Source organism: Osmerus eperlanus, chromosome 1 (assembly GCF_963692335.1).
Source record: "Osmerus eperlanus chromosome 1, fOsmEpe2.1, whole genome shotgun sequence".
In the NCBI taxonomy this organism is placed as follows: Eukaryota; Metazoa; Chordata; class Actinopteri; order Osmeriformes; family Osmeridae; genus Osmerus; species Osmerus eperlanus.
This window is the reverse complement of record NC_085018.1, coordinates 7,457,762-7,591,269: the sequence shown is the minus strand read 5'-3', so window position 1 is coordinate 7,591,269 and position 133,508 is coordinate 7,457,762. Positions and strand designations below refer to the sequence as shown.

Here is a 133,508-nt window from a genome sequence, read left to right as displayed (position 1 = left end):
GGCCGCATGAGGTTTAGGTGTAGTCCAAAAGTTGCCTCCCACAATCAAAACATATTAACCGCAACATTGTTTTCAAACTTTCTCAAAGATGGCTTGAAAACCACAGATATTGACTCTCTTCTTGAGTAGATCTCTTTCCAGAATCTCAGTCAATCCAGAATCAAGATTAGCCTCATAGGCAATTGGTCTGGTCTAGGGCACAGCCCACGTTCAGCTCCTTGCAAGTATAGCCTGTGATAGTAAAATGGCCGACTCTCTGTTCCCATTAAACTACACAGCATGCACACTCAAGGTGACCAACAAGATTATATTAACTAACAAACAATGGCCGCTAAGAGCTTCTTAAGAGCGTTCTAAGAACGCTCTAGAACGCTCTTAGAACGCTCCTAAGAAGCTCTTAGCGTTAAGAGCTTCTTAACGAATCTGGGAAACCCGGCCAATAACATTACAAACATCTAACTGAACGAACACAACAACTGAAATCCCTTGCGTAGCTGTTGTTTTTTTAACATGCCGCACTGCATGCTGGGTACCCAAGAGCGCTGACACTGATTATCTAGCTGTGCTCCGACTGCGTGATATGACGAGATGCTAGTGGTGCGCTGAGGTCTCAGAGTCTCCTGCCCGAGTTCAAGTTCTGCCCGATTAGCAAGCTATTTTTACTAATGTTTTGTTAGCAATTGAATGGTAATGCAAGCTAGCTAAAAACAATGTTAGTTAGCTTGGCTAAACTGGTTTTCATAGCAACAGAAATCAACAAATCAGATCAGTCGAACTTTATTCAGAAATGGGGGGATGGCGGGAACATTAAAGGTGTAGGTACAGTAAAAGTGAAATGGAACGCGTCTTTCTGCCTTGAAGCTGCGTGCGCATCAACAAGACCCCATCTATATGTAAAGATAACATCCAAGCTAACAATTTCGCCAAATCTGACTGCAGCTTTGTATACCATATGTACCGTGTTATGGTTGTTTGAGTTAAACAACTTGCTAAATGAATTAAATGTCAAATCCAACTATAAATGTATAAAAGAGAGTTCCAATCAAATCTGAATTTGTTTTAAACCTAGAGGTTTAAAAGGTTACCTTTGCCTAAACTGACATGCACCAACTCAGAGAACTGAGTTTCAACAGCCATTTACACATTTAGTCTCTATTTGTTACTCTATTCTTAAGGCATGTTTAACTTAATGTCTGCACCTCTCTGTCACCAACTGTCTCTGCAGTGGGGGCTTCACAGGGTGTCTACAGGTATAAACAAGTTAAATGTAAGACCTTTTAATACCACTTCCAAATGAAATTAAAGACCAAACTTACGATGGAAATACAAATCAAAAGTGGAAATATACAGTCATCTTTCCAAGTAAACACTGATGTCTGTTCAATATGAACAGTATGGTAATATGACAATAATCGGTTGAGTTTAAGAACATTGACTAAATGTGTGTAATGCGGAAGGATAACACAAAAATGTAATTGCTGTCCTAAATTATACTTATTATTACACTAGGGTGGAAATGGTGGAGCAGAAACTAACAATTCCATGAATCCCATGGAAACAAAGGCAAATGTGTGAGATGTACTGATGTGGAGCACAAATGCTCCAAGAAGCAGTACTTCTCTTGAGTGGTTTTTATTCAGATGAATAATCATTGGATTCAGGTCAAAAGTCTATCACTTGAACTAGTTTCATCACTTAACCCTTGTGTTCTCTTCGGGTCATTCTGACCCATCAGTCATTGTTACCCACCGTCGTATTGTGACAACTTTACCGCATACAAAAACAAAGTGAAGCATTTTCTTTTAACCGTCGGGCTGTCTCAGACCCTCCACATTGCGAAGGTTAAAAGAAAATGATTTTTATTTGTTTTTGTATTGGGTAAAATTGGGTAAACACAACGATGGTTCGTTATGAACCTTTGGGTCATGTGACCCGAAGGCAGCACAAGGGTTAAGACACAAAGTCAGCAGCTTGGCATACTGGCACATGGAAAGGATTAAACATTTAGACTTTCATCAAAGTAATGCTGGCTTGTCCTTTTTCATCAATGTCCTCAAAAAAGCAGGCTGCAGAGCTACTGTGTCTGTGGGGTGACTGTCCCTGTAGGCAGGCAGGCCAGCTGGATCAAGCTGTTCTGGGGTCAGGGCTGAAGAGAAGCTGTCCAGCTAGAGAGGGGTAGTCCAGCAAGGGGTCTGTGTGGATCTCACCATCCTTGAGTCTGTTGCATCCTCTGTTGAACTCTGTTGAGCAGGCCTCTGCATGACCCTCCAGACCTGTCAAAGTGAAGAAAGGGTCCATGTCAGTTGTGAAAAATGAAGCTTTTCCCATCTACACTTGATACAGACTTCAGTTTTGACTGTGAAATGCAGTGTCATTACTTGAACTTGAATCCAAATGTGTTGATACAGACTTCAGTTTTGACTGTGAAATGCAGTGTCATTACTTGAACTTGAATCCAAATGTGTTGACCTCATGGAGACCCATGCAGTCACTCGAAACACGGGTTCGATTCCAGGCTCTGGCAAGAGTATTTACCTCTAAACTGGTCAATATATACACATCTGACAAAAGACCAGCTCGACCTTTGCTTGTAAACAGTGATTCTGACTGTAAGAGACCTTTAAATAGCCTGACTTACCGAAATTGGCAAAACTAGCCTGGCTAACGTAGGTCGCTTTCTCAGGGCATATGACGAATGAAACAGGCTCGCCTTGAAAAAGTCTCCCTGCCGCATAGGCTTATTACAAAGACTTTCACGCCAAAAATCACCATTATGAGCCGACAGGTCTGTGGGGAATTGCTTTTTCTCCTAAAGGCTGCTCTCCTCGACCTTTTTGATGAACAATTCGCCGAGATGCAAAATGACTCACTAATTAAAAACACAGAGGAAAAAAGCTAGAGCTACAGTAGCTACTTTTCGAGTTCGGTTTTCCGTCACTTCAGAATCACGATCTAAAAGGTCTAAAAGTGCTAAACCTTCACCATAATTCAAGAGTAGTGTACTTTCACAAGCCCAATCATTAATTCTAGCTTAAAATGTGTAAAACCAGGACTTACCGAAAGTGGCTGCCTTCAACACGGCTTTCACGGGACACGACTTTCACGGGACACAGGAAACAACAATGGCCGCCGAAAAATAATTTATATTCGTAACAGCGAGCTGCGATTGGAAGCGAAATGAAACAGGGGCTAAAAAACGAGGGTGGGGGCGTGGTCAGCACACATTTTCAAGAAAGCATGCGTGTGTGTGAGAATGTGGAGCACGCGCGCACAGGAGCAAAGGGAGAGAGGATTTGGGGAAACAGCCCTAGAAATTAGCCAAGCATGCATGTTTCAAATATTCACTAAAAATCGAGTTTTCATGTTACAGTCAACTTTTTCTCAGATTTGTGTACTCAACATTCTCAAGAGTCTTCATATGAACTAGTGATTGAATCAGAGTATCAGTTTTTGGCCGGCGGATGTGTAAAGCATTATTTTAGCATTAGCAATAAATTCAATTTGCTTTATATCAATCATTTTTAGAGGTATGAAGTTGCCTTTGCACATGGTAACATGTTGTAGTGTCTTCCACGTGACATACCAAGTTTGGTGTTGATATCTCAAAGATTTGCTGAGATTTGACCAAACGTCCTGTTTGGTTGCTTTGTTGCAGATTTTGATTGGCTCTACCGGACAAACGGTTTTGAAAATCAGAAATCCCAACGATAACTTTTGTGAGGCTCAGTCTGGATATCATCTATGGCAATTTTGAAGAAAATTCAACCAAAAATGTAGGAGGAGTAGGGAAAAAACGCGTTTCCTTAATCTTTATTGTACAGAAAAATCCAATATGGCGGCCGTTATAGCTTCTTGAGGCTTTTTTATTCCTCATGAGAAATAAGGCATATGTAATGAATTTCAGAATTTTGGGACTTATGGCCTGCAAATGGCATCAATTTGAAAATTGACATATTGGGGCGTGGCCTGTAGCGCCACCTATTGTCTCACATGGCCCATGTTTGGTATGGTAGTTACTAATGGTCTGCAGTTTCAACATGCCAAATTTCACAACTTTTTACGGTACTGGTCTAGGGGCTGCCATTGACTCCCATGGGTAAAACATAATAATAATACCACCAATAACAATAGGGTTCTCCTACCGGAGGAACCCTAATAATACCACCAATAACAATAGGGTTCTCCTACCGGAGGAACCCTAAATATAGCTGCAAGCAGCAATGGCGGATTACTCCAAAACATTGCGAACCATTGAAAAATGTATATTCTTCACAAATTGTCACTGTATAGAAAAATCCATGCTGCAGACTTACCAATGGGATACCAAATCTGACCAAATCCAAATATAGCTGCAAGCAGCAATGAGGTGGCCAAGCAGTCAAATGACCCAGAAAACATTTTAGACATCCTCAGAAGAGAGCAACGAGTACATGCAGCAAGTTTTGTGTGAATCCATCAAAGATTTGCTGAGATACGACCCAACTTCCTGTTTGCTGGCTTAACGGCACATTTTGATTGTCGGTACCGGGCAAACGGTTTCGAAAATTAAAAACCATGTAATGGGCTTCGATAACTGACAAGAGTCATGCGGGCAACTGGACCACGGTAGAGCTAATGTCTATCTATATGTAAAGATAACATCAACTCTGGAGTTGGGGGTGGGGCTTCTTATCCAACAAATTACACCCCTGAACATATTAATGGCCTACTACAATTGTAAATATCCTTTGGACCTCTTTTGCAATTGGGCCTTGATACAATCTAATGTAAAATCTAATATTTTCTGGCCATTCTGCAGTTTGTGGGGACTTTCCACACCAGCACACTGTTCCCATTTCCTGTATTCTGCATTATTACACTTTTTCTTTGAAACTTTCATATAGGCCCATACTATAGCAGTTACAGATATACATAGAGGAAACTCAGGAGAGTGAATTTGAGATAATGGTAGTGGGAGGATGTTGTACCTTTGTGCTTCTCTTTTTTGCCAGTCCTATGAAACATATCTGGGCACCACTGCTTTTGCCTGTTAGTGTTTGCAATGCTGGGAAGAAAATTACAGTTTTTATTTGATTATACGTTGCCCTGGAATAAACGCTGCACCAAAAATGAACATTATGTAATAAATGGCACCCTCGATTAAACGCCTCCCCCCAAAAATCAGAAAACGGTTAATATAATTGGTTTAAATTAAAACACAGTATTTATTACACAAGTAATTCACAAGTGTAGTGTACTATAATTCCCATGAAGCACTGGCAGTCACAAGTGTCTTACTTGTTACAGGTTTATTTGAAGCTTCTTCTCCAAATCTAACGTTAAAACTAAACTCACGCTGTAATGAGAAAATAAAGACCACATTAGCTTAATATGAACATACAATGACATGTGCAGCATGTAAATAACGTTCACCAAAGTAAAATACAGACACAAAACAACATACTTTGTTTGCTGGATGCTGTAGTGTACACAAGGGAATAGAGGTTTCCTTAGATTGCTAACAACCTCTATAACAACCTTAAACTTATCACTTAGAGTGAATGTGCATAAAGCTCCAGGACCTGACAACATCCCTGGCTGTGTTCTCAAGGCATGTGCTCCTGATCTGGCAGGGGTGTTCACTGACATCTTTAACCTCTCCCTGTCGCAGTATGTCGTCCCCAATAGCTTCAAGGGGGCCACCATCATCCCAGTCCCTAAGAAACCATCAGTGAGCTGTCTCAATGATTACCGCCCTGTTGTACTCACTTCTGTTGTCAATGCTTTGAGAGGTTAGTCAAAGACCACATTACATCCTGCCTGTCACCTGCATTAGACCTAATCCAGTTTGCATATAGGCCGAACAGGTCTACAGATGGATGCTGTAGCTTTGGCCTTGAACACTGCTCTCTTTCACCTGGATCAGAACAACATATACGTGCGGATGCTCTTCATCGACTTCAGCGCCGCCTTCAACACCATAGTACCATCCAGGCTCATCATGAAACTACAGGACCTGAACATCAGTCCTTCCATGTGCAGCTGGATATTGAACTTCCTGACAGACAGGCCACAGGCAGTACGGCTAGGTAACATCACCTCAACCAGTCTAACACTCAGCACTGGTGCCCCACAGGGTTGTGTGTTAAGCCCACTGTTGTACTCTCTGTTCACCTATGATTGTGCAGCCACTAACAGCTCCAACACCATCATTAAGTTTGCTGATGACACCACCATTATCGGCTGCATCAAGAATGGTGATGAGTCTGCCTACAGAGCAGAGGTGGCAACAATGACATCCTGGCGTCAGCATAACAGCCTGTTGCTCAATGTAGCAAAAACCAAGGAGTTGATAGTGGACTACAGGCGGCTGCAGGGAGAACATGCACCCATTCACATGAGGGCACAGCTGTGGAGAGAGTCAAAAGTTTCTGATTTTTTGGTATCAACTTCAGCGAGGACCCGAGTTGGACCACCATATTGGTGTGGTTACAAGGACAGCGAAACAAAGGCTCTTTTTTCTGCGGTGACAGCGGAAACTTGGCACGGATTGCACTATACTGACCAATTTTTACCACTGGACCATTGAGAGCATACTGACTGGTGGCATTACAACATGGTTTGGCAACAGCACTGCCTAGGACAGGAAGACACTACAAGAGTGGTCAAATCTGCACAGCGTATTACAAGGACTGCATTCAGGACCTTTACAGCCAGCACTGCAGGAGAAAGGCCAAGTGAATCATTTTTTGACCCTAGTCATCCCTGCCACAGTCTTTTCTCCCTCCTGCCTTCTGGATGGCGATAGAAGAGCATAAGGACTTGTACCAGCAGATACAGGGATTGTTTTTACCCACATGCCATCTGGATGCTGAACTGTCCTTGAAATATCTTTTTGCACTACAATTTTTCTTATTTTTTTATTATCAAACGCTGCACCACAAATGATAATTGTGTAATAAACGCTGCAGCGTTTAATCAAAGGAACATGGTATATGACAGCAATAATGTTTAATGTAACTAGCCTTTCTAACATTACAAGTGGCCCCAGCATTGCCCCTTATGGTCTAGGTGCATTGCAAATGAAGACAAGAGCCTTTTCTTGAGGTTGTCAAATGTCCCATGCAAAGTCACTCAAAACACGGGTTCGATTCCAGGCTCTTGCAAGAGTTTTTACCTCTAAACTGGTCAATATATACACATCTGACAAAAGACCAGCTCGACCTTTGCCTGTAAACAGTGATTCTGACTGTCAGAGACCTTTAAATAGCCTGACTTACTGAAATTGGCAAAACTAGCCTGGCTAACGTAGCTCGCTTTCTCAGGGCATATGACGAATGAAACAGGCTCGCCTTGAAAAATCAGATGTACTGGCTATCTTTAGCAGGCCCTCGTCTACAAAAATATGTCCTCCCTGAGGTTTTTGGAGTAGAATTGAGTGAAATACAAAATTGTTTACACACTGCCAGTGGGCGAGCCGATCCTGACTCTGAGGCTAACGTCAAAACAATGTACCCCCGGGACGCAGTATCACTCCAATTGCAAGTCCACAAATCACAAAAATAATCGGAGCATCTGGCTAAAAGCACAATTCCCACATCTCCTAATGGCTTCCCTCCTCGACCTTTTACGTGTACACGTAACTGTAAAAAGGTTGAACTTATGAACATGAGGCGCCCAAGGAATGGCTGCCGCCTATGCGGTCTCCGTGCCGCATAGGCTTATTACAAAGACTTTCACGCCCCAAATCAAAATTATGAGCCGACAGGTCTGTGGGGAATTACTTTTTCTCCTAAAGGCTGCTCTCCTCGACCTTTTTGATGAACAATTCGCCGAGATTCAAAATGACTCACTAATTAAAAACACAAGAGGAAAAAAGCTAGAGCTACAGTAGCTACTTTTTGAGTTCGGTTTTCCGTCACTTCAGAATCACGATCTAAAAGGTCTAAAAGTGCTAAACCTTCACCATAATTCAAGAGTAGTGTACTTTCACAAACCCAATCATTAATTCTAGCTTAAAATGTGTAAAAACAGGACTTACCGAAAGTGGCTGCCTCCAACACGGCTTTCACGGGACTCCAGTTGAAAACAACAATGGCCGCCGAAAAAGAATTTATATTCGTAATGGCGAGCTGCGATTGGAAGCGAAATGAAATGAAACGAGGGTGGGGGCTTGGTCAGCACACAATTTCAATAAAGCATGCGTGTGTCAAGGGGCTCTGGCCCCTTGTGTGTGTGAGAATGTGGAGCATGCGCGCACAGGAGCAAAGGGAGAGAGGATTTGGGGAAACAGCCCTAGAAATTAGCCAAGCATGCATGTTTCAAATATTCACTAAAAATCGAGTTTTCATGTTACAGTCAACTTTTTCTCAGATTTGTGTACTCAACATTCTCAAGAGTCTTCATATGAACTAGTGATTGAATCAGAGTATCAGTTTTTGGCCGGCGGATGTGTAAAGCATTATTTTAGCATTAGCGATAAATTCGATTTGCTTTATATCAATCATTTTTAGAGGTATGAAGTTGCCTTTGCACATGGTAACATGTTGTAGTGTCTTCCACGTGACATACCAAGTTTGGTGTTGATATCTCAAAGATTTGCTGAGATTTGACCAAACGTCCTGTTTGGTTGCTTTGTTGCATATTTTGATTGGCTCTACCGGACAAACGGTTTTGAAAATCAGAAATCCCTACGATAACTTTTGTGAGGCTCAGTCCGGAGATCATCTATGGAAATTTTGAAGAAAATTCAATCAAAAATGTAGGAGGAGTAGTGAAAAAACGCGTTTCCTTAATCTTTATTGTACAGAAAAATCCAATATGGCGGCCGTTATAGCTTCTAGAGGCTTTTTTGTTCCTCATGAGAAATAAGGCATAGGTAATGAATTTCAGAATTTTGGGACTTATGGCCTGCAAATGGCATCAATTTGAAAATGGACATATTGGGGCGTGGCCTGTAGTGCCACCTATTGTCTCACATGGCCCATGTTTGGTATGGTAGATACTAATGGTCTGCAGTTTCAACATGCCAAATTTCACAACTTTTTACGGTACTGGTCTAGGGGCTACCATTGACTCCCATGGGTAAAACATAATAATAACTAGAGAGGGTACAATTTCTGGGGAAATTGTAGGGTGTGCTTGCTTGCGTCGGTTGCACAGGGGTCCGTTTTTGAATGACATTTTTACAACTGATATTTCTGTATATTTTATATAAAAATGCATACTTATTATTTATAAAGATTACATAGATTTAAAAGCTTTTTTTTTTTGCTGCTCATTTACAACTGAAAATACGAGTGAAGTGTAGAATGAAATAGATGTCTTCTCATTTCCCCTGCAAGAGGCAGCCTCATCGTTGAATCAAAACGAATACATTTGGCAGAGCGGTGTAAAAATTGACCTAATCTCTATGACTTAAACGTCCTTTTAAGTTTTTCCCTTCTCGTGATATTTTAAGGAATTTAGTCTACTCATATTGCATTCATTCATGAATAAAGAACCCCCTTTGAAGATTATTCTACGACGTTACCGGCAGTAGAAGATGGAATCGCGATTCAAACAGTACCATCTGCTAACTGAAAATATGCCCCCAAAAACGTAAATAAGCTTGACATTTATTTAGTGGAAAATCGCTTTCATAAAAAGCTCAGTGGTAGCGATCATTGTCAGTAACAACGCCAAGTGCGATATAGCCCTGTGTGGAGAAGCTGCCCCGGTAAATTGTACTACTACGGTACAGTACTAGACTACTCCTGTGTTCGTTCGTCTTGGTAGCGATTGCGTTGGTTGAATTGGATTTAACGTTCCGTTGTACGGTTTAGGCTGAAATTAATTATTTTCATGAACAGATTGACAAAGTTTAGGCTGTGGCAATGAAGTTAAGGTTAGTAGTTAGATAGACTTTTGGTTTAAGTAAGTGGAGTGCCGAACATGTTCTGTCGCCGTTTGACTTCCTACTGTACAGCTGTGTAGATGTTTTTGTAGTGTCTCGGGTAGGCTACAGCGTTGCAGTGAGCAACACTGGTTTGAAACCACAGGTAATTATAATTTCACCCACAAATCGTTTACTTGTAATGTAATGTCATAATAAATCCTACAACGAAAATGTATTTGTGAGGAATGTTTATTTTAACGATTGAAAACAGATGCATCATAGACCACTGTAGTATGTGTTGCCCGGGCAACACAGGCTAATGTCATGATGCTAATACTTCAGTGACATAGTAGACTACTGTTTCCGAAAGTAGATGTACTTCCTTAATAATATCAGCTTATATTGTACATTACACATCACAATTGTGTGTCATATCACAAAGTAAAATTAGTAAATAGTTATCACCTGGCCTCTTTGCTTGTGGGGTTTCTGCAGGGTTAGGGTTTCTAACCCTAACCCTACAAGCAACTCAATCGCTACCAAGACGAAACTTTTGACACCTACGTTGTCTATGTAGGCCAAATATTGACTGAGTTTTAGGGGGGCAAAAAGAAATAAAAATAATAAAAATAATATATATGTGAGAGAACAAAGGTTGTGCTCTCGCCGAAGGCTTGAGCACACCCAATAATATATATGTGAGAGAATGTCACAGATGTCAGTTGGCCAGCCTATGTTGTCTGTTGTTTTGGTTTGGTTTTGACTATTGTTTGCTGTGGTGTTTTCATATTGGTTGCTGTGGTATTTTCGTGTTGTTTGCTGTGATTGTGTGCATGGTGTTGTGTGTGCTGTTTGACGTCAGGGACGGGGGGAGGGAACTCCCCAGCTGACAGGGACGCAGCCCATCACTGCTAAATGATCCCCAACTGATTGGCCAACCAATGAGAGGAACTCCTTCAAAAAGGAGCGGAGATTGAACAGAAGGCAGGATTCTACTGGGACACACGCAGGAGCACAGAGAAGCGACGATCAAAATTCCGCTGCTCCCATTCGGACTCCGGAGGCACAACCACGGCTCGTCCGATGAACGTAAAGGGAAGTACTTGAATCTCCCCTACAGTTACTTGTCACTGTGCGAATCAAAAGTAGCCAATTATTATTGTTGTCCAGGCAGGCCTACGCACTGCAGGCGCGGAGCCGACGGCGTTCTTGGATCGGAGGGGACATACGCCAAAGTAGCCATAGGCTACGAGACATTTACATTGTTTTTAGTATTTGGACATTTTTATCCTTTATTATATCATTAAAAAACATTTTCTGCATCTGTCTCTCGGCTGTGTGACTGTGGCCCAAGGATAACACCTGCTTTTAACCGTGTCACTAGTGTGACATAAGTGGCGTAGTCGGCAGGATCCTTGGTTTCTACAGTCTATCATACGAGATGGCAGATGAACAGAATCCTTTAGCTAATGAAGGTGGGGTTGTAAACACAATGGTAATGCCATGGTTTATGTGTGCTGCATGGATACCCAAATTTTCTGGAGAAAGAAATGGCAATATTAAATTTCAAGCGTGGGTTAAGCAGATGGAGGCCATGTTACGGGCTCAGGGGCTAAGTGAGAGACAGAAGATTGATTTTATTTTGGGGGCTTTAGAGGGTAAAGCTGAAAGGAAAGTAATGTTGTTGGACATTACAAAAAGACAAACTGCAGAGGTCCTTTTTAAATCCTTGCAAGAACTGTTTGGAAAAGTTACCCCATAAGCTGAACTCCGAATACAGTTCTTCAGGTGCAGACAGTTAGAGGGAGAAAGTGTAGAGGATTTTATTCTACGTCTACAAGAATTGTTTAACAGATGGCGGGAGTTGGAACCGATGGGGTCGGCCCAAGATGAAAAGACAGTCCGAGACCAGCTTGTATTAGGCCTAAGACCGGGAACAGTAGAGGAAGAGTTATCCAGACTTCTTAGACGACAACCAGAACTTGCTTATACAGCTGTCTGTACAGAAGCTCTGGCTCTTGAGGCTGAGGTGCGTAGGAGAGAGTCAGCAGTGTCCTCTAGAGTGTTGGTACCCAATCACAACACCAATTTGCAGAGTGACCCAAAACAAGACCTGGAGAAATGGAAAGAGACTGTAAGGTTAGAGTTGCGGTCGGATATACAAGATCACCTGACCACTCTGAGCAAAACCCTAGTGGAAGAGATTCGTAGGCAGATGTCACCTGCTCCTTCTACTAGCCCAATTGGAGAAACTCAGAACTTCCAACACAGACCTACGCGGCCAGACCGATACCCCCGTTCTCCTCAACCCACAGCAACATTCAGGTGGGATCATCAAGGTCGACCCATATGTAGAATATGTGACCAAGTTGGGCATGTTCAACGCTACTGCCCTCAAGGCCAACAGGGGAGGGCTCCTTTAAACTAACATCCTCAGCTACTGAAGGGCGAGTGGCTGGGGAGTGGGCTGAGAGGAGTGGGATCTTAGGGCCTGATCTTGTAGGAGTTTGCCCAGGGGTAGAGGTAGAAGTGGGGGGTGTAAAACTTCCATGTATATTAGATACAGGCTCCCAGGTAACACTGTTTAGTGAGTCCTTTTTTAAGAAATGGCTTAGCCATATCGACTTACAAGAAGCGGAGGGACTGAATTGGTTGTCTCTTAAAGCAGCCAATGGGCTAAAAATACCCTATACAGGATATGTAATGTTGGACTTTGTCATAGGAGGGGTGTCCGTACCTGGAAAGGGGGTGCTCATCGTTGAAGATGGCTGCCTAAGCGCAGAGAAGGGAATTCTAGGGATGAACATCATTTCAGAATGCTGGAAAGCTGTGTTTCAAAGCACCCATCCTGGACGGACTGCTTTTGGCCTTACGGTGTCAGCTAAAGCCAGTGAAGAATGGGACAGAGCTTTTGCGGTATGTAATAAGACCAACTGTGACGAATCAACAGATAGTAAGGTGGGGGTCACTAGACTAACACGAAGAGAAGTGGTGGAGATACCTGCACGAAGCGAAATGATCCTGTGGACCCAGGTATGCACCTCACCAAAGTTACCTCAATATTGTGTTTTAGTGGAAGGGGCAGAAGAGGAAACGGAGTGGCAGGTGGCTCGGACCCTAGCTTGGGTAAAAGATGGGAAGTTTCCTATTTGTATCCAGAACACTAACCCTTACCCCATCTCTGTCCCCACCAGGCGCCCCCTAGCTACTGTCTACCAAATTGACCCCCAGCAGGTCAGAGGTGAAAGGGAGCTAGTGCTTCGACCTTCATCCCCGGGAACGGTGGAAGTGGACGTACAAACGGTGCAGGGGGTGGAGCCCACTGGAATCCCAGTGCACTCCCTCCAAGGGGAGAACCTGACTGCTGAACAACAACAAAAGATGGACACTCTCCTGCAACGGTGGAGTAGAGTGTTTGCAGCTCACGATGAGGACTTTGGCCGGACAGATGCAGTGCTACACCAAATCCCCACTGGAACAGCTGCCCCTAGCAGAGAAAGGTACCGCCCCGTACCCCCAAGTCTTTTTGCTGATCTGAGAACCCTCTTACAAAGTATGTTGGACACTGGAGTAGTCAGGGAGAGTTCTAGCCCATGGGCAGCTCCCATCGTTCTTGTGAAAAAGAAAGATGGTTCATGGCGGTTTTGTGTGGACTATAGAAAACTTAATGCTGCAACCCACAAGGACGCCTACCCCCTCCCTCGCATTGAGGAATCCCTCACTTGTCTTAAACAGTCTCAGTGGTACTCAACATTAGATTTGGCTAGTGGGTACTGGCAGGTAGAAATGGACCCAAAGGACAGAGAGAAGACTGCATTTACCACACCGCTGGGACTCTATGAATTCGATAGGATGCCTTTTGGTCTCTGCAACGCACCTGCAACATTCCAGCGGCTTATGCAGAGATGTTTAGGGGGAATGGTGAACGATACGCTACTCATCTATTTGGACGATGTACTGGTTTTCTCCCCTGACTTTGACTCTCATCTCACTCACTTAGAACAGGTGTTCGAAAAACTGGATAGACATGGCCTCAAGCTTCAACCGCGAAAATGCAAGCTTCTCCAAAGGAAGGTCAAGTATCTAGGCCACATTGTTAGCGAACAGGGGATATCAACAGACCCAGACAAAATTTCAGCAGTACATAATTGGCCTCCACCATCCACAGTTAAGAAAGTAAGATCATTCTTAGGGTTAGCGGGGTATTACAGGAGGTTTATTTCAGCATTTGCTAAAGTGGCTGCCCCCCTGCACGCACTTTTAGTTGGGACTGCTACATTGGGAAAGAAAACAAAGTCCATCATCTGGTCAGCGGACTGCCAGTCTGCTTTTGAGCAACTAAAACAAGCCCTTACTACTGCCCCTATTCTGGCCTTTGCAGATTTTAATCAGCCTTTCAATCTCTATACAGATGCCAGCCTGGGGGGTTTAGGTGCAGTTCTGTCACAGGTACAGGATGGAAAGGAAAGGGTGATCGCTTTTGCTAGTAGGAGCCTACACGTAACCGAAAGAAATGATCACAACTACAGCTCGTTTAAGCTTGAACTTTTGGCGCTCAAATGGGCAGTAACTGAGAAGTTTAAGGATTACCTCTGGGGGGCAAACTTCACATGCTTCACAGATAACAACCCCTTGGTGCATCTCGACTCGGCCCAACTGGGAGCAGTTGAACAAAGATGGGTTGGACAGCTGGAAAATTTCCAGTTCTGTATCAAGTATCGTCCTGGTGTGGCTAACAAAAATGCAGAGGTTCTATCCAGGCTGCCATTTGGAGAAGACACGAGCGAAGGAGCAGTGATGGTGGGAGTAACCGAGGCTCAAATGGTGGACCCCTTGACACAAACTGACCAACCGGATGAAACCTGGGAGGCTCACCAACAAGCAGACCCCACCTTGAAACTAGTCTGCGGTTGGCTCAAAAAGGGCACAAAACCAGATGCATTGGAGAGGAGGATGGCCGCCCCACTAGCAAAGAGGCTGTTGCGACACTGGGTAAGGCTACAAATAACTGATGGGGTTTTGTGTAGGAACATTAAGGAAAGACACACTGGAGAATGGCGGGCACAGATTGTGGTGCCCCCCGCCTGCACTTTTTCTTTGTGGGAAAAGTACCATGCTGCTACAGGACACATGAGCACAACTCGGACTGAGGCGGCCCTGCGGAGAACTTTCTTTTGGCCCCGACTTGGCGATGACATCAAGAACTGGGCAGCACGCTGCCCACAATGTACCTACAGCAAGGCAAGGCCAGAGGTAAGGGCACCGCTGGTGCCTATTGTGAGTTCCTACCCCTTAGAAACAATAGTCATTGACTACTTATCCCTTGGGAGACCTAACGATCGTTATCCCTATATCCTAGTCATGACTGACCTTTTTTCAAGATTTGGATGGGCAGTGCCAACTAGGGACCAAACGGCGGGGACCACAGTCCAGGCTTTGTGGCGAACAGTTATTCAGACCTAGGGATGTCCAGAGAGAATCTTATCTGACCGTGGCCCAGCTTTTGAATCCCAGCTCATGGCCCAGTTCTGCTCCTTGTATGGTTGTACGAAGACTCGTACCACCCCCTATCACCCTCAGGGTAATGGAGCATGTGAACGGTTTAACCATTACTGTCCCTTCTAGCAACTTTAGAGGATGACAGGAAACCACACTGGCCGGATCATCTCCCGGCCCTACTACAAGCTTATAATAACACTATTCACAGTACTACAGGTTTAACCCCTCACTTTGTGTTGCATGGCCGCCACGCCAGGTTACCGGTGGAAGTGGTGACAGGAGCACCGCACCAGGAAAGGAGATACAATCTGGAGGGGTGGGTTCACCACCACCATCAAATACTTTTGCAAGCCTACAACCATGTGGCAGACCACGCAAAGAAACAACAACAACGGGATAAAGACAGGTACGACCGCACAACAAAACGGATGTCCCTTCTGCCAGGAGAGCGAGTGTTACTTCGTAACTTTCGTAGGCACGATCAGGACAAACTGGCCCCACGTTGGCAGACCAAACCATTCGTTGTGGTGGCACAGATCCAACCTGGTCAACCGGTGTACCGGATCAAACCAGAAGGACAGCAGGGCCCAGAAAGAACCACCCATCGTAACAACTTGATGCTCTGCACAATTGCCTCAGAACCAGCTGCTATATCTGAGGAAGCAGCAGGGCCAGGTATGGTCGAAGGAAATGGGACAATAAGTAGACCTTTATTCATGCCTTTGTTTTTGCCCCCAAGAGTGGTATCCCCTCATGCAAGAACAGGTGTTCCTGATGCAGTAGTTGGAGAGGAAGTAAGGTTACCCCTAGTCCAGGAGGAAGTGCCAGAGCAAGGACAGGTATTAAGACGGTCACAACGACCAGGCAGAGGACAGAAACCCCACAGGTATGGAGAGTAGATATGGCCTGCTGTCGGGACGACAACAAAAGAAACGGGGGGGGAAGTGTCACAGATGTCAGTTGGCCAGCCTATGTTGTCTGTTTTGGTTTGGTTTTGACTATTGTTTGCTGTGGTGTTTTCATATTGGTTGCTGTGGTATTTTCGTGTTGTTTGCTGTGATTGTGTGCATGGTGTTGTGTGTGCTGTTTGACGTCAGGGACGGGGGGAGGGAACTCCCCAGCTGACAGGGACGCAGCCCATCACTGCTAAATGATCCCCAACTGATTGGCCAACCAATGAGAGGAACTCCTTCAAAAAGGAGCGGAGATTGAACAGAAGGCCGGATTCTACTGGGACACACGCAGGAGCACAGAGAAGCGTCGATCAAAATTCCGCTGCTCCCATTCGGACTCCGGAGGCACAACCACGGCTCGTCCGATGAACGTAAAGGGAAGTACTTGAATCTCCCCTACACAGTTACTTGTCACTGTGCGAATCAAAAGTAGCCAATTATTATTGTTGTCCAGGCAGGCCTACGCACTGCAGGCGCGGAGCCGACGGCGTTCTTGGATCGGAGGGGACATACGCCAAAGTAGCCATAGGCTACGAGACATTTACATTGTTTTTAGTATTTGGACATTTTTATCCTTTATTATATCATTAAAAAACATTTTCTGCATCTGTCTCTCGGCTGTGTGACTGTGGCCCAAGGATAACACCTGCTTTTAACCGTGTCACTAGTGTGACAAGAACAAAGGTTGTGCTCTCGCCGAAGGCTTGAGCACACCCAATAATTATAAGAAAAGGTAGAAACCCTTATGGTGGCTTCGCCGCTTCGCGGCTTGGCCACCAATAATAAAGTAGATATTTATCAACATGTAAGAAATCGGTTGGTTAGTATCAGGCAGTTGAAGCTGACATCTTTTGTAGTATTGATCATTGTGTTGGGTGTTTGCAAAAAGGCAAAGGAAATTTAAAACCAAGTTTCACTCTGCTTGAACTTCAAACCCTTGGGCTACAAATACTACGCTCATGGGCGTCGTTAGACCCTTTTTACTGGGGCACGTGTCCCAGTATAAATCTGCTGTGCCCCAGTAAAATTTTTAGTTTTAACAATTTACTTTATTAGTCAGTGCATTAATTTAGATTGATAATCCCGGAAAAAAATAAACGCAGTATCCCAATCAACGCTTGTAAAAGTGTTTAACCGAAAACACAAAGCGATGCACGCAGAATTCCATGTCAGAGCGCTCTTCTGAGCTTGCCAAATAGCCACTGCCGCACGCACACAGAAGTCCCAACCCCAGATGTTGAACTCGGCACACAAGTCAGAATTGAGGTAGGCTAAGAAATTACAAAAACTAAAGATTTACAAAACTAAAGAGAGTTTCTAAATGAGACCTACCGATCATCTTATATTGACTAAAACATAAAAACATTATTACATGAAGCTAAAAAAATCACTATTTGCGCTCAAATGAATGCGAAAAAAAAGGGACTATTGATGTCCCTGCCAAAGCTGATATCAAACGTCCCTGAACTGTGGGAACTGAACATGCTGATGTTCAGTTCCCACTTGAGGTCCTGGGAGAGGATAGTGCCCAGCAAGCGGAAGAACTCCAGTGTTGACTGGGGAGTCGCACAAGGTGAAGTCCCCAACCATCTCCACTGTCTTAAGTGAGCTCTAAGTTGTTCTGGCTACACCAAATTCAAGATTCAAGATATTTATTATTATGTATACGGTTAACAAAGTTAGTCCGTACAATGAAATTCTTATAGTGCAATGTCCACCTTCCACATAATTACAATAAAAAGAGAGAAATATATAAATATACAGTCAGAATAAAATAGTGCCTTCCTGTCCTGGGCAGTGCAGTGTCCATACCATACTATGATTGATGTGGTAAGGACGCTCTCGACCGTACCTCCGTAAAAGTTGCTGAGAATTTTGGTTGGCATGCTAAATTTCCTCAGCCTTCTCAGCCTCTGCTGGGACCAGGTCACCAGGGGCCTCATATAAACGTTGCGTACGCACAAAAGCTTGAGTACGCTGGTTTTCACGCACACTTTGTGATGTATAAAGATTTACTTGACGTGAAAATGTGCGGGCCGTCACGGAAAGTTTTGAGCAGACGTGAGAATGTGCGGACCGTCCGCAAAGTCTTGTCTGGCTCTGTAACGTGGCGAATTCTAACTGAAAAGTGCCGAAACTCACCAAACATTACAAAATAAAGTTTCCACTACTACGTTTATGACGTTGACTATTCAAAAAACATAAAAATAAAAGTTTGATCATTAATGTGGATGATCACATCAAAATGCCAAAACGGGCAATGCTATATAGCCTTCTGTTTAATCCGCCACCACTTACAGTTTTTTTCAAATGCTGACACACAAATTCCTTACTTTTCACACAATTTCTGAAACCTGACACCCAAACACCAGAACCACAACTCAAATCTGCAAAACCATACGCAAATTTTGGGCATTTGACACTTTTGCAAAACACAACACACAATTCTCCACATAACACACACATTTCTAACAGGAAGCATCTTGATTTCCTTTTTCAAACGCAACTAATCAAAATGCCACACTAATTCATCAGTGCCTCACACTAACTCCTCACATGTGCAAACGCTTTACTCAACACCAACCAATCATGGCTTTAGAATAGGCCTATAAATAGCCTAATTTGAGTCGATTTACAGTGGTGGGTATAATTTGAACCTTTACTGTAGAAATTATAACAGGCATGTAACAATCTACTGTAATGTACACATGTTCTAATGTACACATAATAGCTGTTTCAGCACTCCACACGGTAGACTATACACAAACATATATTTTAGCACCCATGCATCCATTGACTGCAGTGCACTGCATGATTGGTCAGTTTGGTGGATTACTGTATCATACTGTCCAACAGTACAGTGACTGTAAGAAGACGTTCTGACAATATTGTAGAAAATAGTACTGTATGCTACAGTTCATGGCACACACACAAACGCCATTCCGTAATCACCTTTTTCAAATTTAGGTTTGGTTTCTGTCCTACTACACTCTTTCTTTCGTACTGTGTAATACTGTATTCACAACCACAAATGGTTACAGTAAAAAAATATGTTTGGTTTCAATGTTGTTTTCGTGTTTACCATGATTTTTTCATCATCTCTGCCATTTACTTTCAATCTTGTACAGAAATGTACAAAGGAGCTCATGAAAGAAGAGCTTTAGGTTTTGAATAACTGTGTGTATATGATATATCCAAAAATGTAATATAATGGTAAAAGTGTTTGCAACATGAGACAAATGTGTGCTTTAGAGACGTGTTTGTGATATTTTGATTGCAGTGCTTCATTTTGCAAGAGAAGCGAGGCATTTTGCATTTTGTGTGTGCAGTTGTTGGATTTGTGTGTTAAGTTTTGAAAAAAAGAGGACAAGTAAAAAAAATGTGTGTAAGCATTTGAAAACAACTGTAACTAGAGAGGGTACAATTTCTGGGGAAATTGTAGGGTGTGCTTGCTTGCGTCGGTTGCACAGGGTCCGTTTTTTAATGACATTTTTACAACTGATATTTCTGTGTATTTTATATAAAAATGCATACTTATTATTTATAAAGATTACATAGATTTAAAAGCATCTTTTTTTTTTGCTGCTCATTTACAACTCAAAATACGAGTGAAGTGTAGAATGAAATAGATGTCTTCTCATTTCCCCTGCAAGAGGCAGCCTGAATCAAAACGAATACATTTGGCAGACCGGTGTAAAAATTGACCTGATCTCTATGACTTAAACGTCCTTTTAAAATTTTCAGTTCTCGTGATATTTTCAGGCATTTAGCCTACTCATATTGCATTCATTCATTAATAAAGAACCCCCTTTGAAAATTATTCTACGACGTTACCGGCAGTAGAAGATGGAATCGCGATTCAAACAGTACAATCTGCTAACTGAAAATATGCCCCCCAAAACGTAAATAAGCTTGACATTTATTTAGTGGAAAATCGCTCATTCATAAAAAGCTCACTGGTAGCGACCATTGTCAGTAACAACGCAAAATGCGATATAGCCCTGTGTGGAGAAGCTGCCCCGGTAAATTGTACTACTACGGTACAGTACTAGTAGACTACTGCTGTGTTCGTCTTGGTAGCGATTGCGTTGGTTGAATTGGATTTAGCGTTCCGTTGTACGGTTTAGGCTGAAATTAATTATTTTCATGAACAGATTGACAACGTTTAGGCTGTGGCAATGAAGTTCAGGTTAGTAGTTAGATAGACTTTTGATTTAAGTAAGGAGAGTGCCGAACATGTTCTGTCACCGTTTGACTTCCTAAACAGCTGTGTACTGTAGATGTTTTTGTAGTGTGTCTCCTGTAAGCTACAGCGTTGCAGTTAGCTACACTGGTTTGAAACCACAGGTAATGGTAATTTCACCAACAAATCGTTTACTAATGTCAGAATAAATCCTACAACGAAAATGTATATGTGAGGAATGTGTATTTTAACGATTGAAAACAGATACATCATAGACCACTGTAGTATGTGTTGCCCGGGCAACAGAGGCTAATGTCATGATGCTAATGCTTCAGTGAAATAGTAGACTACTGTTTCCAAAAGTAGATGTACTTCCTTAATAATATTAGTTTATATTGTACATTACACATCACAATTGTGTGTCATATCACAAAGTAAAATGAGTAAATAGTTATCACCCTGGCCTCTTTGCTTGTGGCGTTTCTGCAGCTGTCTTGCAGTAAAGCTATAGTTAGCCTAGCTATCCCTTAACAGATGCGAAACGAATGTTCTGCCAAAGGTAGTCACTCGTGTTTTCGTGACGTTAGTGACGTTAGTAACGTCAGTGACTGTGGCTAGCAAATTAGCTGCCTTGCAGTAAAGCTATAGTTAGCCTAGCTATCCCCCAAGTTAACTGATACGAAACGAATGTTCTGCCAAAGGTAGTCACGCGTGTTTTCGTGACGTTAGTGACGTTAGTAACGTCAGTGACTGTGGCTAGCAAATTAGCCACCGTTAGCTTCACTTTTCGCCACAAAAACTTAACTTCAGCCTAAACCATGCAACGGAACGTAAATCCCAATAGAAGCAACTCAATCGCTACCAAGACGAAACTTTTGACACCTAGGTTGTCTAGGTAGGCCAAATATTGACTGAGTTTTAGAGGGGCAAAAAGAAATAAAAATAATAATAATAATATATATGTGAGAGAACAAAGGTTGTGCCCTTGCCGAAGGCAAAGCACACCCAACTAGAGAGGGTACAATTTCTGGGGAAATTGTAGGGTGTGCTTGCGTCGGTTGCATAGGGGTCCGTTTTTGAATTACATTTTTACAACTGATATTTCTGTATATTTTATATAAAAATGCATACTTATTATTTATAAAGATTACATAGATTTAAAAGCATTTTTTTGCTGCTCATTTACAACTGAAAATACGAGTGAAGTGTAGAATGAAATAGATGTCTTCTCATTTCCCCTGCAAGAGGCAGCCTCATCGTTGAATCAAAACGAATAAATTTGGCAGACCGGTGTAAAAATTGACCTAATCTCTATGATTTAAACGTCCTTTTAAGTTTTTCCCTTCTCGTGATATTTTAAGGAATTTAGCCTACTCATATTGCATTCATTCATGAATAAAGAACCCCCTTTGAAGATTATTCTAGACGTTACCGGCAGTAGAAGATGGAATCGCGATTCAAACAGTACCATCTGCTAACTGAAAATATGCCCCCAAAAACGTAAATAAGCTTGACATTTATTTAGTGGAAAATCGCTTTCATAAAAAGCTCAGTGGTAGAGATCGTTGTCAGTAACAACGCCAAGTGTGATATACTCATATAGCCCTGTGTGGAGAAGCTGCCCCGGTAAATTGTACTACTACGGTACAGTACTACACTACTGCTGTGTTCGTTCGTCTTGGTAGCGATTGCGTTGGTTGAATTGGATTTAACGTTCCTGGCTGTGGCAATGAAGTTAAGGTTAGTAGTTAGATAGACTTTTGGTTTAAGTAAGGGGAGTGCCGAACATGTTCTGTCGCCGTTTGACTTCCTACAGCTGTGTAGATGTTTTTGTAGTGTCTCGCGTAGGCTACAGCGTTGCAGTGAGCAACACTGGTTTGAAACCACAGGTAATGATAATTTCACCCACAAATCGTTTACTTGTAATGTAATGTCATAATAAATCCTACAACGAAAATGTATTTGTGAGGAATGTTTATTTTAACGATTGAAAACAGATGCATCATAGACCACTGTAGTATGTGTTGCCCGGGCAACAGAGGCTAATGTCATGATGCTAATACTTCAGTGACATAGTAGACTACTGTTTCCGAAAGTAGATGTACTTCCTTAATAAAATCAGCTTATATTGTACATTACACGTCACAATTGTGTGTCATATCACAAAGTAAAATTTGTAAATAGTTATCACCCTGGCCTCTTTGCTTGTGGCGTTTCTGCAGCTGCCTTGCAGTAAAGCAGTTAGCTTAGCTATCTCCCAGAAGTTAACAAGCTGCTAAACTAATGTTCTGCTAGAGGTAGTCACGCGAGTTTTCGTGACGTTAGTGACGTAAGTAGCGTCATTGACTGTGGCTAGCAAGTTAGCCACCGTTAGCTTCACTTTTCGCCACAAAAACTTAATTTCCACTTAAACCATGCAACGGAACGTAAATCCCAATAGAAGCAACTCAATGGCTACCAAGACGAAACTTTTGACACCTAGGTTGTCTATGTAGGCCAAATATTGACTGAGTTTTAGGGGGGCAAAAATAAATAAAAATAATAATAATATATATGTGAGAGAACAAAGGTTGTGCCCTTGCCAAAGCACACCCAAAAATATATATGTGAGAGAACAAAGGTTGTGCCCTTGCCGAAGGCAAAGCACACCCAATAACTTCTGTTAAACTTGAGGGTGCCAAACGAACGACAAAATCACTCAGGCAATGCATGTCACGCTAACCCTATAGCTGCCATGCTGTTACGATGCGCCACCACTCGTTTCTTCATTTTAAGTTTTACATCGACCATTTCTTTTTAATTTCTGCCATGGTCCGGTTCTCTGAACCCACATCATTTATGGCCCTATAATAATAATAGTGATTTTATTTGTAATGCACTTTACATTTAGCTAAATCTCCTACAGGTTAAAAACAAGAAATAGTCCATGCCGCCGACTTTCTTTTGTCGCTAATACCTGATGACAGGCCGACAAACAGGACACATTTTCTCGCCTCCACCTCTGTTGTCAGAACCTCAATCTCACAGTCACCGTATTTCTTCGAATAAATGCTGCAGCGTTTATTAAATAACGTTCATTTTTGGTGTGGCGTTTATTCAAGGGCGGCGTTTATTCGAAGAAATACGGTAATTCAGACAAAGAAATTACCTCAGGAGCGCATTTATAGTCCATCTGCATATAAATTTATGGGAGGAGGAAAGGCGGGGTCAGTGGCTCGTTCACGTGCGGTCAATCTCACGTTGATTGTGATTTATAAAGGAAAGGTGCGCAGGACCTGGCGTACGACCGGTTTTATACATGTGAATATTTCTGTGCGTAGGTACTTTTCGAGTTTTGGCCATACGCCATCTTCTGGTATGAAAGCTGCGCAATCCTTTATACATGAGGCCCCAGGTTGTCAATTTCCCACCTATAGACAGACTCATCCCCACCAGAGATGAGCCCAACGAGGGTGGTGTCGTCCGCAAACTTCAGGAGTTTGACGGACGGATGACTGGAGGTGCAGCTGTTGGTGTACAGGGAGAAGAGCAGAGGGGAAAGGACGCAGCCCTGAGGAGATCCGGTGCTGATGGACTGGGAGTCAGAGACTTGTGTTCCCAGCTTAACACACTGCTTCCTGTCAGACAGGAAGTCAGTGATCCACCTGCAGGTGGAGTCAGGCATGTTCAGCTGGGAGAGCTTGTCCTGAAGCAGAGCGGGGATGATGGTGTTGAAGGCAGAGCTGAAATCCACAAACAGGATCCTGGCGTAGGATGCTGGGGAGTCCAGGTGCTGTAGTGTGAAGTGGAGGACCGTGTTAACTGCGTCGTCCACAGAACTGTTGGCTCTGTAGGCAAACTGCAGGGGTCCAGGACCACCAGGCGCTCAAAAGACTTTGTTACCACAGAGGTCAGGTTGACGGGTCTGTAGTCATTTTTGGGCACAGGGATGATGGTGGAGAACTTGAGACAGGCTGGTACATGGCATGGCCCCACTCCTGAATGCTTCCTTTTTCTCCGACCTCAACCTTCTGAGCTTTGCTGAGAACCAGGGCTTGTTGTTGTTGAAGTTCACCCTGGTGCGTGTTGGAATACAGCAGTCCTCACAGAAGCTGATGTACGATGTCACAGCCTCTGTGAGTTCATCCAGAATGTTGGTAGCAGTCGTGAACATATCCCAGTCAGTACAGTCCAAGCATGCCCACAGATCCTCCATAGCCTCACTGGTCCACTGTTTAGATGTCCTCACAGCAGGTTTAACATTACAAATGGTAAAATATGTAAATAGTAATATGAATAATAATAGTTGTACTGTCCTCACCAAACGTTGCTCCTAGAGAACGTATGTCTGGCTATACAGCGAGCTAAACACTCCCTCAATCATCCCTCCAAGGAACAAGCAAGTGTCGAATTGGCAGGTTTAATAAAGAGAAATTGTAAAACTGTAACACAGAAATACGAGACCACGGTAAGTATATTCACTCTTACGCCACAATATCACAGGATTAAACAAGATGACATGTACAACATACATGTAATAGCTGATGACAGTAGAGTAGCCTAACTAAACCGAATGGAATTTGCATGCTAAATCGCTAGCAAAAGTGCTAACCACCTGGCGATCTCTATACAGAGCTAATTGTACAACAATAAGGAAATAATATAATATATAACTGCATATTAACTTGAACACTTGCAGATGATGCCGTCTTAAGGCTACAAATATATTGGAGATACAGGATTACTGAACTAAAATAATACTCTCACTTGCAACTGGGAGACGACTAAACCACTTTCTCACTGAAAAGCTACTTTGTCTAAAATAGTGATGTGTCGTTCGTGAACGATTTGTTCATTTTGAACGAATCCTTACAAGGATTCGTTCATTCCCCGACTCGGTCTTCGGGTACGAGTCTTTGGATCATTTTTCACGTGACCTGCATAGGCTCTGTACTGGTAGCGAGAGGAAACGCTAGAGGGAACGATTCGTTCATTTCCCAACTCGGTCTTTTCTACGAGTCTTTGGATCATTTTTCACGTGACCTGCATAGGCTCTGTAGTGGTAGCTAGAGGAAACGCTAGAGGGAACGATTCATTCATTTCCCGACTCGGTCTTTCTACGAGTCTTTGGATCATTTTTCACGTGACCTGCATAGGCTCTGTAGTGGCAGCTAGAGGAAACGAACGATTCGTTCATTTCCCGACTCGGTCTTTCTACGAGTCTTTGGATCATTTTTCACGTGACCTGCATAGGCTCTGTACTGGTAGCTGGAGGAAACGAACGATTCGTTCATTTCCCGACTCAATCTTTCTACGAGTCTTTGGATCATTTTTCACGTGACCTGCATAGGCTCTGTACTGGAGGAACCAAACGATTCGTTCATTTCCCGACTCGGTCTTTCTGCGAGTCTTTGGATCCTTTTTTCACGTGACCCGCATTGTATTTTTTAGTAGAGGAAACAGTTTCCTCATTCCCTTTCGCGTGGCTGCTGTTTTAGTAAGACGTGAATGATATTCGCTCAAGTCATCATACTGACTGGTTTTGTTATTTTCACTTTACATTTACACTTACAGTTTAGTGCAGTGTAATTGTTTGCCGTGGTAATTAAATGCTAGTGTGATAATAAATGACCAAATCATACAAACTGTCATGATACATTATTTTAATGTAATGCAGGAATTTCTTTTAAAATAGTATCTGCTGGTGCACATGTCATGCACTAACCTACATGAGAATATGATACGTGTTTGCAGTGGACGGATAGCCCCCCCCCCCCCCCCCCCCCCATGAACGAATGACTCGAAAAAAGATACTGAACGAGATTCAAAGAACCGAATCAGTAAAATGATCCGAACTTCCCATCACTAGTCTAAAACAACTTGAGGTAGGATTAAATTAACCTCTAGAGGGCGCATGGAACATTTAGCAGGTCCGTGACAATAGTAATGTGTCTAGGTTGCGTTGTGTTTCTGGTTAAACATCTACTGTTTTTCAGATAATGCTTTGGCTACTTTATGTGAATAAGAATAGGGTTATGGTGACTGTAATAGGTTGACAACAATTCGAGTGATGTGGAATTTTACATATTTTGTGTATACATGATCTATTATAGGGTTGGCATCAGTGGTTGGAAAGTTGACTAATTGAATGTAATTGTGTTTTTCAAATAGTGTTTGAAAAGTAAGAAGATTATCGTTGAAGTCCCCCATGATAATCTTACCTCCTGGAAAAGTATTAATTTCGTCAATAAGGTGTAATAAATGTTCTTTGAATAGATCAACTTGGTATGTTTGTGGCCTGTATACAACTGCAGCAAATAATTGAAACTGTGGAATGTGGAAGACTAATGATTCTAGATTTGTATTACATGGAGTGTTGACTTCAATGTTTTGATCAGTCTGACAATATATTTAAACCCCACTGTTTGCCTGATGTTTTAAAGTATTGGTGATAACGTTCATTCTTCTTCAGGTTTAATGATTGTGATGTTTTGTGTAGTATTACTTGGTTTGTGCATTTTAGCTCTTTGTTGCTGTCCAATTTTGCTGTCATCAAATTCAACATGTATTAGAGAGGGGAAATCTTTGTTAGTATCATACATTATTTGGACAACTGTCCCAAAGGCACCATTAACAAGTCCATCTGAAACATCAATGTTTTTAGTAAGCATGATGCGAGCTTGTATGCCCAAACAGACACTTGGCTGAAGACAAGTATTAAAAACTTTGGTGTGGTGGCCATTCTTCCTTTCCATACGTCCTGTTTTGTGATTACGCTCAAAGTCTTGTGCTTCAATGGTTACAGCATTTTGGCAAATTGAATTTAGCATGTTAGAGTTGTAATCGTAAACCTGTTTGTTAGTAGCATGTGCAACGCATTAATTTCTTCTCCTGTATCACACTTTTTCAATGTTTTAATGTCTGCAGGCTATGGAGGACTAAAAGTGCCACAATGAATTAAATAAATACACCATTAAATAAATACACTATTAAATAATTACTTAAATGTGTCATGAATTAATTAAAATAGACATTAAATACATAAATGTGTTCTTAAATGTGTCATGAATTAATTAAAATACCAATTCATTTTATGTACAATACATATATAATTATTTCACTAAGTATTTCATGGTCCATTTCACAATGCTACATTTCATGCTACATTTCAGGCTACATTTCACAACGAGTTGTGCTGCAGTGCTTCATTAATTGTGTTATCTGTCAAACTGGCTGTCTTGGCGTTTAGGGCTACATCAAAAGCGCTTTAGTTTGCTTAACTACTGCACTAAATCACACTTGACTGGTGGGGACCTCACCCATACTGTTATTGTAACTGTTATTTGTCGCTTTGCATTCTCTAATTATACTTTCTTCTCTCTGTTGCCCATCTAACCTCCCCTGTGGTGTGGGGCGGTTGAGCTGTCAACATCGGCCTGTTTGCTGGTGTGACAATGTTGGACCTAGTCCCCAAGTGGACTTTGGTCTCCTATGACGGACCACACAGAGTTCCTGGTCCCTTCCTGTCCATCTCCCTGGCGGTCCTCTGATGCATTTGGTGGAAAGCATATTGGTGCAAATACACGTTGGTTATACTGTCACAATCAAACCACAGACTAGCTCCTGGTTGACCTGCAGCTGTGTGACCACCACAAGTTTGAAAAGGTTATTGAGATTAGTGAGGATTTCATGCTATTTTCAGAGATTAGCAATTTTCTATCATTATTTTAAAACTTTATTGAAAATGTAAAGGGTGTGGAAGTATACCAGACATTATTAGAATAATCTGTTGTATAATTGAGATTTTTTGATGCAAGTTTTAAAAAGTTATTGAGATTAGTGAGTATTTCATGCTATTTTCAGAGATTAGCGATTTTCTATCTCTTTTTAAAAAAACTTTATTGAAAAAGTACAGGGTGTGGAAGTAGGTCAGACATTGTTGGAATACTCTGCTGTACCTTTTGAGGTTTTATATTCATAAAAATATTATAAAAGTCAAAATTTTTCTTAATTGTATTGGTAGTTTTCACCCTGTCCCTAACGCGACTCTGCAAAGTAGCGTATTCCAAATGTAGCGTATTCCAAATGTGAGACGAATGTCGAATATGAAACTAACTTCACCTCGGTCTCACCTTTCTTCGAAAACAAATCGCTGATATTCTGGGCTCCTGATATGCTCCTGGCCTCTCTTTTCTGGCGTCCCAATTTATGTTTCTCTTTTGGCAGTCAGTTCGCTATTGATAACCAGCTTGCTGCTGCTGCAGTTCGTTAGCAATAACATTACACGCACATTTTCAAAAGAGGAGCGAACCATGGACCATTTTTTTTTTAAAGAAGGGTGTTATTGCTCGGAAAATATAAACGTTTTTTTTTTCAATTTTGCTTGATTTTGTGGCTTTGTTTTCACTCTGATGCAGTAGTATCAGTATTAGTTAGGCCTATGCATAATAATTTAGTCATAGAAAGGGAAGCCTACATAATAGGCTACTGGGATTTTTGTGGGCCCCCCCTGGGCTGTGGGCCCCTAGATTTGTCATCACCTTTCACCCCTAAACGACGGCCCTGGGCACAAGTGACAAAGAGCGAGAGGGGGAGAGATGTGTAATGATTGGGGGTGTTATTACTTCCGAACACCAGAGGGCAGCAACGACTAGCTTTTTTTTTTTTTCCTGTGATGTGTAGGCCTACTATCTTTTGGGGACTAACCAGGGACCAAACCAGTACCTTGCGCCCAGTTCCTTTAACCCTTGTGCTGCCTTCGGGTCACATGACCCAAAGGTTCATAACCAACCATAGTTGTGTTTACCCAATTTTACTCAATACAAAAACAAATAAAAATAATTTTCTTTTAACCGTCGCAATGTGGGGGGTCTGCGACAGCCTGACGGTTAAAAGAAAATGCTTCACTTTGTTTTTGTATGCGGTAAAGTTGTCGCAATATGACGGTGGGTCACAATGACTGATGTGTCAGAATGACCCGAAGATAACACAAGGGCTATTCTGCCCTACTACATGTGTTTTCCAACACCAGTTGCAATCAACCCTGGGTTATAGCCCTTCACCATTGCATGGTGCCATTCATCCTTTACAGGTCACACCCATCAGTCAAAGTGAATAGTAACTGGTCCAACTCCATATCCAAGCCCATGGTATCTGTGGAGGAATACAGTCATCACACTTGTCAAATCCTCCCCACACAAGTCCAATGACTTAATAACTTTCGTGTAGGCCCATACTATAGCAGTTTGCAGACATACAACACAGATCAGACTCAGGAGAGTGAATTAGAGATAATGGTAATGGGAGGGTGTTGCACTTTTCTGCTTCTCTTTTCTCCATTCACTTCTTTACCTTCTCACGCTTTCCAATTGTTTAAACAAGTCTCTATACTCTATTCTCTCTGTATTCTGCACAAAAGATGAACTGTATATAAAACATTCCGGCATATAAATCCACGTATCTCCACACAGATCCTGTCACCCTTCCCCAGTCCGCTGCTGTTTTCAACTAACCTATATACTCCCACAGCATAATACAATTCCTGAAATTCAGTTATGGCTTTTGATTTTGGAAAGCCACTCCAGGATTTCAGTGGCCCCATCTGACCACTCCTATAAAACATTTCTGGGGGTTCCACTGCTTTTGCCTGTAACAGTTTTTCACAATTGCTAAAACACATTTCTTGAAATAGTCACCAACTTTCTCAAAACTGTAAACACAAAACCTTATCTTCAAGCACTATTTACAAAACCTCTGAATCCTCTTGCAAAATGAAACTTTCGCCTCAAAACAGATTTACCTGTGCTCAAAATCAAACACTGCTCTCAAATCATAAACAAAGTGATCAAAATTATATACACTATCAAGCAGTCAGTAAACAATACACCAAAAAATAGAAAACACATTGTTCAAAACATATAGTTCTCAGGGAGATGTAATCTCAAAACAAATTTCATATTTATCCGTCATTGTCTTTTGATGAACAAAAACATGTTTTATCATAGTAGCTCAAAATTGATCAGAAATTACTACTCTGCTTTGCTCTTTGCAATTTGTTTGTTCTTTCTCCTCCTTGTACCCCTATACAGTACTGTACCCTGCATCTCACTACTCACAACTCACTCTTGTTCTTTGTTGATATGAACCTGCAACCAGTCAAGATCTATTGAGCAGTCAGTACTGTTACTGTAACAAATGGAAAGCACAATGTTCAGGGCCATACAATTTGGTCATTGTACAGTATACAGCCTACAATGCACTGTACTACAGTATACAATACTAAAAGGGACAAAAAAGAAGTAAACGTGATCAATGTGCTTCTTCTTGTCTTTGGGCTGGGTTAAGCCAGAGCACTTTGTCGACATCACAAGCAATATTTTCCCACCTTCAACAACCTGTTTGCTCTCTGAACTGGCTTATATTGGTTGTGTCACATCATTTGAAACAAGTGAAATCAATTTTGAGTGGTTGTGTTTAGTCAATGACATGTTTTCTCTATTTGTATTTGATTGTTGCCAATGACATGTTTTCTCTATTTGTATTTGATTGTTGCCATTTGTGTTTACCAGTATGGATGACATGTGCATTAGAGTGCAGAATGTGTTTTAAAAATGAGAATGTGTTTAGTTTTGCAGAAAATTCTAAGTGAGATCTGCAAATTGTGTTTTACCATGTGAAATGGTTTAAGGTATTGACAACAGACAGGCACAATTAGCTACATGAGTTCAGGCAACTGAGAACTTTGTTCAGCCAATGGGTTTTAGTGTTTTAGCAATTGAGAAAAACTGTAATGCCTGCACAGCAGTGAAGAAAACTACGTATGTAAGGACAACAAATGTATTGTCACTACAATGGCCTTTTGCAAAATTGAATAGATTTAAATGTAATGTTTTGGGTCAAGTTAACTACATTTAATCCAAACTGAATAAAAGTTAATAATATTATGTTTTTTTATAAATAAAAAGGGAAGATTTGCTCAATGATGCCTCAATGCACTTCATTAAAGTTCAGGGGTGTAATTTGTTGGACATAAAAGGTGCAACACAGACAAAGGAAATCAGATTTTCCGGGGAACCCTCTCGTTGCTGCTCCGTGCTGTTTTTTGGACTTTGAAGAAGTTGAATTTGGACATAGAATATGATCAGAACTTTGAAAAAAGTATCCACAACAGTCTCTGTCAGTTGTGTGTCTATGTAAACTGCAAAGGTAGCCCACATGACCTCAACTTTCTTACTATGATTGCCTTAATGCACTTCATTAAAACGTACAACAGAACTGAAAGCGGTAATTTAGGTGGGGGGAGGGAGGGTTGGGGAGTGCTTCTTGTACGGGTGTGATTGTCTTTTTCAACTGATACCATCTGCTCGATCCAAGATGGCGCCGATGATGGCTGCCTCGGTTGCTAGGTGCGCTCTGTTTTGTCTTGTTTTGTCTGTTAATTCAGTGTTCTGCCAAGATTTCCGGGGTTCTCTAACAAGAGAAGTACTTCTAAACATCAGGACTACAACTCCTGTGGATTTGTTTCCCACTTTTCTGCTTCCAGCGGCAGATTTAGTGGGAATTCTAGCCAGTGCCGCGCTAGGCTTTGCTCATGCAGTGAAACGCCGTAGAAGGGGAAAAGCGAGCGGGAGCGTTAGTTCGGCTTCGCAGACGTGGAATCCGAACAGTGCTTCCAAGTTTTTTCCTCTCCAACGTACGTTCACTGTGCAATAAAATGGATGAACTTCAGCTACTGATGGTGAAAAACAGAGACTTTCTTTCATCTTCGGTTTTGTGCTTCACGGAGACATGGCTGTGCGATTTGATCCCGGACACTGCATTACATCTGGCAGGCTTTCAACTCGTGAGAGCTGACCGGGACATTGCACTCTCCGGCAAAACCAAAGGCGGTGGTATTTGTTTCTACATCAACAGTGGCTGGTGTGTAGATGTGACAGTGATTCTGCAACATTGTTCTCCGGATCTGGAAACATTTTTTATAAACTGTAAACCTTTTTACTCGCCACGAGAATTTGCGTCACTCATTTTGGTCAGTGTTTACATGGCACCGGGTCCACAGGTTAAAGAGGCCCAACGCATGCTCGCCGACCAGATTCTGAGTGTGGAGCGAGCAAACCAGGATTCCCTTGTTATCGTACTCAGCGACTTTAACAAAGGTAATCTCAGCCACGAACTCCCTAAATACAGACAATTCATCAAATGCCCAACCAGAGAAGAGAACACTCTGGATCACTGCTACACTACAGTCAGTAGAGCCTACCATGCCGTCCCTCGTGCAGCACTGGGTCACTCTGACCATACCATGGTCCATCTGATTCCTGCATACAGGCAGAAATTAAAGCTCTGTAAACCTGTTGTGAGGACATCAAAACAGTGGACCAGTGAGGCTATGGAGGATCTGCGGGCGTGCTTGGACTGTACTGACTGGGATATGTTCACAACTGCTACCAATAGTCTGGATGAACTCACAGAGGCTGTGACATCATACATCAGCTTCTGTGAGGACTGCTGTATTCCAACACGCACCAGGGTGAACTTCAACAACGACAAGCCCTGGTTCTCAGCAGAGCTCAGAAGGTTGAGGTCAGAGAAGGAGGAAGCATTTCGGAGTGGGGATAGAGACAGATTCAAGGAGTCGAAGAACAGGTTTAGCAAGGCGGTGAGAGAGGCTAAACGACTGTACTCAGAGACACTGAAGCGTCAGTTCTCTGCTAACGACTCTGCTTCTGTCTGGAGAGGGCTCAGGCAGATCACCAACTACAAGCCCAGAGCCCCCCACTCCACTAACGACTCCCGCCTGGCCAACGACCTGAATGAGTTCTACTGTAGATTTGAAAGACAATTGAACTGTCCTGATCTACCCCTTCCGACCCACGGGGCCTCCTCCCTCACCCCCTCTACAGTGACAACTCTCTCCATTCAGGAGGGTGAAGTTAACAGACTTTTCAAGAGGCAGAACCCCCGCAAAGCAGCTGGGCCGGACTCTGTCTCTCCTGCCACCCTCAAGCACTGCGCTGACCAGCTGTCTCCGGTGTTCACCTACATCTTTAACACCTCCCTGGAGACATGCCATGTGCCAGCCTGTCTCAAGTCCTCCACCATCATCCCTGTGCCCAAAAAGCCAAGGCCAACAGGACTCAATGACTACAGACCCGTCGCCCTGACCTCTGTGGTAATGAAGTCTTTTGAGCGCCTTGTGCTGGCACACCTCAAAGCCATCACAGACCCTTTCCTGGACCCACTGCAGTTTGCCTACAAAGCCAACAGATCTGTGGATGACGCCGTTAACATGGCCCTCCACTTCACCCTACAGCACCTGGACTCCCCAGCATCCTATGCCAGGATCCTGTTTGTGGACTTCAGCTCTGCCTTCAACACCATCATCCCCGCCCTGCTTCAGGACAAGCTCTCCCAGCTGAACGTGCCTGACTCCACCTGCAGGTGGATCACAGACTTCCTGTCTGACAGGAAGCAGTGCATTAAGCTGGGAACACAAGTCTCTGACTCCCAGTCCATCAGCACCGGATCTCCTCAGGGCTGTGTCCTTTCCCCTCTGCTCTTCTCCCTGTATACCAACAGCTGCACCTCCAGTCATCCGTCTGTCAAACTTCTGAAGTTTGCGGACGACACCACCCTCATTGGGCTCATCTTTGACGGGGACGAGTGTGATTACAGGTGGGAAGCTGACAACCTGGTGCAGCCAGAACAACTTAGAGCTCAATGCTCTTAAGACAATGGAGATGGTTGTGGACTTCAGGAAGAATACAGCCCCACTCACCCCCATCACCCTGTGCGACTCCCCAGTCAACACTGTTGAGTCCTTCCGCTTCCTGGGCACTAACCTCTCCCATGACCTCAAGTGGGAACTGAACATCAGCTCCCTCATCAAGAAAGCACAACAAAGGATGTACTTCCTACAGCAGCTGAAGAAATTCAACCTGCCAAAGACAATGATGGTGCACTTCTACACAGCCATCATTGAGTCCATCCTCACCTCTTCCATCACCATCTGGTACGCTGCTGCCACTGCCAAGGACAAGAGCAGACTGCAGCGTATCATCCGCACTGCTGAGAAGGTGATCGGCTGCAATCTGCACACCTCGAGGACCCTGAGGCGAGCAAGGAAGATTGTGGCCGACCCCTCCCACCCCCGACACTCCGCAGCCTTTTGCCGGTCCAGAAGGCTGCGGAGTGTCGGGGGTGTCCATCAGGACTAAAACCTCACGCCATAAGAACAGTTTCTTTCCATCTGCTACTGGCCTCTTCAACAAGGCCAAGGACTCCCATTGACATTTCTTTAACTATTATAAGTCCATCTTACACCTATTGCACTACGCACAAGCCACTTTTATCTCAGTATCTCATTTGCACTATGTTGCCCACTCATGCTGCTCACTCATATTCTTATATATATTTTATATTTTAATTTGTTTTATTTTTAGATTGTTTAGTTCTTAGAATTAGTTAAACTATTGTACTTTTACTTAATTTAAGTTCTGTATATGTTTATTGTTTGCACCTTCCTGTCACAGTAAATTCTGTGTTTGTGTAACATACATGCGAATAAACCGAATTCTGATTCTGATGCAATCTTCAATAGTAAGTATGCAAACTTTTTTTTACAATACAGACATATCAGTTGACAAATGCACTTATTAAAACTTTAGTCTTTCTACAAATGTTTGGACGCTTGATATTAGTTTAAACAATAGGTTTGGAGGTGGTATGAAAAAAGGCGTTAGGCATCATAAAACGATGACTTAGGCCTACTTTCTGTACAACCTTTCAATTGGCATTTCACAAAGACTGTCACCTCCGGAATTAAATGTCAATAAATGTGGCACACACGGTTTCACTAAAAACATTAATGTGACATTAATCTGAATGACAAAAATTCATCGTTGCCAAGGGGTGCCAGTAATTTTGGAGACCAGTTTTTGGGGGGTATACTGTTATTTAGAAGCAGATTTTTGAATCACTTATACAATGTATAACTGCAGGACTTCTTTGAGTCCACAGACTGGTATGTGCTGTGTGGACCGCATGGGGAGGACATCAACAGCATGACGGACTGTATCACAGAATACATTAAATTCTATGAACACACCACCGTACCATCCTGGACTGTTCACTGCTTCCCCAATAACAAGCCGTGGATCACCAGTGACCTGAAAGTGCTTCTTAATAAGAAGAAAGCAGCTTTCAGGTCTGGGGACAGGGAGGAGCTCAGGAGAGTTCAGCGCGACCTGAAGGTGAAGCTCAGGGAGTGTAAGGACTCCTATAGGAGGAAGCTGGAGGCAAAACTCCAGCAGAACAACACGAGGGAGGTGTGGGCCGGCATGAAGGATTCACAGGCTTCAAGGGGAGAGCGAGACAACCAGGTGGCTCCTTGGAGAGGGCCAATGAGCTGAACTGTTTCTTCAACAGGTTTAGTTCACAGCCCTCATCTGTCTCCTCCACACACCACACCTCCCAAACACCTCTGCTGCCTTCCCCTCTCCGCCCTCTGTCCCCCCTGGTGAGCTGCATGGAGAGAGAGCCCCCTACATCAAAGGGCTTTTCCACCACTGACGCCATGACCCCCCTCCCCCCCTCTCTGTGACGACTGGCCAGGTTCGGAGACAGCTGGAGAGACTCCACCAGCGCAAGGCTGCAGGACCTGACGGCATCAGCCCCAGGGTACTAAAGACCTGCGCCGCCCAGCTGGCTTAGGTCCTGCAACACCTCTTTAACCTGAGCCTGAAGCAGGAGGAGGTTCCAGTGTTATTGAAGACGTTGTGCCTGGTACCAGTTCCTAAGAAGACGACTCCATCTGGCTTCAAAGACTACCGACCGGTTGCCCTTACGTCGCATGTGATGAATGTACTGGAGAGGCTGGTCTTGGCCCACCTCAGGCCGCTGGTGAGATCTTCCCTGGACCCGCTGAAATTTGCATACCAGCCTCATGTGGGAGTGGACGACGCCCTCATCTACCTGCTGCAACAAGCTCAGTCGCACCTCGACGGAACCAGTGGCTCTGTGAGAATCACTTTCTTTGATTTTTCTAGTGCATTTAATACCATCCAACCACTGCTGCTGAGTGAGAAGCTGCGGGTGGTGGGGGTGGACACATCCATTGTCTCCTGGATCACTGACTACCTCACAGGCAGACCACAGTTTGTCCGACTAGGCAGTGTGCTGTCTGATACGGTGGTCAGTGGTACTGGAGCTCCACAGGGAACTGTTCTGTCTCCCTTCCTGTTCACCTTATACACCACTGACTTCCAGTATAACTGCCATCTGCAGAAGTTTTCGGATGACTCAGCAGTGGTTGGGTGTTTAAGGGATGGACGGGAGGAGGAGTACAGGGCAGTAGTGGAGGACTTTGTGGAGTGGACAGGTAGAAACCACCTGCTCCTGAACGTGGTCAAGACCAGAGAGATGGTGGTCAACTTCAGGAGGAAGACAACGGCTCCACAACCGCTGAGAGTTCTTGGAAAGGATGTGGAGATGGTTGAGGAGTACAAGTACCTGGGTGTCTCCATCAACAACAGACTGAACTGGAAGACCAACATCAATGCTGTCTACAAGAAGGGGATGAGTCGACTCTTTTTCTTGAGGAAACTTCGATCCTTTAACGTGTGCAGCAAGATGTTGGAGATGTTCTACCAGTCTGTTGTGGCCAGTGCACTGTACTTCGCTTTGGTCTGCTGGGGGAGCAGCATTGGAGCTGGAGACACCAACCGACTTAACAAACTTGTTAAGAAGGCTGGCTCCCTCATTGGCTGCAAACTGGACAGTCCGGAAAAGGTGGTGGAGAGGAGGACACTGAAGAAACTATTATCCATATTGGATAATCCAGACCACCCTCTCCACCACCTACTGCAGGGACAGCGGAGCATGTTCTCCAATAGACTCCTTCAGCTCCACTGTCAAGGACAGATACAGTTGATCATTTCTGCCCACTGCAATAAGACTTTACAATAAATCACCTCTGGCCAAATAACTCGTAACAATAACACCCCTGTACTGCTGTTTGTATGTATGTTGTTTTTGTCCCAATTCATTGCTCTGTTGTTTAGGTTAGTTTATTTAATGAATCTTATCTAATATATAGAATGTGCATCTTTTAAATTATATTTAATACTTTGTATCCCTGTACATGCTGCTGTGACATAACAATTTCTCTCTGAGGGCTCAATAAAGTATATCTAATCTAATGCCAATATGGCAAGGTGAGCAGTGCCGACTGCTGGCATAACATTGACACACTTCTTTCAAAGGGTTTTCTTTAAGGATGAAATGCTGGCTAGCTAACAGAAAGAGTATATGAAGTGGATAATTTATTTCAGAATAGATCAGTGAATTTTGCTACATACACCAATGCATTTACTTATGCAAAATCTTTGTCTGCACAAACTCCAATTAAACGAACACCAAATAAACTTTCCAACATTATAATCACCAGCTGCATTACGGGCATGCACTATTAACCCTCGTGCTGCCTTCGGGTCACATGACCCAAAGGTTCATAACGAACCATCATTGTGTTTACCCAATTTTACCCAATACAAAACCAAATAAAAATACTTTTCTTTTAACCTTCGCAATGTGGGGGGTCTGAGACAGCCCGACGGTTAAAAGAAAATGCTTCACTTTGTTTTTGTATGCGGTAAAGTTGTCGCAATACGACGGTGGGTCACAATGACTGATGGGTCAGAACGACCCGAGGAGAACACAAGGGTTAAGTTTGTAACTTAATGATTCGGGCCTGCTCCTTGGTTGGGTTCTTGAGGCATGGATATAGCAAGCTGCAAACATACAACAGGAATAATATTCTTACGAATTTAGCCTCTTCGGTCTGTTGCCGGTGTCTTATGTCAATGCAATACAGAAAATACAAGACTATTTTACAGCACTGCATAGCACCAATGAAAAAATACAAATGTTAATGTAAAAAATTGCAAACACCCCTTAGGCAGAACTGTGATGCATCACCCGCTGCATCACAGGCACTGTGCCCTATCTATAATTCTATTTCCACTGTGTGTGTGTGTCACACACAGTGGGGCCCCCTCTTTAAAAAGGGGGACCGGAGGGTGTGCTCCAACTTTAGGGGGATCACACTCCTCAGCCTCCCTGGGAAAGTCTATTCAGGAGTTCTGGAGAGGAGGGTCCGTCGGATTGTCGAACCTCGGATTCAGGAGGAGCAATGTGGTTTTCGTCCTGGCCGTGGAACTGTGGACCAGCTCTACACCCACGGCAGGGTCCTGGAGGGTGCATGGGAGTTCGCCCAACCAGTCTACACGTTTTGTGGATTTGGAAAAGGCGTTTGACCGTGTCCCTCGGGGGCTCATGTGGGGGGTGCTCCGGGAGTACGGGGTACCGGATTCCCTGATCGGGGCTGTCCGGTCCCTATACGACCGGTGCCAGAGTTTGGTCCGCATTGCCGGCAGTAAGTCGAACTTGTTCCCGGTGAGGGTTGGACTCCGCCAGGGCTGCCCTTTGTCACCGATTCTGTTCATAACTTATATGGACAGAATTTCTAGGCGCAGCCAGGGCGTTGAGGGGTTCCGGTTTGGTGACCTCAGGATCGGGTCGCTGCTTTTTGCGGATGATGTGGTCCTGATGGCTTCATCGGGCCGTGACATTCAGCTCTCACTGGAGCGGTTCGCAACCGAATGCGAAGCGGCTGGGATGGGAATCAGCACCTCCAAATCTGAGGCCATGGTTATCGACCGGAAAAGGGTGGAGTGCAATCTCCGGGTCGGGGAGGAGATCTTGACCCAAGCGGAGGAGTTCAAGTATCTCGGGGTCTTGTTCACGAGTGAGGGAAGAATGGAGCACAAGATCGACAGGCGGATCGGTGCGGCGTCCATAGTGATGCGGGCTCTGCATCGGTCCGTCGTGGTGAAGAAGGAGCTGAGTCGAAAGGCGAAGCTCTCTATTTACCAGTCGATCTACGTTCCTACCCTAACCTATGGTCACGAACTGTGGGTAGTGACCGAAAGAACAAGATCGCGAATACAAGCGGCCGAAATGAGTTTTCTCCGCAGGGTGTCCGGGCTCTCCCTTAGAGATAGGGAGAGAAGGTCGGTCATCCGGGAGGGGCTCAGAGTAGAACCGCTGCTCCTCCGCGTCGAGAGGGGCCAGTTGAGGTGGCTCGGGCATCTGATAAGGATGCCTCCTGGACGCCTCCCTGGTGAGGTGTTCTGGGCACGTCCCACTGGGAAGAGGCCCCGGGGAAGACCCAGGACACGCTGGAGGGACTATGTCTCTCGGCTGGCCTGGGAACGCCTCGGGGTCCCCCAGGAAGAGCTGGTGGAAGTGGCCGGGGAGAGGGAAGTCTGGGCCTCCCTGCTTAGGTTGCTGCCCCCACGACCCGACCCCCGGAAAAGCGGCAGATGATGGATGGATGGACCAACAATTTGCGACCAGAAATTGCACATTTAGATTTATCCCTCCTCTCCAAACTGTTTCTCAAGCACACTCATCTCCACTGCTGTCAGTGAACAATTCTAGTCAAGTCTCATGGCGAGACAGCTTGATTTGCGAAATCACAAACACAAAAATCCATCTTGCCAAGTCCCAAGTTATTATTTTGTGCCAAACCACAGTGGTTGGGACCAATCAGCATCCTATGAGGAACTATTGGCACCTACAGGCGTGGTTGAAGTTAGCCTGTGATAGACAGATGGTTCATCCAATCATTTTTTGCCTGCCCTTTTCCAAACTGTTTCCAAAGATGACTTACCAGATGGATGTGTGTTACAGGGTTCTTTTATAACTTTGTTTAACTGTTAACTGAGTGATGTGTTATAAAAGTGCTACTGGATATCAAACGGAAAGGGCTAGTTAAGGCCAGGCCTGGTTTTATTTCATCTTTAGTCAGAGACTTTTTTCTGTACAGAGACTTGTGAAAAGGCATGTTTCTGAATGGTCCAAGTGTTTTTTTTTTTACAGTTTTGAAGTAAAAAAGAAACAGCATAAATCAGATGATGAGTTGCAAAAAAGTTAAGTCAAAATTTAATTTATGTAATGTATGAGTTGCTGTCTGCTTGATAACCAAAATATTACTACCACTCTGTACCATATCGACTGGCAAAGCATCATAATATTTAGCATTATGTTGAATCGCATTGTTTAATCGCACTGCATCGCAATTGAGGTGAATGGTATTGCATTAGTAGTTACTTCAAATTGTAAGGACAGAGACGCTTGCGTTTGTCCCTGGCTGTAAAACAATTCGGTTAGGTGGCAGAGAGATTGACTCGTTAATCCTTGTGATGCCTTTGGGTCACATGACCCAAAGGTTCATAACGAACCATCGTTGTGTTTACCCAATTTTACCCAATACAAAAACAAATAAAAATTATTTTCTTTTAACCTTCGCAATGTGGGGGGTCTGAGACAGCCCAACGGTTAAAAGAAAATGCTTTACGGTGGGTCACAATGACTGATGGGTCAGAATGACCCGAAGAGAACACAAGGGTTAATATCTGACTCCAATTTAGAAATGTGCAAGTACGTTACCTGTAACCTTGAGCGCTAAACAGTTAATGACATGAAACTCGGACTTAGGTAAAAATCGTCTGCTTGATCAGGGCACCGACCTTAAAGTATGCATACTCACTAATCAGCCGTTTATCTCTACTATGGATATGGACTTAACCACCAACACAGTATGCAAACTGACCCCCAGAGGCTACAAGCCTACTGTAAGTGACTCAGGGCCTCATGTACTAACGCTTTTGCGCCCACTTCAGGCGTATTTGTTTCGCAACATACGCGGAAAAGCATGGCGAGGTATGTACAAACATGACACACTGAGGTAAAAGCGCAAACTGCCTGTTGTGGGAACTGAAAATGGCAAATTGTGCTTTTCCGTGTCATGCATATGCATTCACGGGAGGGTCAAGAGGAAAGTTGGAGTTTGCCATAAAAAGATGCGAGGGGATGCGTAAAGTTCACCTAATTATGTATTCCGCGGTATGTACAAAAACCGCCCGTGAAAGCTCGCCTCTATTTCAGGGTGAAAATTCTCTGCCTCTTAAAAGCAGGTGTAAACCAGGATGCGGGTTTCCTCGCATATGCCTCCTGGTGAAATGGCAGCAGTAATCCGAGCAAGATGAAGACATAGGCCAAGGAGACAAACTGAAAGGATTTTTGCCACAAGGATCACACTTTTTCAGTTGAGTGAACACAAAATCATTACACGTTACAGATTAAGCAGCCATGCAATATTACAGTTTTCGTGTCGGTGTGGAATTCCGGCCTTTTATAATATTTAAATTCGCTGTTACCTCATGAACAAGCACATCAACTTCGTTATCACTAAATCTTTGTTTTCGCGGTTTTGACTTTGGTGGCTGATCCATGATAGAAAGAGAGAAGGAGGTCCATTCAATTGCACGTTTGAATGCTAGCAATTTGCGGTATAGTGGGTGGAGAAAGGCGCTGATTACCCGATGAACTGCAGGTTTGGTAAATATGACGTAAGCTGAAGTATCACAGCGTGCACTTTCTGCGGGTTGGCCATGGAGCTGATAACGCTACGTTTGCAAATGTACGTACATGAGGGCCTCAAGAGGCCTTAAGTTAAAACCTACTTCGAAAGTGTATGTCTATAACCAGTATTAGCCGTATCAACCCAACTAGATCAAGGTTTTCACCGTCTTAGTGTGATAGATACGTACAAGGATAACCAGTAACTTAAAATGCACAATGATAGTTTATTATCTAAATAGTAATATAATCAATACAATAATATTGAAACATAATCAAATACAAAACATACCTTTGGAGCAATCATTAACGTAGGTAATCACAATGATACTAAACGCCGAACGCATCAGAGCTCGTATAGTAAACAAAACTCAAAGTGATTGGTAAATCTTCTCCATATATACACCCAAACCTGCATACTAAAATAGGGACACATGAAAGAAAGGTTGTCTAATGCATACAAATTCAAATTGGACCATCACCGGTCTACTCAAGGCTGCAGTAGACCAAGTGTGATGCCTTTGCAAGACAAGGGAATATGTAAACACATGTTGGACTACTGCATGCACAAACTCTGTACACCCTGTAAATATACATCTTACAACATTACAAGTATTACTAGAATGTAATACATAAAATAAGAAACAAAATCATGTCAAACATGACATTAAAAGCTGTTTAGAACTATATTTACAAGAACACAACTTTTAATGATAATTTCAGAGTCTTCCTCGGTTCATCTTTCTCTTGAACTGTTGAGGCCACCTCTTCAGAGGTGTGTCATTAAAATGTGATTGTCATTTTAACATTACAGTCCCTTTTGTGCAAATCACTGACTGTCCCAGACGAGTGTCTGAGTGAACAGTGACAAAGGGGCTGTATCATTCAGGTCTCTGCCAATACAGCCCTACAATATGTACATTTAATGTACTGGATCGTTGGCATTGATATTTGTATGTCATCGGCCTCAGTGAGGGAGAAGCACCTCCCTAGCAGACAGTACAGAAAACAGTCTGACAGGCATGAACCTTTAGTTTCAACCTCTAAATGACATCACTAAATACATTCCTCATACCTGTGGTTGATTGTGGGTAGTCTTCAGAATACTCTTCCTCACAGTTCCAGTCCACGGCGCTGTGGCTCTCCTTCAGCACTGCCATGTACATCTGGAACACGCCCTTTACTGTCCGCAGAGCCTCTTTGGGGGAGGTGCTGTGCACCCTAACAAACTTCACTGGGCTATCCTGCCAACGAGAGGAGACCAACTGAAGAAAGAAACCACTTACAAAATAACATTAATCACAAGTATCGTCCACCTAGCTCTCGACGCTCGTTAGGAATTTTACATTTACATCTAGTCATTTAGCAGACGCTCTTATCCAGAGCGACTTACAGTAAGTACACGGACATTCCCCCGAGGCAAGTAGGGTGAAGTGCCTTGCCCAAGGACACAACGTCAGTTTGCATGACCGGGAATCGAACTGGCAACCTTCGGATTACTAGCCCGATTCCCTCACCGCTCAGCCACCTGACTCCCCTAATTTTACGAAAATGTCGATATAATACAAATAAAAAATGTGATGTCACAGCATTGTACTTTAATATATAGATACACACCTATATTATAACATTCCGGTTTTAAAATCCAATAAAGATATGCCTAGACATTTTATTTTCCTAATTTTAGCAGTTAGCCAGGGGGTCCCATTATCGTCCACCCAACCACTTTCAATGGAGAAATGTCAAGTTTAACGCTGCGGAAGGCAGGTGCGACACATACGGTTTGAGAGTGTATTTACGTACTCAAATCTCAAAGTAAGAAGCTGTAATTGGGTGTGCAGCAATATAAGGTGTGTACATATCGATGAGTTACTTTCTTTCGTTGCTGCTGCCTATCTTCTTTAAGAAATTAACGGAAGAATGGACAATAATGGGGCCGCTTACGCACCAGAGTATTAAGGCTGTGCAAGGCCCATTACAACTTATCTAAGAGAGACCAACTTCTGAACAGGGGCCATCATTAAATTACTAACCTGATTTCTGACCTTTACCAACTCAATCTAATTTAAGCACCAGCTTAAATTCCATCTTAAATTGCTTAGACTCTTGGGCAATTAAAAGGGTTTAAAGGAGACCAGCAGAGGAATATATGGGTGAGCTAATACGAATAAACAGAAGGATTCATGAGGATGTATTCAGGCTGTATGCATCCCCTGACTGGCAGGACACTAAACCCAAATCTGCCCTAAGGGTGGTATTTTAGCGATACTAATAGATGTTTTATGGACACCATTGGGTTGCAAACCGTGGACATGTTTTGCACTACCTAGGCATGCCAAGGACTACTGTTAACCACTTTATATTTGCACCATTGTGCATGTGAAAATGATTGGCTGAAACTGAACACAATGAAACACTTGGCCAAAGCTCGAATACCGTTTTTTTTCTATGCAAATATTTTTTCCATTGCATTAATTAATAGCCTAAATGTGCTTTTTACCCTTTGTCTTTCTTTTCAAAGAAAAATTCCTTTGTTAAATGTTTCATTCCATTCCAGCAGACATTATACCAACAAAGCACATATTTCTTCTGTTCATTCATTAGTTCACCCATATATATATATACTTATATATATATATTTATATGTATTTATTGTAAGTATATAAAATAAATACATATTTAATATAAGTAAAATAAAATGTGCCCCCCTTCTTGAGTAGCCTATAACTGACTGCTGAAAGAATGTAACATACTCTGTATGCCTACAATAAAAAAGTTAATTAAAAAGTGCATTGAAAAGAGTGGAAAATGGTGTATGAACCCACAACAAATGATAATCATCCGAGACATAAGCCTACATCTTTACTGATGGTCCCTAAATATTTGCATTGGCTAGATGGCTGGTTGTAAAGGCTGATGCATAGTAAAGTTGACAAGATAAGACGAGACAGCACTGGCTATCCAAATATCTGTTGAATATCAAACTTTAAACCAACTTTACCACTGTAATTTTTTGCATCTTTCTTGGACACTTTGAAATGCTTCTTCATGCCTTACATTTCACATTTTTTTATTGTATTCAATGAGATGATTTTAATGACATAAAACATTCCCCCCAGAGATAAATAAAGTACTCAATTCTATATTAGAATAAATCCTGTTATCTTCTAGCTGTTGCAAATTCATATTTACTGAGGCGGCACATAGCCCTTACTTAGCCTGTTAGCAACTTTCAGTAGGCATTTACAAGCAAATACAGAGAAACAAAAAGAATGTAACTAGTAACTATTATTGTTTATCAAATTAGTTTATGACCAATGTTCATGTCTCACGTTGGACAGCAACTGTACTCACCTCAAACTCCTCATTGATCTCCGGTATACATCGTTGAGAATAGAGGTCAAAGATGATCTTCTTTAGGACGCTGACATAGCGTCTATTGTCTGACCTCTTGCCATACTGGAACTGGGTATTTAGAAGCTCCAGGATTTGTGGAAAGACTGCTTTGATGTAACAGACTTTACTCTGGAACAGAGATACATGCAAATACTACTTCCATAGCTTCTATAACATTATCAGAAAGACTATAAACATAAAATTTGTAAAGAAGAATATACACATTCACCAACCATATGTAAGACCATTAACATCTAAACTATATTATCGTAATTGAGATCAATAGAACCAAAATGCATACTTGTTTAATTGTATTTCTAAAAGGCTGTAACCTCTACAATGAATGCAATATAAATACAATACAATTATACATAAAAGTGTGGATCACATGCGTCATTGATGGTGTCAGTAATTATCACTTGGCTTATAGGATGCAATAGGAAGATGATTTTTTTTATCGAATTGGAATGTTCATGCATGGAGAGAAGGTGTGATGTTGGTTCTCTAACCAAATAGCAGTCATACACAAACATATTTACGAGGACAGAGAATAGATATGCGTGACATCACAAGGAGTTTGGTTCTAGTCTAGTTCCCATTAGTTAGGGTACATAAAGGCTACATTCCTTTGGTCAGAGGGTCAGAAGTCTGCATCCTTTCAACCCCCAAACCTAAATAGTTCAGAGAAGGCCTTAACCTTCATGTTAACCTTCATGTTACTTGGAGTAAGAGAAGGGTTCAATATTTTCCCAAAATGGTAAGCATGGAGTGGCTGATCGGGAGAAACAGGAAGATTCCCAGTGGGCTGGGCTGGTGACCGGCAAGTGCCGGTGCCGGTCGATAAACAATACAATTTTTTTTTAAATAATGTACTCATGTAGGCTACACTTGCAGAAGCATTGGGTGGGCTCTGAGTTTTCCAGGTCATCTTGAAACACAAATAATCAAGGATACTTTCTATTCAATTGCAGGTATGTGACAGTCATTGTTTAAAGTTGCCTACAGGTTGACAAGCCTCGGTATTACTTAATCCTCTCCTTCAGGCTTCCCCATGTTGTAGGTGCAATAGACTGTTGTCTACATGTGTGTATCCAGGCCCACTGGAAGACAGGGGGTGACTGCATGGTGCCCCCATGGTTGAAAAAACATTGCTAAAATGCCCTCTAGAGTGGCAAAAATGAGATCAAGAGCCCTATTGGCTGTCATTCACATTGGGAAATATGTTTGAGTGCACAGGATGTCCCCTTAATGCAATAAATGATGGTTTGCCCTCTATACAAAAATATATATAAAATGTCTAAATGAGTGCCCTTCTAGTGGAGAAAATCTGATGCAGTGCCCTATAAGGTGCCCTTATAATTGTCCAAACTTGGCTGTTCCCATGTCCTTCATTCCAATGGAAAGGGTGCTGTTTTGAAGTGCTCTTTCTGCTGCCCCTACATGACAATATCCCAAATTGTGCCCTTTCCAGAAGATAAAATTAGATACTGTTCCCTACAGTCTCCCCTACAATGTGCCCACTAGGGCATGCTTTCCCAAAGTGAGGCTTTGACGGCACTAGGGGTTTCGTCCCATTCCCATTGTTACACTGGTGGGGCCCCATGTTGTGCAGTAATGTTTCTGCCCCTGCCCTTCAAACAGCCAGTCTGCCACTGTCCAGGCCCCTTCTGGACCTGTGGAAGAAGACTATATTTATTGGCATGGTGTGGAGTAGGGATGTGCATCTCCATCACTGAGGAAGATGCGATAAACATCTCGATGTACTGCCAACGATCCAATACATTAAAGATACATAAAAGCAACTACTAATGCGATACGATTCACCCCTATTGCGATGTAGTGTGATTCGACACAATGCGATTCAACAAGATGCGATGCGAAAGAATATGATGCTATGCAATTAAATATGGTACATAATGATTTACTACTTTGTCAGACAGCAAATCATAAATTAACTAAAAAAGTGAACGTTTTACTTCACATATTAAACAAAGTCTCCGACAAAAGATAAAATCAAATCAGGCCTGGACCTTGCCTTAAACCAGTCTTTTTTTCCTGTTGTATGTGTTCTCTGAATGTAAAAAAGGGTAAACTATTACTGACAGTCACAAGCTGCTGTAAACACTGTCATAACACCTCACACACTAAATTGAACTCATAAGTCCTACTTTAAGGTTTTTCTCAATGACTCAGCTATCTCTCGTCTTTGTCGTACACAACAGGGATTTGTTTCTCAGAGAATTCCTTCCTATTCTTGCTAGGGGTACCGGTGGAGCTAGCCACTGACTGTAGCCATAGCTGAATCCGAGGGGGAAGCAGACGTCTCCACACAAATACCATGTAGCCTCTTCAGGTGACTACCTAAATTAGCCGTGCTGCCTGTGTACTTTATAGCAGCATGACATATCTTGCCAATTGCATGGGTCTTGTCAAATTTACCATCTTTCTTGGAAAATCTGAAGTGTTGCCAAACCTTGGATTTATTGCAATTCGTAGGAACGTGTAACTCTTCCTCCGCCATGATAACACTCGCCCGAACACGCCTCCAACTCGCGCAAAACTTGGCCGAGAGACTTGACGAGAATCGGCCACTGACAGCTGTGGAGATGTGAGCACGCTTAAGAAACAGTTAGAGAGGAGGAATCTATCTAAATATAAAATTATTGGTCACAAATCATTTCTAAATACTAAAAGTGTTTGCCGACACGCGATTCTATATAAATACATCGGCAACATTTTTTGAAACGATGCATCACGATTTCATCCCACATTGTATCTGGTGCACACTTTTTTGATCCGGGCAATCGCATTGTGAGCTTTTATGCCGACCATAGACTTATATTTAGTAGACACAGCTTCTTTTTTCTTCCAAGATGGCGTCCCCATTCATTTCTATGAAAAGTGCTCAGTGGCGCAGTGAGGCAAGCGAGAGCGCGAAACGGACCGCGCCATCTTTCCAGTTCCGGCTCGTCCGGTGTTGCGCAGAACAGTGGCTCGCCTTTTTCCTAGCTCCGAGACTCGTACACGCTTGCAACTAGCTGTACACGTCATACTTTGCGACAACTAGTCGCGAGTGTGTGAGCTAAGGCATTGCAGTGGAAGAATGGGGTACAAGCAGACCCCCACCCCTCGGCTTGAGGCAACGGCCCCGGTGGATGTAGGTGGTATTGGATTTCCGATTTGCTACACAACTCGTCCGGTCGTTTTTAAGCACATGTCCACATGACCCTCTCCACACCAGCTCACGACCCACTTTTGAGTCGGGACCAGTGTTGGGAATACTGTAACTCCACTACTTTTGGCGGTAACTAGTAATGTAACTAATTACTTTTTTCAATTAAATAAGGCAGTTACAATTACTGAAATTTAAATGGGATCGTTACTTTTTTTCCAAGCCTATTTCCCCAATTTCCTTTTTTTTTTTTTACTTAAACGAGTTTATGGCGACGCAATGTATGAATGAATCATCCGTATTTTAGACTAGTCCACACAATGGCCAACAGTTCGGACCATGCAAGATTTTTGTCATGGAAATATGGACATTATTTTTCCCTTGTCCAGATCAAGGATAAAAAATATACTGGTTAGTTGTAGTTTATGTGCAGGTGTGAGAACTTTATCCACTGCGAAGAATAGTAATTCTAATCTTCACAAGCACCTAGTAAAAAAAAACACGCTTCTATAAAGCTAATCGCGAAAGAACCCAGTGCGCTGATCAAGCAGTCGGAGCCACTCCATCAAAACAGCCAAGGCTTGATTTTAAACAGAAGTATTCCCAGTCCCTAATCCAGGCAGAACTAAACAGACAGCATAGAAGCACACCCCAACATTTTCCCAGAAATTGTACCCTCTCTAGTTTAAATAGGTATGCATACATTTATGAAGATTGCATAGATTCAAAAGCATACATTTGTTGCTGCTCATTTACACTTCAAAATACTAAGAGTGAAGTGTAGAATAAAACAGGGTTATCTTCTCATTTGCCTTAGGCCTATGGTGATAGGCTTTCTGGCAGCCTTACATAGTAGAAACTGTTGCATCAAAATGAAGAAATTGGGTAACACTGTGTAAATATGGTCCTAACCTATATTATGACTTAAACCTCCCCTCAAGCTTTTTCCTTCAAGTGATAATTTTAAGCATTTACTTATATTACATTTCATTAATAAAGAACCCCCTTTGAAACAAGCTGATTTTAACAACATTGTCACTGGCAGTGTCTTAGCTGGAATCGCGAGTCAAACAGTACCATCTGCAAACTGAAAATATGCTCCCAAAAACATGAATACGCTTGAAATGTATTTCTGGAAAACTGGCTGATATAACAAGTTTACCAGAAGTGATCATTATGTGTCAGTAACTACATCCCTGTCTAAAGACTAGGAGGTAATGTGACTGGCTATTCACGCTGTAAGTATGGAAAACCGCCTTGCGCGTGGGAGTTATTTGTGGCCTGTAGTTTTAATGAGCAAAATTGGACAACATGGTTACACATTTCAAAGGGTGGAGGATATGGGATTGGATGTGTTTGCTGAAGTTGTTTTTGTATAATTTCTTTCTGTCTCCTGGTATTACATTTATTAACTCATGAGTTCACACAGCTCCAATTCAGTAATGTTCGACATATCAAGGTGAAACATTCCTGATTAATATAAGGTCAAGTCATCTTCAAGCCTAGTAATGTTTCAAAACCATTGGTCAAAATGTAATGCAATTTATGAACACATGGAAATTTACACCACGTGGAAATGCGTACCATTCAGGTATTTTGTATTTCATTCCTTATTCCTGATCACCTTACAGGAAGACATGTATCGTACAAATTTTGGATCATCATTCAAGTCAATTGGACCCATGTTTTATAAGGAGAATATTTTTGTAGGTTTTCCAAAATGTACAGGAAAATCTATGATGCGGATCTATGTGGTCTCTAGGCTTTTTTGTTCCCCATGGGAAATAAGGCATGTATACCAACTTTCAGAGACCTTGGAGTTATGGGGCAGAAGTGGCATCCATTTACTAGTGGTCTCAAAAGAGCGTTGCCTGTAATGCCACCAAGAGTTGGCTACGGGGCTCTGGAAAGTTTATACAATAAAACTCTTGTTTTAGTGTACAGAATTTGAAAAAAAAGTTATGTATGGGTGAAGGAGTTAAGGCTTTTGGAGGAGAAAAAAAATATTGAAAAGTAACAAAGCCAGCATTCATCATGGAAGAATCTTTATCACTAGTTTGGTCAGGGCCATAATTCAAACTAACAACCTTTAGATTTGGAAATGACCGTTCTTAAAGGGGTGATTGACTGGGTTCTTGGGGTATTTCACTCTGTTCCTTAACCCTTGTGTTCTCCTCGGGTCGTTCTAACCCATCAGTCATTGTGACCCACCGTCGTATTGCGACAACTTTACCGCATACAAAAACAAAGTGAAGCATTTTCTTTTAACCGTCGGGCTGTCTCAGACCCCCCACATTGCGAAGGTTAAAAGAAAAGTATTTTTATTTGTTTTTGTATTGGGTAAAATTGGGTAAACACAATGATGGTTCGTTATGAACCTTTGGGTCATGTGACCCGAAGGCAGCACGAGGGTTAAGGTCTCCGAATAGGGTATGTAACATTGGTTGGGCTGAAAATGGCCCGGGTGCTGTTCTATGCCCCCTGATACATCCATTGAAATTTTCCCGGGAAAAAACGCTAGGTTTTTTCCTTTTATGGTATGCTCATGAATATATAGATGAGCTGCGCGCTGACTGGTTGGTTTACAACGAGTGAAGCTGCGGAGCAAAGACACAACACGGCCAACAGCACTCACTGAAACAACGAAGGTGGAGACGTGAAATAAAAACGAACAAATAAATCTATTGTGTCTACACAACACTGTTTTCAACAGATTGACTAGATATCATTTGAAATGATTACGTTAGTTGTTTCCACTTCTGTTGTCGAAGCAAACGAAAGATCGCCTTAGGTGGGTAACGTTAGCACTACAGCTTAGCAAACAAACTATCGTGATTCAACTCAGCTTTAGTTAGTTCTAGCTATCTTGCTGAAAAAAATTTCTGGACAAACATGTATCTTGAATTGTAGATTTACATGACAACAAAGGTTATTTATTTGAATGCTATGCTCTTGCGTTAGCGAGCTAAACTAGTTTACATGCCTACGGTCTAGGTGTTTTTGCTATCTAACTGTTCTTGCATTCCTTGCAAATCAGCGTTAATAAATAGGGATATTCCCATAGATAAACATCAGCCATGTCTTGTTCTTTGGGAAGATGGTGAAAAGTTTCAGGATTCCCGGTACAGCCTGGAACACTGTATATACGGCGCTCCATTTTCAATATCTTGAAAACGTATTAACTTTCTTATTTGTGGAAGTACAGTGCAGCGTGCAAAAAAAGTGTCGGAGATCTACGCGACCTCCATTTATGTACATTTTGGGGCGTGACAAACTTGATGCTGCAACTTGTGACGTCACAAGTTGCACTGTTTCAAAAGCTAGCGTTTGCAAGTTGCAGTTTCAAAATAGTGAGAAGTGAAATTTTGATAGGAAAGAGGTTTCAATGGACTTTGAGGTTCACCGTATGTCTATTTTATACACCAAACTGTCATTTTTCAACTATGACAAGGTAAAATTGGTTTTGCAATCAATCGCCCCTTTAACCACTAAGCCATAGCAAGTGAACGCCTCATCTCTCTGGAGGAGCTTTAAAGGGTTGATACAAGACCCTCTCCTCCCTCTCCCCAGGGATGGGAGAAGGGGCAGCCAAATGGCAAATCTTCCTCAGGCTCTCCTTACTGTAGAGAAACTCTGGACAAAAGGATTTATCCAAAACTGACCTTTAATGGATCTACAAACATCTCTCAAGGACTAGACTGTTCATGGACACTACAAAGATGATAGGAATTGATGAGTGCTCATGTGTGCTATTCTTATTTATTTTCTGTGTTGATTTAATTGATGTTTTAATGTGACTTCCTTCCACATCACTATAAGTCAGTCAACCTTGGTTCCCAACTTATTGTAATCGACAAACATTCATGATTTATCAATTTTGTGTAGATACATTATGAAGTATATGCAAGGTATGAACATTTTAAGGCCACAATCCTAAAGTTACATTACATTTAACACTCATCTGTGAATCAGCTTGTACAACACTCAAGCTAAGGAACTAACCAATGAACCGTCTTACCTGCATCAAGACACTCCCCCTTTATTCAGATGATAAAAACCAACAACAAATAATCAGTCATTGAGGCCATTGATACCACGAGTCCAGTGACACTGGATAGGCATTCAAAAGGATCTCGCCAAGCTTCTGTTATTAATTAATTTGGCAAGTGTAAGGCTGGGTGTCACCCTGCCCCCACCTCTCATATGCTAACATCTGGAGTTGCTGGACGGAGTCTCGGCTTGATGGGTCTCACACCTCATTGTGTAACTTACTGTTGCATTGCTAGTCATATGCTGGCATATGTTGACTATTGCAACTCGCTGCTCGCTGGTCTCCCAGCATGTGCAACCCGCCCTCTTCAGAGGATTCAGAACGCAGCGGCCCGCCTGGTCTACAATCTACCCAGACGCTCCCATGTTACCCCGCTCCTCATCTCTCTCCACTGGCTACCTATCATGGCCCGTATCAGATTCAAGACCCTGGTACTGACCTTCCGAGCAGTGAACGGGACTGCACCCGTCTACATCAAGTCTCTCCTGAAGCCTTACACCCCCACCCGTCACCTACGGTCTTCTTCAGACAACCGCCTGGTGGTCCCACCGCTCAAGACCGCCCGGTCCCAACACAAGCTCTTCTCGTGTCTGGCCCCCCAGTGGTGGAATCAACTCCCCACCTCCATCAGAGACACTGACTGTCTCTCCACCTTCAAGAAAAGGCTCAAGACGCACTTGTTCCGGGAGTACAACGGTACTTAGGAATGGTTCGCTTGACCCGATGTTAGTTTCCTCAAGGATCACAATGACTCTTGCTTAGAGACTTGTTGCTCTTGTGGTTAGTGGTAACTGATTTAAAAAATGTTGTACTGTCGTGGAAATTTTGGAATACAGTTATAATGTGTGTGTTTCATATATGAGGAATGTGTTTTAACGGAAGTCTAAAGTTGATTAAGAGTCAACTCCATTTGGTAGAGATGCCATTTGCAGTTTATGAAACCTGGGGGGAAGAGACAGCTGGTCTGGAGACAATGTGGATTCAACTGTATTGTTATTGTGATCTGCTGCTCGGACCCTTCCTGTTGCAATGGGTGGGGTTAATCAAATACTTGTTTGAAGTGCCCACACAAAGGACAGTTGACCATTTGACTGGTGAACCCCTGTGGTTTTACTATCTACTGGTTTGGGGAGAGAGGCCACATTAAAGAACCGTGGGAACTTGATATGAAGTCAAACTGTCACCAGAGATGTATTGTTTCAAACTGTCACTGAACAGTGCTGACCAATCACAGAGTTCAGAAAAACCATTTGATCTAAAGTTTATATAAGGCAGGGTTTTATGATTGTTCTTCATCACTCTGGCGAACGACCTGTGGCTAGCACCTCCTTCGTTATGACTGATCACAAAGTACTTTGTTAAATCTTGATTTGTACAAGCAAAATAAATTTATTGTAACCGCCATCTCTTGACTATTCAAATCTACACAGTGCCGCTAGAATTTTTCCATATCACTTGGTGGCCGAGTACGGGGATCCTCATTGGTCTACGGCATTCAGCAGGCGGCTCCCCTCGGCGAATTGATCTTCCGGCAAAAGCCGCCTTTCCTTCCGCCATGCGTGAGACAGCAGGGCCAGGGGGGGCGCCCGTTGGACGTTTCGCGGGATCCTGAAAGAACCGGTGAGAAATCCTTTTTGGCCACTGTGTAATTTGAGTTGTCTAAATGTGTGTTGTTTAGACTATGGTCAATAATTCGGTTTAGTTAGTAATAGGGCAGAGACCGGAGGAGAGCTTTGTCCTGTACGTGCAAGTCGTACGAAATTAATAGGGCAGAGACCGGAGGAGAGCTTTTGTCCTGTACGTGCAAGTCGTACAAATTAATTGGGTAAGGCCGGAGAACTTATCCTTTACGTGAAAGTCGTAAAAAAGCATGCAGGGAAAGTGTGCTGACGAGCGCACAAAAGGGTGATAAATTCACATGTTATATAGTGTTATGTGTCTTTTGAGACCCTAGGATTAGAATATGTTGGGTTAGTGATAGTTTGAGAAATTGTATTGGCTTTGGTGGTCATAACAGTTATTATTTATTTACGGCCTAAACGTGATTCTAAGTCCCGAGAGAAAAGTATACTAGTCAGCTGAGTGTTTAAGAAAAAAAAAAATTTTGGAAGTATGAGCCTGTGAAATTTCAAAGTAGAGGTTTTAAGTTTGCAACACGCGTGTTCATTTTTTGTTTTAATTGCAAGTTATGTTTTTTTTTAGGTTAAAAGAAGTATGAGTAACTAATGGTGTCTATTATTCAACCTATATACAAATTACAAAAATCAAAATTTTAATTATTTTTCAAAACTTTAATTATTTTCCGGTTTGAATATTTGTAATTTATGATTGTGCAGTTATTTTCATTGAAAGTTGTGAAGTCGGAATTTAATTGTTTTTAGAAAAGAAAAGGGGTAATTGTGTCTTTATTTTCCGTTGTTGGTTGTCGTTTATTGATTGTAATTCTAAAAAATGAATGGTCTGGAGGCAGAATTGACCTGTCCAAACATCGATTACATGAAACAAAAGTATGGTAACGATAGTTTATTGCAAATGCAAATATGGATTGATAAATGTGGATTTTCGATTGTGGAGTCGTTTTGTTTTAAGGACCTTATTGTATTGCGAAATAGGTTCGTGGAGAGAAATAGATACACGATTCTTTTAGGTGGAGAAAAGAATAGATCTTAGCCTGATTGGAGAGCTTTTTCTGATTGGATGGAGATAGGTAGAGAGATAAAGAAATATTAGGACAGAATAGTGTGGGGAATTTTTCATCTATTTCCCCACAGATTCACGATTGAGGTTTTCTGGCTGTTCTGCAAACAAATTTCGCCTCATCCGCAGCCAGGGGTGTTGCGGCAGGATGCGCAGGCGCATGAGGTTTTGCGGGAATGCGAGAACATAATATGAACATGAGGTCAGACATTTGCCATTTCTCTATGACTCCGATGTCTTCTGACAGCCGGTTATATCTAGGAAAAGTCAAGAAAGCAGGATCCTGGAATTTGTTTATAGATTTGCTTTGGATTCCCGCAAAGATTGAAGCTTGTGCCTTGACTTGCAATTGCCATTGTGTTTCAAAGAAGGAAAGGTTAAAGTCCTCTCCGGAACAAAGGGTTTGAGTCCCTGTTGTGTTTGGAATAAGTGGTGTTGTGGGCTATGGTCGAAGCTGATGCAGAGCGTGTTGACATGCTGTTGAAAAACATGTAGGCCAACACGAATTGCTAGGTCAATCCAAAATGCGTGCTTTAATTGTGGGAATTTGAGCAAAATGTATGTGAATGTCCGGAGATGTGTCATCACTTGAAAGTTTTCTGGAAATTGTGAGCGAACTCTCGCAAAATCAGAGGGGTTCGTGACCGGAAGTTGAGTTCCGAAATGGTGGCGTACAATGTTTATCGGTTGACACTGTTGGTAGAGGAGAGACGATTGTTTTACAACTCTGTGTTAACCGTTATATGTTTTGATGTTAGACTTTACATCGGTCTGATTACCGCCAGAAGGCATTTGTTTTTGAAGACGGAGACATTCTGTTTTGAAAATGCTAATGTTAATTCTTTGACTGAATTCTCCACTTGAAAAGAGGCGCATGCGCTTGAGCCTAGCGGAAGTTGATTCTTTCAGTGAAGCTCATTCTGCGTGCAGTGGCCCAAACATGAGTGCAAAAAAAAACAAAAAAACACTCATTTTATAGAGAATTTGACGTTGAATTGTGAAGTATATTGGTTGGGAAAACAGATGTGTGTTTCTGTTTCTTTGTCGAACTTAAGAAAATATTGTGAGTTGCCATACTCTTGATTTGGAAATTATGTACAGACCGATTTTCTATATTATGAGCTTGATTCGTTATTGAATAACGCGCTGGAAATTTAGTTTTTGGGTAGGATAATTGGTAAAAGGCCAGTTTTGGCAACAAAAGCGGTATTCATTTTAAGAATTACAATCCCGGGGTTATTGAAACTTTTATAGAAAGTTATGTGTTCAAACGGAAATGATTATGTTGTTTAAGGAATATTTTTGTTTATGTCTGGAAATGTTCGATGGTTTTAATTTTTAATTTTGTGGGAGTTCACAGATGTTACTGTTGTTTAAAGAAATATGTAAATGTTTATGAAGAAGTGATTAGAAAGAATGAGCCAGTCCGAGGGACTGAAGTGTATACATGGGGAACCAGGTCGAGACTGAAGCGCGATTGTTAAGGCCTAATTTTTATGTTGAAGTTAAAATAGTACTAATAGTTGATAGAATTGTAAATATTGAGGTTCTGTTGTAAATATAACCATGGGTAATTGTTTTACATGTTGTAAGAGGGTAGACTTGTCCCTAGAAAGAAATCCGAAGGCTGACATGATTCTAGCGAATTTGCCAGTCCGCTGTCTGTTGAACCAAGTCTTTTACAAATTGCTAGGATAGCTGGGATCTGAGAGGAAGAAAATCTAGGCCGTGACTTTGTTGGCTAATGGTTAATGGTGAAAACGTGGAGGAAGTGCATTTTGTTCTGTCCTGAGACAAAGGAGAGTCCAGGAAGTTGAATTTGCAACTATGGCAACGACATTGGCTAACAAACTAACAGACCGACAGGCGGGTACAGGCTAGTAAAGGAATTGCAGCTTGATATTTGAGATCCAGGATGAGTAACCGCATGACGCATGCGCAGATGGAAATTGAGAAATTGACAAAGACGAAAATTTAAAGAAATAGATACATTTGAAGCGAATTTACATATTAATTTGGTTATTTTTGAAATATGTTGGGTGATGAGTATTTTGAGACATTTGCTAACAAGGTTTTGTTTGTTTGAGGACATTTTAAATGAGTTTCAGAAATTCAGAGGAAAGGTGGGGCGAAAAGAGTCCCGTTACGATGAGTTTTACTAGGGTGATCCCAGAGGGTATAATTCTGCATAATTATGTGAGTTTTGTGTGTGATGGTATCCATAAAAATGCAGAAATTAGACCCTGGTTCATAAATTAGTTCTAATTGGATTGGAAAAGTTATACTTTAGCAAAATTAAGTGAATAGATGGTAAACGCCAACCATCTGTGTTGTTTAAAAGAAATGAAAAAAGGTTGAGAGTTTTTGCTTTGTTCCAGAGGGCGCTGTTTGTTTGATTCGAGTTTTGAAATGCGCGATAGTTTATTTGAGTTGATTCACTAACAAAGAGTAATTGAGATAGCTGGTAAATATAGGAATATTCAAAGGTGTATACATTACATGCTTTGATAAAACTTTTGAGGAGTTAAAGAATAAGGTTTTGTTTTACGGGTTTATGTTAAATTGTGAATTTAAAGGTTTAAAAAGAAAAAGGGAGAGTTTATATTTTCTTTTGTCTTAAGGGCATGGTACAATGTTTTGGGATAAACAGTTAGGCTGTGATGAGGTTGTTTTATTATGCTATTGGTTCATAAAGAGGGTTATTATAACTTTGGTTTTGAAATAATTTGGGAAGACTCATTAAGTCTGATAAATTGTGGTGTGATGGTTTGTGCTAAGTAGCTTGTTCTGGACTGCAGCCAAAGCAAGTTATGAAGTTCTACCTATCTAACCTATATAGAAATATAGATGGGGTATAAGTTTGGTTAATGGGTACATTAAGAATATTTTATGGTCTATGTTTTATTTTGGAATCATACAGATTAAATTCTGGTTTAGGGTAGTGATGCTGGTTTTCTACATGTCTTGGAAAAGAGAGATTTGATTTGGTGAATTTAAATACAAAAAATTAAAAGGGAATCTGAAATATAAAGGTATTCATTTGAACTGTTCCTAAAGGTTTTTGAAGAAAAGATAATAAGAGACTAAAAGTTGAGGTTATTCGTAATTTGGTTGTTTTCTAAAATAGTTTTATTTTATACAAATTGGTTCAAAAGTTGGTTGCTTCAGTGTAAGCTTGTTAATTCATAAAAGGGAAAAGAGTTAAAATATTTACTGATAGTTAAATACATCATTGGTGTTACATATGATTTTGGGAAAGGTATGGAAACATGAAGTTTCTTAGTTTGATCTGGGAAACTTGCTGTATGCAAATGTGGAATTCACTCTAACAATTATGATTATTCCACAGGGAAAATGCTAGTGCTGATACTAGCTGGAGCAGTTTCTAGATTGCCTGAATGCATTGATGAACTAACTAGAATATGTTTTTGATACGTATGTTTACAGGAAGTGATGAGATGATGTTGCTATGTCCGGATGAGCCTAACTTGATCAATTTGGGCTTACAGGACTCTTTTGAGGAAAATTGTTGTGTGACCTTGATACAACATTTGTTACAGATTCTTTAAGGGAAGCGCAGGCTTCTTAGAGAGGAAGAGGTGACGTTTAGGAATTTATGACTGACTGATGACTGACTGATCCAAACAGAGAGTGACTATGGGGGTTTTATGGTTTTATGTCTTTAGCTTCAGTAGTTTGGATTTGTGATAGGATTGTGTGGGTTTGATATGATATTGCTGAGTTGAAAATATTGGACTGTATTTAACCCAGAGTGAGAATTTTGTTTTGTTTGAGTATATTTGATAAGAATTACAGAATACAGCGGACAGATGGAGAAAGGAATGGTGGAATGGAGATTCGAACTTGGACTAATCCACAAGAAAATGCGTTTTGGAAAAAGGAAGGATATGAGAATAAAAAAAATGGAGGTTGTATGGTCTGCATAAAACATTTATCTTGAGATTTTGCTAAGTTAACACATGGAAAGATCATGCCTCTACAGTTTGTGTGATATCAAGAATGCATTATTTTAGCATACAAGAGGATTTGTAATGGATCCATAGTCATTTTCATATGTGGGACAAGTATTATGAGAAAAGGAATTTAAACACGATAAGCTTCACAGTTAAGGTTAGAGCAACTATTTGGGTATTGATAGATGGATTTTGTAGAGTTCAATGTTTGGAGAAGTGATACTGTTTTGATGGTTGTTGTATGGGAAGAAGCTTTAGACTTCTCAGGGGCTCAGTGATCAAGCTTTTGTTAATTTAGATTATTTTCGATGGGATTTTTCTTTCAGGTTATGTAATGATAATGGGTCCCACTTGTTTAAGGAAGTTATTTTGGTGTTGATAGGATTCAACATTGTGTTAATCACTTCAGTTGAATGAGAGAATAGAACTTTGAAGACTAAGTCAGACGACAAGAAGTCAGTTACCTTTAACTGACCTCTGTGAGAATGTGCTTGTTTATCACTGTGCAACCTTTTTGGAGTCTATTTTGTGTGAGATTCACAGGCAGGTGAAGGAGGCTATTCCTATGACTGGACCGCTGCATGATTTGATACGAGATGACTGGATCGTGGTGAAGGACCTGAAACGCCTGGTAAAACCCAAGGTGGACGGGGCCATACCAGATTCTCCTGACGACTAATCCGGTGGTTAAGATCGGAGAGGAGAGCAACGTGGATACACGCTAACCATTGCAAGCGTGCACCTTGTCTGGAGACGGAAGCAGAGGATACGCGTTCTGCGTAGTACCAAGGAAATTTCCGAGCTGTACGCGAAGTGCAGTGTCGTTGAAAGTTTCCCTGAGCAATTTGATCGTTGTTTGAAATTGGTTGGACTCGACTACACTGACTGAAAGAAGTTTGTCTACAAGCCAACTGAAGATGGCATCCGTTCCGACAACCTGGACTTTGTGGTGTACGGGGTACAATGGGTTTTGTCTTGGGACTAGCATTTCTTATGTTAATGTTTGAATTTATTTTTCTTGATTAATTGTTTGGGTTTATGCTATTGTAAAAAAAAAAAAAATTGTGGCATTGTCGTGGAAATTTTGGAATACAGTTATAATGTGTGTGTTTCATATATGAGGAATGTGTTTTAACGGAAGTCTAAAGTTGATTAAGAGTCAACTCCATTTGGTAGAGATGCCATTTGCAGTTTATGACACCTGGGGGGAAGAGACAGCTGGTCTGGAGACAATGTGGATTCAACTGTATTGTTATTGTGATCTGCTGCTCGGACCCTTCCTGTTGCAATGGGTGGGGTTAATCAAATACTTGTTTGAAGTGCCCACACAAAGGACAGTTGACCATTTGACTGGTGAACCCCTGTGGTTTTACTATCTACTGGTTTGGGGAGAGAGGCCACATTAAAGAACCGTGGGAACTTGATATGAAGTCAAACTGTCACCAGAGATGTATTGTTTCAAACTGTCACTGAACAGTGCTGACCAATCACAGAGTTCAGAAAAACCATTTGATCTAAAGTTTATATAATGCAGGGTTTTATGATTGTTCTTCATCACTCTGGCGAACGACCTGTGGCTAGCACCTCCTTCGTTATGACTGATCACAAAGTACTTTGTTAAATCTTGATTTGTACAAGCAAAATAAATTTATTGTAACCGCCATCTCTTGACTATTCAAATCTACACAGTGCCGCTAGAATTTTTCCATATCAGTACTCGCTGTGATATATTGTTTTTATTATTGTTGCTTGTTTTTTCCACAGGTACACTTGCACTTATAGCGGTTCATGTTGTTTAATTGTAACTTGTTTAACTACATGCTCTTATGGTTCTTCCCTTTGGCACTTACTTTGGTTGTTCATAATGTGTGCTTCATGTTTTGGCCACTGTTTTTGTGGCTATCTTGTTGTTATGATCAGTGACCTATGCACTTTGTAAAGCTCTCTCTTGGAAGTCGCTTTGGATAAAAGCGTCTGCTAAATGAATAAATGTAAATGTAATGTAAATGTTGATAAGGGTCAAGATGTGTTCTGATGGGTTGTTCTTGTGTATAAAGGGAATTGTGAAGCATTGTTCTGTGGATCTCCTGAGAGCTTCTCCTCAGTTCTGGCTTGTCCTAGTCCTTCTTCTTCCTCACCTCTTGCTTTCTCTCTCTGACTTACAATAATCATGGTAGAGTAGGTAAGATTTAAAGCCTTCATTGTGCAACATGTTTGCCATGTAATTGATGCAATTAATTTGCAATGTTAAAAGCCCCAACAATATCTATTTCATTTTAACTTTACTTTGACCATTCTTGCTCTGATTAAACCTGTAGAGTCAAATAACTGTAATTTCCATTGGTATTGGCATAATTTGGTTTGGTTAATGTTAATACACTGTTCAGTTTATCCATCTTCCTTCAAACATATTAGTTTAAGACTTAAACGGACTCCACTTCGACCCACAACTTCAAACACACTGGTAGAAGTAAATGTGACTATCGTATTTTTCAGAAAACAAGACACATTTTCTATAAACCGCACCCCACCAGAATGGGAGCTCTGTGTTTGTAAATGGGATTATAACCCGCCCTGGAATATATACCGCACTTGATACAGCAACAATGATACCAAGCAATGCACGAGTATCGGCGATCTTACAGCATGCCGTAACACACTTCGGTTGTGGATAGTATGTCCATGCGTGGAAAAATCCATTGTTATGTCTACAAAATTAGTTTAGATATAGTATAAATTTAGCTAGGTTGCAAATCCTGAGGATAGCCTACCGAAGCCAATGTCGTTAGTGATGCTAGCTAACGTTGGTTTGCTAGCTCTATGTATAACATTTCACTGGGTCTTGCAGCTGTTTGATTTACTGAAATTATTATGAAATGTTATGTTCTACTAGCCATTTGCCTACTTTAGAGAGTCACTGTATTTCCAAGCCCTGAAACGACACAGTAAATAATTCCTCTTTCAATAAACCCCCGTTCCAGTGTCGAGCATTCAATTAGCTGCACGTCTGTAGAGATCTTGGGACGAAGCCACTTTTTTGTTCTAAAACCGGGCTATACGCCGCTTCGAAATATAAGCCGTTGTGGAAGAAATTGGGATTTCCTGTGTGCCTACATTATTCACTAATCAATAGAACTGGATACTAGTTAGTACGTTCTCATGTAAGCTTGCTATTAATAAGAGTATATTGTGTCTATGTGTCAGGGTTAATAGATGTTCGGGGTCAGGAGAAAGTACTGGCTAAACGTTCCTTGTCATGACTACAAGGAGAGCTCCAACTATGAACTCTCTAGTCTGAGAGTTGTCATGTGTTGGGAGCAGTGAATCTCTTTCTCTGAGACTGTTGAAACGTCATTACTGCCTGACTGTCACAATCTATGTTTACATTCTTGTGCCCTATAAAAGATGGTCCTCCGGCTTTCGGAGCGGATAGAGACCTGGTTGAGACCTAAGCTTGGTGTTGTGTTGTCATTTATGGTCAGAAGACTGGTTTTCTCTCCCAATCTGCAGATTGATAAATATTTATTAAAATCCAGAACTCAACTGAACTTAGTCACTCCGTTTATGAAGAGACGGACAAAACACTTTCTTCATCACAAAAACTGTAAAATCGGGGTACAAGTCACGGTTTTATTTCCGAAAAATACGGTAGCTATATTTCAACTGTGTTGCCGACAGGCGCTAGAGGGAGAGGTCCAGAGGTAGCTATAAATCTGCCCTGTAAGTATGAGAAGGGTATTGGTAGAGTGTCTCTGTAAGATCTTGACTTAACGCTGGTTGAATCAAGATCAGACATGGTCTGATCTGGTAGCAATCGATTAGAATCCAGTGTCAAAGTCAAAATATCTTTTGTGATACCCTGGATGCCGGCCAGGGAACAACAGGTGCTCTGCTGACACTTTGTTATTTTCACTAGATAAAATATGCTCATGTTCCAGTGTGTGCTGCCTTTGCGTACATCCTGAGGTCGCTGACAGGTGCTAGAAGTAGAGGTCTCTAGAGTGAGAGGTCTCTAGAGGTAACTATCTGCCCAGTGTCGGATGAGAGGAGTACCTAGGACAGGGGTCGGCAACCTTTACCACTCAAAGAGCCATTTGGACCCGTTTCCCACAGTAAAGAAAACACTGGGAGCCACAAAACCCTTTTGACATTTAAAATGAAATAACACTGCATATAACGTTTTTTTTGCCTTTATGCTATGTATAAACAAACTATAATGTGTTGCATTTATGAAATCAATGAACGACTGCAGAGAAAACAAAATTACATTTCTGCATGCAACAAAACATTTTGAGCTCCGAAAAAAAGACGTTGACGTTGAAGGTTACTTTCAATTAAAATACTCAATGTCTATTTGAGTCCTTCTTGTATTTATGGAGAAAAAAAAACGCTGAACTTAAATTATCCACCGTCAGCAAACCAAAAATGCCATCCTCTCTCTGTGCGCCTGACTATTTCCTGAGCGGCTACAAAACTCGCATATGTACTTGAATTTGCAGACTTCATCCACTTCTTTAAGTGATTTTTACTCAGATCAACCTTCCGCATCAGTTCCGAAACGGCTTTTTTTCTCTCATCTCCATCCGGATATTTTTTAGCAAAGGCTGCGTGTTTATTCTGGAAATGTCTTGCGACATTTGACTTTTTGTTGTTTCCTAGTTTCTCATTACATATTAAGCATACTGGTAAACCAGTCTCGTCAGCAGTGAAAGCAAATGAATCTGTCCACGTACCATTGAACGTTATGTTTTCTTCAGACACTTTTCTCTTCTTAGAATTCTCCATAGTTGTCCTACCTGGGATTCGAAAAGTTCAAGAAATCGCGCGCTGGCGGGTGTCGCACATTGGCGGTTGTGACGCATAGTAACAGCGTAACAGCGACATAACATTTTTTAACACGTTTTATTTAGATGTTACAAGATCACCATAATCTTCAAATTTAGAATTACATTTTAAAAACGAACAAACTAAAATACATTTTAATTAAATACTCATTAATTATTTTCAAAATCCACAGGGAGCCGCATCAGAGGGATGAAAGAGCCGCATGCGGCTCCGGAGCCGCGGGTTGCCGACCCCTGACCTAGGAGATGATCGGTATATATTGGGGCTTAGTTGCTGGCTCAATTTTCATTGAGTGGTAGGTCTGGACGAAACATGTACACAGGATGGCTCAATAGACCGCCCATCAGATGGTATGCAACATGATGCAACCAAGCCTAAGGCTACGTTCACACTGCAGCTGAATGTGGCCCAAGTCCGATTCTTTTTCTCAAATGTGACACAGGTCTGTTAATTGGATGGCAGTGTGAACAGCCCAAAGTACATTGGGCCTCATTCACCAATATCTTCCTAAGTTATTTCTTAAATTTGTTCTTAAGAAAGTTCCTAAGAGAAATCTACGTGTGATTCATGACGTGTTCTTACCCAGAGGAAAATAAAACTAGCAAAGAGCTCTCAAAAATGTCTCATGCATTTCTCGTAGACAAGAATGAGGTATGTATGAAACCAAAACGAGATTATGGCTTATTTCTCCTGTTTCTCATGTTTTTCTCCTGAGAAAAAGCCTCACAAAATCTCAAATTAGTCTCCTTTTGGGTTTCATAATAGATCTCATCAAGCTCTGAAATAAGTCTCAGATTTTCTCAAGTTGTGTGCCTCTTTTTGATCTCAGGCAGAGATATCAGAGAGCTCTCTTTATAATCTCAATCTATTCACATCCTAGTCTCATTCATGCATCTCATGCTGAACTCAGACACAACAACCAAAGAGCTCTCCACAAGCACTCTCTGAATTCTCATCCAGATTTATTGTTTTCTTTAAAAATTAACTCAACTTGCCCATTGTAATGTCGTTTATATGCTTGTCCATGACGAAAGGCAGAATCCCCGCAAAGCAGCTGGGCCGGACTCTGTCTCTCCAGCCACCCTCAAGCACTGCGCTGACCAGCTGTCTCCGGTGTTTACCTACATCTTTAACACCTCCCTTGAGACATGCCATGTGCCAGCCTGTCTCAAGTCCTCCACCATCATCCCTGTGCCCAAAAAGCCAAGGCCAACAGGACATAATGACTACAGACCTGTCGCCCTGACCTCTGTGGTAATGAAGTCTTTCGAGTGCCTGGTGCTGGCACACCTTAAATCCATCACTGACCCTCTACTGGACCCCCTGCAGTTTGCCTACAGAGCCAACAGGTCTGTGGACGATGCAGTTAACATGGCCCTCCACTTCACCCTACAGCACCTGGACTCCCCAGCATCCTATGCCAGGATCCTGTTTGTGGACTTCAGCTCTGCCTTCAATACCATCATCCCCGCCCTGCTTCAGGACAAGCTCTCCCAGCTGAACGTGCCTGATTCCACCTGCAGGTGGATCACAGACTTCCTGTCTGACAGGAAGCAGTGCGTTAAGCTGGGAACACAAGTCTCTGACTCCCGGTCCATCAGCACCGGATCACCTCAGGGCTGCGTCCTTTCTCCTCTGCTCTTCTCCCTGTACACCAACAGTTGCACCTCCAGTCATCCGTCCGTCAAACTCCTGAAGTTTGCGGACGACACCACCCTTATTGGGCTCAACTCTGGTGGAGACGAGTCTGATTATAGGTGGGAAGCGGCCAACCTGGTGACCTGGTGCAGCCAGAACAACTTAGAGCTCAATGCTCTTAAGACAGTGGAGATGGTTGTGGACTTCAGGAGGAACACAGCCCCACTCACCCCCATCACCCTGTGTGACTCCCCAGTCAACACTGTGGAGTCCTTCCGCTTCCTGGGCACTATCCTCTCCCAGGACCTCAAGTGGGAACTGAACATCAGCTCCCTCATCAAGAAAGCACAACAGAGGATGTACTTCCTTCGGAAGCTGAAGAAGTTCAACCTGCCAAAGACAATGATGGTGCACTTCTACTCAGCCATCATTGAGTCCATCCTCACCTCCTCCATCACCGTCTGGTACGCTGCTGCCACTGCCAAGGACAAGAGCAGACTGCAGCGTATCATCCGCACTGCTGAGAAGGTGATTGGCTGCAATCTGCCTACCCTCGAGGACCTGCACACCTCGAGGACCCTGAGGAGAGCGAGGAAGATTGTGGCCGACTCCTCCCACCCTGGACACTCCCTGTTTCAGTCACTCCCCTCCGGCAGAAGGCTGCGGTCCATCAGGACCAATACCGCACGCCACAAAAACAGTTTCTTCCCTTCCGCTGTTGGCCTCTTCAACAAGGCCAAGGGACCACACTGACTCTAATGACTTCCTGCTTAAAACACACCGCTTTTTGCACTGCATTACAAAATTCTATCTTGTACATTTGTATTCTTTGTAATATTTGTATTTTTGTATTTTTATATTTGTATATTGTTATTTACGGCAACTTATATTTTATTTTATTGTATATTTAATTCTATTCTAATCCCACTTAGTACTGCTAGTTTATGTACCCTTAGTATAGATAGTCCACATATTTAAATTTTAGGTCCCTATATGTTTATTGTATGCACCTTCCTGCCAAAGCAAATTCCTTGTCTGTGCAAACTTTCATGGCGAATAAATCCCATTCTGGTCTCCAGAAAGAAAAAGAAAAATTCCCATGACATTTTAAACAGATGTTTTGATATTTACATGGCGAAAATTGGGGTTAACATAATGCAGACAAAAGCAAATTTAACAATATGTTTTCACTGGATATTTCAAAATCAATAATCTATCAATATTACTTGCACTTGAATAGGACAAATAGAAATGGAAAACAGTAGAGAGGATAACCACACTGTAAAGAAAATCCGTAATTTTAACAGTGAAAGGTAGTAAAGTAGCAACAGTAAAAAACTGTTAATCATAAAACATGAAATAACTGTTGAATTAACAGATAAGTACTGTTAATGTAAATACAAGAAAGTTTGCTAACTTATGCATTATTGCTTTGTAAAAACTACAACTGTTTTACCGTGAAAACAACGGTAAAGTGGGCCTACACAAAAACCCAAAATGGTAAATCACTGTTTTTAGCCTACTACAGATGCATGCGGTTAGAACTGTTTTTACCCTTTTGTTTTTTCACAATACATCACAATGATATGCTCAACAAGAACATGTGTGTAATAGCAATTTTACGCCAGCACAAAAAATTCTGGTTAAATATACACTGAAAACAATTAGACTGGCCTGGATTGGATTAAACTAAGCATATTTTGTGTATTTTACATAATTGTTTCATGTTCTTTAGCAAAATGTGATCTCATTGTGTAGAATGCAGAAAGTGTAGGCCTACATGAAATTATTGAGGTCATTTTGTGATAAAGTGAATCAATCAAGTAAACTATCAGCTTTCAAATTAGGTTTGTCTGAACTTGTGTAATACTTTTGTGTGTTAGCCCCCTTAACTTAGCTATGTGGGGGTGCCCACATGAAACTGGCGGGCCACCTGAGCGTATGTGCATGGCATGGGTCTCCGACCATGTGGAGCCCACATAAGTCTCCGACCACGCAATGTGACTTTCCTACAAATACATACCAAAGACAGTCTAAATCCAATTTTTCAGCTTTCATGTGGTTATTTAGTTGTATAAAAACGACCTCAAATCAGCAACATTAGCAATTTGAGCAGCAAGCCTGAAATTATTGCTAGGCGATGCCGGATATGATGATAAGAATTCGATCTACTGTAAAATCAATTAGATGGTCGAACACTCATGCACCCCAGTTGAGGGTGGAATTGCAGTGCTATAGTCAAAGTTAGCAACCACGTTTTAAACCGACATAACAAAATGCTACAAATGAAGGTACATTATTATTACCAAACGTTTTCTGTTGTTATTACATTTACGTTTTTGTGTGACGTTGCCGCCTCAGAGTGGTTGGAGACTAACGTCGTTCCACTAAATATATTTATGAGAAACGCTGTTCTAGAACTTAGGCTACACAATGTATTAATTGCATGCATGATACAAGTGTTTTTCTGTTGCAGCAGATTTACATTTTCTCACTACATTGTCACCTGGCGTCAGCTCTGTAACCGTGGGCTCATTGTTGTATGGACTGTTTATGTCAAGACCGTTGATGGAGGTTCTTTCTGTCTCAGACATTCACTTGCATGTATTTCAAAAACACAAAACCTACGGCGGTGAAAAACATCTGATCCCGGTAATCATGAGTTCATAATTACGATGGTGTATTCTGAATGTTATTTTGACTATTTTGGTTCTTGGAGTGGTATTTTTAAAAAAAAGTTTTAACATTGGAGTGAACTAGTGTTGCACAGTAAACCTGTACTAAAAAGAGACACTTTTACATAGCTTCAGTGTTCCTGTGCATGCATGGGAGACTCTGACAGAACACCTTCTCTGTAGCACTCCATCCAGTCCAGAACCTGGGGTCCTGAAGTCTCGACTTTTTCGATACTCAAACAATGCGATGTTAATATACCTCTCTGATCTAATGAGTCTGACTAGCTGTCGTGACCTCTCAGGTGGGCTTTGGCTACGATGGAGAGCTGGAGAGAGAGACACGCGCACACACATGGTTGTTCTGCTAGGTTCTCCTGTCTCTGCACAGGAACTGCAGCTCTTTTGCAGTGATCGTCAAGGAGCCTAATGACGAATTATGGTCAGAATTATGTAGGCCCATGCTTAACCCCTTCACCAAGTTTCATACAAATCGGGCTGGTAGTTTTTGCGTAATCCTGTTCACACACATACAGACCAACATTCAAACACACACACGGGAGAGAAAACATTACCTTCCGCCCTGCAACGGTTTTGTCTGGGGGTGTTTAAACCCAAAAAAGTCCCACACAGCTTCCTTTTTGGGACTGAGGCCATTGTACAACAGGTCAAGGTACAGCGTAGCGTTAGCATGCCAAGTTGATGCCTTCTCTGCGGAGTGCAGACTGCTTTGCTCTCACGAGTCACATGACCAAATCGCAGCCGTTGCCATGTTTTAACATATCGCAATATTATTGCAAATGCGGTGTCTGCCGATATCACAGACTAACATCACCGCACGTCACTGATTGCTGTAGAATAGCAACCTTTGAGCAATAAAATTTTCCTCTGGGTAAACAGCAGAATTGTTCACAGGTGTGTTCTTAGAATGATGAATCCCAATATTCCGTAAGTTGAAAGCTTGTGCCCCGTTGCTCCTATTTAGCATAGGTAAACGCCCCGTTAATTCCCATAAAAGGGCATGATATATGGCAGGGCTGTGTGCACACTCAGAGAAATGGTAAAGACGGTGGAGGCCTCGACAAAAGACAGAAAAACTTTAATAATTCTGAAGTGGAGGTACAGCTGCAAGACGTTAGCGACAAACAACACATCATATTTAATAGCGTCAGCTGTGGATACAAAGCAGTAAATAAAACCGATGCATGGAATGCAATTACTCATGCAGTAAACGCTGTATCTGGAGAAGTGCGCAGAACTGATGAAGTGAAATGAAATGGTTTAACTTTAATCTGAATTCTGAAGCAAAAAAAGCATATTTAGAAGACAGTTGACTGTTACAAAATATCCATGAGGACTGCTCTTGGTAGCCTAAAGCGTCCCAACAGGTACTCGTCACTCTCTGCAAATACATCGGTATGGTCACGGAAGATGCGTTCCCTCCTCAGGGGACGATCTGCAAAATTTTGCAGCAGCAATAAACACGCCATTGTGTGATGTTGTCTTAGTGTGCGGAATAAGACTAATTTGGGACTATAAATACCGTGATAAGTCACTTATTATTGGATGGCAAGGTTCCCCGTTAACATAATTGATGTGAATTGAAGGCAAAGCAAGGCTAGTTCATTTAAATAGGCCTAGCACAATTCATACACCATGGCAATTCAAAGTGCTTTACAAATGAGCAGAAGTGTAAGTGTAGTGTGTATTTATTAAAACAAACAAACATTTAATTATGTGTAAAATAATAAAAAATATTAGTTGCAAGATTATAAAGGAGACAAAATATTCAATTTTAAATTAGAACGGACGAAAACGATATAACTACTTATTTTGCGCAAACATGTGAGCTCCCAATTGTGCGTAAGAGTGCTCTTGGGTGTGCGTACATTCTGTTCTTACCTAAGAACAAATCCCAAATAAGAAAACATTGGTGAATGCCAGAATCTTCGTGAAAACTGCGTAAGTGGGGTTTGAGATCAAATTTGTTCGTAAGAACATTTGGTGAATGAGGCCCATTGAATCTGATATTTTCAAATGAGATTTGGGCCACTTTCATTTGTGGTTTTATATCATTGACATTTTTCACAATTCTGTGCTGGCGGGAGTCAATCAAGTCTATTCAGAAGACAAGTATAACAAAATGGAAGACAACACTGAAATTAGCCATTGGAGAGACAGTAAGGTCTTGAGTTTAAAAAAGGTGGTTCTTCTCCTCGTCCACCGGATTACCTACTCACACATTCACTAGCTTCCACAGAACATGACTTTACAAAGAATGCTTGAAAACTTACTTCACTGACCTCCATGTTTAACAGGTGTGAGAGAGTCCTGCATGTGAGGTGTGTTTTTGTTCTTTTGCCCATGCAGGGCAGTTCAGGACTGCGACCAGTTCACACTGGAATCTGATATTGGCCACATTTAAAATGACAATGTGAACAGCCCGCCCAAAAATTTCATCTGATAAATAAATCGTAATTGGGAATTAAGGCTTGCAGTGTGAACATAGCCCAAGTCATCATTAATGCTAGCATTACCTGGGCAACCATGTTCTTCACTAGTACATAGTGGGATGTCATGTGGTCCTCCTGTGGCTCAGCAACAGCGGTGCTTCACTCCCATAGCCTATAGTATAGTCTGGCAGAGTGGTGGCATTTTGATTATTACTCAATTTGCTCCCTGCCTCATATTCTATGTATGTTGCTTGCTAATGCCAAAGGCAGAGAGTTCTTCCCATAGATACATCAACTCTGCCAAAGTTAGACCTATTTCCATGTCTATGGTTATCAATAAATGCTTGAATCAAATCACGTGAGTGTCCTGACTGAAATGTCTTTGTGACCTGTTAGGGAAGTTACCTATGGAAGTTTATTTAAGTCTTTATTCAAATGGAAATGTATTTCTCAAATGGTAATTCAATGTGCATTTTTCCCCCCAAATTTTTTTGACTGTGCAAGTACTTGCATATGTGCGACCTGCAAATGTGACTTTTTCTTGTCTTTTATTTTTTTACGTTAAAAAACAAGGAGGGAGCGAGTCTGCCAGAGTTGGCCAATGTGCGTGTGAGGGGGGGGGGGGGGGGGGGGTCCGTGAGTGATTAGCTAACTGCGTGGGTAACGTCATCTACACTCGCCTGTCTCGCAAGGCGAGTGATTGACGGCTAATATTAACCAATCTGAAATATGCATTTAAGTTAAGAATCTAAAGATTAAGTTTAAGTGGTTATGTAACGTTGGATAGAATGGTGGATCGGTCACTGTATCAGCTCACAGCAGGCACATACTATTCAATTAGCAAGCATTTTGTAGAGATTTTTTTTTAAATATAGCTGCAGCGATGCGGGTGGCAAAATATTTTGCAAATGTACATTGTAGAAGGTCAAGAGTTGGACAACAAGACAGCAAAATTAATTCATGCTTGGCAAACAACAACAGGCTGAATGGAGATTGAAACTCATGAGCATAAGGTTACAAGTCAGCCTCTCTATCCTCTCTGCAACACACCAACTGTTGAGATTTTATGAATAGAAAGGGCAGAGTATTAGCTTTGGTCAGCTTTGGGACAAAGTATAAGCAGCTGTAATTCAGTCATCTTTTGACATTTTAAGGTGAAATTGTTCCCCATGAGAAATAAGGCATGTACACCAAGTGTAACTGCCCTTAGTTCATTAACATGTTTGTCTCATTAGGTTTAATTTATGTAGTGGGTTATTGTACAGTTGTATGTGTATACATGTTACGTCTCCTGCATATAAATATATATTCTAAAAAGCTTGGGGCGGAACTAATTTGTGTACATGTCTGTGGGACCTTTTGTGTGGGACACTGAGACATAGGATCTGCTATGCAACGTGATAAGCACATTCCTCAATCAAACATGTAAATAGTACCTGTTAAGTTACTACATTGAAGTTATGAAAATTCCGTTGAAGATACAAAATCTGTGTTTAGCTCCTTATTGTGATGAGCTGCCAACGAGGTATGTTGAGAATACTTGCCTGTTTTAGCTAACTTAGCCTATCGCTTGTTAGTATAGTGAGGTTGCTGCATGCAACTGTTGTAAGTATTGTTTCATCTGCAGTTTTCACGGGATTGATGATCGACAACGATGGAATAAAGATCACCCTGTTCTTTACAAAGATTCGTGTGTCTGCGCGTATTACTGGGGAGCTACACCAACTTTCAGAAGAATTGGAGCAATGGGGTGGAAATGCCATCACTTTGAAAATCAGACTTTAGGGCGTGGCCTGTGGCGCCCCCTACAGTCGAATGTGTCCCATATTTGGTGTGGGGGTAGCCACTTGGATGTCGTATCAATGTGCCAAATTAGAACATTTATGACCAGGGACTTTTTGAGATATTGGGGCGCAAGTAGAAGAAAAATAATAAATATAGCTGCAGGCAGCAATGGCGGGTTCCTCCTCAAAATTGCAAACCATTACAAAATTGACATGACACAGACATGTATTTCATACATGTCTGTGTCATTCGTACACAACATTTCAAGACAATTGGATCAATGGCTAATTTCAAGGCATTTTTTGAAATTCTTCACAAATTGTCACTGTAGAGACAAATCCATGCTGCTGACATTATGCGTTCTTAAGACTCTTTTGTTCCCCATGAGCAATAAGGCATGCTTACCAACTTTCAGACATCTTGGCCTGACGGGGTCAAAATGCCACCCTTTTGAAAGTGACAACTTTGAAGTGTGTTCTGTGCTCTGGCCAGGCCACCTGTGCTCTGGTCAGGCCCATCGTGCAGAGATCCATTCTTTACAAGCTTTGACTACAACAATAACTTCATGAAAGTGAGGATACACTTTACAAAAAACATACCACACGCGGCAACACTGTTTTCAAAGTTCCCCAGGACTGGTTTGAAAACCATGGATATTGGAACCCTGCCTGAATTGACCTCTCTCTAGAATCTCAGTCAAACACAACTGACAAGAGTCATGCGGGCAACTGGAGCAAGGTAGAGCTAATGTCCATCTATATCCATCTATATCCAAGCTGGCAATTTTGGCAAATCTGACTGCAGTTTTTTTTTTACACCATATGTAGGTTACTGTGTTATGGAGTCAAAGAACTTGATAAATGAATTAAATGTCTGTTAAATGTCAAATCCAACTAAAAGAGAGTTCCAATTAAATTATATATTTTCTAAACTTAGAGGTTTGGGCTACCTTTTCCTAAACTGACATGCACCAACTCAGAGCACTGAGTTTCAACATCCATTTACACATTTGGTCTCTATTTTTTTACTCTACTCTTAGCGCATGACTGTTTAGCTTAATGTCAGCACCTGTCTGTCATCAATTGTCTCTGGAGTGGGGGTTGGGGGCTTCTTATCCAACAAATTACATCCCTGAACTTTTAAAACATATCAATGGCCTACTACAATTGTAAGTATCTTTAGGCCTCTTCTCCAATTGGCCTTGATACAGACTAATCTAAAATCAAATATTTTCTGCCCATTCTGCACAGTTTTTGGGGACTTTCCACATCAGCACCCATTTCCCAGTTCCTCTATTCTGCACTACTACACTTTGACTTTGATGTAGCCCCATACTATAGCAGTTACAGATATACAACACAGATGAGAGTGAATAAGAGATAATGGTAGTGGGATGGTGTTCCACTGTTCTGCTTCTCTTTTACGCCACTCCTATGAAACATTTCTGGGCACCACTACTTAGTGGCTAGTCTATTATGGCTATTAGGCCAAGGAGTGAAGGTGGGGGCTTTGTCAGCCCACAATGTCCTGAAATGTTGTGTGTGCGTCTCCCCAAGCTCGCGCATGTGTCAAGGGCTCTGGCCCCTTGTGTGTGTGAGAATTTGGAGCGCGCCCGCTGAGGAGCAGAGGGAGAGAGAATTTGGGGAAAAAGCCCTAGCAATTAGCCAAGCATGCATATTTGAAATATTCTAAACATTCACAAGAGTCTTCATTTGAACTTGTGATTGAATCAAAGTATCACTTTTTGACCGGCAGGTGTGTAAGGCATTATTTTAGCGTCAGCAATAAATTCTATTTGCTTTATTTCAATCATTTTTGGAGATATGAAGTTGCCTTTGCACATGGTAACATGTGGTAGTGTCTTCCTCGGGACATATCAAGTTTGGTGTTTATATCTCAAAAAATTGCTGAAATATGATCCAACTTCCTGTTTGGTTGCTTTGCTGCAGATTTTGATTTGCTGTACCGGACAAAGGGTTTTCAGAATCAGAATTGAAAATCAGAAATCCCTAGGATGCCTTTTGTGAGGCTCAGTCTGAAGATAATCTCTGGCAATTTTGAAGAAAATTTGACCAAATATGTAGAAGGGGTAGCAAAAAAACGTGTTTCCTTAATCTTTATTGTACAGCAAAATCCATCATGGCGGACCTTATGGGTCCTTGAGGCTTTTTTGTTCCTCATGAGAAATAAGGCATATGTAATGAATTTCAGAATTTTGGGACTTATGGCCTGCAAATGGCATCACTTTGAAAATGGACATATTGGGGCGTGGCCTGTAGCGCCATCTATTGTCTAAAGTGACCAATGTTTGGTATGGTAAGTAACTAATGGTCTGCAGTTTCAACATGCCAAATTTCACAACTTTTTACAGTTCTGGTCTAGGGGCTGCCATTGATTCCCATGGAACCAGCATTGTAATAATAACTAGAGAGGGTACAATTTCTGGGAAAATTGTAGGGTGTGCTTGCTTGCGTCGGTTGTACAGGGATTTTAATGACATTTTTACAACTGATATTCCTGTATATTTTATATAAAAATGCATAGGGCCTACTTATTATTTATAAATATTACATAGATTTAAAAGCATCTTTTTTTTGCTGCTCATTTACAACTCAAAATACGATTGAAGTGTAGAATGAAATATGATGTCTTCTCATTTCCCCCGCAAGAGGCAGCCTGTTATGGCAGTTTTTGACATATTTACAATATCTATGTTTCTTTAAGCGGTAAAAAGTAAGTTCCTTTGTTATAGACAGACAAATGTAAGAAACTGAGGCTCTGTGGTGTGGTTTACTCTGTAGAATGGACACTCAGATTGTCTTAAGGTATTTATGATACCTAACTAAGACCCTTCTTAGTTAGGTCTGGGGGTTGGGGGAGATTGTTATCTCAGTTGAGCGAGCTGACCTAACCTTTTGGCCAAGGAGATTGTGTCCTGTGTCCTGTTTGTGTATCATTAACCATCTCCTTCTTTAGAGAGGGAGCTGGGGCATCAAAGAACTGTGGGACACTTGATGTGGAGTCAAACTGTCACTGAGTACTGCTGGCCAATCACAGAGACCGCTATATTGATGGATTGACCATCAGAAGAACCATTTGTTCTAAGTTTATATAAGGCAGGGTTTTAGGGTTGTTCTTCACCACTCTCTCGGACGACCTGTAGGTTACATCTGCATGTCTTTCGCTATGACCGGTCCAGAGTACTCTGTTAATTCTTAAATTGTACAAACTAAATAAATTATATTGAAACCGCCATCTTGACTATTCAGATCTACACAGTGCCACTTGAATTTCCGCCATGTCATTTGGTGGCCAGTACGGGTATCCTCGATTGGTCTACGGCGTTCAGCAGGCGGCTCCCCTCGGCAAATTTATCTTCCGGCAAAAAGACGCCTGTCCTTCCGCCATGCGTGAGACAGCAGGGCCAGGGGGGGCGCCCGTTGGACGTTTTGTGGCTGACGCGGGATCTTCAAAGAACCGGTGAGATATTCTTTTTGGTCACTGTGTGATATTGAATTGTCTAAATGTGTGTTTTTTAGGCTATTGTCAATAATTTGGTTAAGTAAGTCGTACGAAATTAATAAGGTAAGGTTGATGAACCTATCTTTTACGTGGGAGTCGTAAAAAAAAAAGTCTGCAGTGTGTCGACGGACACACATAGAGGAAGTGTGTTGACGAACACACATAGAGGGTGATAAATTCACATGTTATATCGTGTTATGTGTCTGTTTGAGACCCTATAGGATTAGAATATGTTGGGTTCGTGATAGTTTGAGAAATTGTATTGGCTTTGGTCATAACAGTTCTTATTTATTAACGTGGCCTAAACGTGATTCTAAGTCCCGAGAGTAAAAGTATACTAGTGAGGTAACCAGCTGAATGTTTACAAAGGGTTTGAGTCCCTGAAGGTGAAGAACAAAAAAAAAAAAGAGAAAAAGTTAGGACGTATCCTGAGGGATTTTCAAAACAAAGGTTTGAGTTTTTACACGCGTGTTCATTTTTTGTTTTAATTGCAAGTTATGTTTTTTGAGGTTAAAAGAAGTAACAGTAACTAGGCCTAATTGTGTCAAAGTAAAAGCTATATACAAATTACAAAAATCAAAATTTTAATTATTTTTATTTTGGTTTGAATATTTGTAATTTACGATTGTGCAGTTGGGGTATATTTTCATTGAAAAGTTGTGAGGTCGGAATTTGAAAGTTTTTATAAAAGAAAAGGGGTAATTGTGTCTTTATTTTCCTTCGTTGGTTATTGATTTAATGTGGTCAAATATGGATTGTAATTCTAAAATGAATAGGGCTATGGTCTGGAGGCAGAATTGACCTGTCCAAACATCGATTACATGAAACAAAAGTATGGTAACGATAGTTTTTTGCAAATGCAAATATGGATTGATAAATGTGGATTTTCGAGTGTGGGGTCGTTTTGTTTTAAGGACCTTATTGAATTGCGAAATAAGCTTGTGTAGAGAGAAATAGATACACACATTTTTTTTGTAGAGAAAAGAATAGATTTTAGCCTGATAGGAGAGCTTTTTCTGATTGGATGGAGACAGGTAAAGTTAGAGATAAAGAAATATTAGGACAGAATAGTGTGGGGAATTTTTCATCTATTTCCCCACAGATTCACGATTGAGATTTTCTGGCTGTTCCGCAAACAAACTTCGCCGTGGTTCATCCGCAGCCAGGGGTTTTGCGGCAGGATGCGCAGGCGCATGAGGTTTTGCCCGGAATGCGAGAACGGACTACAAACGTGAGGTCAGACATTTGCTATTCCTCGACGACTCAGATGTCTTCTGACAGCCGGTTATATCTAGGAAAAGTCAAGAAAGCAGGATCCTGGAATTTGTTTATAGATTTGCTTTGGTTTCCCGCAAGGATTGCGGCTTGTGCTTTGACTTGAAATTGCCTATACTTATTATTTTGCGTTTCAAAGAAGGAGAGGTTAAAGTCCTCTCCGGTACAAAGGGTTTGAGTCCCTGTTGTGTTTGAAATAAAGAATGTTGTGGGCTTGGTTGGTCAAAGCTAAGTCAGAGCATGTTGACATGCTGTTGAAAAACATGTAGGCCAACACGAATTGCTAGGAATGGTCAATCCAAAATGTACGTGAATGTCCGGAGATGTGTCATTACTGTTGAAAGTTTTCTGGAAATTGGGGGCGAGCCTTCGCAAACTAGAGTGGTTCGTGACCGGAAGTTGAATGAGTTCCGAACTGGTGACGTACAATGTTTACACACATACACAGATGAAACACTTGGAGAGAACTTATGTTATATTCTCTTCAGATTCTTATGGATGTTTATCGGTTATGACACTGTTGGTAGAGGAGAGACGATTGACTTGTTATATTGTTTTACAACTTTGTGTTAACCGTTATATATTTGATGTTAGACTTAACATCGGTCTGATTACCGCCAGAAGGCATTTGTTTTTGAAGACGGAGACATTCTGTTTTGAAAATGCTAATGTTAATTCTTTGACTGAATTCTCCACTTGAAAAGAGGCGCATGCGCTTGAGCCTAGCGGAAGTTGATTCTTTCATTGAAGCTCATTCTGCGTGCAGTGGCCCACACCCGTCATGAGTGCAAAAAAAAAAAATAAAAAAAAAAAAAAAAACCTTTTAGAGAGAATTTGACGTTGAATTGAGAAATGTATTGGTTGGAAAACAGATGTGTGTTTCTGTTTCTTTGTCAAACTTAAGAAAATATATTGTGAGTTGCCATACTCTTGATTTGGAAATTATGTACAGACCGATTTTCTATATTATGAGCTGATTCGATATTGAATAATGCGCTGGAAATTTCGTTTTTTGGGTAGGATAATTGGTAAAAGGCCAGTTTTGGCAACAAAAGCGGTATTCATTTGAAGAATTACAATCCTGGGGTTTAAAAATTTTATAGAAAGTTATGTGTTCAAACGGAAATGTTATGTTGTTTAAGGAATATTTTTTGTTTACGTATTGAATTTATCTGGAAATGTTTCGGTTTTGTGTTATGAGAACGGGGTTACAATATCTACATTTGATTTCAACACGTGCGTAGTGATATCCATTGACATGGAAGCAATCGATGGTTTTTATTTTATTTTCATTTTGTGGGAGTTCACAGATGTTACTGTTGTTTAAAGAAATATGTAAAGGGTTGTGAAGACGTGATTAGAAAGGTTGATATGATTTTAGTTCCGTTTTAGGCCAGTCTGTTGAACAAAGTCTGTTAGGATAGCTTTGGGATCTGAGAGGAAAAGATCCAGGCTGTGACTTTGTTAGCTAATAGCTAATGGCTAACGGTGAAAACGTGGAGGAAGTGCATTTTGCTCTGTCCTGAGACCGAGGAGAGTCCAGGAAGTTGAATATGCAACTATGGCAACGACATTAGCTAACAAACTAACAGACTGACTCAACAGCGATGGCGGCGGGTAACAGGCTAGTAAAGGAATTGCAGCTTGATATTTGAGATCCAGGATGAGTAACCGCATGACGCATGCGCAGACGGAAATTTAGAAATGGACTAAGACGCAGATTTAGAGAAATAGATGAATTTGGAGCGAATTTTACATATTAATTTGGTTACTTTTGAAATATGTTAGGTGATGAGTATTTTGATACATTCGCTAACAAGATTTTTGGTTGTTTGAGGACATTTTACATGAGTTTCAGAAATTCCGAGGAAAGGTGGGGGCTAAAAGAGTCCCGTTACGTTGAAGTTTTACAAAGGTGATCCCAGAGGGTGTAATTCTGCATAATTATGTGAGTATTATGTATTCAATAAATTGCAGAAATTAAACCCCTGGTTCATAAATTAGTTCTAATTGGATTGGAAAAGTTATACTTCAGCAAAATTAAGTGAATAGATGGTAAATGCCAACCATCTGTGTTGTTCAGAGGGAAAAAAAAAGAGAACAAAAAGGTTGAGAGTTTTTGCTTTATTCCAGGGCGCGCTGTTTGTTTGATTCGAGTTTGAAACGCGCGCTGATAGATATTATCTGATTCATTGAGTACAAACTAAGAGTACTTGAGAAATGAGAAGTGTCACATTAAATCATATACAAACTACTAAATATTCTAATTAAATATTTTCATTTGGGGTTAATTTAGTCCGCAAATTTGAGATTTGAAGAATTGAGATGGCTGGTAAATATGGGAACATGCAAAGGTGTATTCTGTTTTACATGCTTTGATAAGACTTAAGAGGAGTTAAAGAATAAGGTTTTGTTTTAAGGGTTTATGTTACTCTTGTTGAATTGTGAATTTAAAGGTTAACAAAAAAAAAAAGGAAAAAGGGAGAATTAATATTTTCTTTTGTCTTAAGGGCATTGTTTGATTGACGTGATTGCGAGTTGTAGCGTAATTCTAGCATGAATTACTTATTATTACTTACCGTTTTAAGTGTGCGAACATGGATTTAATGAAACGAGAGAACGTTTTGTGGATGTGAAGAGATGATTGGTTTAAACACTTTGATGTTCTGAAAAGGGACCTATGCATATGCTTTGAAGAGGTATATGGGCAAACATTTTAAGTCAAAATAGTAAAATCTAGAGGTTTTTAAGAGTTTTCATAAAGGTATTAGATGCAATGTGGTGATGAAATAAGAAAGATTAAATAATTACAATGTACTTTTGTTTGGAGTTTGACTGTAATTTGATTTTAAGTTTTCTTTGAGAGTTTTATCAGGGCCTGGTACAATGTTTTGGGATAAACAGTTAGGCTGTGATGAGGTTGTTTTATTATGGTATTGGTTCATAAAGAGGGTTATTATAACTTTGGTTTTGATATAATTTGGGAAGACTCATTGAGTCTGATAAATTGTGGTTGTGATGGTTGGAACTAAGTAGCTTGTTCTGGACTGCAGCCAAAGCAAGTTATGAAGTTCTACCTATCTAACCTATATATAAATATAGATGGGGTATAGGTTTGGCCAATGGCTACATTAAGAACATTTTATGGTCTATGTTTCATTTTGGAATCCTACAGATTAAATTCTGGTTTGGGGTAGTGATTATCCTCATGTCTTGGAAAAAGAGAGATTTGATTTGGTGAATTTAAATACAGACAAAATAAAAGGGAATCTGAAATATAAAGGTATTGATTTGAACTGTTCCTAAAGGGTTTTTTTTTAAGAAAAGATAATAAGAGACTAAAAGATGGGGTAATTTGGTTGTTTTCTAAAATAGTTTTATTCTATACAAACTGGTTCAAAAGTTGGTTGCTTCAGTGTAAGCTTGTTAATTCATAAAAGGGAAAAGAGTTAAAATATTTACTGATAGTGAATACTCCATTGGTGTTACATATGATTTTGGGAAAGGTATGGAAACAGGAAGTTTCTTATTTTCACTTATAGAACAACTTGCTGTATGCAAATGTGGAATTCACTCTAACAATGATTATTCCACAGGGAAAATGCTAGTGCTGACACTAGCTGGAGTAGTTTCTAGATTGCCTGCATGCAATGATGAACTAACTTGAACATGTTTTTGATGTTGATATGTTTACAGGAAGTGATGAGATGATGTTGCCATGTCCGGATAGGCCTAACTTTACAAATTTGGGCTTACAGGACTCTGAGGAAAATTGTTGTGTGATTTCGATACAACATTTGTTACAGATTCTTTAAGGGAAGCGCAGGCTTCTTAGAGAGGAAGAGATGACGTTTAGGAATTTATGGCTGACTGATGACTGACTGATCCAAACAGAAAGTGACTATGGGGGTTTTATGGTTTTGTGTCTTTAGCTTCAGTAGTTTGGCTTTGTGATAGGACTGTGAGGGTTTGATATGATACTGCTGAGTTGAAAATATTGGACTGTATTTAACCCAGAGTGAGAATTTTGTTTTGTTTGAGTATATTTCACAAGAATTACAGAATACAGCGGACAGATGGAGAAAGGAATGGCGGAATGGAGATTCGAACTTAACCACAAACTAAACCACAAGAAAATGCGTTTTGGAAAAAGGAAGGATATGAGAATAAAAATGGAGGTTGTATGGTCTGCATAAAACATTTATCTTGAGATTTTTCTCAGTTAACACATGAAAAGATCATGCCTCTAAAGTTTGTATGATATCATATGCATCATGTTTCCATTATTTTAGCATACAAGAGGATTTGTAATGGATGCATAGTTATTTTGTTAGTGCTTCATATGTGGGACAAGTAATATGAGAAAAGGAATTTAAACACGATAAGCTTCAGTTAAGGTTAGGGAAACCATTTGAGTATTGATAGATGGATTTTGTCGAGTTAAATTTTTGGAGAAGTGATACTGTTTTAATGATTGTTGATGGTTGTTGGATGGGAAGAAGTTTTAGACTTCTCAGGCAGATTTGGGCTCAGTGGTCAAGTTTTGTTCATTTAGATTATTCTTCGATGGGATTTTTTCTTTGAGGATATGTAATGATAATGGGTCACACTTGTTTAAGGAAGTTATTTTGGTGTTGATAAGAGTCAACATTGTGTTAATCACTTCAGTTGAATGAGAGAACAGAACCTTGAAGACTAAGTCAGACAACAAGAAGTCAGTTACCTTTAACTGACCTCTGTGAGAATGTGCTTGTTTATCGCTGTGCAACCTTTTGGAGTCTACTTTGTGTGAGATTCACAGGCAGGTGAAGGAGGCTATTCCTATGACTGGACCGCTGCATGATTTGATACCAGGGGACTGGATCGTGGTGAAGGACCTGAAACGCCTGGTAAAACCCAAGGTGGACGTGGCCATACCAGATTCTCCTGACGACTAATCCGGCGGTTAAGATTGGAGGGAAGAGCAACGTGGATACACGCTAACCATTGTAAGCGTGCGCCCTGCCTGGAGACGGAAGGAGAGGATACGCGTTCTGCGTAGTACCAAGGGAAAAATCTGAGTCTGTGCGTATTGTGCAGTTCTTTGAAAGTTGCCGTGAGCAATTTGATCGTCGTTTGCAATTGGTTCTATTAGGCTATCCTGCCTGAAAGAAGATTATCTACAGCCAACTGAAGATGGCATCCGTTCCAACAACCTGGACTTTGTGGTATACGGGGTACAATGGGTTTTGTCTTGGGAATGGCATTTCTTATTGTGTTTCCAAGGTTCTAATGATATTATGACGACAAATGTAATGACTTCAATTGTTTCAGCAGTAATGATGCAGCTGTTAAAAAGAGATGTGCCTACGAAGTTTAAAGCTAGAAATCAGGTAGCTGCAGGATTAGAATAATGTTTTTGCGTACACTGTACGGCTAGCAAAATGTGGATTGTATTAATTATACATATTATAATCAGCAATGTTTTATTAATTACATGGTGGATGCGATTTCTGGGTTAGAGAACAATGGCTAAGACTTTTTAAATTCAGATGGTGAACTATAGTCCTTTAGAGAATTCTGACTGGGTTTCAGGAAGAAGAGGTTAATGTGAATGATAGTATGAAATCAGATTTACAGATGAAGGTATTAATGTGTTTGCTTCTGATGTTCTAAATATAAGGGCATGTTTAGATTGATGGGAATACATTTGCTTTGTGTATGTTTGTATTCAGTTTGGATGCCTTTTACTGAGTTATATTGCGTACTTTGTTGAGGTTTGTGTCTTATTTTTCTTAATGGACTGTTTGGAAAAAAAATTAGGAATGTTATGGCAGTTTTTGACATAGTTACAATATCTATGTTTCTTTAACCCTTTCACACGTAGGTTCTAAATTCCTTGACTGGTCCCCCAGAGTGAGTTTTTTATGCGCGTGAGTTTGGATCAATCTCAACGTTCCAGAAATTGATTATGACGCATTAAAATCGAATTGCTATACAATTTAAGTATTTCTCGGTTCGCATTTTCCATTGACCTAGTTTGCACCCCGTATTAGTGACGAATACTCCATTCATTGGTTGTTTTGTTTATCCACCTTCTCGTTACGTATTTCTTCCGCTTCAGGGGACTGGCGGAAACCTTCAAAGTAGATATTTTGGCTATTATTCTGGTATTTGTATAACTCAAATTATACCACCCATATAGTTTGCACGATACTGAGATGAAAGCATGAACTGTTGTATTTCACGAGGTGATGTTTTTGCCAAACTAGCTAGCTCGTAGTGTAGTAAAGAGTCAATCAACAAGTTAGCTGTTGCTAATTTACTAGGCTATGTTACGTTGTTTGTGTGGTCGGATTATAACGAATACAAAATAATTTGGATACATCCAGTCAGTCTAATTTGATTTCTATTCATCGTTTTGTTTTCTCTAGCTGGCTTCCATCTCGTAAACCTTCTGAGTTGGCAACGCAGCCAGTGTTCACAAAATAAGTTACTGGATGGAAGCCAGCTAAACGAAAACAAAACGATACATTACAATCCTAGTAATACGCTAGACTGACTAGATGCACTTGCATTACTTTGTTATAATCCTACTACACAAACTACGTAACATAGCCAAGTAAATTAGCAGCAACTGTTGATCGTCAACCAAATTGAGCGATAGGCGAGACTGGAACATGACTCCCATACACCTCGGCGAAAGGCGATCAAGCAAGCTCATGCTGCTTGGATACCTTCAAACCTTTTTGGTTGGCTTCTTTATCTGGGAAACTTTTCTGGTGAGTAGATTATTTATACCCACAAAATATACACATACCTGTGGCATGATATTGAGACGAAAGCATGACCTGTGGTTGTTTTCCACTATCTGATGTTTTTACTAGCTAGCTCGTAGTAAAGGGTATTATTCAGGTAACTAGCGATTACTAACTTGCCATGTTTAGTCAAATTAAAGCAAACACAATAATTCAGACATCCATTCTATATTGATGGCTATGTTTTGTGATCTCTTGCTACCATCTACTGTCATTAATTTCCGTGTTGATAGAAAATGTATTCCTCATTTATTGTCAGGCCACAGTTCAAGCAAAAATGAGAGGCAAGTGTAATTTGTTTGGAAAATCTGGGCTAGGGCTAGTTGATGGACGACATGTAGAATAAACCAGACTTTATGCTTATTCAATCTAACAACCTATTGAAATGACAAGACGGCAATGTATGACTGTAATGTTTCATAGGGTAATGAAACGCACCACTTGTCATACCACTTGATTGCCTGCTGTTGACCGTTTTCTATATCTTGAACATCTCCCTATAATTTTACAGGTGAATGTTGGCCTGCACAGGCCCCGTTCCAAGAAACAGAACATGACAGCACTGCTGTACAAATTGTCCATGTATAGTACATGGCCTTCTCTCAGGTGTCGAGCAAGTACGGTCAGCACAAAGTGACCATTCCTTGCTGAACATCAACGAGACCGTCAAACACCTAATTCCTTGATGTACCAGCAGCATGTTTATTTTTTTGCAAAGGCTGAAAGCCCATCTCCCATCCCACACCATCACCACATTGCATAGAGGGACTGTAGAGAGCATCCCAAGGAGCTGCATCACGGCCCGCAGAGGACAGTGAGGACAGCTGAGAAGATAGTCAGGATCTCTCTGCCCTCCCTCACAAACATCTATACCAAATGCTGCATCCCCAAACCCACACGCATTGTGGACAAACCCATGCACCCCACACGCTCCTGTACATCATCAAACTCAATATTTTTGCATATTGCTGCTACCTCAATAACTGATGTCCATGTATTATGGTATTAGTATGTTATGTTTACATTCAGTTTCCCTTGCACTAGCTTACTTGTTTACATTCACAGTATCCCCACTTCTTGGTGTTTTGAGGCATTTGTCACAAATGTCATCTTGTCTTATTGGACCAATTTTATTGACCTAATTCCACACAGTTGTTGTAGTTGTCTAGGTTATGTCTAAGTCCTGGAAGAACGTTGTTTTGTTTCATTGTGTACTGTAAGTATATGATGACAATAAATACCAGTTGACTTGTCATGACAACAGATCCAGAAATCCCAAGCCCTTCATGATCCTGGATGTCCATAGTGGATCCTGTGTAAAGGATCATGTCCTAAACATAGCCAGTACATCACACAACTCAAACATGCTGTACCTTTTTGCCGATATGTTGACGGAAGCTTTGCCTACCCCTACACAGTAAGGTTTTAAATAATTTTGATGTGATATTTTTTATAGCTGTGTGCTAATGATATTCATTGATATGTAACGTGACAATGACGAGATTGTACCCTTTCCTGGACATGTAATTAGCTACCTGAAATGAGTAAAAGGATACGTGTTAAAAATTAAGAAACGTGTTGGTGTGGGCTTTTTAACTTATTAAAATATTTATTAAAATAACTTAGTACTGTCATTACTGTTCCGATTTTTAAATATTCACACAGGTGAATCCACAGTGAATTGATATGATATATTATCGTAGTGTAGCTTTCGAGAAGCTAACTTGGCTAATGACGATAATGTAGGCTGCCATGTTTTTTGTTTTGATCAGTACTCTGCATTGTGGGTGTCAAATGGTCAACGAGATGACCTAATCTTCTCACGAGAAAATACTGAGGTGTACGGGGTCAAGGGGTACATCATCAAGGGTCATATTTGTTGCCGGAAGACAAAAAAATCAAAGATGGCCTCTAGTAGCTCAAAACGAGACGAAAGACAGACGAATGTCAGATGTTTTAGATGCATATTTGTGAACGTATATCTATTATTTCGATCTCTGGTTGGTTGTACAATAGTAAAATCTGTTGAAAGCGATAGCCAAGTCAAGGAAAACGGATAATATTATGGTTTACTAGGTGGCGTGAGTAAAGCGTGAGTTATTTTTGGTTAGCTGTTAGCTAACATTAGCTAAACTAAATAGTTTGAACGTTTTCTTATGGATAATAAAGGTAAACTTTCTCAAAATATACAGTAAATTGAGATTCATGTTTATAACATACGCGTAGGCTAATGCTGAAGAGTTTATTGTTACGTAATAAGCCAAACTGGACATTCTAAAGGACGCGTTCCAACACACCGGTGTGTTGGTACGCTCCAGGGACCAGCCAGGACTCAACACACCGGTGTGTTCGTACGCGTCAAAGGGTTAAGCGGTAAAAAGTAAGTTCCTTTGTTATAGACAGACGAATGTAAGAAACTGAGGCTCTGTGGTGTGGTTTACTCTGTAGAATGGACACTCAGATTGTCTTAAGGTATTTATGGTACCTAACTAAGAGCCAAAGGGTCTTAGTTAGGTCTGGGGGTTGGGGGAGATTGTTATCTCAGTTGAGCGAGCTGACCTAACCTTTTGGCCAAGGAGATTGTGTCCTGTGTCCTGTTTGTGTATCATTAACCATCTCCTTCTTTAGAGAGGGAGCTGGGGCATCAAAGAACTGTGGGACACTTGATGTGGAGTCAAATTTGGCCGTGCCAAATTACGTTGTGTCCTTGGGCAAGGCACTTCACCCTACTTGCCTCGGGGGAATGTCCCTGTACTTACTGTAAGTCGCTCTGGATACGAGCGTCTGCTAAATGACTAAATGTAAATGTAATGTAAATCTGCATGTCTTTCGCTATGACCGGTCCAGAGTACTCTGTTAATTCTTAAATTGTACAAACTAAATAAATTATATTGAAACCGCCATCTTGACTATTCAGATCTACACAGTGCCACTTGAATTTCCGCCATGTCAAGCCTCATAGCTGAATCAAAACGAATAAATTTGGCAGACCGGTGTAAAAATTGACCTAATCTCTATGACTTAAACGTCCTTTCAAGTGTTCCCTTCTCGTGATATTTTCAGGCATTTATCCTACTCATATTGCATTCATTCATTAATAAAGAACACCCTTTGAAGATTATTCCACAACGTTACCGGCAGTAGAAGATGGAATCGCGATTAAAACAGTACCATCTGCTAACTGAAAATATGCCCCCAAAAACGTAAATAAGCTTGACATTTATTTAGTGGAAAATCGCTCATTCATAAAAAGCTCACTGGTAGCGATCATTGTCAGTAACAACGGTAACAAAGGTAAATATAGCTGCAAGCAGCGATGCGGGTTCCTCCGCAAAATGGCAAAATATTATAAACATGTACACTGTAGAAGATCGAGACTTGGACAACAAGAGAGCAAAACTACTTCATGTTTGGCCAACAATAATAGGCTGAACGGGGATTTGAACTCATGAGCATAAGGTTACTAGTCAGTCTCTCTAGCCTCTCTGCTACACACCAACTGCTGAGATTTTATGATTAGTAAGGGCTGATTAATAACTTTTTATAGGATACTGAAACTCTTCTTGAGTTGATCTTCTTCCAGACTCTTAGTCAATGCACAACAAACAATAGTCATGTGGGCAACTGGGCTAGGGCAGCACTCATATTCAGCTCCTTGCGAGAATAGCCTGTGACAGTACAGCAGCCGACTCTCTGGTCCCATTAAACTACACAACATGCACAATCAGGGTGACCAACAAGATTATATTAACTAACAAACAATAACATTACAAACATCTAACTGAACGAACACAACAACTGAAATCCCTTGCACGGCTGTTGTAACCAACTATTTTCCACAAGTCTTTGCGTTTTTTGATATGCCGCACTGCATGCTGGGTACCCAAGGGTGCTGACGCTGATTATCTAGCTGTGCTCCGACTGCGTGATATGAGTATTCGTTTTTGGTCAGCTTTCGGACAAAGGTTAAGAAACGGTTGACATTTCAAGGTGAAATTGCGCATGGTATTTCAGAATGATGTCTGCCTGTTTAACTAAACAAGTAATCAAAATTATGACAGGCCAAAAGACTGTGCCTCGAAACGAACCTGTGGCCTTATGCTTTGCAGTACAACGCTTCAACCCATTGAGCTACCCGCAAGGCTGAGAAATTCTGATCAGTTTCTGTCCCACGAAAAAAGATGTATATCCTGTAGCATGGCTTGTTCGATTCGGCCAAAGCTTAAACAGCTGTAATTCAATGATATTTTGACATATCAAGGTGAAATTGCGCATGGTACTTTCGAATGATGTCATCCTGTTTAACTAAACATGTATTCAAATTAAGATAGACTCAGTGTTGCTGGATTTGAACCTACGAGCTTGTACTTTGCAGGTCACCGTTCCAGCTCGTTGAGCTATTGAGTATTGGCATGTTCAGTTACTCTACAAAAAAAAGCTGTTTCTCCAATGGCAAGCATTGTCAGATTTGGTCCAAGTTCAAACAGCTGTAATTCAGTCATATTTTGACATATTAAGGTGAAATTGTTTATGGTACTTCATGGGCGTGTCACCTTAAAGCCTATTAGGTTTGAAAACCCATCATTCAAAATGAACTTTGATTTAGTGACACAAACATATTGAGGTAATGTGGAAATTTACATAAATACACCCCTTTCAGCTATTTAGTATTTTATTCAATTGCTATAAGTAACGTTTTTAAATACGTCAATGATACATATCTGTACAAAATCTCAAGTTAATTAGACCTTTGGTTCAAGAGAAGAGGAATTTTGAAGTTTTTCCCAAATTATCACTCTACAGGAAAATCGATCAGGCGGACCTTATGGGTCCTTGAGGCTTTTTTGTTCGCCATGAGAAATAAGGCATGCACACCAAGTTTCAGAAGAATTTGAGCAATGGGGTGGAAATGCTATCACTTTGAAAATCGGACATTTGGGCGTCGCCTGTGGCGCCCCCTATGATCTGATGTGGGCCAGTCTGTGTTTGGGCCGTAGTTGTGGCATGTTGTATCAATATGCCAAATTTCAAAACTTTTTACCAATGTGTTCATGAGATAAATTACTAGAATAATAATAAATATAGCTGCAAGCAGCGATGCGGGTTCCTCCGCAAAATGGCAAAATATTATAAACATGTACACTGCAAAAGATCGAGAGTTGGACAACAAGGGAGCAAAACTACTTCATGTTTGGCCAACAACAGGCTGAATGGGGATTTGAACTCATGAGCATAAGGTTACAAGTCAGTCTCTCTATCCTCTCTGCTACATACCAACTGTTGAGATTGTATGAATAGAAAGGGCAGAGTATTAGCTTTGGTCAGCTTTTGGACAAAGGTTAAGAAACGGTTGACATTTCAAGGTGAAATTGCATGAAATTGTGCATCGTATTTCAGAATGATGTCATCCTGTTTAACTAAACAGATAATCAAAATTATGACAGGCCAAAAGATAATGGCTGGATTCCAACCAACTACCTTATACTTTACAGGTCACCATCCCAGCCCTATTCTCAGTGTTGAATATTGTCATGTTCAGTTACTGTATAAAAAAGTAAGCTGTTTCTCCTGTGGTAAGTGTTGTTAGATTCAGCCTAAGTTAAAACTGCTTGTACATTTCCTATAAAAACGGGACAACGGGATGACTGGGTTGCTGCTGTAAAGAATAACTTTCTCATCGTTTTTTTAAACAGGTTGTTTGGAGTGCCATAACTTGTCATGGAAGGGAATTTTAAATCATGCCTAGCATCAGTGGGAATGTGTCCTGGCTTAGGTTACTGAAATGAATTTGTGCAACAGGCAAGGGATCCACCTGAACAATCAATTGACTTCATTAGAGAAAACCATTAGAGTTATCTCTACCATGCGTAGACTACAAGTAGCTAGCTACTGTGGTGAACCTGGCTTGTTTTGCAGTGGTTTACACAGTCTCGCTAAACAGATGATCAGAGTGTTGTGATGGGCTCAAATAAACACGCATTGCTATGTTTTACAACCGGAGGATTTATCGGGAGACTAGAAACCGTTTGGTCAGAATAAAAAATTTAAAACTATGCCTCTGACTGGAATTGAACCTTGATTACCAGCACAACATCTCAGCCAATTGAGCCATTCCCAGGCATGGAATACACAAAGTTCAATAACTGGATAATTAAAAAAAGCTGTTTCTCCAATGGCGAGCATTGTCAGATTTGGTCCAAGTTCAAACTGCTGTAATTCAGTCATATTTTTACATATCAAGGTGAAACTTTGCATGGTACTTCAGAGGCATGTCACCTTAAAGCTTATTAGGTTTGAACCATCTTTCAAAAATACATTTGATTTAGTGACACAAACATATTGAGGCAATGTGGACATTTACATAAATACACCCATTTCAGCCATTTTGTACTTGATTCAATTGCCTTAAGTAACGTTTTTAAATACGTCAATGATACATATCTGTACCAAATTTCAAGTCAATTTCACCTTTGGTTCAAGAGAAGAGGAATTTTGAAGGTTTTCCCAAATTATCACAGTACAGGAAAATCCATCATGGCGGACCTTATGGGTCCTTGAGGCTTTTTTGTTCCTCATGAAAAATGAGGCATGCACACCAAGTTTCAGAAGAATTGGAGCAATGGGGTGGAAATGCCATCACTTTGAAAATCGGACATTTGGGCGTGGCCTGTGGCGCCCCCTATGGTCCGATGTGGCCCATATTTGGTGTGGGGGTACCCACTTGGTATCAATGTGCCAAATTATAAAATTTATGACCAGGGACTTTTTGAGATATTGGGGCGCAAGGAGAAGAAAAATAATAATAAGAATACCAACAATAACAATAGGTTCCCTCCTACCGGAGGAACCTAATAATAAGAATACCAACAATAACAATAGGTTCCCTCCTACCGGAGGAACCTAATAATACCAACAAACACAATAGGGTCCTCCTGACGGAGGAACCCTAACAAAGGTTAGTAGTCAGATAGTTTCACCTATTCAAAGACTTTTGATTTAAGTAAGGGGAGTGCCGAACATGTTCTGTCGCCCTTTGACTTCCTAAACAGCTGTGTAGATGTTTTTGTAGTGTGTCTCGCGTAGGCTACAGCGTTGCAGTGAGCAACACTGGTTTGAAACCACAGGTAATGTTAATTTCACCAACAAATCGTTTACTTGTAATGTAATGTCATAATAAATCCTACAACAAAAATGTATGTGAGGAATGTTTATTTTAACGATTGAAAACAGATGCATCATAGACCACTGTAGTATGTGTTGCCCGGGCAACAGAGGCTAATGTCATGCTAATGCTTCAGTGAAATAGTAGACTACCGTTTCCGAAAGTAGATGTGGGCCTACTTCCTTAATAATATCAGCTAATATTGTACATTACATTTCACAATTGTGTTTCACATCACAATGTAAAATGAGTAAATAGTTATCACCCTGGCCTCTTTGCTTGTGGCGTTTCTGCAGCTGCCTTGCAGTAAAGCTATAGTTAGCCTAGCTATCCCCCAAGTTAACCGATGCGAAACGAATGTTCTGCTACAGGTACACGTGTTTTCGTGACGTTAGTGACGTAGTGACGTCAGTGACTAGCAAATTAGCCACCGTTAGCTTCACTTCTCGCCACAAAAACTTAACTTGAGCCTAAACCATGCAACGGAACATAAATAAAAATACAAGCAACTCAATCGCTACAAAGACGAAACTTTTGACACCTAGGTTGTCTATGTAGTCCAAATATTGACGAAGACTTAGGGGTGTGAAGAGAAACAATAATAACTAGAAAGGTACATTTCCTGAAGAAAATGTGTGTGTTTGCTGAAAGCAGTTGAAACGGTTGTTTTGATGGCTTGAATGGTGAAGAAGGTTTTACAAACATTTTAAAAGAGGTATGTGCTTTAAAAACAAAATGGTGAGAAAAAGTGTTAAAAGTATATCTGTCATTGTTATGCATTGCGATATTTTCTTACTGTTGAAAATGGAGAAAAAACAGTGATGAAAAGAGTATCTTATTGACTTTCATACATTTTTAAGCGTTAAAAGTATTAAAGAATGAAAGATGAAAGAGAAACAGAAAAAAGTTTGAAGTTAGAAAAATGAGCAAATATAGTGAAGAAGAGTATATTGCATAACAGTTATCATTATCATAGCAGACAAAAGTATGTCAGCAGTATGAAGGTTAAAAAAAGTGTTGCTTTGAAACCAAAATGGTGAGACAGTGTTAAAGTATATCTGTCATTGTTATGCATTGCAATATTTTCTCACGGTTGAAAAAGGAGAAAAAAGAGTGATGAAAAGGGTATCTTATTTAATTTCATAAATGTTAAAGCGTTATGTTAGAGACATTTTATATTTTATTTCATTATAAACCTTTTACATTTTTAAACCCTTAGTATTAGTTATACTTGTACACTTCTTATTTAAGATTCTTATATGTTTAATGTGTGCACCTTCCTGCCACAGTACATTCCTTCTGTGTGATGTTTCTTGGCAAATAAAACCCATTCTGAAAAGTATTAATAATTGAAAGATGTAGAAACAGAAAAAAGTTTGAACAGTGGAACAGTGAAGAGCGTTGGCCAATCGGATTGGTTCCTTGTTTCTCGTAACGTAGCAACTGTTGGTCATTGTCAACATTTCTAACCTAGAATCTAGGTTTTAGGTTCAAGATGAAGGAGAAACTAATCATGTGTGCCTGCACAACCAGTCTTGTTCAGACACTTAATTTAAAGATGACATCAAAATAATAATCCATAGTGCAGGGTTGCCGATGTTGTCGTTGTCCCTGGTGAGTTTTTAAAATTCAATCTCGTCACATTATGTGACTTTGTTGTGCAACTGGAAAAGCTAGCTACTCTAACTCAGAATGCTGCTGCAAAAAAAGCAGAACTATTGTGGGTGGTAAATAAGATCATGCTACATCTAGCCAGCGGATCATTTCTTGCAAGTGTGTCAAAGTGGTATTTTTACAGACTGTATTAACACCGTAGGCGTGGATAATGCATGCATCGTCATTGTCGTCCATCATTAGCCGAAGAAGCTAGAGAGAGGATGCAATGGGAGATTTCCTACAGTAAGCTAGATACTGCTTCAAATTGAAAACGGAGACGATCTTTTGATAAAGACAAGTTCCTTAACCTCTGTTGTCAATATCGCCGATAAAAAGTAAATACTGTTATGAAGCATTTGTTTGTAGGTAACGAACGATAGACGTAGCTAGTTTCGCCGTTCTATGGCAGCTACAGTACTGTATGATGACAGTCGTAGCTAACGTTGTAAGCACTTGTCACTAGAATGGCCATAACTTTAAAACAAAAGATCATATTTCAAATCTGTCTGCTGGTCTACATTGCCCACACAATTATGTATATATATCAACTCTAACATGGCCTGTATCTTGTATTGAAAGTGCTCGAAATTAGCTTGTTTAATGTATGGTGGACTGAGAAAACATATTTGTCAAAGCGGAGCGAGCGGATGTCGTGGGAGAATTCCTACCTTGTTAGATTTACTGCTTCAAATTGAAAACGGAGAATATATTTAGAGTAAAGACAAGTTTCTTAACGTCTGTGTTCAATATCGTCAACTAAAAGTAAAAACTTTTCAGTTACGAAGCTTTTGTTCGTAGTAACGCCAGCTGCAGTAAACCTTTCGTGACACCGGTTTGGCTGTTCGTGACAGTTGGATATGACAGTGTTGAGCCTCGATTTTTGCAGATTTCTGTGAAACTTTCTTAAAGAAAAGTAATCTAGGTAGATTATGTACCCTTTCAGTTCAATGTACATACCTTGTTTGGCCAATTTGGTCGATTGTGGAAAAAAGTAGAACCGTTTTTAGTTATGGAGAGCGATCGCGCTAGCTTGGAATTGCGTTATCCCACTCATCACTTCAGTGGTCATAACTTTTAAACAAAATAGTCTATCTTAAATCTGTCTGCTGTTCTGAATTCACGACAAAAGTACGCACATTTCATACGCTCTAACATATCCTCTATCTTGTAGTGAAAGTGGTTAAAAATTAGGTTTTCTAAAAAAGTAATGCAGACGGAGAAGATTTTTGTCAGAATGGCTCCGTGAAATCGTCTTGATAAAGGATGATTTGCCTAACATGATCATATAAATATTTACATCATTAGAAAGCCCTAAATCTTGTCTTCAAAATGGTATAAACAGTTCAGGTATATTATTTGAAAAAGTCTGCATATTCAGGCAGGAAAGTGTTAAACGGTGTCAAAAATTGACACGGTGAGAAACAGTTCTGTCAGTGCATGACGTCACAATTGAATTTGACGAATAAAGAACCCCCTTTGAAGATTATTCTACGACGTTACCAGCAGTAGAAGATGGAATCACGATTCAAACAGTACCATCTGCTAACTGAAAATATGCCCCCAAAAACGTAAATAAGCTTGACATTTATTTAGTGGAAAATCGCTTTCATAAAAAGCTCACTGGTAGCGATCATTGTCAGTAACAACGCCAAGTGCGATATAGCTTACTTACTGAGTAAATAGTCTAAACATGCGCAAGAACTTACCCAGTATCCAAGAAGATTTACCATGATAGTAGAGGAAAACTCTTCCCGGGGAGGTTGTTACCAGCCAAGTAAATGAGTATGGCCATCATCGGTAAATGTATCTGAAAAGGTATGTTATTGGAAAGTACTATCTTATTCTAATTAGACGTGGACCGTTACCGACATAAACCTTAGGTAACTGCAGGGTAATAGTAGAGCTTTTTCTTAGTAATTCTGCTGGAGCTTGGCCGTCTTTACCTACTTAGTAGCAGTGGTATTTACCCAATAACACATTGTAATTTACCATATGTATCTCCTGTAGTTACCAACTTACTACCAGCGGTATTTAAATAGTAATATTTATACGTTTACAGGTAAATACTAAGTTGTGTTTTTTGTCTTTACCTAATTATTACCAGTGAAAATTACCCAGTAATAACCAGCACCTGACCCTGTCAGTATATTTCTGCCTCTCTGAGCCAGCCACCTCTCCTCCTTCCTCTACAGGTAACGCTGATGTTGAAGCAGCTAAAGCCCCCCCCCAAACATGTTCGAAATGTTTGCACATTTTGTGGCATTCGCCTGTAGATTTTTAAAATCTTTTTCTCCCTTAACTTTTCTGCGCCTTCCTTGCGCTTGGTGGCCGTTTCTCCATTTTAGCGATTCTAAACTTTAACAATGCTAAACCAGCATAAGCATTAGCCAACAGCTCGTGTCTCAGGGCCTGCGGGAGCCGATATTATGAATCAGGGGAAGGGGGTTCCTGGATTTGATTGGGTCAGGCCAGTGCCAATAAAGAAAATTAACCAATGGGCCGCTGTCAGTTCTTTATGGGCTGGACCAAATTATATTTCTGATTCGGCCCAAAAGTGCGTCGGCCCACCGGGCAAATGCCCGGTATGCCAGATGGCCAGTCCAGCCCTGGGTAATACCCAATAATACACAAAACATACCCTTTATTTTATACGTAAATACCTAGTACTTAAGGGACTGTAAAAGGAAGGGTTACCCATGCGGGTGTATGAACCAATGACTGTTGAGCGAGGTGTTGCCTAAATGGTTTGCTAGCACAGCAAGCTAACAGACAAACTCTGTATAACCATGGCGTTGGATGTTTTGTCTCCTTGTGGGCCGGCCACAAGTAATAAAGCTTTCTTAACTGATTCACCGACTAACTGCAATGCTTGGTAAAGACTAATATTTCCAACAAGGAACCGTAAATATAGCTGCAAGCAGCGATGCAGGTTCCTCCGCAAAATGGCAAAATATTATAAAAATGTACATTGTAGAAGGTCATGAGTTGGACAACAAGAGAGCAAAATTTATTCATGTTTGGCCAACAAGGGCTGAATGGGGATTTGAACTCATGAGCATAAGGTTACAAGTCATAGGAAACCTATTGTTTTTGTTAGTATTCCTATTATTATTATTATTATTATTAGGGTTCCTCCGGTAGGAGGGAACCTATTGTTTTTGTTAGTATTCCTATTATTATTATATTTCTCCATGAAATGGCTCAGTAGCTCAAAAAGTCCTTGGCAAAAAAAATTCTAATTTGGCCCAATGATACAATAGGTCACTCACTACTCCATGCCTTATTTCTCATGGGAAACAAAAAAGCCTCAAGGACCCATAAGGTCCGCCATGATAGATTTTGCTGTTTAAAACAATTTCAAAATATGATTGAATTACAGCTGTTTAAACTTAGGCCGAATCTAACAATGCTTGCCACAGGAGAAACGGCTTAGTTTTTTATGCAGTAACTGACCAGAGTATTTCCCAACACTGAGAATAGTTCAATGGGTTGAGACAGTGTACTGCAAAGTGCAACGTCATAGGTAAAAAACCAGCCACAGCCATTGAGCTTGTCATGATACTGATTATGTATTTAGTTAAAGTGGCTGTAAAGCAGAACTGAAAATTAGTTTTAAGTTCATCATGTTGCAGAATGTTTTAAAGCTCAGGGAACTAATATCACTGACTACTTTTAAATCTCGAATGAAAGAAATAGAGGCAGGTTCCCTAATATGTAAATGTTTCTTAAATTAACTCTACGTCACTGTTTCTTAGCTCTTAGCTTTTAGTTTCTTTTAACTTGTCTTGTTCTGTGTTTTTCTGTCTGTAACAATGTGTTTTTTATGCTGCTGCCTGTCTTGGCCAGGTCTCCCTCGAAAAAGAGATTTTAATCTCGATGGGACTTCCTGGTTAAATAAAGGTTAAATAAAAAAATAAAATCACACCACAGGTGTTGTTAACTACCCATCCAAATTCGAATGAAAATAAAACGTTAAAAGTATATTAAATTAGGCTTTGAAATTGTGAGAAAATCAGCAGTCTTCTCTGCTTAATACTGGGGGTGGCGTGTCGCCTGAAGGAACTGAAGCTCCGCCCCCTCTAATTTATTGAATTTAGCAACAACAGCAACAACTAGCTAAATCAATTGCAGATATCAGAACAGACCTACCTGCAGTCTCTGAGTGTTTTATGTGTTAATTACTTTACTTTGCATCGTACCAGCTGAGTAACATAATGCAACCGTCTGTGATCTGACGTATATAGGTGGCTGTGACATAGATAGGTTGGGTTTTGCCCCGCCTAAACAAAACCTGAGCTGAAAACGGGTGAGAAACTATTCAACGGTATAACTCCACATTTCGGTGCGACAACGTTTTAGAGCTTTGCACATGCTTTCAGCAACTAATTTCACACGTATATAATGTACTGAGAAGCATATCATGGAATTTGCTTTACAGCACCTATAAACAGGAATCCAGGTACACCACAGAAGCAGTCTAGCTGCGCAATCATAATGGTAACGCTGTTTCTTTCTGAGGGGATTACTACACCAGAAGAGCCAGAACTAGGTCTGGCTCTTTTTTAACTTGTGCTCTGTAGATAAGATCCCGCTTCATCTAGACAGAGCATCGGATTTCTTGCATCATGTGTAGAAAACCTACATTTGTTGTAGATGTATAGGATACATGTCTTTCAAAGCAATATTTAGCAAAAATGAATACAAGACAATATGTCTGAATTCAATGTCCACATTGTCTGTGTCAATAACGCAAAATGTCCTTTGACTGATGATTTCTCAAACCTTATAGGCTTCCAGATGACATCATTCTGAAGTACCATGCGCAATTTCACCCTGATATGTAATAGATGATTGAATTACAGCTGCTTAAACTTTGACCAAAGCTAATAGTATGCTCTTTCTATTCATACAAATTCAACAGTTAATGTGTAGCAGAGAGGATAGAGAAGTTGACTTGCAACCACATGCTCTTGAGTTTGAAGCCCCATTCAGCCTAATTTTGCTCTCTTGTTGGCCAACTCTTGACCTTCTACAATTTACATTTTTATCATATTTAGCCATTTTGAGGAGGAACCTGCATTGCTGCTTGCAGCTATATTTAGTAATTGAATTTAAAGAAAGTTTGCCCTGATTGGCTGATCTGCCCCTCTGGAGAAAGAGCCTAAATAAACTTTTTTGTGGCTGCATCAATACGATAAGCCCATCATTAGTAAAGTTCAATAAAATTAATTTGTGATATCATCCAGTCCTGTGTTCATTTATTTTGCCACCATAACGTCAGCGTTGCCCTCTGCCCCCAGTCACATGACATTGTTTGTATTCTCACGCCGGTGCACTGCGAGTGAAGCTCGAGAGGGAAAACCCTAGCCTGGCTCTGCCCTCCTACGTACTTCCGCTCAATTTTCATTTTGCGTCTGTACTATGTCTGGGATTTAGGTGTATTAGTCGGTTTTCAGAAACAACGTTTTTGTAGGTCCAATCAGCGAACAGGTCATGTTAGAGCAATAGCCCCTCCAAATGTCTGTGCACGTCCCTGCCATGTTATCTCTTGTTGATCTACACACGCACTGACGTCGCACCGCTCATACTTGATTGTCATGAGACACTCTCACAAACAAAATCACAGTTTAGTAACGTGGTCTGCTTGTGGGAAAGTAACAGTAATCTAATTACTGTTTTTGTAATTGAAATCCCTTACTTTACTCGTTACTTGAAAAACATAATTGGATTCATTACTGCCCATCACTGTTTATTTGTTACCAAAGCATTTATCAATAATACATTTCAAATGGGATGTGAATTAACTTTTATTTTGTATTGCTTTGCAGGGTGATTTAAGGTGTGCGCCCCTAAACTTTCTGCCTGTGCCCCTAGGCTACAGTGCTCCTAGTAAAAATTGTTAGTCTGGAGCCCTGTGAATCATTGTGCAGCTCAAAAAATAATGCTAAGAATGTCTTACACGACATAAGAATACACCTAAGTAACACATTAATTTAACGGAATACACAATTGTAATTATGGTCAGGTCTAGGGCAATGATAAATTAACTTATGCATTCACATAGTCTGCAATTATTTCAGCTTTCCATCCTGCCTTTGGCAGTGCCAACAGTGTTGCCTTTAGCCTGGATAATATTTCAAAATTCTTATTTTTTCTTATTATATATGTTAAATATACTAGTTTTGTCATCTTGTGTAAAATATGTGTCTCTCGTAGACTTACTACATAAGACGCAAACACCGCGCCTTATACGTGAAAGTGCTCATTGCTAGACCTGGGTTGAGTTAACGAGTTGATAACCACCATTGTGATTAGCACGATTGCTGTTGTTAGGCTTAGTGAAGCCAGCTAACTAAAAGATATCCTGGGCATGTTGAACTTGCTTGCTTTCATTTTTTATTAACTGTAGATCTTTTTACTCGCCACGAGAGTTTGCATCATTCATTCTGGTTGGCGTCTACATGCCTCCGCAGGCTAGCGTCAACGAGGCTCAACGTGTGCTCGCCAGCCAGATACTGAGTGTGGAGCATGAAAATCCGGATTCCTTGGTTATTGTGCTAGGCGACTTTAACAAAGGCAATCTCACTCAAGAACTCCCAAAATATAGACAATTCATCAAATGCCCTACCAGAGAAGGAAACACCTTGGATCACTGCTACTCTACAATCAGCAAAGCATACCATGCGGTCCCCCGAGCAGCACTGGGTCACTCTGACCATGCCATGGTCCACCTGATTCCTGCATACAGGCAGAAGCTAAAGCGCTGTAAGCCTGCTGTGAGGACATCAAAACAGTGGACCAGTGAAGCTATGGAGGATCTGCGGGCGTGCTTGGACTGCACTGACTGGGACATGTTCACGACTGCTACCAATAGTCTGGATGAGCTCACAGAGGCTGTGACATCATACATCAGCTTCTGTGAGGACTGCTGTATACCAACACGCACCAGGGTGAGCTACAACAACGACAAACCCTGGTTTACAGCTAAACTCAGAAGGTTGAGGTCAGCGAAAGAGGCCGCGTTTAGGAGTGGGGACAAAGACAGTTTCAAGGAGTCGAAGAACAGGTTTAGCAAGGCGGTGAGGGAGGCTAAACGACTGTACTCGGAGAGACTAAAACACCAATTCTCTGCAAACGACTCTGCTTCTGTCTGGAGAGGGCTCAGGCAGATTACCAACTACAAGCCCAGAGCCCCCCACTCCACTAACGACTCCCGCCTGGCCAACGACCTGAATGAGTTCTACTGCAGATTTGAAAGACAATTGGACAGTCCTGAACTACCCCTTCCCACCCAGGAGGCCTCCCACCTCCCCCCCTCTACAGTGACGACTCTCTCCATTCAGGAGGGTGAAGTTAACAGAATTTTCAAGAGGCAGAATCCCCGCAAAGCAGCTGGGCCGGACTCTGTCAGCCACCCTCAAGCACTGCGCTGACCAGCTGTCTCCAGTGTTTACCTACATCTTTAACACCTCCCTTGAGACATGCCATGTGCCAGCCTGTCTCAAGTCCTCCACCATCATCCCTGTGCCCAAAAAGCCAAGGCCAACAGGACATAATAACTACAGACCCGTTGCCCTGACCTCTGTGGTAATGAAGTCTTTCGACCGCCTGGTGCTGGCACACCTTAAAGCCATCACAGACCCTCTGCTGGACCCCCTGCAGTTTGCCTACAAAGCCAACAGGTCTGTGGACGATGCAGTTAACATGGCCCTCCACTTCACCCTACAGCACATGGACTCCCCAGCATCCTATGCCAGGATCCTGTTTGTGGACTTCAGCTCTGCCTTCAATACCATCATCCCCGCCCTGCTTCAGGACAAGCTCTCCCAGCTGAACGTGCCTGATTCCACCTGCAGGTGGATCACAGACTTCCTGTCTGACAGGAAGCAGTGCGTTAAGCTGGGAACACAAGTCTCTGACTCCTGGTCCATCAGCACCGGATCACCTCAGGGCTGCGTCCTTTCTCCTCTGCTCTTCTCCCTGTAAACAAACAGCTGCACCTCCAGTCATCCGTCCGTCAAACTCCTGAAGTTTGCGGACGACACCACCCTTATTGGGCTCATCTCTGGTGGATACGAGTCTGATTATAGGTGGGAAGCGGCCAACCTGGTGACCTGGTGCAGCCAGAACAACTTAGAGCTCAATGCTCTTAAGACAGTTGAGATGGTTGTGGACTTCAGGAAGAACACAGCCCCACTCACCCCCATCACCCTGTGTGACTCCCCAGTCAACACTGTGGAGTCCTTCCGCTTCCTGGGCACTATCCTCTCCCAGGACCTCAAGTGGGAACTGAACATCAGCTCCCTCATCAAGAAAGCACAACAGAGGATGTACTTCCTTCGGTAGCTGAAGAAGTTCAACCTGCCAAAGACAATGATGGTGCACTTCTACTCAGCCATCATTGAGTCCATCCTCACCTCCTCCATCACCGTCTGGTAAGCTGCTGCCACTGCCAAGGACAAGAGCAGGCTGCAGCGTATCATCCGCACTGCTGAGAAGGTGATTAGCTGCAATCTGCCGACCCTCGAGGACCTGCACACCTCGAGGACCCTGAGGCGAGCGAGGAAGATTGTGGCCGACTCCTCCCACCCTGGACCCTCCCTGTTTCAGTCACTCCCCTCCGGCAGAAGGCTGCGGTCCATCAGGACCAATACCTCACGCCACACAAAAACAGTTTCTTCCCTTCCGCTGTTGGCCTCTTCAACAAGGCCAAGGGACCACACTGACTCTAATGACTTCCTGTTTAAAACACACTGCTTTTTGCACTGCATTACAAAATTGTATCTTGTACATGAGTATTTTTATGTAATATTTGTATTTTTATATTGTAAATTACGGCAACTTATATTTTATATTTTATTTAATTCTAATTCCACTTAGTACTGCTAGTTTACGTACCCTTAGTATAGATAGTCCACATATTTAAATTTTAGGTCCCTATATGTTTATTGTATGCACCTTCCTGCCAAAGCAAATTCCTTGTCTGTGCAAACTTTCATGGCGAATAAATCCCATTCTGATTATTTATAGTACAGGCCCCAGGTCAGTTAAAAACATACATAGTGTTCTGCCCTTCAGGCATTTAATTTGAATCGTTATGCTTTTAATTGTAAAATTTCAGTTTCATCCAGACTCTTATTTTGACGTTAGTATTTATGAGCTGTACAGGAAATAGTTTAGAATAATTCAGAAACGGCAGGCTGAGTAAGAGTGCAAACGGTCATTACGCCAGAGAAATTGCTTCTTACAGGTTGATTCCCCAGCAGAGGCATCGCTGTATGTATCACATCTTTGTTATAACTAAGTTAACTCATAAGTATGTTAATTTCATGGTGTAAAAATGAAGTTATAATGCTAAAACCTAAGTGGCAATGTTTAAACATGGATGTTAGACCCAACGGGGGGGTCAGATGGCTGAGCGGTTAGGGAATCGGGATACCAATCAGAAGGTTGCCGGTTCAATTCTGGCTGTGCGAAATGACGTTGTGTCCTTGGGCAAGGCACTTCACCCTACTTGCCTCGGGGGGATGTCCCTGTACTTACTGTAAGTCGCTCTGGATAAGAGCGTCTGCTAAATGTAAATGTAAACAACGTGGATGCTATTAGGACAATGTTAGCTCTAGGAAACGTTAACAGTAAGCTTTACATGTGATTTCTATACTTCATGGAAACTAGGTGACTTAACTAATTGCAATATTTTGCTGTTTGTTTCCTAGTTTTACTCTCTTTCATCTTTTGATCTCTTGACCTCATCAACGTGGATTCAGTACAATGTGAAGAGTGAAAATAAATCTGCGAACAAGAATTTAAGGCATTCTTCATGTTAATGAATAGAAGAGAGTTTAGCTCGCTGTCTAGTTGGAGTTAGCACACCTCATCGAGGGAAGTACACATAGACACGACATACCAAGCATGGCTAGCTATGCATCTAATAACAGTGACACAACAGCCTGTACGTGGTAAAACTACAAAAAGATGTAGTCTATTTATTTGTGTCTAGCCTTGTACATTTGTATGTGCACCTTGCCGCTAGCTAGCTTAAGGATAAGGGAAAAACTGAAATAAATACGGAAATAAATGAAGGAAAAACATGAATATACATGACATTTTCTTCTATATATAAACACTTCTATGTAACAATATTTATAGATACATTTATTTCTGTATTTCTTCATTTCCGTATGTATTTCCTTGTCCTTAAGTGCAAATATTCAATCAAGTGGAACAGCTGGATTTTCGGCCCCACGGAGCAAGAGAGAGAGAGAGCATATGAGAAGTTTGTTTTGGAAATGGGACCAAAATCGAAGTTGCTCAGAAAAACTGTAAAAGAGGAGGGCCACATTTTTATGTCACCTCTTTACTTCGATGTTGGTCCAAACTTCTCATATGCTCTCTCTCTCTCGCTCCGTGGGGCTGAAAATCAAGCTGTTCCACTTAGCGCTCCCCCTAGAGGCCTGGCAAACTTCCGTTGTAAAAAACTGGATGCAGCGTTTTTGGTTTGCGTGCTTTCGTTTTTGCAACGCGTTTATGTACTGCAGCGTTTTTGGTTTGCGTGCGTTCGTTTTTGCAACGCGTTTATGTATTTGCAGCGCTTTTATGTATTTGGTTGTGTTGTGTGTATTTGCAGCGCGTTTGCTGAATGCTGCGCATGTGTTGTCAAATTAATGAAGATGTTTTCTTAATTTGCTTGTGTTTTGTCTATTTGCATGTCTTCTTAATTTGCAGCGCGTTTGCACATGTCGGCCACCATAAGTGGTAGATAATCTGATTAATCAATTTATTATCTTAAGCACAAGGAAATAAATTAATGTTGAAGGAAATGAATACAAATATAAAATATAGCTGCAAGCACACTCAAGGTGACCAACAAGATTATATTAACTAACAAACAATAACATTACAAACATCTAACTGAACGCACACAACAACTGAAATCCCTCGCATGGCCGTTGTAACCGAACTATTTTCCACAAGTCTTTGCGTTTTTTTGACATGCCGCACTGCATGCTGGGTACTCAAGAGCGCTGACAGCAGATTATCTAGCTGTGCGCCGACTGCGTGATATGACGAGATGCTAGTGACGTGCTAAGGTCTCTGAGTCTCCTGCATTAACAAGTTCTGCTCGATTAGCAAGCTATTTTTACTAATGTTTTGTTAGCTATTGAATGGTAATGCAAGCTAGCTAAAAACAATGTTAGTTAGCTTGGCTAAACTGGTTTTCATAGCAACAGAAATCAAGAAATCTGATCAGTCGAACTTTTTTCAGAAATGGGGGGATCTGTATTTTTTACTCTACTCTTAACGCACGACTATGTTTAACATAATGTCTGCACCTCTCTGTCACCAACTGTCTCTGGAGTGGAGGGTGGGGGCTTCATATCCAACAAATTACACCCCTGAACTTTTAAAACAGATCTAATGGCCTACTACAATTGTAAACATCCTATGGCTTCTTCTCCAATTGGGCCTCGATACAATGTAATCTATTATTTTCTGCCCATTCTGCACAGTTTTTGGGGACTTTCCACACCAGCACCCTTTGCCCAGTCACTCTATTCTGCCCTACTACAGTTAGGTCCATAAATATTTGGACATTGACACAATTTTCATCATTTTGGCTCTGTATACCACCACAATGGATTTGAAATGAAACAATCACGATGTGCTTTAAGTGCAGACTGTCAGCTTTAATTTCAGGGTATTTACATCCAAATCAGGTGAACGGTGTAGGAATTACAACACATTTTATATGTGCCCCCCCCCTTTTAAGGGACCAAAAATAATTGGACAAACTAACATAATCATAAATCTAATTGTCACTTTTAATACTTGGTTGCAAATCCTTTGCAGTCAATGACAGCCTGAAGTCTGGAACCCATAGACATCACCAGACGCTGGGTTTCGTCCCTGGTGATGCTCTGCCAGGCCTCTACTGCAACTGTCTTCAGTTTCTGCTTGTTCTTGGGGCATTTTCCCTTCAGTTTTGTCTTTAGCAAGTGAAATGCATGCTCGATTGGATTTAGGTCAGGTGATTGACTTGGCCATTGCAGAACATTCCACTTCTTTGCCTTAAAAAACTCTTTGGTTGCTTTTGCAGTATGCTTTGGGTCATTGTCCATCTGCACTGTGAAGCGCCGTCCTATGAGTTCTGAAGCATTTGGCTGAATCTGAGCAGATAATATTGCCAGAAACACTTCAGAATTCATCCTACTGCTTTTGTCAGCAGTCACATCATCGATAAATACAAGGGAACCAGTTCCATTGGCAGCCATACATGCCCACGCCATAACACTACCTCCACCATGCTTCACTGATGAGGTGGTATGCTTTGGATCATGAGCAGTTCCTTCCCTTCTCCATACTCTTCTCTTCCCATCATTCTGGTACAAGTTGATCTTCGTCTCATCTGTCCATAGGATGTTGTTCCAGAACTGTACAGGGTCTTTTAGATGTTTTTTGGCAAACTCTAATCTGGTCTTCCTGTTTTTGAGACTCACCAATGGTTTACATCTTGTGGTGAACCCTCTGTATTTACTCTGGTGAAGTCTTCTCTTAATTTTTGACTTTGATACAGATATGCCTACCTCCTGGATATGCCTACCTCCTGGAGAGTGTTCTTGATCTGGCCAACTGTTGTGAAGGGGTTTTTCTTCACCAGGGAAATAATTATTCTGTCATCCACCACAGTTGTTTTCCGTGGTCTTCCGGGTCTTTTGGTGTTGCTGAGCTCACCAGTGCGTTCTTTCTTTTTAAGAATGTACCAAACAGTTGATTTGGCCACACCTAATGTTTTTGCTATCTCTCTGATAGGTTTGTTTTGATTTTTCAGCCTAACGATGGCTTGCTTCACTGATGGTGACAGCTCTTTGGACTTCATATTGAGAGTTGACAGCAACAGATTCCAAACACAAATACCATACTTGAAATGAACTCTAGACCTTTTATCTGCTCCTTGTCAATGAAATAACGAACTCCCATGAGGGAATAACATACACCTGGCCATGGAACAGTTGAGCAGCCAATTGTCCAATTACTTTTGGTCCCTTAAACAGGGGGGGGGCACATATAAAATGTATTGTAATTCCTACACCGTTCACCTGATTTGGATGTAAATACCCTGAAATTAAAGCTGAAAGTCTGCACTTAAAGCACATCTTGATTGTTTCATTTCAAATCTATTGTGGTGGTATACAGAGCCAAAATGATGAAAATTGTGTCAATGTCCAAATATTTATGGACCTAACTGTACATGTGTTTTCCAACACCAGTTACAATCAACCCTGGGAAGGAATTTTTAATACAGGTGCTGAGGAGGTGCTAGATCATTGACAGGGGGAGCTGCGCAATTATATATACATAAATACTATTAATAAAAAAGCAGTACTTCTCTTGAGTGGTTTTTATTCAGATGAATAATCATTGGATTCAGGTCAAAATTCTATCACTTGAACTGGTTTCATCACTTAAGACACTCAAAGTCAGCAGCTTGGCATACTGGGACATGAAAAGGATTAAACATTTAGACTTTCATCAAAGTAAAACATGCTGGTTTGTCCTTTTTCATCAATGTCCTCAAAAAAGCAGGCTGCAGAGCTACTGTGTCTGTGGGGTGACTGTCTGTCTCTGGAGGGCTGGCAGTTAGGGGCAGGCAGGCAGGCAAGGGCAAGCAGGGCAGGCAGGCAGGCAGGGCAGGCCAGCTGAATGAAGCTGTCCAGCTAGAGAGGGATAGTCCAACAAGGAGTCTGTGATGCTCTCAGCATTTGAAGTTGTTGCTTTCAGCATACTCTATTGAACTCTGTTGAGCAGGCCTCTGCATTACCCTCCAGACCTGTAAAAGTGAAGAAAGGATCCATGTCAGTTCAGTTGTGAAAAACGCAGCTTTTTCCATCTACACTTGACATAAACTACAGTTTTGACTGTGAAATGCAGTGGCATTACTTGAACTTGAATCCAAATGTGTTGACCTGATGGAGACCCATGCAAAGTCACTCAAAACACGGGTTCGATTCCAGGCTCTGGCAAGAGTATTTAGCTCTAAACTGGTCAATATATACACATCTGACAAAAGAACAGCTCGACCTTTGCCTGTAAACAGTGATTCTGACTGTCAGAGACCTTTAAATAGCCTGACTTACTGAAATTGGCAAAACTAGCCTGGCTAACGTAGGTCGCTCTCTCAGGGCATATGACGAATGAAACAGGCTCGCCTTGAAAAATCAGATCTACTGGCTATCTTTAGCAGGCTCTTGTCTACAATAAGCAGTCCTCCCTGACGTTTTTGGAGTAGAATTGAGTGAAATACAAAATTGTTTACACACTGCCAGTGGGCGAGCCGAGTCTGACTCTGAGGCTAACGTCAAAACAATGTACCCCCGGGACGCAGTATCACTCCAATTGCAAGTCCACAAATCACAAAAATAATCGGAGCATCTGGCTAAAAGCACAATTCCCACATCTCCTAAAGGCTTCCCTCCTCAACCTTTTTTTGTGTAGACCTAACTGTAAAATGGTGAACTTATGAACATGACGCGACCAAAACATGGCTGCCGCCTAAGCCTATGCGGTCTCCCTGGCGCATAGGCTTATTACAAAGACTTTCGCCCCAAATCAAAATTCTGAGCCGACAGGTCTGTGGGGAATTGCTTTTTCTCCTAAAGGCTGCCCTCCTCGACCTTTTTGATGAACAATTCGCCGAGATGCAAAATGATTCACTAATTATAAACACAAAGGGGAAAAGCTAGCTACTTTTCGAGTTCGGTTTTCCGTCACTTCAAACTCACGATCTAAAGGTCTAAAAGTGCTAAAACCTTCACCATAATTCAAGAGTAGTGTACTTTCACGAAACCAATCATTGATTCTAGCTTAAAATGTGTAAAAATAGGACTTACCGAACGTGGCTGCCTCCAACACTATCAGGCGATTCCAGTTGAAAACAACAATGGCCGCCGAAAAAGAATTTATATTTGTAACGGCGAGCTGCGATTGGAAGCGAAATGAAACAGGAGCTAAAAACAGAGGGTGGGGGCTTGGTCAGCACACAATTTCCAGAAAGGAGGTGTGTGCATCTCGCCAAGCTCGCGCGTGTGTCAAGTAGGGTGACCACCTGTCCCGCTTTGTGCTGTATCGCACAACATTTTCAATATGGGACGTGCGGGACAACGCAAAGCGCGACAGGTGGTCACCCTAGTGTCAAGGGGCAGGAGGAGTCTGAGAATTTGGAGCATGCGCGCTGTGGAGCAATTCAATTGAATTCAATCATATATTGACATATCAAGGTGAAATTGCGTATGGTACTTCAGAATGATGTCATCTTGAAGGCACAAAGGTTTGAAAAACCATCAGTCAAAATTATATTTGATTTATTAACACAAAGATATTGTGGCAATGTGGACATTTACATAAATACACTTCTTTCAGCCATTTTGTATTGCATTCCTTATTCAATTTCACCCTATAGAAAGACATGTATTCTACAAATCTGTAACAATTTTCAAGTCGATTGGATCTATGGTTCATGAGGAGAAGGGTTTTGAAGGTTGTACCAAATTTGGACAGTACAGCAAAATCTATCATGGCGGACCTTATGGATTCTTGAGGCTGGAATAATGGGCGCTGGGGAAAATCACGTAGACTTTGGGCGTGGCTTATAGCGCCACCTATGGGCGTACATGGGCCATTAGCGGTCTGGGAGTAGTGAGTGACCTGGTGTATCATTGGGCCAAATTTGAAAAAATCGGGTCAAGGACTTTTTGAGCTATTGGGCCATTTAGCGGAGAAATATAATAATAAGAATAAGAATACTAACAAAAACAATAGGTTCCCTCCTACTGGAGGAACCCTAATTAATCAATACATAAGTAACATTGATTAATGCATAATGAACTTTTAACAATATTTGTATGTATAAATATATTTTCTGATATATTTAGTTAATTATAATTTTCTAAATATGGCAGGTTTGGTCCTCCATAGTAGTCTAGAGCTCCTCTTAAACAGACTTCCTGTTTAATCAGGTTTCCTGATTTATGTGAACTAACTAACAAACTATGAGTTTTGTCTGTGGGGTTAGGCTGAATAAATATCTGATTGGTGGACCTGAGGGACACTGTAAAATCCATCAGAATCAGAATTCGGTTTATTCGCCATGTATGTTATACAAACACAGAAATTACTGTGGCAGGGAGGTGCAAACACTAAACATAAACTAATCTTAAATTAAGTAAAGGTACACTTATTGTTGACACTTATTGTAAAATTTTAGCTTGAAGATGGCATAACTTCATAACTTGCCCTTATGTTTCAGTATGTTTCACCATTGTTATTTATACATGTATAAATAATTCATAGTTTTGCAATGAAGTGGATAAATAGCACAAATAAGTAAATGAAGCAGTAAAGGAAATGAGTTGGAACTAAGTAAAGTGCATTTCTCTTAGTTATTTGATAATTACTTAATAAAATACATTATCATGAAGGAATGGCTTAGGATCTTAGCTATCAAACAAAGAAGCATAGATTTATTTGTCGATGATAATTTAATTTATATAGAAGGACTAAAGGACAATGTTAACTACTTACCAAACTCTGACGCTCTGTGAATAGATAGCTTATTCGACAACCATTTTCCAACTGGTTATCAATCTAAATAACATGAGACAGAATCCAGGAATTACTTTAATGCTACTGTCAGCATGTTGAATATCTGACATTAAATGCAATAAAATGTATCCATAATTCTTATGTCATGTTTTGTGTTGAAAACCCAATCTCTCATGAACAGAATAATCTACTTAACAGCCATCTTTGACTGTGAGAGTTATGTAGCCTAGACTGGAGTGTTGATGAAAGGAGAAAAGGCCAGTGCATGGGGACATGTGGGATGTCCTTACCAGGCGATTGATGTTCAGAAGGTGATCTTTTGTCATAGAGTGCCGACATGGACCAGGGACGCCACTCCACGCCAGGGTTAAGCACAGGAGCAGCAGGAAGCACAGATGCCGAGCCTGGAAGTACAGTATGATAAATACAATAAAACTTACTGGGAGTTACTGGGAGTTTATGACGACAAGACAGTCTTGATTCTTGCAACCATTTTCTAACAACTTATGTTGAACACAGTAACAAAACTTAAGGACCCCATAGTTAAAATAAAGGCCTTGTCAAGGAGTAATTGTCAAGTAACTAACATTTTGCACATACATTCTGGGATCTGCAAGACTACCAAACAAGTCAAAATACGGATTAATAGAAATTATAATACTGTATGTTTAGTAGTACTTCTGGTGTGCCAAACTAAATAGGGTGACATAATTTATCAAATAAGTGTTAAAAGCCTATCATTCCAACCCTAGCTGGCTAGAATTCTCACATTTCCATCTCTGATTTCATGTATAACATACCGTTTATAAATTATAAAGTCCATTGTACATAACTATGAAATATACGTTTCATTGTCTACAGTAGTAGGGTGATCATATTCAGTTTTTCCAAAAAGAGGGGGTGTAGTGACTTTAGTGGTATAGCTACCACCCAAGCTAGAAACGGGTTTAGGACGCACACAGTTCAAATTGAAGGTTTCCAACGCACTGTTTCCTGTGCATAAGCATTCTCCGATCCAGGAATCTTGTGCAACAAATTATATGTATTGTTCATTCAATTTACAAACCGAAAAATCCACACTACGTCTATGTGAGACTAAGTATATTTGTTATCTGTGTGGTCAAAAACTTTACCGTCTTCCCATCTAGCCAGGACTCCATGCTTTAAGGTTTAATTACCTACATTTAAATCACCTGTGAACTAGGGATGGTAAGATTCACAGATTCGCATCGGTGCTTCAGCATAAAATCAATTTGGTTTTAAAAAGCATCATGGTACAGACATGTGCATTTTCGCTCTTAAGGAGATCATATCGTACTTTAAAAGCTGAGGTTCTCCCGTCTTCGTCTGCTACCTTGATGCCTCTAAGGCATTCGACAGGGTTAACCATTATGCACTGTTTCAGAAATTGATCTACAGAAACGTACCCGTCTACTTAGTACGTACCATTGTATATTGGTTTCATATGTTATCCTTCAGGGTGTGCTGGGGGACTACCGTTTCGGACAGCTTTAGTCGTGGTAACGGTGTCCCCCAGGGGAGTCTACTGTCTCCACTACTGTTCAAACGTATGTTTCGAACCTTACTGGGAAGCTAAACGCTGCCAATGCTGGCTGCTTTATTGGTAATGTCCCTGTAAATCATTTATTGTATGCTGATGATATTTGCCTGATATGTCGTTCGGTAAAGGCTCTGCAGAAACTGATTCATGTTTGTGAATGTTTTGTGAGCCTTTGGTGCTGAAAACGACATGACTTTTTGTAATAAGAAGACAAACTGTATGTATTTTCCTTGTCACCGATGTCGCTTGCCCGGTGTTGTGTCCCTACTGGTTTCCGAACTAACTGGTTTCCCAGCGGTGCGTGCACCTATCAGTCTGCCTCTATCACCAGATTTGTCACGAATTCACAAACATATTACTGGCTATTTTCAAGTCGGATCTCATATTTGCTGCGGCGAATATGAAAGTATAAGCTGCGTACGCACTACATTACCATTAACGACAAAATAAATGGAGACAAAATAAAACATTTGCAGACTCGCATGAAGTGGGATTCGATCGCACTAGAGCAAAACACGTAATACACTGAAGGCCATTGCTTTACACCACGAACTATTTTAGCTCATGGAAATTACTCAAATCAGTTACGTACTTAGTAACCACCCTGGCCTTCAGGTAACATCTTGATTTGGCTTCTTCTGGAACAACTGGTTACCATAGACACTACCCGAATGTAGGCTACTAATCACGTATTTGGGGTTTGTTCCGAGTCAATAGCCGTATTTATCCCGACATCAAAGCTCCTTCTGACACCACATATTAAAAATTCATACTAACGTCGCTGCTATCCCAGACAATACGATCAAAATACGCGTAACACAACATGGAAACATCGTTTCCTATGCGATTTCGTGTAGCCTATGGCTGAGTGTTTCTTCGCTATATCTTTTGAAATCAATTCATTTCATAATTTTATATTCTGAACAAATGTAATGATTACTCCATTACAGCCATTCACGCCATAATAAATGGAAGCTAAGAAAATAAAAGATTCGAGTGGGATTCGATCCCACGAGCAAATACAAATACATCGTTGCAACCCTTTGCATTACATCGCAAGCTACTGAAGCACATAGGTATGGAAGGAATTCAGTTACGAATTTATTAACTACGTTGGCCTTCAGGCAACACGTTGTTTTGGTTCTTCTGAATCAACTAGTTACCGTAGACACTACCCGAATGTAGGCTACTCATCACGTATTTGGAGTAGCCTGTATATGTAGTAATATTCTACCCGCAACACAGTACTGAAGGTGTCGAATTTATTTGTGACCAGCGTCCAGGAAACTTTGTGAGGTTTCTATGATACATACATTTGTATTTTATGTCAAACAAACACACAACACTCATGTAATGCCATCATATTGTCTTTATTATGTGAAGCACTACACATGTTTGTATGAAGTACTATAAACAATTATTACATCTAACATCCAGGTAACTTTTGAGGTTACTTGGTTTGGGGTTCATCCAAAACAGCTGGTTACCTGTTAGGGTTACCTTGCCATGAATATCAGAAGTAGGATGATGTCTGTGCCCACGTTTCTAAATCATGCCACTTATCATAGGAGTCAATCAATCAATTAAAGTAATTTCACACAGTACTGTACAGCACAGTTAAGCGAGTATAAATGGGGCAGGTGAAAGGTTCTTTACTCAGTAGCAACGGAGTCGGTTTATGGTTTCTAGTATTTAAAGAAATTAAACAAAGAGCAAATATGGATCCTCAGAAAGTCCAAGAAATTGTTTCACTGAAGCTGAAGAACATCTATCCTCCAAACTTCACCAAAAGTGAAAGATCCCGTGTACAACATGCAGCCTTTTGGTTTCATTTGCTTTGTGTTGGGAAGCCACCATTGGGGCAGGACTTCTATTGTCCTGCATGTACTCTGTGAAGGAACAGAGTACATGCAGCAACATGACATTTAAAAGATGTGTGACACACGGCTGGTGGACATCGGTCCCTTCCAGTCCATCCATCTACCTGGCTTCCCTGTTATGTTGTGCCAATCACATGGCACCAGCCTGTGGCTACCGTTGCTTAAACTGACATTTGCCAACTCTGACCCGAGTTGACCTTTGGACTTCTGTGTTTGGCACTTTTCTTAATGTAAAACTATGTTTAACCTGTGTTCTGCACCTCTCTTTCACCAACCAACTCTGGAGGAGGGGATCCCTCACTGAATTGCTCCTCCCGAGGTTTTCTGGGAGTTTTTGCTTGTCTTCCTTGAAAATTGAGGTTGGTTGAGGGGCAGTTCTATGGGCACATGTGAAGCCCTCTGTGACACTGCTTGTAAAAAGGGATATTCAAAGGAGATGTAATAATTGTTTATAGTACTTCATACAAACATGTGTAGTACTTCACATAATAAAGACAATATGATGGCACTACATGAGTGTTGTGTGTTTGACAAAATACAAATGTATGTATCATAGAAACCTCACAAAGTTTCCTGGACGCTGGTCACAAATAAATTTGACACCTTCAGTACTGTGTTGCGGGTAGAATATTACTACATATACAGGCTACTCCAAATACTTGATGAGTAGCCTACATTCGGGTAGTGTCTACGGTAACTAGTTGATTCAGAAGAACCAAAACAACGTGTTGCCTGAAGGCCAACGTAGTTAATAAATTTGTGACTGAATTCCTTCCATACCCATGTGCTTCAGTAGCTCGCGATGTAATGCAAAGGATTGCAACGATGGATGTGTTTTTGCTCGTGGGATCGAATCCCACTCGAATCTTTTATTTTCTTAGCTTCCATTTATTATGGCGTGAATGGCTGTAATGGAGTAATCATTACATTTGTTCAGAATATAAAATTATGAAATGAATTGATTTCAAAAGATATAGCGAAGAAACACTCAGCCATAGGCTACACGAAATCGCATAGGAAACAAATGTTTCCATGTTGTGTTACGCGTATTTTGATCGTATTGTCTGGGATAGCAGCGACGTTAGTATGAATTTTTAATATGTGGTGTCAGAAGGAGCTTTGATGTTGGGGTAAATACGGCTATTGACTCGGAACAAACCCCAAATACGTGATTAGTAGCCTACATTCGGGTAGTGTCTATGGTAACCAGTTGTTCCAGAAGAAGCCAAATCAAGATGTTACCTGAAGGCCAGGGTGGTTACTAAGTACGTAACTGATTTGAGTAATTTCCATGAGCTAAAATAGCTTGTGGTGTAAAGCAATGGCCTTTGGTGTATTACGTGTTTTGCTCTAGTGCGATCGAATCCCACTTCATGCGAGCCTGCAAATGTTTTATTTTGTCTCCATTTATTTTGTCGTTAATGGTAATGTAGTGCGTACTGTAGAGGAAAAATTCTAGTGGCACTGTGTAGATTTGAATAGTCAAGAGATGGCGGTTTCAATAAATTTATTTTGCTTGTACAAATTAAGAATTAACAAAGTACTTTGTGATCAGTCATAACGAAGGAGGTGCTAGCCACAGGTCGTTCGCAAGAGTGATGAAGAACAACCCTAAAACCCTGCCTTATATAAACTTTAGATCAAATGGTTCTTCTGATGGTCAATTCATCAATGTAGCCAACTCTGTGATTGGTCAGCACTGCTCAGTGACAGTTTGACTCCATACCAAGTGTCCCACAGTTCTTTGATGTGGCATCTCTCCCCAAAACAGTAGATACTAAAGCCACAGAAGTTGATCAGTCAAATGGTCAACTGCCCTTTGTGTGGGAAACTTCAAACAAGTATTTAATTAACACCACCAATGGAACAGGAAGGGTCAGAGCAACTTGATCAGTTAACAATACAATTGAATCCACATTGTCTCCAGACCAGCTGTCTCATCCTCCCCAGGTGACAAGAACTCTCCCAGGTCACCCAGACTTCCCGTCCCTAGACTTCACGTCTCCTAGTTAGGTGTTATAAAACTACAGGTGGCATCTCTGCCAAATGAGTTGAATCAACTTTCATTGTATTAACCCTTGTGTTATCTTCGGGTCATTCTGACCCATCAGTCATTGTGACCCACCGTTGTATTGCGACAACTTTACCGCATACAAAAACAAAGTGAAGCATTTTCTTTTAACCGGTGGGCTGTCTCAGACCCCCCACATTGCGAAGGTTAAAAGAAAATTATTTTTATTAGTTTTTGTATTGGGTAAAATTGGGTAAACACAACGATGGTTCGTTATGAACCTTTGGGTCATGTGACCCGAAGACAGCACGAGGGTTAAGCTTCTTAACAAACTTTTAGACTTCCCTTAAAACACATTCCTCATATATAAAACACACACGTTATAACTGTATTCCAAATTTCCACGACAGTACGCAGCTTATACTTTCATATTCGCCGCAGCAAATATGAGATCCGACTTGAAAATAGCCAGTAATATGTTTGTGAATTTGTGACGAATCTGGTGATAGAGGCAGACTGATAGGTGCACGCACCGCTGGGAAACCAGTTAGTTCGGAAACCAGTAGGGACACAACACCGGAACGCCACCCTCAGTGAAGCTTTACGGCGCGCCTTTGCCTTATGTTCCCTCTGTCACCTATCTCGGCTTTCAAATCACACCTGATCTCTCAGACGATGACTCTATCCGCACGCAAACCCGCCAGTTGTACACAAAAGCTAATACTTTAACCCGAACATTTGGCAAATGCTCTACTGAGGCGAAGCAAATCTTGTTTATGGCACACTGCTCTCCCTTGTACTGCGCCCAGCTATGGTGCAACCATAGCGCTGGCGCGCTCCAGAGACTAGTTGCCTACCACAACGCTTTTAAGATTATCATGTCACGACCAAGGTCTAGCAGCAACAGCTGGCTCTTTGCGCAGCTGAGTGTTGACACCTTTGACGCCAGGAGGTGAAAGCTGACGCATTCTTTTGCGGCTTGCCTCCTGGCGTCTGGGAATGACATAGTTAGGCTCTTGTTACTCTCGGACGCTTTCTCCAAGAGCCAGTTTTGGAGAAACTACTGCTACACTGTACATAGGCCATGAGATGCTGCCTAACTGTGTTGTTTTTAGTTAACCCTTGTGCTGCCTTCGGGTCACATGACCCAAAGGGTCATAACGAACCATCGTTGTGTTTACCCAATTTTACCCAATACAAAAACAAATAAAAATAATTTTCTTTTAACCATTCCAATGTGGGGGGTCTGAGACAGCCCGACAGTTAAAAGAAAATGCTTCACTTTGTTTTTGTATGAGGTAAATTTGTCGCAATACTACGGTGGGTCACAATGACTGATGGGTCAGAATGACCCGAAGATAACACAAGGGTTAATACATTCTTTGGAGATGAAGTAAACACATTAATTCATTCATGTCTGCACTTCAATAAGTCTGCACTTATGTTTACGAACACAGTGAATTATAACGAGTACAAACACAGTGAATTATAACGAGTACAAAGTAATGCAGGTGCATCCAGTCAGACTAACTTGATAGGAGTCGGGGAGTCAGGTGGGTCAGGGAGTCAGGTGGCTGAGCGGTTAGGGAATCGGGCTAGTAATCAGAAGGTTGCTGGTTTGATTCCCAGCAGTGCAAAATTATGTTGTGCACTTCACCCTACTTGCCTCGGGGGGAATGTCCCTGTACTTACTGTAAGTCGCTCTGGATAAGAGCGTCTGCTAAATGATTAAATCAGGGTTGTAATGCAATCGTTTTTTCCGTTTTGCTGGTTTCCACCCAGTAACTTATTTTGTGAACAGGGGCTGTGTTGCCAACTCCGTAGGTTTACGAGATGGAAGCCAACTAGAGAAAACAAAACGATGCATTGCAATCAAGTTAGACTGACCGGATGTATCAGAATGATTTTGTATTCGTTATAATCCGACCACACAAACAACGTAACATAGCCTAGTAAATTAGCTAACTTGTTGATTGACACTTTACTACACTACGAGCTAGCTAGTTTGGCCAAAACGTCACCTTGTGAAATACAACAGTTCATGCTTTCATCTCAGTATCGTGCAAAATATATGGCTGGTATAATTTGAGTTATACAAATACTTCAGTCTTCAGAATAATAGCCAAAATACCGTATTTCTTTGAAGAAACACTGCAGCGTTTATTAAATAACGTTCATTTTTGGTGCAGAGTTTATTCAAGGGCGGCGTTTATTCGAGGGCAGAGTTTAATTAGTAAGAGAGATTTCGTGAATTGTAGCTGCAGTGCAGCCATAGACAACTTCGTTGCTGGCATTGTGACAAATGAATCATGCAGCTAAAAACGCAGGTTTCATTTAGGCTACTACCGCTGACCTCCTTGTCTATTCTTTGCTTGTCTATGAGTGCGGCAACTCTCTTTCTCATTGACTATCAATTAAGTGTGCGTTGGTAATACAACTGTCTCAAATACATACAAGTGTTCTACATTGTGTAGAAATCTGAAGCAGCATGCCTAAACGTTCATACACGTTAGCTTTCAAACAGAAAGCTTTGCAGAAAGTTATGTACATGTGTAATAAATACTGGGGTTGAATTTAACCAATTAAATAACCGTTTTCAGATTTTTTTGGTGCGGCGTTTATTCGAGGGCGGCGTTTATTACACAACGTTCATTTTTGGTGCAGCGTTTATTCGAGGGTGGCGTTTATTCGAAGAAATACGGTATATACACTTTGAAGGTCTCGCCAGTCCCCTGAATCAGAAGAAATATGTTACGAGAAGGTGGGATAAACTAAATAACCAATGAATTGAGTAGTCGTCACTAATACGGGGTGCAAACTAGGTCAATTTCAAATGCGAACCGAGAAGTGATGAAATTGTCTGGAAATGCGTCATTTAATGTGTCATAATCAACTTCTGGAACGTTGAAATTAATAAACTCACGCGCATAAATAACTTACTCTGGGGGACCAGTCAAGAAATTTGGAACGTACGTTTTCCAACTATTGAAATCCTTCTGGCTGGGAATATGGTCCTTCGTTACTGTCAAGTTATCAGGGGATTCTTAGTTTCTGCCCAAACTTGAAAAGGGCCTTGGTCATCAACAGGGTTAAAAATGGAAACAACTCAGACGGTTTCTTCATTCTTCTTCTATTTATTTAAATGAGTCATTGGTGTAAACACTTATTTCCAGTGCGCCACACCTTTTCAGGTTGAAAACCTTTACAAGAAACAAACACAACAGATACAGAACTCATAAGCCTCACGAGATGGTTTCACCAAACAACACACTTCAAACAAACACTACTCCCACTCTACAATAAACATGCCATTACATGAACTAACGAGCACACAGCAGTCAGATATCAATTACTAACTAAACCCACCTAAGCACACTTTCACAATAGCTTATCATTAAAAACATCAACAGATAACATTATCAACCCATTGTCCTACCAGTAGCATCCCTGGAAATGCCCAGCAAGCAAAGTCCCCAATTCACCAACCGTTAGCAGTCACCGTGTGCTTTACCAACCTCACACACACACACTACCTGTGTTTAAGTAACCCTGCACTTCCTATTTCCTGGCATGAGGACCACTTCCTGTTTCAGAATAAAAGTTGTAGAACAAAAGTCCCTTCCCAGTTACGATCTGACAGCACAGTTACTGGGATCTAACTCTGTGTGTAGACCTTAGGTAGTGTAATAAATGTGTCACCTTCAATGTTACCGATCTCCATTCCGGATATCTCAAAACTCTTGGGACTTTTCTGCCCGATTGTTCTTAGCATAATGTGAGTCTCATGACCTTTAGTTCTCAGTTGCCTCATCAGATTCTCAGTACAAAATGTAGCCGAGCTTCGTGAATGAAGAAATGCATAGGTTAAGGCCGAATCCCAATAGTCTTACCCCTAGCCCTTAGTTTTGCGCGTTCCCGGGAGAGTAAGTGGTGTCCCAATACTCTTTTTGATCGAGGGGTAGGGCTAAAGGCTGATTTATACTACTCCGTTTTCACGGACACAGGGAATGCCCTCGGAGAGCTCTACGTGCACCTCCTGATTTTCCTGACTATCCGTCCGTCATTTTACGGATACCCCTTGGCTGTGATTGGTCCGTATTAAGAACCGCTTGCGTCAGGGGCGGGGTTGCTGTGATAAACAGGATGAACAGAATCCTTTGACCGCCATTGCTGTAAGTTTTTACAATTCATATTTCAGCTAAACAGTACATGTAAATCAGCATCTGAATTAAAATGTGACGAGAAATGGGCAGTGTAGTTGCTGAAAATGTGTGCATTTTATTGATGAAACGGCTAATTTGTAAATTTGCTACAACTTCTTGATAACCTAGGTAAATAAACACTCGACGACGACTTACAAAAAACCGTTGCGCCACCTACTCTTCTGGCGGTGAATCGTTTTCAGCACCCACAGCCCTAGGAATACTATAAATTCAACTAATCCGTCCGACTCCGTCCATCTGTCTGTCCGTAACGGGAGTCGGAGTAGTATAATTCGGCCTTAAGGCGAAGGGGTATACACCCCTTAAAACCAAATATATTTGAGCTTGGGAGCTTACTTGAAACCTAGGGGTATGTGAATACTGCGCTACCTGCAACAATGGCGGACAGATCTTCCAGAGTCCCAGAGAGTACAGAGAGTATTTTAAAGTCTCTCAGCCAATGTAGGCCTAACATAATTATATGGTATATATATATACAATCAGGGCTCGACATTAACGGTTGCCCTTGGCAACCTAATCATCACCCCTGGTTGCCCCCGTGGCATCCATATTATTATAGCCCACCTTTTTCTTGTACTTTATTGGGTGTGCTTTGCCTTCGGCAAGGGCACAACCTTTGTTCTCCCACATATATATTATTATTATTATTGTTTCTCTTCACACCCCTAAGTCTTTGTCAATATTTGGACTACATAGACAACGTCGATGTCAAAAGTTTCGTCTTAGTAGCGATTGAGTTGCTTGTATTTGTATTTACGTTCCGTTGCACGGTTTAAGTAGAAATTAAGTGTTTGTGGCGAAAAGTGAAGCTAATGGTGGCTAACTTGCTAGCCAGTCAATGACGTTACTTACGTCACTAACGTCACGAAAACTCGCGTGACTACCTCTAGCAGAACATTAGTTTAGCAGCTCGTTAACTTCTGGGAGATAGCTAAGCTAACTGCTTTACTGCAAGGCAGCTGCAAAAACGCCACAGGCAAAGAGGCCAGGGTGATAACTATTTACAAATTTTACTTTGTGATATGACACACAATTGTGATGTGTAATGTACAATATAGGATGATATTATTAAGGAAGTACATCTACTTTCGGAAACAGTAGTCTACTATTTCACTGAAGTATTAGCATCATGACATTAGCCTCTGTTGCCCGGGCAACACATACTATGATGCATCTGTTTTCAATCGTTAAAATAAACATTTCTCACAAATACATTTTCGTTGTAGGATTTATTATGACATTAGATTACAAGTAAACGATTTGTGGGTGAAATTATCATTACCTGTGGTTTCAAACCAGTGTAGCTCACTGCAACGCTGTAGCCTACGCGAGACACTACAAAAACATCTACACAGCTGTTTAAGAAGTCAAACGGCGACAGAACATGTTCGGCACTCCCCTTACTTAAATCAAAAGTCTATCTAACTACTAACCTGAACTTCATTGCCACAGCCTAAACTTTGTCAATCTGTTCATGAAAATAATTAATTTCAGCCTAAACCGTACAACGGAACGTTAAATCCAATTCAACCAACGCAATCGCTACAAAGACGAACACAGCAGTAGTCTAGTACTGTAGGCCTAGCTACTGTAGTAGTACAATTTACCGGGGCAGCTTCTCCACACAGGGCTATATCGCATTTTGCGTTGTTACTGACAATGATCGCTACCAGTGAGCTTTTTATGAATGAGCGATTTTCCACTAAATAAATGTCAAGCTTATTTACGTTTTGGGGGGCATATTTTCAGTTAGCAGATGGTAGCTACTGTTTGAATCGCGATTCCATCTTCTACTGCCGGTAACGTCGTAGAATAATCTTCAAAGGGGGTTCTTTATTAATGAATGAATGCATTGAGTAGGCTAAATGCCTGAAAATATCACGAGAAGGGAAAAACTTAAAAGGACGTTTAAGTCATAGAGATTATGTAAATTTTTACACCGGTCTGCCAAATGTATTCGTTTTGATTCAACGATGAGGCTGCCTCTTGCAGGGGAAATGAGAAGACATCCATTTCATTCTACACTTCACTCGTATTTTCAGTTGTAAATGAGCAGCAAAAAAAAATGCTTTTAAATCTATGTAATCTTTATAAATAATAAGTATGCATTTTTATATAAAATATACAGAAATATCAGTTGTAAAAATTTCATTCAAAAACGGACCCCTGTGCAACCGACGCAAGCAAGCACACCCTACAATTTCCCCAGAAATTGTACCCTCTCTAGTTGGGTGTGCTTTGCCTTCGGCAAGGGCACAACCTTTGTTCTCTATCATATATATTTGTGAGAATGCTGTTAAGCTCACTATTGTTTTTGTTGGAATGCTACTTCAGCATTCCAAGTATTGTTCTTTGAATCTTTATTGTTGGAATGCTGCTTCAGCATTCCAAGTATTGTTCTTTGAATCTTTATTCAACTTATTCTTCTTCTTCTTCTATTTCTTCCAAGACACCTTTCAGCGCCTTCAAATCTTCAGCTATTAAAACCGTTCAGCTATCATAAAATTCAGCAGTTTCAGGCCATGGGTGCTATGACTTTTCAGCTTTGAACCTCTTATGCTTGAATTAATATAAATCAATATTCATAATATTTTTAACATGGTTTTCCAATGGAGTTCTTTCAAATCCTCTCAAACTTCTTAAAACTTCTTCAACTTCCAAATCCTTCTTCTTCCTCAATCTTTCAGCTGGAGCCACCATTTAAACTTTAAAATGTTGACAAAATCCTAAACTATTTTTAAAAAAATCATCTTTTTGATATCTATTCAACTTTTTTCTATATCACTGATTATGTTTCATGAGTTTTTCTAACCGTTTCTGAGATTTACATGGGTTTCTATGTAGAGAGCTAGAGTGAGGCATTGGAATGTTGCGCAAATTCAGAGTGACAGCAGAGTCCGAAACAATTTTTTTTTTAATGGCACTTTTTCCCTCACGGCCACAATATTAACTTTTCAAGCTTCATTTTGGATCAAAACGATGCCGTGCTTGTGCTGGTCGGACTCATATGGGTATGGAAACGCACAGTTATTTACTTTTTGCGTGAGGAGCCCGAGAGTGAGACAAAGTCTGTCTCAAGCCCCATAGAGACTAATGCAAATCTGGTGACAAAATCGTCAGAGAAAGCAAAAAGAACAAGATTTTGAAACTGCCGGTAGAGTCGTATTTCTGACCGCACAGAAGTAAGTAAGTAAGTAAGACTTTATTTATATAGCACATTTCATACAAGAATTGTAGCTCAAGGTGCTTTACATAAAATCAATAAAAACAATAATACAAGTGATAAACAATTCAAACAAAAATAAAAATCCCAATAAGATCTCTGTTCAAGAGAGAAAACAACTTTAAAAAGTAGGAAAACCCTTTTGAGATAAAATTACTTAAATGCTTCGGTAAAAAGGTAGGTTTTAAGCTGTCTTTTAAAAATGTCTAGAGTGTTTGCTTCCCTAATATTTATGGGTAATTTGTTCCATAGTTTTGGGGCGTAATTGACAAAGGCCGAATCACCAATCTTCTTATGACTGCTTCTGGTGACCTCTAATAGGCCTGCATTTGATGATCGCAGTGTTCTAGCTGGTGTGTAGTTTATAAAGGAGTTAGCAATGTAGCTAGGTCCTTGTCCGTGTAGAGCTTTGTATGTGAGGAAAAGGACCTTAAAGTCAATTCTGAAGGTAACAGGGAGCCAGTGTAAAGTAGCTAGGACAGGACTAATGTGTTCTCTCCTTTTAGTTTTGGTTAATAATCTAGCTGCAGAATTTTGAATGAGCTGTAGTCTTTCAGTGGTTTTCTTGGGAAGACCAGTGAAAAGTGCGTTACAGTAGTCCAGCCGGCTGGATATAAAAGCATGAATTAACTTCTCTGCATCATTTTGGTTTATGAATGGTCGTACCTTTGCTATATTCCTCAGGTGAAAGAAAGCTGTTTTGGTCACTTTATTAATGTGAGAGTTGAAATTCAAATCTGAGTCCAGGATTACACCGAGACTCGTCACCTCTGGTTTAAGACGGGGTTAAGCCTCCAAGATTCTTAATAAGCATCTCTCTTTTGGATTTGGGGCCACATAGTAGGACTTCGGTTTTATCTTTATTTAATTTAAGAAAGTTATCATTCATCCATTTGTTTATTGCCAACAGGCAGTTGGTAATGGAATTGATGGCCGTTGCATCGTTGGGTTCAGTGGATATATATAGTTGTGTGTCATCCGCATAGCTATGGAAATCTATGTTATGTTCTCTGATTATGTCGCCGAGTGGTAACATATAAAGAGAAAAAAGTAATGGACCTAAGCAGCTTCCTTGAGCAACCCCGTAGCAGTTCTCATGTTTCTTGGACCTATGGTCACCTAAACTAACATAAAACTTCCTTCCTGTGATATATGATTTCAGCCAGTTCAATACACTATCCGTGAACCCACGGATAGTGTCGTGATCAATTGTATCAAATGCTGCACTGAGATCTAACAGGATAAGGATAGAGACTTTATTTGCATCAGAGTTTAGTCTGAGGTCGCTAATTATTTTGGTGAGAGCAGTTTCAGTACTGTGATATTTCCTGAAACCTGACTGCGAGACTTCCAGGATGTTATTTTCTTCAAGAAAATAATTTAATTGGACTAAAACTATCTTTTCCAGTACTTTACTAATAAATGGAAGGTTTGATATTGGTCTGTAATTTGCAAGTAGACTGTTATCCAATTTGGGTTTCTTTAATAGGGGCTTTACAACAGCTGTTTTGAAGGCATCTGGGAAGACGCCAGTTCTAAGGGATGTGTTTATAATCTCTAGCACCGGACCTGAGACACTATCAAACACTCGCTTAAAGAATGTTGTGGGTATAGGATCAATATCTGAGGTTGTGGAGTTAGATTCGCTGACAATTTTGGAAAGTTCACTAAGTGTGATACAGGTAAATGTGCTCATGGTTATGTTGCAGAATCTACTGATGTCAGTTTCGACCCCACTATTAATAATACTCGCTCTGATCAAAGTTATTTTGTTCTTGAAGAACAAAGCAAGCTCTTCACATTTAACTGCTGAGGATGGAGGTGGGGCAGGGACAGTGTTTAGCAGCTGGTCAATGGTGGAGAAAAGAACTCTGGAATTTCTGGCATTTTCTGTAATAATGTTGAAGAAATATTCTCTCCTTGCTAGACGGATGGTTTTGTTATAGGTGGTTAGTGTATCTTTGTAGATATTGTAGTGGATAGTGATCTTTGTTTTCCTCCATTTTGTCTCTGCTGCACGGCATTTTCTTTTCGTTTCACTAACATTTTTATTTCTCAGCCATGGGGAGGTTCTGCTTGTGCACTTCTTTTTGGTTTTCAGTGGTGCAACAGAGTCTAACACAGATAATAGTGCATCATTGAGGTTCTCTACCATTTCATTCAGAGAGCAATCATGGTTAGTCGGCTCATATAGAGCAAATTGTTCAGAAAATAGCTGTATCGTCTAAATATCTTCTATGGACTAAGAATTCTTTTTTGGTTTTTGTTAGGATAATTCCACATTAAAAAGTATATAATGATGGTCTGAGAGGGGTAGATCAGTTATTGAAATATTATTGATATTTAGTCCAGTTGTTATCACTAGATCTAGTGTGTTTCCGTGCCGGTGTGTTGGGTCTGTTATGTGTTGAGTTAGATTGAAACTGTCAAGGAGATTTAAGAGCTCAATAGTTCTTGGGTCTGCTTTTTTATTTACTTGGATATTTAAGTCTCCGTTTAAAACTACTTTGTCATATCTAGTGACACATAGTGATAATAGTTCAGAGAATTCTTGTATGAATATTGGCGAGTGCTTGGGTGGCCGATATATAATAACAAAAAGTATTGATTCGGTTTTGAGCTCTATAGCAAGATATTCATACGATGTGAATTCACCTAGCTCAGTGATTTTGAACAACAGTTTAGAGGAGAAAATAGCTGCGACTCCTCCACCTTTTTTTGATGTCCTTGAAACTTGGTGAAAGCTATAATCGGGCGGACATGCTTCTATCAAAGTTGCTGTTGCCGTGTCATTGTTTAGCCAGGTTTCTGTTAGACAGATGCAGTCTAAGTTGTTTTCTTTGACCAGATCATTAACTAGAAATGTTTTGTTATTTAGTGATCTAACATTTAGAAGGGCCAGTTTCATCTGTGGGGTATTAACAGATAAAACAGGGGTAGATAAATCTGTTGGAAGAATATAGATAGTTCTGTGACTTCTAACACTAGTTTCAGGTTTGTAACCATGCATTTTACCATGCCATTTTCTGTTTGTGATGATGACCGGTATGTCCAATGAAATAGCATGGTGGCTGTCCTAGCGTAGCTTTTCTTTGGGAAAGTCTCTGTCACTGAGCTGTTCCATCACAAGGGAATTCATCCGGGGGGTGCAGATCTGTGCAGGCCCCATGTCCTTGCAGGAGGCTATTTGAATGTTCTGTTCTGTTCCATGGGAGGTTGTTTGGGATGCGTCAGTCAGCTTAGACACAACAGGGATAGGGAGAGAAGCTTGATTTGTGGTCAGGAGCACGTGATTGATGTTTGCTGTTAGTAGTCGAGATCCTCTACGGTTTGGGTGGAGTCCGTCAGCTTGAAAACGGTCTGCACAGTTCCAGAACACATTGAAGTTATTGATAAATCTCAGTTTGTGTGTCAGACAGACAGATGCCAACCATGTGTACCAGAAATATAAAGGACATCTCTGGTTTCGGCAGAGTCTTGGGTCTCGGAAAATATCCTTATTTTTTGGATTGGGCGTATAGTTTTGCGTCTAGGTTAACTTGTTTGAGGTGTGGATTCTAGCTACATTTCTGTTATTCTCTCTTATAATCAAGCTAGCGCGATGGCTCTCCATAACTAAAAACTGTTCACGGTTTTTTCCACAATTGACCAAATTGGCCAAACAAGGTATGTACATTGAGCTTAAAGTGTACATAATCTAGCTAGATCATTTTTCTTTCAGCAAGTTTCACAAAAATCTGCCAAAATCGAGGCTCAACACTGTCATAGCTGACCGTCACGAACAGCCAAAAACCGGGGCTGGGGCAAGTGTTTGCTGCAGCTGGCATTAATCCTACGAACAAACGCTTCGTAACTGGAAAGTTTTTACTTTTAATTGACGATATTGAACACAGATGTTAAGAAACTTGTCTTTACTCTAAATATCTTCTCCGTTTTCAATTTGAAGCAGTAAATCTAACACAGTAGGAATTCTCCCACGACATCCGCTCGTTCCGCTTTGACTAACAAATATGTTTTCTCAGTCCACCATACATTAGACAAGCTAATTTTCGAGCACTTTCAATACAAGATACAGGCCATGTTAGAGTTGATATATATACATAATTGTGTGGGCAATGTAGAACAGCAGACAGATTCGAAATATGATCTTTTGTTTTAAAGTTATGGCCTTTCTAGCTGCCATAGAACGGCGAAACCAGGTCTCTTATCGTTTGTTACCTACAAACAAATGCTTCGTAACAGTATTTACTTTTTATCTGCGATATTGACAACAGAGGTTAAGGAACTTGTCTATAATCAAAATATCATCTCCGTTTTCAATTTAAAGCAGTAGATCTAGCTTACTGTAGGAAATCTCCCATTGAATCCTCTCTCTAGCTTCGCTTCAGCTAAAGATGGACGACGATGATGACCATGCATGCATTATTCACGCCTACGGTGTTAATACAGTGTACAAATACCACTTTGACAAAATGCCACAACTACCGCCCAAACACAGACTGGCCCACATCAGACCATAGGGGGCGCCACAGGCCACGCCCAAATGTCCACTTTTCAGAGTGATGGCATTTCCACCCCATTGCTCCAATTCTTCTGAAACTTGGTGTGCATGCCTCATTTTTCATGAGGAACAAAAAAGCCTCAAGGACCCATAAGGTCCATTATGATGGATATTCCTGTACAGTGATAATTTGGGAAAACCTTCAAAATCGATCTCATACAAAAAAGTTCAAATTGACTTGAAATTTTGTACAGATATGTATCATTGACGTATTTAAAAACTGTACTTAAGACAGTTGAATCAAATACAAAATGGCTGAAAGGGGTGTATTTATGTAAATGTCCACATTGCCTCAATATGTTTGTGTCACTAAATCAAATGTCATTTTGAATGATGGTTTTTCAAACCTAATAGGCTTTAAGGTGACACCCCCCTGAAGTACCCTGCAAAGTTTCACCTTGATATGTGAAAATATGACAAATATGTTTGCGCTTGGACCAAATCTGACAATGCTTGCCATTGGAGAAACGTCTTATTTTATTATCCAGTTACTGAACATGGCAAAGCCCATATCTGGAAATGGCTCAATTGGATGAGATGTTGTGCTGGTAAACGAAGGGTTGTAGGTTTAAAACCAGTCAAAGCCATTTTATTTTTTTTGGACAGAACGGTTTCTAGTCTTCCGGTCAATCCTCCGGTTGTAAAACATAGCAATGAGTATTTATTTGAGCCCATTACAACACTCCGATCATCTGTTTAGTGAGACTGTGTAAACCACTGCAAAACAAGCCAGGTTCACCACAGTAGCTAGCTACTTGTAGTCTACGCATGATAGTGTCAGATTCACAACCGAGTTAGCTTTAAGGAAGTATATTGATTGTTCAGGTGGATCCCTTGTCTGTTGCACAAATTCATTTCAGTTACCTAAGCCAGGACACATCGCCACTGATGCTAGGCATGATTTGAAATTCCCTTCCATGACAAGTTATGGCACCCCAAACAACCTTTTTAAAGCACTACGAGTAAGCTATTCTTTACAGCAGCAACCCAGTCATCCCGTTGTCCCGATTTTATGTCCCATATATAAATAGGACTAAATTACAGCTGTTTGAACTTTAAACAAATCTGACAATACTTGCCATTGGATAAATGTCTTATTTTCTGATACAAAAACTGAACAATCAAATGTCTAAGTCTGTGAATGGCTTAGTAGGATGAGACACAGTGCTGATGTGTGAAGGGTGGTGGGTTCTAATCCAGTCAGGTATTTTTTATTATTCTGACAGAAATGACAGTTTCAAGTCTTCTGGTTAATCCCAGTGTAACTATCTATTATGTCAATTTTACAACATTTTGCAATTTTGAAGGCTTAGTAGGATGAGACACAGTGCTGATGTGTGAAGGGTGGTGGGTTCTAATCCAGTCAGGTATGTTTTATTATTCTGACAGAAATGACAGTTTCAAGTCTTCTGGTTAATCCCAGTGTAACTATCTATTATGTCAATTTTACAACATTTTGCAATTTTGAAGGAGGAATCCGCCACTGCTGCTTGCAGCTACATTTATTATTATTTCTCTTCACACCCCTAAGCCTTCGTCAATATTTGGACTACATAGACAACGTTGATGTCAAAAGTTTTGTCTTGGTAGCGATTGAGTTGCTTGTATTTTTATTTACGTTCCGTTGCATGGTTTAAATTGAAATTACGTTTTTGTGGCGAAAGGTGAAGCTAACGGTGGCTAACTTGCTAGCCACAGTCACTAACGTCACTAACGTCACAAAAACATGCGTGACTACCTCTAGCAGAACATTAGTTTAGCAGCAACTTCTGGGAGATAGCTAGGCTAACTATAGCTTTACTGCAAGGCAGCTGCAGAAACGTCACAGGCAAAGAGGCCAGGGTGATTACTATTTACTTATTTTACTTTGTGATATGAAGTGTAATGTACAATATAAGCTGATATAAGGAAGTACATCTACTTTCGGAAAGAGTAGTCTACTATTTCACTGAAGCATTAGCCTCTGTTGCCCGGGCAACACATACTACAGCGGCCTATGATGCATCTGTTTTCAATTGTTAAAATAAACATTCCTCACAAATACATTTTCGTTGTAGGATTTATTATGACATTACAAGTAAACGATTTGTTTGTGAAATTATCATTACCTGTGGTTTCAAACCAGTGTAGCTCACGGCAACGCTGTAGCCTACGCGAGACACACTAGCTACTGTAGAACAAAACATCTCCACAGCTGTTTAGGAAGTCAAATGGCGACAGAACATGTTCGGCACTCCCCTTAATCAAAAGTCTTTCAATAGGTGAAACTATCTGACTACTAACCTGAATTTAATTGCCACAGCCTAAACTTTGTCAATCTGTCATGAAAATAATTAATTTCAGCCTAAACCGTACAATGGAACGTTCAATCGAATTCAACCAACGCAATCGCTACCAAGACGAACACAGCAGTACTAGTCTAGTAGTACAATTTACTGGGGCAGCTTCTCCACACAGGGCTACATCGCATTTTGCGTTGTTACTGACAATGATTGCTACCAATGATTTTTTTATGAATGAGCGATTTTCCACTACATAAATGTCAAGCTTATTTAAGTTTTTGGGGGTATATTTTCAGTTAGCAGAATCAGTTTGAATCGCGATTCCATCTGAGATAGCTACTGCCGGTAACGTCGTTGTTAGAATAAGCTTCAAAGGGGGTTCTTTATTAATGAATGAATGCAATATGAGTAGGCTAAATGCCTGAAAATATCACGAGAAGGGAAAAACTTCAAAGGACGTTTAAGTCATAGAGATTAGGTACATTTTTACACCGGCCTGCCAGATGTATTCGTTTTGATTCAACTATGAGGCTGCTGATCACCATTCCCTCTTGTAGGGGAAATGAGAAGACAACTATTTCATTCTACACTTAACTCTTAGTATTTTGAGTTGTAAATGAGCAGCAAAAATGGTAGCTAATGTGTTAGAAGTAGCCTAGTTGGAGAGCTCACTGTCTGCTGTCTCTGGTGTCCATTTTTACTGTTACAGCTCGGGAACATTTCATTTATATGCATCTGTATGTTTCACTCATTGAACAAATAAATTCTAATTCTATACGGTTTTGTTCGGCTTGACGTAGCGTCCATTATCTGAGTCGTAGGTAGGCAGCAAGCAGAGACGACTGCAGATTTTTTCATGATTTCAAAGCCTAATTTAACATACTTGTCGGTGTTATTTTTTCATTCGAATTCGGATGGGTAGTTAATAGGGGTGTAACAATATATCGTGGTACAATACATTGCGATACAAAAATGTAACAATAGCTATCGTGGAGTCATGACGATACATTTTCGATATGACATTCGTTTTCTCCGTTCTCCCATTCGTTTGGTTGAGCTACCTTCGCTCCACATCTTGCACCTGCGTCTCGCGTACACACAGCATTGAGCATTCACAGCTTGAACCTAGCAGGGCAAAATGAGTTCGACTGATATAGAAGATGCCCTGTCCACCTACAAGTCCAAGGTCTGGCAGCATCTTGGGTTTCCTGTCAGTCAACAAGAGGACGGTAAAAAACTGACAGATAAAACACGAACAGTGTGTAGATACTGTAAAATAACTATGCCAAACACAACGTCAAACACTACAAATATGATGTTTCATTTAAAACGGCACCACAAAGAGAAATTGCAACTGGGTTCCAAAGAGAGTAAAAGAAGGCCAAACATCGATACAACATAGTTTTGCTTCAACGTGGTCTCAGTCAAGTGCAAAAGCTCAAGAAATAACCAGGTGCATTGGAGATTTTATCGCAAAAGACATGAGACCATTCTCTGTTGTCGACAATGTTGGCTTTCGCGACCTGGTTAAAGTACTGGAGCCCAGGTACCACATTCCGTCACGCCAGCACTTTAGTCAGCAGGTAATCCCAACCTTGTATAACGAAGCTAAAGCAAATGTGACAACTGATCTAAAAACGGCAGAGAGTGTGGCGATCACAACTGATGGGTGGACTTCGAGGGCTGTTCAGAGCTACATTACAGTAACGGCACATGTCATCACCACAGAGTGGGAAATTAGAAGTTTTGTGCTTCAGACTCGCCCGCTTTTTGAGTCACACACTGGTACAAATATAGCCAAAGTTTTAAAAGCTGCTATCAAAGAGTGGGATCTTGAAAGGCCTGGTCATACATTTACATTTAGTCATTTAGCAGACGCTCTTATCCAGAGCGACTTACAGTAAGTACAGGGACATTCCCCCGAGGCAAGTAGGTTGAAGTGCCTTGCCCAAGGACACAACGTCAGTTGGCACGGCCGGGAATCGAACTGGCAACCTTCGGATTACTAGCCCGATTCCCTCACCGCTCAGCCACCTGACTCCCCTGGTCATAGCATTGCTGTCGTTACCGACAACGCCCGCAACATGGATGTGGCAGTGAAGGAAGCCGGGTTGTCACCTCATATTAAGTGTTTTGCGCACACACTGAATCTAGCTTCGCAAGCAGGTTTGCATGTTCCCCGCGTCAATCGCTTGCTTGGTCGCGTGAGAAAAGTTGTGGCTTTCTTTCACCGCAGTACCACAGCAACAGCTGTGCTCGCGGCAAAGCAAAAGATGCTTGAGATCGCACCACACAAGCTTATCCTGGATGTTGTTACTCGATGGAACAGCTCAATGGAATCTCGAACAACAAGCGGCTATAGCGGCAGCCCTCTTGAGCACAGAGGTGCGCAAGAATGCACGTCAACTCGACACTCTAGAGAGTGCTGACATCAGTGATGCCAAAGAAATTGTCAACCTTCTTAAACCACTAAAAAAAAGCCACCATTGTCCTGTCTGATGATAAGAGCGCCACCCTGTCACTCATCGTGCCCTTAAAATCCATGATCGAACAGAGCATGACAATGGACGAGAAAGACTCTACAACTGTAGCTAACATGAAGACAGCCATACTGCAAAACCTCTCAGGCAGATATACAGAGAAACAGGATTATCTGCTAGAGAGTACTGCCTTGGACCCCCGATTTTGATCATTGCCCCAGATACTCCCTGAACAACGCGAAGAGGTTTTCCACAGGTTAACCCTTGTGTTATCTTCGGGTCATTCTGACCCATCAGTCATTGTGACCCACCGTCGTATTGTGACAACTTTACCGCATACAAAAACAAAGTGAAGCATTTTCTTTTAACCGTTGGGCTGTCTCAGACCCCCCACATTGCAAAGGTTAAAAGAAAATTATTTTTATTTGTTTTTGTATTGGGTAAAATTGGGTAAACACAACGATGGTTCGTTATGAACCTTTGGGTCATGTGACCCGAAGGCAGCACAAGGGTTAAAGAACAAATCAAGCCAGTTACAGCAAGTATGTCCGCATGATTAACTGTGCAAGAATCTATGTATTTGCATTAATGTGTGTGTAACTGAAACTATACTTTAACTATTTTTTCAAGCCTGGCACTATGGAACAAACAGAAAGGAGGGAGGGAGGTGCCAGTGGTGGAGATCCCACTGATACAGCAGATCAGAGAGAGACAGCACACAGAGTTGAGCCACCTAGCAAAAAGACAGCACTGGAAGATCTCCTTGGTGCAACTTTTGCTGAACCAGCAGTCGCGCAGCCCAAAAGTAGGATAGAAGTAGAGATTAGCATGTACACAAATGACACACCTATCCCCCTCACTAGCTGCCCACTGAAATGGTGGAAAGAAAATGTTCAAATGTACCCACTTCTTTCTTGTCTCACCAAGTCTTACCTCACAGTTCCAGCAACCTCTGTTCACAGTGAACGTGTTTTTTCTACAGCAGGGGATATTGTAAATGCACAAAGATCCCTGCTTTTGCCTGAAAATGTAGACATGTTGTTTTAAAAAAATAAAAACTATAAGTAACCCAAACAAATCCTAATTTGAAATCTGTTTATGTTGAGTTTAACAGAGCTGTTTTTTTTGTTTTGCACTTTTACTGCTTAAAGAAGTTCTGTCTTCTAACTTTATGTAAAACATCAGCTTTGTACACAAACATTGTTACTAAACATACAGAAGTTCAAATAAAATCTTGAAATATTGCACATTCTTGATGTTGATTTTTTTGGGGGGTTCAACGTATCTAGATACGTATCGTATTGTGACGCCAGTATCGGGATACGTATCGAATCGTGTGCTGAGTGTATCGTTACACCCCTAGTAGTTAATAACACATTATTCTGTGGTGTGGCGAACTTAAAACTAGTTTTCAGGTCCACTTTACAGGATCTTTAACATGGTCATAACATTTCAGAAGCTTGTGCCTCAAATGACTTCTTTGTGGAAACCAGTTTATGAATATTAATGTTATAACACGTCCCCCCCATATTTGATCATACTGTATGATTATGGGACACGTCACCCCCAATATTTGATCATACTGTATGATTATGCGGGCAATTTCGATGTGACTGCTAGTTTGTCTTTCTGCAGCTCCG

At 41.0% G+C, this 133,508-nt stretch overlaps 1 protein-coding gene across 1 annotated transcript; it reads right to left on the bottom strand.

The window, feature by feature from the left end:
- Window positions 1–42,996: 42,996 nt before the first annotated feature.
- On the bottom strand, window positions 42,997–110,093 carry csf1a (colony stimulating factor 1a (macrophage); the record flags this gene model as incomplete). Its single annotated transcript, XM_062474021.1, has 4 exons — window positions 42,997–43,197; window positions 45,308–45,478; window positions 109,627–109,689; window positions 109,938–110,093. Coding segments are annotated over 4 exons (591 nt in total), but the record flags the coding sequence as incomplete, so codon positions are not given.
- Between the last annotated feature and the right edge of the window lie 23,415 nt (window positions 110,094–133,508).